The sequence below is a fragment of the Brienomyrus brachyistius genome, chromosome 21 (genome assembly GCF_023856365.1).
Source record: "Brienomyrus brachyistius isolate T26 chromosome 21, BBRACH_0.4, whole genome shotgun sequence".
In the NCBI taxonomy this organism is placed as follows: domain Eukaryota; kingdom Metazoa; phylum Chordata; class Actinopteri; order Osteoglossiformes; family Mormyridae; genus Brienomyrus; species Brienomyrus brachyistius.
In genome coordinates, this window is record NC_064553.1 from 17,298,965 (window position 1) to 17,441,898 (window position 142,934).

General features: G+C 42.6%; 9 protein-coding genes and 1 non-coding gene across 20 annotated transcripts; 3 read left to right on the forward strand and 7 right to left on the reverse strand.

Annotated features, from left to right (window-relative positions):
- The first annotated feature begins 6,369 nt into the window (after positions 1-6,369).
- On the forward strand, positions 6,370-23,955 carry slc1a7a (solute carrier family 1 member 7a). Its single transcript, XM_048989842.1, has 11 exons — positions 6,370-6,510; positions 10,525-10,604; positions 17,343-17,558; positions 18,204-18,246; positions 18,874-19,108; positions 19,784-19,883; positions 20,040-20,273; positions 20,809-21,003; positions 21,656-21,790; positions 22,080-22,179; positions 23,731-23,955. Exons 1-11 carry the CDS (start codon positions 6,370-6,372, stop codon positions 23,953-23,955), a joined length of 1,704 nt encoding a protein of 567 aa, XP_048845799.1.
- Positions 12,394-12,449, reverse strand: LOC125717179 (U7 small nuclear RNA). Its single transcript, XR_007384492.1, has one exon. It is a non-coding gene; the product is annotated as a U7 small nuclear RNA (small nuclear RNA).
- Positions 23,956-29,955: 6,000 nt separating the features above from the next.
- On the reverse strand, positions 29,956-47,083 carry scp2a (sterol carrier protein 2a). Its single transcript, XM_048989838.1, has 16 exons — positions 46,932-47,083; positions 46,048-46,105; positions 44,747-44,818; positions 43,819-43,950; positions 43,649-43,713; positions 43,138-43,264; positions 42,799-42,862; positions 42,560-42,646; positions 42,287-42,437; positions 41,952-42,099; positions 41,514-41,621; positions 38,979-39,132; positions 37,840-37,942; positions 37,438-37,567; positions 36,858-36,937; positions 29,956-30,652 (listed from the first exon to the last, which is right to left on the reverse strand). The coding sequence occupies exons 1-16, from the start codon at positions 46,980-46,982 to the stop codon at positions 30,557-30,559; spliced, it is 1,626 nt and encodes a 541-aa protein (XP_048845795.1). The 5' UTR covers positions 46,983-47,083; the 3' UTR covers positions 29,956-30,556.
- A 265-nt stretch (positions 47,084-47,348) lies between these two features.
- Positions 47,349-53,550, forward strand: LOC125716952 (carnitine O-palmitoyltransferase 2, mitochondrial-like). The gene is made up of 5 exons (XM_048989830.1): positions 47,349-47,928; positions 49,337-49,417; positions 49,495-49,601; positions 49,681-50,985; positions 52,398-53,550. The coding sequence occupies exons 1-5, from the start codon at positions 47,705-47,707 to the stop codon at positions 52,724-52,726; spliced, it is 2,046 nt and encodes a 681-aa protein (XP_048845787.1). The 5' UTR covers positions 47,349-47,704; the 3' UTR covers positions 52,727-53,550.
- Positions 53,551-55,573: 2,023 nt separating this feature from the next.
- czib (CXXC motif containing zinc binding protein) lies at positions 55,574-58,302 on the reverse strand. Its single transcript, XM_048989877.1, has 8 exons — positions 58,017-58,302; positions 57,836-57,919; positions 57,287-57,343; positions 57,081-57,162; positions 56,830-56,861; positions 56,600-56,677; positions 56,347-56,412; positions 55,574-55,914 (listed from the first exon to the last, which is right to left on the reverse strand). Exons 1-8 carry the CDS (start codon positions 58,101-58,103, stop codon positions 55,837-55,839), a joined length of 564 nt encoding a protein of 187 aa, XP_048845834.1. The 5' UTR covers positions 58,104-58,302; the 3' UTR covers positions 55,574-55,836.
- Positions 58,303-59,000: 698 nt separating this feature from the next.
- On the reverse strand, positions 59,001-60,706 carry LOC125716981 (protein mago nashi homolog). Its single transcript, XM_048989879.1, has 5 exons — positions 60,550-60,706; positions 60,184-60,242; positions 59,962-60,072; positions 59,496-59,578; positions 59,001-59,198 (listed from the first exon to the last, which is right to left on the reverse strand). Exons 1-5 carry the CDS (start codon positions 60,635-60,637, stop codon positions 59,099-59,101), a joined length of 441 nt encoding a protein of 146 aa, XP_048845836.1. The 5' UTR covers positions 60,638-60,706; the 3' UTR covers positions 59,001-59,098.
- A 1,940-nt stretch (positions 60,707-62,646) lies between these two features.
- LOC125716970 (uridine-cytidine kinase 2-A) lies at positions 62,647-78,084 on the reverse strand. 2 transcript variants are annotated; one of them, XM_048989863.1, is made up of 7 exons: positions 77,972-78,084; positions 70,126-70,285; positions 69,359-69,455; positions 68,902-69,044; positions 67,394-67,491; positions 66,896-66,944; positions 62,647-66,155 (listed from the first exon to the last, which is right to left on the reverse strand). In XM_048989863.1, exons 1-7 carry the CDS (start codon positions 78,041-78,043, stop codon positions 66,019-66,021), a joined length of 756 nt encoding a protein of 251 aa, XP_048845820.1. In that variant the 5' UTR covers positions 78,044-78,084; the 3' UTR covers positions 62,647-66,018. The 2 variants fall into 2 exon arrangements, with proteins under 2 accessions (XP_048845820.1, XP_048845819.1); XM_048989862.1 differs by lacking the exon at positions 77,972-78,084 and adding an exon at positions 76,767-77,703.
- A 1,642-nt stretch (positions 78,085-79,726) lies between these two features.
- On the reverse strand, positions 79,727-83,706 carry zte38 (zebrafish testis-expressed 38). Of its 4 annotated transcripts, none has more exons than XM_048989854.1 (12): positions 83,626-83,706; positions 82,693-82,840; positions 82,434-82,497; positions 82,304-82,340; positions 82,200-82,220; positions 81,906-81,932; positions 81,658-81,725; positions 81,413-81,561; positions 80,840-81,060; positions 80,593-80,635; positions 80,443-80,483; positions 79,727-80,165 (listed from the first exon to the last, which is right to left on the reverse strand). In XM_048989854.1, the coding sequence occupies exons 2-12, from the start codon at positions 82,772-82,774 to the stop codon at positions 80,106-80,108; spliced, it is 813 nt and encodes a 270-aa protein (XP_048845811.1). In that variant the 5' UTR covers positions 82,775-82,840; positions 83,626-83,706; the 3' UTR covers positions 79,727-80,105. The 4 variants fall into 4 exon arrangements, with proteins under 4 accessions (XP_048845811.1, XP_048845812.1, XP_048845810.1 ...); XM_048989855.1 differs by having other exon boundaries at positions 82,693-82,837; positions 83,626-83,705; XM_048989853.1 differs by lacking the exon at positions 83,626-83,706 and adding an exon at positions 83,052-83,619 and having other exon boundaries at positions 82,693-82,837.
- Positions 83,707-83,736: 30 nt separating this feature from the next.
- On the reverse strand, positions 83,737-87,634 carry prdx1 (peroxiredoxin 1). Of its 5 annotated transcripts, none has more exons than XM_048989875.1 (6): positions 87,616-87,634; positions 85,901-86,017; positions 85,651-85,804; positions 85,007-85,129; positions 84,513-84,643; positions 83,737-84,181 (listed from the first exon to the last, which is right to left on the reverse strand). In XM_048989875.1, exons 2-6 carry the CDS (start codon positions 86,004-86,006, stop codon positions 84,099-84,101), a joined length of 597 nt encoding a protein of 198 aa, XP_048845832.1. In that variant the 5' UTR covers positions 86,007-86,017; positions 87,616-87,634; the 3' UTR covers positions 83,737-84,098. The 5 variants fall into 5 exon arrangements, with proteins under 5 accessions (XP_048845832.1, XP_048845828.1, XP_048845829.1 ...); XM_048989871.1 differs by lacking the exon at positions 87,616-87,634 and adding an exon at positions 87,458-87,601; XM_048989872.1 differs by lacking the exon at positions 87,616-87,634 and adding an exon at positions 86,939-87,089.
- A 14,557-nt stretch (positions 87,635-102,191) lies between these two features.
- On the forward strand, positions 102,192-110,397 carry LOC125716949 (protein NLRC3-like). Of its 3 annotated transcripts, none has more exons than XM_048989819.1 (12): positions 102,192-102,379; positions 102,689-102,773; positions 103,264-103,540; positions 103,693-103,735; positions 103,979-104,025; positions 104,107-105,883; positions 106,346-106,516; positions 106,601-106,774; positions 106,914-107,087; positions 107,462-107,635; positions 107,805-107,851; positions 107,981-110,397. In XM_048989819.1, exons 2-12 carry the CDS (start codon positions 102,750-102,752, stop codon positions 108,472-108,474), a joined length of 3,402 nt encoding a protein of 1,133 aa, XP_048845776.1. In that variant the 5' UTR covers positions 102,192-102,379; positions 102,689-102,749; the 3' UTR covers positions 108,475-110,397. The 3 variants fall into 3 exon arrangements, with proteins under 3 accessions (XP_048845776.1, XP_048845775.1, XP_048845774.1); XM_048989818.1 differs by having other exon boundaries at positions 102,194-102,379; positions 102,737-102,773; positions 103,264-103,546; XM_048989817.1 differs by having other exon boundaries at positions 102,195-102,379; positions 103,264-103,546.
- Positions 110,398-142,934: the final 32,537 nt, after the last annotated feature.

Sequence of the window (142,934 nt, forward strand, 5' to 3'; positions counted from 1 at the left end):
AGTATTCAACAGTTGCACTATTAAGAAGAGGACATATTTTGCACAGTTTAGAAAGATAAATAAAGGAATGTTTCTGAATAAATTTGTCTGCAGCTCATTCTACTAAATAAATCGTTATGAAATCGTATTGTGAACGCAGAATCGTGAATCGTATCGAATCCTGAGTTGAGTGTATCATTACATCCCTAGTATTTATTAACCACAAGTCTTAGTTACATGCTGATGTCATGTACTTTCATCATCAATGAATTGGGAGACATCTTTTACGTCAAGCAAAGATTACATCTGTTACTATATTTATAAATTCTGTAAACCTTTGTAAACTACTGAAGAAACAAGCAATGAATAACAAGTGTGAAATACTGATCACAACTTTGTTCATCATTAATGACTCATGATCCATTTTCTATCCCAAGCAGTTACTATTAGGGGTATAACAATATACTCAGCCCAAGAGTATATATATATATGATATTGGGTTCACGAGTGTCATGACCCGGCTCGTCGGCTCCTCGTGTGTGCCACGCCCCCTGATTACCCGCGTGTGCGTCCCTGATTGTCTCCAGCCTTGTCTGATTACTTTGCTTAGTCTTGTCCTGTTTTAAGTCCTGGTCTTGCCTGTTACCCTTGTCCGTCATTGTGGATGTTTGTTAGTCCCTGTCCGATGCTCCCTAGTCCCCGTTACTCTAATAAAACCCTGTTATTCCCCGTACCTGGTTTCCCTTGCCTGTTTCCCGCACGATCGCCGTCTCCAGTATTTCCGGATCGTGACAACGAGAACGAGACGAGACGATATTTTAACAATATTTTAAGGAAAACTTCAAAGAGGATATATATTATTGGAAAGCAGCCTTTTATTTGATTAATTTGAAAGACAAAAAATGCTAAATAATGCAGATGTATGGTGAAATGTGTTAAATAATCATAATGCAGTAAAGAACAGACCAAATATCTAGCACCATAAAATATTCCACCAGAAACTGAAATGACAGGCTTCTCTCGTATTTGACTTCTCAATTGAACAGAAAATAGAATATAAATAAAACAATATAAATAATAAACATAAAACTTTTTTTAATGTTTACTTCACCGATGACTTCCTGGTTGTTCTCAGCTGTCCTGCGTTCCTTCTGATCAGTCTGGTGTATTTAAGTCTGCGTTCAAGTCTGCTGTCACGCTTTATGTCTGGTTGCCCTGAATAAAACCCCGTTTGCTTATATTCACGGCTCGCTTCACCTGCCTCTGTTTTGACGTAACATTGCTGTTCTCATATTGCCATTTTGCTGATTTTGTGTTATACAGAACAGTGCGACTTTCTTGTTTGCTATTATACTGTGTCTTGAGTTCCAAAGAAGTTACATGTGCAATGCGAGTGCTTTCTCTTGCCAGTGAACTTTACATACTGTACTGTTGAGCCTCGGAGTGTTGAAACTAGTGTCTTTGATATGAATAAGTCAATAAAATTATTGGTCAGTGACGATGAGAAAGTGGGAACCGAGTATAATTTAGAACTTGTGGAGCTAAGGAGCATATTTACATTATATTTTGACTGGAATGGTTAAAATGATGCTTATAAGGATAAGATAAGGTGATAAGAACTGAATTACAATGATCATAAAAGTCTTCACCCTGTCCTGTCCCGTCCCCGTCTCAGGATCCTCACACGCCAGGGGGTCACTCTTTATATGTAAATTCATTCACAACACCTACACACAACACCTTGGTGGGGAGGGCTTTTTGGGGTATAAAGGGGGGTGAAGAACTGTCTTCAATTTGTATCTGAGCTGCCTTTCAGTACCCGGTGTGTCTCTACACTGTATTACATTATATTATTTTTACTGTTCAATAAACCACAATTTTGCTGAAACTGCGGAGACTCTGCAATTGGATTCCCTACAGCACTGACTAAGTCTTTGGTGGAATTATTTGCTTTTGAGTTAATTGTTTTGAGTAACTTACAGGCTTTTGCAGATAAACCATAGCGTTGTGGTACATGCATAAACTGTTTTTAGAAATGCTCTTATAGGCTTGTGCCAAAACAATCAAGAAAAACTGTAATAATGTATGTGAAACAAAGGTGTAATATATGCAAAATTCTGTATTTGACTGATAGCATATTTGAGAGAAATAAATAGTACATGTGAAGCAAAATGACAGTGAACGTAAGAGGGAATAGTAGGGTATGTGAATGAGAATAGTTTGTGTGAGTTTGAAATGAAAATGGTCCTAAATTCTCAGTTTCTGATTGGTTATCTTTGATGAAGCCTGCCTGAAGCCTAATTGAAATGACAAGACGGCAGACCTGGAAAGACTCACTGAAGCCATTGGTACAGTAGCTGATAAGTGGGAACAGATGGAGCTGTATGTTCCAGAAAAGAAACAAGCTAAAGACTGGGGGTTTCTTGTCTCCTGAGAGCAGCTGGCCTGTTACTGTATGTTGCCACTCTGTGTCCATGTCCTGAAGATTGTGGTTTCAAATGTCATGCTTGACAGCATAAGCATGTCACTACAGACCCATTGCTAGGATGGGATGGGCTTCCAAATGTATATCCATGTTAGGTTATACAGGCAGCATGGAGGGAGGCTGTCTACACAGTGAGCACCACAGGCATGCCCCCCCACCCTGCCCTGCCAGTTCCCCCCATTTCCACTGACTTTGACTGATGTCAGTTATGGAATGCAGAACGTTGTTTTCCAAACCCCCATAACTGTACTACTCTCCTGGACTGCATGAATATGCACAAGTTGCAGCCACAATTATTGTATAATTTAAGAAAATATGACGTTCATTTTGTGCACTTAAAAAAAGTGGATGAGAAGCTTCATTTTTCCTGTTTGGGTGGCTCCCTGGTGTGCCATAACCCCCCCCCCCCCCCAACAGAACAAAAAAATATGTAGAGCTGACACTTCTCAGTACATCTTTTTAATATAATCCTCTTCTCTGTGTTTTGTTTGAAAGTATCTGAATAAGGAATAGAAAGTGTAATTTAATAATCAACACAACACAATCAGTCCTGAAGATGAAATTAAATGCCCAAAATAAGTGTTCCTATTTATACACTATATTCAATAATAGCACACACACACAGACACACACACAGGTTTGTAATTATATCTTTGTGAGGACTCTCCATTCATGTCTATGGGAAAAACTCTAATCCCAGCGTGACGACCTTAACCCCTACCCAGCCCTAACCTTGACCTCAAGTAACCAAACAAAATTTCAAACTTTTGGCATGTTTTGTTTTTTCATTGCAGTGTAAGATCTTTGTGGGGACCTGAAAAATTCTCCCCAAAACATCAAAAGAACTGGTTTTCATTACCTTGTGGAGTACATTTTGTTCCCACAATACGTAAAATATATACATAATCTACACACACACACATCATCCTGCACTTTCTTCTTTTTTCTGTTTTCTGCCCCCGACTCCTGTAGCCTTTTTGGCGCCATTTCCAAAATTGTTAACAGGCGCTATCTAACAAACCACAGACTTGGAACTATACAATTCATTGTATTATTATGAGAAATTATATATATTTTGTATAATGGTTTTGTCACGTGGGGCGGCATGGTGGTGCAGTGGTTAGCACTGTCGCCTCACACCTCTGGGACCCGGGTTCGAGTCTCCGCCTGGGTCACATGTGTGCGGAGTTTGCATGTTCTCCCCGTGTCGTCGTGGGGTTTCCTCCGGGTACTCCGGTTTCCCCCCACAGTCCAAAAACATGCTGCGGCTAATTGGAGTTGCTGAATTGCCCATAGGTGTGCATGTGTGACTGGATGGTGTGTGAGTGTGCCCTGCGATGGGCTGGCCCCCCATCCTGGGTTGTTCCCTGCCTCGTGCCCATTGATTCCGGGATAGGCTCCGGACCCCCCGCGACCCAATAGGATAAGCGGTTTGGAAAATGGATGGATGGATGGGTTTTGTCACGTCACAGGGGAAAATGCAGGCGGTGGCAGGTGTAGGAAAAATCAAAAGGGGCTTATTAAATGAAACTATAAACAGAACAAAATGAAAGAGACCAAGGAGGGTAAAAACCGGGGTAAGAAGGATCAGACACAGAGCTAACTGGGGAGCACATGCAGGTGGCAACATTACCCATGTAACAATACAATGACCGGACTGGGGAGCTGACCATGAGGGGGCACTTAAATGCATCACAGATGAGGGAGTAAACGAGAGGCACCTGGGATCATCCACACGATGTGTGGAAACGAGAGGCAGGGTTAAACAAGGCACAGGTGAGGCTCATTAGAGCTAGACAATGGAGAAAACGAGGAGAAAGGACTGTGAGGTAACAGGTTAATGAGTATTAGTTAGCACAGCCATGTTGTGGTAAGGCTTTGAAACTGAAATGTATGTGACTGGTAATGGTGCTTGTTTAATAAGCAGAAGTAGATTTCAGAACACAGTCATTTAAGTAAAAAACAAGTTTGGCTGTTACAACTACAGTGCAATGAATGGATGGTAATATAAATGACAACACTCTGCATCTACGAGTTCAGAGTCTGAATTGTTATTATAAACATATGTTATGTGATAGACACAATGTAAACCTACAGAGTGATCAGCCTAAGATAGTCCAGCACAGCTCCTCCCATCATGGAATGTAAAGTTATTTTGACATATAAGTGTATAATACATTTTGTCCAACATGTTATAAACATTGCGGTGCAGTGGTTATCACTGTTGCCTCACACCTCTGGGACCCAGGTTCGAGTCTCCGCCTGGGTTACATGTGTGTGGAGTTTGCATGTTCTCCCCATGTCGTCGTGGGGTTTCCTCTGGGTACTCCGGTTTCCCCCCACAGTCCAAAAACATGCTGAGGCTAATTGGAGTTGCTAAATTGCCCGTAGGAGTGCATGTGTGAGTGAATGGTGTGTGAGTGTGCCCTGTGATGGGCTGACCCCCTATCCTGGGTTGTTCCCTGCCTCGTGCCCATAGCTTCCGGGATAGGCTCTGGACCCCCCGCGACCCAGTAGGATAAGCGGTTTGGAAAATGGATGGATGTTATAAACAATCAAAAATGTAGGAATCAGCAGATGATTGTACATTTACAGAACATTTACAATTTCACCAAAAGAAGACACTTTACACAAGTGACTCAAGGTCAAGCTTGTACAAATATTTATGAGAATTTCATTTCTGATCTGAGAAATGTACCAAACTGTAATAGTTTCCTAATATTTTTAATGCCCCCCATATGTATAGTTAACAATTAATATAAGAATATTATCCTGAAATAAGAAAGCACAAGCCTTTCCTCTCCCCACTGAAACTGAATTCTCCAAGACAAGATCAGGGCTCTTCCAGATTAACCTTGTGTCTTACATTAATTTGCTGGAATACAGAACATGGAAAACTAGAAGCAAGTATGTGGTATTTTATTCAATTTTAAACAGTGTAAATATGCTATGGGGCGACAGTGTAGTGCAGTTGTCAGCACTGTCTCTTCACACACACAAACAGACAGACAGACACACACACGTAGAAACTGAAACCAAGTGTGAGTCTACTATGAAATGCATCCCCCCCCGCCCGTTACCTGGGATTAGGATTACCAGCACATATCACTGGAGGTCTCTGCACTGGGGCCTGCACAGACGCTGCTCATGGCTCAGATTTCATTTAACAGTTAAGGTTCTTCTTTGATTGGTCCTTCCAGATTAACATTGATTTATTCCTATTATTTAAAGCTATAAATGCTTTTCATTTACGTTTTTATCAGTAAACCCTTGCCAAGTTATATCTTCTGCTATGGTGATCATCACACAGTTTTAATATTTAAATGATGTTTGGTATTTAGTTAGAGAACAAGTGCTGTTTAATAATGCAGGTAGAACTTGACAGAAACCAGAACTTGCATCCCCATAGATAGATAGATAGAAATAGAAAGAGAGAGCGAGAGAGAGAGAAAGAGATCGAGGGTTAGGGGTAGTCTTGCTTCCCCACAGCATGTTAGCTTGTGTTTCCGTCTCTTTAAGAATGGCTCACAATCTGGTCTATGCCTCTGTTGAACTGATGTCACATAAAGCTGCTTTCCTTTCATCAAATTTCCTGTTTGTGTCTCCCCACTACCTTCTAACAATCCACTAGCCAGTTCAGGCATGGTTAATCCAGTTCTGGATTCCCTTAATGCAGGGTGTCCTAATATGATTAGCCGCTTTAACCCTGAAGACAGTAGAGCCAGCAGGTGCCAGGGAGAGTAAGGCTGATAAATACCTCTGAAAAAACCCTGGATTGAATTCTGAAGAGCGAGACCCCCTGGCTTCTGAGAGGAAAGGGTCTTCCCATGGGCCCCAGACACTGACATCCAGGCCGTCCCACCTGCGAATGGGCTGCTAGCTGCACTCAGCCAGAGGGAACCCTGATGGCTTTGGCTCTAGAGGCAGCATGGGCTCGGCTGAAGAGCATCTGCCAGCAGAACGGACTGCTCATCCTGTCTGTGCTGGCCGTTGTAGTCGGATGCCTGCTGGGGTTTTTCCTGCGCGCAAAGCACCTCTCTGAGCAGGTCAGTCCACCCCCTTTTCCCCTCTGAGCCTCCCTGTATCCTGCACTCCTCACCACCAGCCAGTCAGTTTCTCTCAGTTACTTTGGTGCATTTCTCAAATGATAACTAACATTTGCAAAACAACAACTGTAATCCATACACCATAATGTCACTTCTGCACAGCAGAAAATAGATTATGTAGTTTCTCATTGTAATAATTTTACTCCCAAAACTATATACGTATGTGATCTCCGTGTTAGCTACCCCATGCAAAACAGTTAACCAAGCTTTGAAAATTATTTAGAAATATATTCCATAATTTGCAGTGATACGGCATTGTTGTGTTTTGGTCGCCACGTTACAATTTGTTGTTCTCATATTGTCATTTTGCTGATTTCGTGTTATACAGAGCTGTGTCACTTTTTTGTTAGCTATTGTAGTGTGTCATGAGATCTGAAGAAGTTACATGCGCATGTGAGTGCTTTCTGTTGTCAGTGAACTTTACATACTGTAATGTAGAGCCTTGCAATGTTGAAACCGATGTCTTTGACATGAATAAGTATCAATTTGCTAAAGAAAAATGATCAGTCTGTCACAATGAGAAAATGGGAAGCGACTATCATTAAGAGCTGTGGAGCTAAGGAGCATACTTACACTGACATTCTGACAAAATTAGCATTTTCACTCTCATAGTTAAAAGGATGCTGATTGTACTTTTCATTTTGGTGGCACTGAATAATTCATTGGTGTAATTATTTGCTATTGAGACATGAGTTAATTGAGGAAAGTTAAAAAATTTTGCAGCTAAACAATAATATTGTGCTATAGCTCATGGCAGTTGTACTTACAAAAATGATTGGTTCAGAGAGATAACCAATCAGATTGTAGAGGAGGTGGGTCCAAGCAATTGCAGGAGGCAGGACTAAGGCATCTGATTGGTTGTCCCGCCTCCTGTAGTTGCTTGGACCCACCTCTTCTACATTGTGATTGGTTATCTCCCTGAACCAATAATTTTTCTTTCTGCTCTCAGAACATTTTTGTGTAACCCCTAATATTGTAAAAACACAGTATGGTTTAGCTCTAAAAGCCTGCAACTTACACAAGACAATTAACTCATGCATCAAAAGAAAATAATTACACCAAATTAATTAATCGGTGCCACCAAAATAGTCAACAGTATAGTAAGCATTGTTTTTGTCATGCCCGGCTCGTACGATCCTCGTGTGTGCCACGCCCCCTGATTATCCTCGTGTGTGCCACGCCCCCTGATTATCCTCGTGTGTGCCACGCCCCCTGATTATCCTCGTGTGTGCCACGCCCCCTGATTATGCACGTGTGCTTCCCCTATCTAGCCCAGCTGTGTGTGATTATTTTTGCCCAGTCTTGTCTGTTTCAGTCCGTGTCTTGCCCTGGTTTCTTGTCCGTCATTGATGTTAGATGTCTGTATCGTTCATCTGTCCTGCTCGTAGCCGTCATCCCCATAATAAATCCCCAGTTCACCCCGACTTTCGGCTACCTGCTTCATCCTTTCCTGCCTGCCTGCCCGTGCGCTCACCCGCTTTAACCAACGCAGTTTGACAGTTTTAACCATGAGACAAAATGCTTAGATATCTTGTTTCTGTGAAGCAATGATAAATGGGGTACTGCAGTGCAGAAGTGGCATTATAATGTGGACATTACACTTCTTGTTTTGCAAATGTTAATTGCCATTTAAGAAATGTCCCAAAGCAATGAAGAAAAACTGTAATACCATGACAATTCCCTCAAAGTGATTTATAGGAAAATTAAAAAGTAGCATCCATTTATTTTTGAAGTGGTAATCCAGTACGGGCTCATGAGGGGGAGTTTGGAGCTTATCCCAGGCAGCATACGGAACGAGGGAGGGAACTCCTTGGATGGGATGCCAGTCCCTCACAGGCCACATCCACATATGCTATAGGTAATATTTTGATTACGAGTGGGAACAGCAGTACCAAGAATAAATCCACGTGACCTAGGCCAAACATATGATATTCACTCACCTTTGGGGTGTGAATCTACCCAAAAAATCTGTATATTACACTTTTTCCTCAGTCGCTTTGGTGCATTTCTCGAATCATCTTTAGCATCAGCAAAACAGTAAGTGCATTTCTCAAAACAATTTGTACTAACAGTACCAAATGATGGATTACCCGCAAAAGCCGGTAACTTTCTCAAAATCCTTGGTTTTTCCCTTAGTTTCTCATACTGTACATATACTGTAACACATAAACACACATATATGTATACATATGTACACACTATAAATATGCATACGTGTGTGTGTGTTACATTATATGTTCAGTATGTAAGTGTATAAAGTACAAATTTACTGCATATTGTAAAATGCAAGTGGAATACTGTAATATGCAGCATTGGTAAGTATATAATATTACAGTACAGTGCACATTCTCAGATTACATACCTATTGTCACTGCAAAACAGAAAACACGGTTGTTCTCCCAACATTCAGCCGTATCCTTTGACCGGCCTCGGCCATTGTAAGGCCATGACTGAGGACGTGGTCCACAATCGTGGCCCTTATTTCATCAGGAATGTGCCTCTGTTCTTGGCCTCCTCTACCTCTTCCACCATGCAGCCTTACTCCTCTCCTTATTGCCGATTGACTGGTTGGTCACTGGTCAGTCTAACACTTGAAACATTCCCCTCTATTGGTGAAAATCAAGATTCAACTGAGAGCAATCAGTTCAGGACACATTATTATCCATCCATTTTCCAAACTGCTTATCCTACTGGGTCGCGGGGGGTCCGGGGCCTATCCCAGAAGCAATGGGCATGTGACAGGGAACAACCCAGGATGGGGGGCTCACCCATCGCAGGGCACACTCACACACCATTCACTCACACATGCACAACTATGGGCAATTTAGCAACTCCAATCAGGCTCAGCATGTTTTTGGACTGTGGGGGGAAACCGGAGTACCCGGAGGAAACCCCACAACGACATGGGGAGAACATGCAAACTCCACAAACATGTGACCCAGGCGGAGACTTGAACCCAGGTCTCAAAGGTGTGAGGCAACAGTGCTAACCACTGCACCACCATGCGGCCACACATTATTATATTTATTTAAAAAACTGTAAAGAGATGTGTAGAGAATATGCTTGACTGATTATGATAACTGGTTCAACCATTTTGCATGTAATGACTTATAGAATGAACTAATGCCTGGATGTTTTGAGGGTTAGACAGAGTACCAGTACCAGTATAATACATTTTGACCAACATGTTATAAACAATCGAAAATGTAGGAATCAGCAGATGATTGTCTCTAAATCAGCCACAGTGTCTAAATGTGTCAAAGCCCTCTGATGGACTGAGATCTCATTCAGGTCTTTACCCACCCCAACCTCCTGCCTGGGAACTCCTGACCAGGATAAGTGATGGGAACATCGATCTATTTTCACTTTTCTCTGGGAAAGAGGAACAATGCCATAGCCGAGCCGTACTGCAAAGTGACATTAGTTAAAGTGCAGTAACAGCTCTCTTCAATTTCCCACTGCAGAAGGGTTGGTTTGGTAAAACCGTTGCCGGGTTTGGAGAACGACGATGATATAAAACCGTAGAGATGCTTGTTTATTCTATACTTCATGATTTAGTATTTGCCAATTCCCGCCATAATCTGTTAGAATCAAAAGCTAGCAGAATTAGCATTCGCGTGCATAAATTTGCATTACAAATCCATTCTGTTCAGCGATAAGTGAGACTACAAAAAAATGAATAATATATAGAATATGCCGATTTTTCCTTCAGATAATCCATGCGTATTGACACAGATCACCAGTATCCTTGTGCATTTCAACTAATCAGATAGTGGTGATGTAACCTTGGTTTGGTCCTGCTTTCAGCCCTGCTAATAAGCAGCGCCATGTCAGTACGGGTATGGCTCAGGCACGGCTCTCAGAATTCTTTGCAGTTCAGCTTGGGTACGGCTTACTTCAATTTATACTCCCATATCCTGCTTATCAGGGTGTTTATTTCTTTTACTCTCACAGGAGGTGAAATATTTTCAGTTCCCAGGAGAGCTGCTTATGAGGATGCTGAAGATGCTGATTCTGCCCCTCATCGTGTCCAGGTAATGGTAAAACCGGTGGCCGCCCACATCCGGAAAGGCTCACAGTCACATCCACGCATTCTTCTGTTTAAACATTTACACTTTGGAAGTACGACAGCCATGTTAGGGGTAAAATTGGCCAGTGACTAATAATGAAAAAGGAGTTAATCACTGCCAGAAATACCAGTGTGCACTCCATGCTAAATAAGCTGTACAGGCTTAAGAACTCTGGAATGGTGGGGAAGCACACAAATGCGAAGGTAATCTAAGAGTAACACTTTACATTAACTGCACCCTCATAATGCATTCATTATGCATTCATAGAACATTCAGTGCACATTTATAATGCATTCATAGAACATTCATAAGCAGCATGTAAGTATACAGTACCTTAGCCTAACATACCTCAACAACTTCAATATACATTAATGACAAACATTATACAGTTATAAAGTTTGTTATTATACAATATTCAGTATTAATGTATATTAAAACTGTTAAGATATGTTAGGATGTTGTGGTATATATACATGCTGCTTATGAGTGTTCTACGAATGCATTATGAAGGCATTATGAAGGTGCAGTTCATTTTAAGCCTTAGCATTTATTAATGTATATTAAGGCTAAGGTATGTTAGCATGTTAAGATATACTTACATGTTGCTTATGAATGTTTTGGCAGTACACTGAATGTTCTACAAATGCATTATAAAGGCATTATGAGTGTGTAGTTAATGTAAAGTGTTACCAAAATATATTTATTTTAAACAATTAGCCACGACAAAACTCTTGGGCGTATCCACACAACATAGCAGAGGCAAACATTTACTAAATAACAAAACTACAACTACAAAACTACAAGAAAATATGCAATTCTATTACAGTTTTTCTCAATTGCTTTGGTGCATTTTCTGAAACATAATTTATGGTTGCACAACAGTATGTGCATTTCTCAGAACAATATGTGACCCATCACCACGAAATGAGTCTTAAGTCGCATTGGTAGAAATATACCCATAAGACTCATTTTGTGGTGATGGGTCACATATGTGCAAACTGCAAAGCACTTTATTACATGCAAAAGTAATGCATGAGTGCCATCAGAATGACAAATCCTTGCACCATTGCCCATGAACAAGATGGTCAAAGTGCATGAACATGTTTTCAGTAAAATTGTTTGATCTGTATTGAAAATTTTGATAAGGATTTTGTTAATACTGTCGGAAAATCCATAAAGCATCACATTTTCTGTGTGATATAACAAATTCTATATTACAAAGTTTCAAATTACTGATTTTACTTTTCAATCACAGCTCTCTGTATCTCCTGTAGTCAAATGGGATTATTTGCAATCACCATGGCACAAATGCCCTCCTCTAGTTGAATAGTAAAAAGGTGCCTTCGACCACCCATGTGAGGTAGTCTTGCAGTCCTTAAACAGTATTTTAAAATGGAGAAAATACATGCAGTAAATTTAGTAGCTCCAATACAGCATCAACAACTATCATCAACTATGTAATGAAAATATATAGAAAGTATACAGAAATATACAGTTACTGTAAACTCAGAAGCTTTACAATACACATATTTTTAATAATAATAGATTGATCTCTGTGGGGAAATTGTCTTTACGCCTCCCTCAGCTTGCTCTTTGTTGAGTAAGATGTCCACAAAGGGCTGCCACCTGTTGGGGCGCCCAGGGAGCGGGGGGTTAAGGGCCGTGCTCAAGGACCCACAAATGTGCTAAGGCTGGGTTTAAACCAGTGATCTTCTGATTACAGGCCTACCGAACCACACACTGCCCCACAAAAAGGGGTTTTCCCACAAGGAAAACCTTCTGGACAAACACTAAAAAGCAAAAACTCCATTTACATTATAGTACCCACCTAGGGCCTGTATTACGAAGCGGGGTTACTGGCTTATCGGGGTAACTTGTCAGATTTAAGGTAGTCTGGGCAAAATGTAAGTGAACAAATATGAAGTCCATTTAAACAAGTTACCCTGATAAGCCAGTAACCCCGCTTCATAGTACAGGCCACTGTTCTCCCGACGAAATGTTTGTATGATTGAGGACACAGTAGTTCGCCCAATATTTGGCTGTATCCTTCAACCAGCCTCAGCCATTGAGACCATGATTGACAATGTGGTCCACAATGGTGGCCCTTATGTCATCAGGAACAACCTTGTGTACTCGGCCTCCGCTTCCTCTACCTCTATTTTGTCTCTATTTTGTCTCTATTTTGTTCACTTGTGACAAGCGTGTTCACGTCCAAATGTTTATGTATCTTTGCAGATATGTGGTGATGGCAAATTCCTCAATTTTGGAAAAATGAAACAAAATTGCAAATAATCTGAATTATCCATGCTTCAGGTAACTTAAACATGTATACTTGAAAAGCAATCATTTTGCATAAGGGATTCAATTTTATATTCATAGGCTGCTACATCACCATTACAAGTGCATGCATGTTTGTCATATTTTACAAATGTGCAGGACAAGTCCTTTTCTTCATTAGCAAATGTCTTTTATTTATTTTACTTGGCTCTCCCATCTTGACAAAACTGCTTCCATCTGTTGCAAAAATGAGTGAATGTATGTCACATAACTGCATTTCTCATCGGGTAACAGGATCACCACCTACACCATAACACCACACACCTTTCCATTTACAACAAATAATTGCAATTCACAGAGTAAAAAAACCTTAAACCCCCCCATTAAAATATGAACGGAGGCAGGAGTTGGAAAAGCTTCACTATCGAATTCTACAGATAAAAATCTAAACATTTAAAATCAATCCCTGGTCCTAGAGGCGTGAGGCACTTCATCACCGTGCTACCTCATATAATCCATCCATCCATTTTCCAAACCGCTTTTCCTACTGGGTTGCAGGGGGTCCGGAGCCTATCCCAGAAGCAATGGGCACGAGGCAGGGAACAACCCTGGATGGGGGGCCAGCCCATCGCAGGGCACACTCACACACCATTCACTCACACATGCACACCTACGGGCAATTCAGCAACTCCGATTAGCCTCAGCATGTTTTTGGACTGTGGGGGGAAACCGGAGTACCCGGAGGAAACCCCACGACGACATGGGGAGAACATGCAAACTCCACACACATGTGACCCAGGCGGAGACTCGAACCTGGGACCCAGAGGTGTGAGGCAACAGTGCTAACCACTGCACCACCATGCTGCCCCCACCCCATATAATGAGTTTCCCAAATCAATTACATAGAAGACCAATATAACATCAAAATAAAAGTCCCCAATAATACAAAAAAGAAGCGGCCGCCCTTGTGCAGTTCATTTCTCTAATCTGACACCCTCTTCAATGCACCCAGAGAGCTGCTGGGAAGCATCATCTACTTGCCAACAAGCCAACATGTTTTGTTTTGCCATTTGTGCTCAGATCAGAGTGCCTTACCTGTTTTTGGAAACATAATTGCACAAACATGAAAAATAAAAATATCCCAACTGAACTTGGAATAAAACATCCAACCATCTAACTGCTTGTGCCAGTTGGAGTTATGAGCCAGCAAAGGGCACAAGGCTGGGATATATATCCTGGATAGGATGCCAGTCCATCACAGGGTACTTACACATACTGTGGGATGAATTCCAAGCACTGGCAGATGTGGGATTCGAACCTCAACGCCTGGAGGCACGAGGCAACAGTGTCACCTGCTCATCCACTGAATAAAAACATGCAAGGTATATTCCCTGGCCAGAGGTAGAACACAGAGATGATGTTCAGTTTTCACTTGTGCTGTCCATGGTTGGGTTCTTGCAGGACCATGAGAACAAACTTAAGACCACATCAGACTCAGGACGACCAACAGAACAGGAATTTCCTGTTGAGCTGTTACAATGATTGATCATTCCTCATACTAGAAGCACACAGCAACTGATGCCGGCAATTACCTTCCACTCTCCATCTTCTTTGCCTCTTCAATCCAACAATAACTCAAGGATCTCCATAACCGCAGCAGCAAATCTTCTAAAAAGCCCAATTTCACTTCCATATGTAGACGTGTGACATTCAGCGTTGTTCATTAAATCTGACATTTCCAGGGTTACTGAAGAGTTTGTGCATCTAAAAAAAACTGAATGTCACCAAATGACAAAAATGTGAAAATAACTTTGTGACAAAGTTTGGATTGAAGAGAGGAAGTTTTTCCTCTCAGTCATAAAATTCATAAGAGGACATAAAATGCCCTTGGTAGAAATGCAGAAATCTGCTCTATTTTTCTAAATACTGTGTTTCTTTTTTGCACTGTTAATTTATTCTCTGAATGTTATTTTGTTTTGCCGCTCAGGGTCACTGTAATTTAATGGTGCATAACTCAGACAATGCAGCTTAAGTACTAAACCTCATAGAGGCTTAAACCCAGAGACTCTGTATCACAAACCCAAGTCTCAACTCATCTGCTTTTTTAACAGTCTGTGGGGGAAAAAACTATTTGTGTGGCCCAGCCAGTAAAATTTATAATCAGAATCAGAAAACTGATCCAATAGGCACAGAGGTCAGTGAACGGCTAGATGAATGCATGAGCATGGATTATATGCAGTTAAACGCGCTTCATGTTGTGTCATGGCTGGATTAGTATAAGGCTGTTGTTTGCCCTCAGTACACTAATCTGCATGTGTGGCTGGGGGGGTTAGTGGACATTACAGGCCCTTACGTTCTGCCCCCCCTTTTCCCCAGCCACAGAGAATGTCCTGCATGTTTGCCTAACAAACCTCTCACTGGTAGTAGCACAAGAATTCATCAAGTAAAACTTTAGCCCTGAATTTTTTTAGCAAAGCCCTGAATCTTTTTTACTTCATTATATGTATAATGTATAATGTTGTTTTGTTGTCGTTAAACACCAAATTCAAAGCTGCGATGGGTACAGAACCAGTGCATTTTGAATGGAAGAGACGGACAGAATTTTGTACTTTTAAATCGTGAACTCCAGTTCAGCTATAGGGTTGTAGGCTGCTCTGCGCTTCTTCCTCCAGTCCGTCAGGTTCCTCAAAAATGGTGAGTGTGAGATCAGAGGGCATAGAGAGACACAGCAACACAACCACTTTAATCACACAGTCAAGTTAATCGACTTCAGTGATTCTCTAACTTTCCAGCATTTTCAGTGCAATTTTAAACTTTGAAAGTACACACTGGACTGTGTGGTAACACTTCACCCTGATCTTCTAAGACAGAGATTCTTAACCATTCACCAACTGGGGGGAGGCAGGTCTCCTTGGTAAATTTTTGACAACCAAGGGGGTATCTCTACATTTTTTTCCAGCTGGCGATCGAGTCCCTGTGACAGTCTAAATCATGTTGACCAGCAGATCCACGGCCCACTACCCTGTAAAGATGCTCCTGTGCTGCAGCAATTTAAAACTAAGCTCCAGGATATTGCTGCCTAATTCCCCTGGGTCCTAAAAACCCTGAACAAATTGCCCTTGAAATTTCTCCCACGCGTCAGATTTGATTCTCAATGTTGTGTTGTTACTCAGCACTGGTTAAATTTCCTTTCAGGTCACCTATTTTAAGTCAAGAGCATCTGGCTGCAGACTTCCTCCAGGAGGATCTCAACTGTGGAGCCGGAAACTCCACTCCTGGCCCGGACATGAGGCTTCTAAAGAGAACTCAGTAGGCTGGATTATTGAAGTTAGTTCCCAATATGGGACTAAAGTCATATCCAGTGCTACTGTGGAGGTCATGTACTGGTCTGGTTTGGTGGCCCCACATTGCACTGGGGATGGGTCCCTGAACTGGTCTGGTGTGGTGGCCCTCCAGCACACTGGGGATGGGTCCCTGGGCTGGTGTGGTGTGGTGACCCCCAGTGCACCTTGGATGGGTCCCTGAACTGGACTGGAGTGGTGGCCCTCCAGGGCACTGGGGATGGGTCCCTGAGCTGGTCTGGTGGCCCCCCGATTCACTAGGGATGGGTCCCTGAGCTGGTCTGGTGTGGTGGCCCCCCGTTGCACTGGGAATGGGTCCCTGATGCACTGGGGATGGGTCCCTGAGCTGGTCTGGTGGCCCCCTGATGCACTGGGGATGGCTCCCTGAGCTGGTCTGGTGTTGTCGCCCCCTGTTGCACTGGGAATGGGTCCCTGAGCTGGTCTGGTGTGGTGGCCCCCCGGCGGCTATTTTCCCGCTTATTGATTTTTGCTGTCCCGGACTTTTAATGCACCACAGTAAATCAGCATCTGCTCTCCTACTCATCCAGAAAAAGAACATTCCAGAACAGTGGGTCATGTTAGGTATGGTTTGCCTGCGGCGGGGTTGTCATTGGTGGGGCACTGGCCTTGGGGCTGCCGTGCCTCTCCCACTGGCCTGCCTATCTTGGTTGGCCTTACGACAACCCTCCTCCCATTCAGTCTCTCTTTTTGTTCCTATCTCTCCTCTCTTCCATCTGTACCTTCTAATGTATTGCTTCTATCTTCCCCAACACAGACACACATGCTCATGCACAATGCATGCCCATCATCAAGAGGGAAGTGTTATATGCAAACTAAACAGTTCACACATTCACCGGATGACATCACTTAATGGTTATGTCATTGTATTGTTATTATTATTTTGCATGCTTTTTGAGTTGGTTTTATTATTGTTAGTTGTTCCCTTTCCTTCTTCTATCCCATTTCTCCTTTCCGCAGTTCGATGACACCTTGATGTATGTCTTTGACCCTCCAATAAAATTTTTTTAAAAGACTTGAGACTGAGCAGGAGGCTAACCGCAGTGTTCTGTCATCTCTCCTGCAGTCTGATGTCTGGCCTTGCAGCCCTGGATGCCAAGTGCTCGAGCAAGCTGGGCATCATGACCGTTTCTTACTACTTGTCGACCACCTTCTTAGCAGTGGTGGTGGGCATTGTCATGGTGTCTGTGATCCACCCGGGGGGCGTGGCTCAGAAGGAAGATGCGGAGAGCAGCAGGAAGCCCATTATGACCTCTGCTGATGCGCTGCTTGACCTCATCCGGTAACAGCAGGGCTCTGTGCTCAGCAGACAGGAAGCTGAAGCTGAATCATTCTTCTTGAGTCATAGATCCATGCATGCCCTGGAAATGTGGGCGGCTGCTTTGTAGCTATGAGGAATAATAAACTTCTGTGTGTTTATCCTTAGTTTTGACTGACAGCTGCGCTTCTGAACTTGTACAAAAGCAAAAAACAGCAGCATTTTCAACGACAGAGCAGAAACATAAACACCAAACACAAAAAATATAACATGAATGACAAAGTCACATATGACAGCTCAGGGAACTGAATTATTTTAACTTTAAAGCTGCAAATAAAGTAAAAAAATATGTGTCCATATGCATCTTTCAAAAGGGGCCCCTGCATCCACTGATCACATGTTTGTGTGCTTATACTGATTCTCTGTTCCCTCTAAAAATGCCTTTTAAATTAATTTTACCAGCAGCCTAAAAACATATTACTTGCCCAACAGATTAATCTCATTAGGATTTTAGAATTTTAAAACACTTTTACAGAAGGCAAAATAGTATCTTAGGAAATCAACGTACCAGACGTGAGCTCTCCTTTCACTCCAGTTTGTGTGTTTAACCTTAGGGATACCGCACGCCACTGAAAAGTTCAGACTTTTCTCTTTTGTCTCTTGTTATAGTAACATGTTTCCAGAAAACTTGGTACAAGCAGCTTTTCAGCAGGTAGGTGACTTCAGGGTAGTTTGGAACAATGACATTTACAAAATGAAATTGAAGAAGTTACATGATTTACATTTATTAGACGCTTTGCTCCAAAGAGACATGCATTTGAAAAAACACGGTCAGCCAGCCTGTAGAGGAATTGGGGTTAAGGGCCTTTTTCACAGTCCAACAGTGAAAACATTCTGTTGACCCTGGGATTTTAACCAATGAGTTTCAGGTTACAGACACGACATCCTAAACAATTGCAGTTTTGTGAACTAGTGTTGGAAAATTGCCTGAACTGCAATGTCCATGTCCCTCCACTCGATTAACATTTATACACTATTTAGCATGTTTTTTTCCCTCCAAAGTAATGATAGGAAAGCAAGATCAGTCAATATAAAATATTAGGTCAAGGACCTCAGTTATGCATGTGGGATTTGAACCCACAACCCATAGGCAGGCATGCCTGACCTACTCAATTACACATTGCTCCAATGTTGGAGGGACATGAGCGTTACAGCCTTATAAATATACATTATTCATACAAACCACTGTGTTCTCAACTACATGTTCTTCCCTGTGTTATGCATGTTGTGTTCAGAATACCCAGTAAGCCAGTCAGAGTAATGATAATCCGCTTTACAGTATCGCACCCGGATCGTACCCACGCTGAAGATGCCCAGGCCCACTGCCAGACACGGTCCTGCAGAACCTGACCCTCAACGGATCTTCATCTATAACATCCAGGCTGCCAATAGCACTGATGTGCAGAGCTTCTCCCTGGACTTGACGCCGGCACCCGACATCATCTTCCGCACATTCCCGGGCACCAGTGAGGGTACCAATGTGCTGGGGCTCGTCATCTTCTCATCCATTATGGGTACGGACAACCAGGTGGCGGGGGAAACCACTGCCCCCAAGTGATACCGAAGAACAGGGTGAATGTGGAGTATTGATGATAAATATCAACCTACCCACCGCAGTGGAACAACCAGAGAGGGGCAAAAATACATCAGAATGTATTTTGATAAAAAACACAGCCACTAAGCAAGGTATCCAAATAAACTACAATATTTTGTATTTGAAAAAAACTAAAACATATTTCTCATACCTATACCACAAGCACACTGACTCAAATGGCTAATAATTAGAGTATTTTTTCACTGCTTAATGAAAGATCAAATATTCTGAAATGTCTTAAATATTTACTCGAAAAAGCAATAACAGATTCATAAAGACTCGTTTTTGTAATTAATTTCACAAAACTGCACCTTTTTTGCAATACAGATGCTAATAAACCAAAAACATAATTTAAAATGAAAAATGGCAAACACAATTTAAGAGCTTCACTCAGCTTGTGAGTCTTTTGGCTCAACAAAAGAGATTAACTACTGACTCTAATGACCATTCATTAAAATGTCTACAGCTTCCTTCTTGTTTATGCACACATATATTTATCATCACACATATATTGTGGGGAAAGTATTTCTTGTATTTTCAAGATATAAAAATAATGACGAAGATGAAGATGACAAGACAGTTTGGCTTTTCCTAGGCATAATGCTCAGCAGAATGGGAGCTAACGGCAGTGCTTTGGTGAACTTCTGCCAGAGTTTGAATGAAGCCGTCCTGAAGATCGTCGCTATAGTTATCTGGTTCGTATTGCTTCTCAGTCGCTAGCCTTCAGATCACCGTGACAACGATCATTGTAGGAACATGAGGTCAGCGAAACGGTTATAAATGCTGTCACGGCCAGACAAAGAAACTGAAAATTAAGGCGGTCATGTTTGCAAGTCCAACTTCCTGTTCAGGTACTTCCCCTTTGGCATCGTGTTCCTGGTGGCAGGAAAGATCCTGGAAATGGACGACCCCTCGGCCGTGGGTAAGAAGCTGGGCTTCTATGCCATCACGGTGGTGATGGGACTGGTGCTGCATGGCCTGATCATCCTGCCCTCCCTCTACTTCCTCATCACCAAGAAGAGCCCTGTCATCTACATCCGTGGCATCCTGCAGGCCTTGCTCATCTCTCTGGCCACATCATCCAGGTAGGTTCAGAGACACGTCCTGATCTTCCCGAGGTTAACACACCCCTGGGTCAACAAGGATGGGGCTTATATTTTACTTCTTTAACCAATCACAGTCTTCATAGTATGACATCACCATATTAATTAAAACCAGTTTTTTCTGTTTAGCGGCAGGCTGCACTTATTTGCAAAGTTCCATGTTTTATTTTGTAGGCCTTTTGTTAAGGGAGATGTCATATATAGAAAACATAAGAACATGCTTACCTGCAAAGGCTGTACAGAGCAATGTAAGGGTGTGTGTTTATTTCATGATGATTATAATAGCATCAACAAGCTGGGGGGGGTTAAAGTTCTTGCTCAAGGCCCATGGATACGTGGTTATTCTACCGAGGATGGACTAGAAATGACAGCTTCTGATCACAGACTCAGAGGTTTAGCCCACTGAGCCGTACCCTAGCTCAACAGCTGGAAGCCTTAAGTTTGAAAATGAGGGAAAAAATGGCCCTGAATGCTGGAGAACGTGGACGTTACAGTGGGGTCCATCTTTCCCCAACAGCTCTGCCACGCTGCCGATCACCTTTAAGTGCCTCCTGGAGAACAACCACATCGACCGGCGGATCATCCGCTTCGTGCTGCCTGTGGGCGCCACCATCAACATGGACGGCACCGCGCTGTACGAGGCCGTGGCGGCCATCTTCATCGCCCAGGTCAACAGCTATGAGCTGGACTTTGGGCAGATTATCACCATAAGGTACATGTGACACTGTGTGGGAATGTTCAGCAATGTCAAGAAACAGGGGGCTTAACTCACAGGGGGCTTAACTCGTTACCTCAATATATATTATATATGAAAACTACCTCTCCAAAGTTGTCTGTAGATTTTTCACAGAATTTTTCAGGCTCAGCAAACTTGCTATTTAAAGAATCTATCACAGTTAATCTTACACTTGCTTTCAAGCTCTGCATTTCCAAAAGTGTATTTTGATGTCATAAATGCAAACTTCGTAAAGAAATTATGAGTTTAATGCTTTCTCTTAACAGATAGTCATGCATGCAAAAGCAAAGCTTTTCTTTCATGACTGGGAAAAAAATCCCAATAATCATCTTCCATTCTTCCTGAAAATTTGATTTAAGCTCCCCTTATGTCCAGCTGTGACCAACCTGCTATTTCCACCTCTAGCTATATTACGTATTGATTTTTTTCGTTGAAGTGAGGTTGCAAACCAGTACTAGAGATACATGATCTTGTAATCAGAACTAGAAACAGGATGTTTTAAGCAGCTATTTTTTAATCGATCTCCCATCTTCAATGCACAGCTAACTGAGTTGATGTAGGTTAGACGCCCCATGAGCCTGAGCCTGAACATCAATGATTTTGATTATAGTCTTTTTATGCTTCACAGCATCACAGCCACCGCAGCTAGTATTGGTGCCGCAGGGATACCACAAGCTGGACTTGTGACCATGGTGATTGTCCTAACATCTGTAGGACTCCCAACTGATGACATCACTCTCATTGTTGCAGTAGACTGGGCTCTGTAAGTATATAGTCCCATTGGTCATCTTTAGCTGTGGTTCTAATGCATGGAATTCCTGGCTTCAGGAGAAGGAAAATGCTGAGGTAGTGGTACAGTGTGGCCTCACGTTCTGCTCTTCTGGGATTGGCCAGCAGTGGTAGGGAGGTGGGCATAAGCTGACATTTGACAGCACAAGTTCCCAATGGCTAAGTGGAGGAGGAGCTGGTGGAGTTATGCTCACCAGCCTGGGTTGTACTGTTAGCAGCATTAACGCTAATTTACACTGATATACAATGCCTTTGTGCTGCAGGGACAGGTTTCGCACCATGGTTAACGTCATGGGCGACGCTCTGGCCACCGGAATAATGGCGCACGTATGCAAAAAAGACCTCATCAAAGAAGAAGAGGAGGTATGCGCTTTGATATTGTTTCACCTTATGTGAGACAAGATGGTGACTTTCCATAAGCCACAGGTGAAGTTTAGCCAGCAATTAAGCCAGGAGAATGGGGTGGCATGGTGGTGCAGTGGTTAGCACTGTTGCCTCACACCTCTAGGACCTGGGTTTGAGTCTTCGCCTGGGTCACATCTATGTGGAGTTTGCATGTTCTCCCCATGTCCTCGTGGGGTTTCCTCCGGGTACTCTGGTTTCCCCTCACAGTCCAAAAACATGCTGAGGCTAATTGGAGTTGCTAAATTGCCCGTAGGTGTGCATGTGTGAGTGAATGGTGTGTGAGTGTGCCCTGCGATGGGCTGGCCCCCATCCTGGGTTGTTCCCTGCCTCGTGCCCATTGTTCCCAGGATAGGCTCCGGACCCCCCGCGACCCAGTAGGATAATCGGTTTGGAAAATGGATGGATGAATTATCTGGGTGTCTTAATGAGAAAAAAAACTGACTATGGAAGTCCAAAACAAAGACTTCAAAACACTTTTAACAGAAAACATTTGCCAATCCATGGCAGAGCCCAGGGGAAAGCTGCTGGAGCACAGAGCGGGGAACCAAATCCCAGCCCCAGAGCTGCAAGGCTACAGTGCCACACTCTGAGCTGCCATGCAAACAGATTTATTTCCATTGCTGGTTATGTAATTGTACAGAACTGAAATGTGAAGTTTAAAAGTTAAAGCATCTGTGAATGATCAGTACTGAATCACAACAAAATTCTCTTAAAAATATTGGGCAACTGGGTAATATACCTTCATAATGTATTTATCATGCAATTATAGAACATTCATAAGAAGCATGTAAGGATACCTTATAACCCTAAAATACTTTGACAGCTTTGGTATACTTTAATAACAAATATGATATGATTATACGATTCTAATGTTATTAATGTATGTTAAAGCTGTTAAGACGTTGAGGTATACTTACAAGCCATTTATGAATGCTCTATGAGCGCATGATGAATGCATTATGAAGGTGGACTGAATGTAACATGAACGCATTGCACAGCCATTATGAAAGTTTAGTTAATGTAAATCATTACCAAATAATGACCTTCTTCACACAGTAATGGAATGCAATAATGCAATTACAAAGCAATCCATAAACCGTTCATTATGAAATATAAAGCTCAATCCGCTTATGGACCATCTGTAGTTATGTTGCATGGTCACAGTCATGGTAAGGCAAGATATACAAAGGATATACAGCTAAAGGCAATCAGTCTGAACTAGTATTATTATAATTTAGATTTCTTTGAATTTAAAGGCAATATACTGGACTACGTTTCCTTGAATGATTTTCATCAAGGAGGAAAGGTGAATGAATTATCACTTTAGTTAAATAAACTGTAACATGAAGCATTTGATATTTGTATTTTATTTCCACTTCAGAAGCAATATTTAAAATTTAAAATGTTTTCTTATAGATTTAGTTTTCGTTAACAATATAACACAGGCCTGACAGAGTCCAACCTCTGGCATTAAAACTCTAAGCCAATCATTATGTCACACTCTTCCAGACTCCACTGATCAGTGAGACCAAGCCCATCAACCGCATCCAGAAGAATGGGCACTTACAGACCCCCCTGCTGGGCACACTGAGCCACATCTCCCCAGAGGTGGAACGTCTCATCCAGCTGGAGGAGGGCTTGCGGCCCATGGAAAAGAACAAATCCCCATTGGATGGGAGGGACAACAGGGACTACTGTTGTATTGACATGGATGACTTGGAGACCAACGTATGAAACTCTACAACAGGGTGGGACCGTAGGGTACACAATCTCAGCAATCGATCCAGGAGAAACAGACAAGCTTTAAAGCTCCATGACGGTTTAAGGACCATTCCAGGCAATCCGTATGGGACACTGGTCCCATCGAGGCAGGACGTGAAACAGGTGCATGGGGAGTAAAGGCTAGTCCATCTAGTCCAATCCCACAGGAGAGCTACTGTAGCTGGCTATGATAGAACACACACACAGCTTGCTGCATAAGTGGCTGCATAGCTGCGGACTGGTCAGAGTGCCCAGACAGGTCCTTGTCCATTGGCGAATGCGCCTACAATTAGCGCATGAACGTCAGAACTGGACCACAGACCAATGGAATCGGTAGAAGGCAAGCAGACGAAGGCAGTGGAATGTTCTAGACAATGTTCTGCTAGGAAACCTTGACACATGAATGAAATACATTCATGTTGCAGGCTATATACACCCCTCCATGGTAACGGAATTTCATGATGGCAATAGCCTCTTTCAGCAGCAAAACACATGGCAAAAATTGTTCTGGACTGGTTTGAAGAACATGAAAAGGCTGAGATGACTTGGCCTCCAAAATCCCTAAATCTCAATTCAATTGAGCATCTGTGGGATGTGCTGGACAAACAAGTCAAATCCATAGAGGCCCCACCTTGCGTCTTACAGGACTTACAATATCTGCTAACATCTTGCGTCAGGACACCTTCAGAGGTTTTGTGGAGTCAATGTCTGAACTGGGTACAGCTGTTTTTGTGGCATGAGGGCAACCTACGCAAGCAAGTGGTTTAAATGTTATAGCTGATCAGTGCGTATATACAGTATTGTACTATATTATATTATATATAGAATAGTATGACAGATACATGTTGCCTCTGTTCCTTTTTAGTAAACAAATGAACATACAAAAATTTAAGTCTCTAGTTTAATATTTTGTTACAATTGCATTTTTGTTCTGTGCTGTGGATGATGTAAGCAATGAAGAGCAGCAGAATGTTCTTGTCAATAACATTAGTTTTTCTTGGTTGCTTTGCAAAACTTCTCTAAACATTTCTGAGGTTCTCTCGGCTGCTTGTGCATTTCTCAAAACAGTATGTATACTGCAGCACAATAATTTTGATAGCCAACAAAAATGAATTCATTCAAAACCTTTCATTCATGTTTCAAAATGCGCTTTTTTGTCAGCCATTTAGTCAATACCACCAAATTGTGAAATCTCTGTATCATTGCCTAAAGCAGAGGTGATCAATCCTATCCAGAAAGGGCTGCTGTGTATGCGGGTTTTCAGTGCAACTCCCTTATTAGATTATTAACTATAGAACTGATTGGCTAAAGAGTCCCCACACCTGGGTTTGAACAGCTGACCTTAAGGTTATCCCAAAAACCTGCATACACACCGGCCCTTTGCGGATAAGATTGGCCACCCCTGGCCTTGAGACATACCAGTCATGCTGTCAAGATGAAAATATACTATGAAAGTATTTTAAGAATTAAAATTGAACAATTTCACTCATCATTTATCTATATCTGGAAGCTTTGAAAAAAATATGTCGTATTAAAAATGTACACCGTATTTCTTAGTTTTTTTGGAAAGGAGGAGGCCAATTCTACATCATGGTTTGTCCTGTCGCTCCTGCTGGTCTGGCCACATATTTTCATCTACATCACATTTGATATTCTCTCTCGCAGTAAATCAAGGAAAAAATCTTATTGCGTGCATCAAGAATCTGTTGGGATGTCATCAGAGGCAGTATTCAATGCATTGAGTAAAGAAATGTGGTTATGTGGCTGATGATAACCAATTTCGAATTTTATCATCTATTTTTTTCTATTAGTTGCCTTATACCTTACTCTTGAAGAAACATTTCTGACAGCTGAATTAACATTTTTGCATATGATGACTTACACCATGCACACATGTCTAAATGTTTTGCAGAGTAGACCTAAACAATTGAGAAATATATATTTCATTTTGGCAACATGAACAATACAACAGATTTTTTTTGGCTAATTCAGATTAATACACTGAATCATATAAGAACCAAAACTAAATCAATTCTGAATGAATGAAAACAATGAGAAATTCATTTGGTGAATAACTGAGTTAAGGTGTGCAGGTTTACCTGGTTATGAGAAGAACCATTTTCATTATAGAATTTGTCCAAAGCAGCCGAGAAAACCTGTAACACAAACAGCAAAAACACCCGCCCAGTAAACTCTGTTATTACTCAATGAAATTGTTATTCATTGAAAGCCTCTTTTGAACGATACAATGTTATGCTGATGCTGCCTCTCGACAGTGAAGGTGGACTGTTTCTATTGCTTGTCCTTCTTGAAGGTCGACTTGAATTTCGTCACAGGAGAAATTGCTCTTTCAGCACAGTCATGTGACAACCGTCATCTTGTCACAGGCCATTTTGAACTGTTTGAAAACGGGATCTCCATCCCATCCTTCAGACATCTTCTGCAAAAGTCAGTTAGCTTGTTCAGCACCATCTGGAAGAAGCACTCAAATGCTCAAAGTCTTTGCTGTCACAAAGTCACTCAGCAGCTGCAGCGGAGAGAAGTTCTTGCCTTCAAGTCGTTCCAGAACATTTTTTCTTTGGGGGCTTCTCTGGAATGTGAATCACAGCATCGTTCTCTGTCGAGTCAATCCGTTCATCGAGCAAAGGTCAAGCCGGTCAACTCCACTGAAACGTACAGAGATGCCTCTTCCGAGCTGTGAGAGCTTTCTCGGTGAGGCGCTGTTTATTCATAAAGTGTTAATGTCCATGAACTTCTCCATCCAGAGCGCCCTCTAAATGTTGTTAGATCCCCCTTAACTTTTTACATATTACCAAGGAAGTGACATTGACAAAAAGCCTTCTTGTGTCTGAATCAATCCAAGCAATCTGAAATTTCAGTATACATTAGACCACCCTTTTATTTATATGTGTGTGTATATATGCATAAACACACACACACACAAATGAGCCAGAACATTATGACCTACTGTATAGCAACTATCTCAAAACTCAATAACCATCTCGTAAATATGGTGCATGTCAAGATAGGCGGGGCAAAAAAATTATCAATGTGTCACAACACACAGTGCATGGACCTCTGCTGTGTATGGAGCTACGTAGTTGTGGATCAGACCTGTCGATTCAGTGCATCCCACAGATGCTCGACACTTACCCGGCCATCCACATCATGCAGCAGAAAACAGGATTCACAGACCAGATGACAGTTGTGGTCCATTGTAGGTGCTTTCAGTGGTGGTCAGCATGGGCCCTCTGACTGGCCTGCACTACACTGCCCCACACACAATAAGGCTCAATGCGCTGTGTTGTGACACATTACTCCCATCTTCATCATCAAAATAACCTGCCATTTGTGCCACATTAGCCCTTCTGTTGGTTTGTACCAGACAGCATTGACTTTGTTCACATCCTGCATTAACAAGTCCTGGCTGCCTAACACCCTGTCGACGGATTGTGGTTTTTACCTCCTCTGACCACTCTCAGTAGGTACTCGCCACAGCAGACTGTGAGCACCAAACACGCCTTGCCAGTCTTTTGGCCATAATGATTTGCCTCCTGTCAGAGTCACTCGGGTCTTTCCCCCTCCCCACTTATTCTACATTTCGATTGTGAGTACAGAATATTAGTTTACCATCTAACATTTCCCTGACCTTGACATGCACCATTCTCACTACAGTCAACAATATTCGCTTCACGTACGCATGGTCATAATGTTTTATCTCATCGGTGTATATAAATTTTATGTAAATATATTTGTCTGTCCCTTGTTATGGAATATGGAGGTCATATTCATATTAGGCCAGGCAAATATGAAATGCAAAGTACACAGCTGGCACGTCACTGCAAGGACACACTGAAATGAGCATGGCCCTTAACAGGCTCCCTAGCTGGAAACAAGGCAGTCTAGGCCAAGCCAATTTCATGTTATTTTGTCATTTCAAAAACCAACAATGAACTGTGCAGTACATGCTGAGCAAACACTCCTCTCTAGTGCAAATGAGAAGCTAACTTAAGCCACAAAATAAGACACAATGAGTAAGAAGCTAAATGGATTGGAAATTGCAAATAAGTTGCTACCTTAAGCTACAAGTGACTTTGCCATTAGTTTGGATGACAAGGCCAACCATGCTCAAGGGACAGAATGACAACTAAATCAGCAACCGCACTGAGTAGTGTGGGCCTGACCCAAAGCTCTGCCCCCTGTCCACTCCAGTTAAGTATATTTTCTGTTTTGTTTAGGCAGGAACGTCGCACAGAGCTTGAAAACATTTTGCGAAGTGGACATTGATAATGATAAAATAAAAATACATTTTCTTTTTTTTTTTGCAGGAAATACCTCTGCGTGCATGGAAAATTAAAATGCAATATTTATTTTTATATTTCATCTTGGCAGGATCTTTCTGCATAGACTTTGGAAACTAAATACCAATGTAGAGATTGTATTTTTATTTTATCATTTTCATTTTGGCCGGAAATACCTCCCATAATTTTCTTCAGTCATTGTCAGATACAATAAAAATGTGTCATTTTAGATGTATGGATGAACCTTTTACAGATGATGATTTAGCTTTGATTTCATTACTTTTATTAAATGCCTTCAAAGACCAGCACAACAGACCAACTGTGCAATTGAAATACTTAGATAATAAAAGATGCATGTGCCTTAAGAATCAGCAACTATTTTTTGGCAGAGAGTTATCTTGAGAAGCACTTATTCTAGCCTCTATTAAAATGAGATTATGTCATTCTAAATTCCCCTGTCTCATCACACACAATCTTACTTGAGCCTTAGTGCAGTCTGAATAATACAAAGTAAACATTTCACAGGATGTCTGATAGGAAATAAGAATTTCATTAAGCCACTGCAGGTTTCTCTGTCCTCTTCTTTCCTTTGGTGAAGTTGCTGCGACTATTCAATGAATGCCAATGAATGTAACAGAATGGTTACCCTGCATCACAGAATCCGCTAAACATTTTGATCAAGCTGAAATTGTAAATTGACCTTTGATGCACTTCCAGGTTGAAAAATAAACACCAACATAAATTCAATACATAATTTAAATATCACTGCTCATTCAAACAGAGTTCAATTTTGGCTATTGTACTTACCTTTCATTTTTATGGAAATAATAATACTGCACTACAATAATAACAAAATAAAGAGGGTTTCCACACATCTGTCACTGAGGTACAACTGAAGACAGTCACTCAAAGAAAGGTGCCACGACAACCAGCAAACCACATAATGCAGCACAACTAGATTTAAATGGAATGGCTGGGTCACCTATCAAATTAAACAATACTTTTAAATGGAAATACAGCTGACATTTGGTACATGATGAGAGGTCCAGCTGCTTGATCAGAGTTCTGCCGGAGCATTTGTTTTAAGCAGGAATTGAACAAGACAGTCAATGGTAGTTAGTGAACCAGACAGACGTCATCCTCCGTGAGATTGTCGGCGTCCGGCTGAGGGGCCCAGAAGAACGTGTGATATTCCTTAATCTCAGTCATCAGCTGTCATTGGCTTAGCTCACAGGGAGCACGCGTGTTTTCTTATCACCACTGCGCTGCTGGGATGATACTGACCCATTGTATTCACCATTCTCAACCCACAACGCAGTTCACCATGTCCTACAGCCACCGGGGTGAACGACATCATGACTCGAGGGACCAAGGCTCAGCTGTGACCCAGACACCTATGAGATTTAAATCAGCTTGCAAGGATACTACAGAGGAAAAGGCACTTGTGACGAGCTAAGATAATGAGGCTTTTCTCAGCAGGGCAGAAATACATTCATACACCCCACCCCACTCAGGACTGAAGCCCGCTCACTGCTGTATACTATACACACTTGGCAGAATTACAGAGGAAATGATGTACAGAGTTATTAACATCACAACACAATTCCAGAAAGTCAACTGGTCATGCATCTCCTTCAAACTCAAGTGGAATAAAAGTCATTTAAGGCACGAATTTGTTAATCCTTTTTTATTCTTTATTAAAATCTGAAGACGTTCAGTCGCGTGATTAATATTTTTCTCCCCCCAAAGTACATCCGACATGAACAGAGGACCAAGCAGTAGAAAATATTTCCCGTCTAAAGGACAGCAGCTTCTCTATAAGAAAATACACCAGAGGCACATTATGCGGTCCTACGAAAGGCAGTGTGAACACCCTCACAGGAGCAACGGTGTTCAGGACTGGGCCTTTGGTGGAAATGGTTGTTTGTGTGAGTGTGTGTTGGGGGGGGGGGGGGGGTTCAGTATAATTAAGATACCACCACGTGGCAGGTTACAAATTACTCAAATCACATGATCAAAACTTAGTAGTACAAGGATCAGATGCACTATGATGTGTGCAAACCTACACTGTTCTAGTTACTCAGAAAACTGGGGAGCGGGGTAATTCTGAAAAGATGCAATTACTGGCAAACATAACTCAGTTTCTATTTACCACCCTGCTCCCAAAACCAAAAGCAGATGGATGGCCACCTCCTCCATGTCCCCATCCACAGCCGTAGTGACAGCACACCTCCCCGGGGAGCTTGGAGGGGTGGCCCAGGGGACAGGATCTCTCACAGCTTGGCTTTCCCGGGCTGAAGCTGCAGATTCTGAAGCTTCATGGCCATGCCCATATTCCCGGTGATCTTCAGCTTCCCCTGGAAAAAGGCCTAGAGGGGAAAGGTACAGCACAAACAGGTAAACCCTCCCACCCTGAAGACCATCGTGGGCGTGATTCTCATGCACTACCAATCACTGATTCATCTAATCAGTGATTGACAGCTAATATTAAACACCCCCCCACCATGGCATTTAAAGACATACACTCACTGGACAGTTTACTGAACATGCTTGCTAATGCAAACTGTGAACAATACATACAGCTTGCAAAACAAGATCACGAGGTTCAGTTATTGTTTGGCTCAGCATTGTAATGGATAAGTTGCCTGATCAAAGCGATTTTTAACGCAATGTGATTGCTGGTGTCAGACATAAGATAAAATAAGAAAAAACTTTATTCATCCTGAGGGAAATTCTTTTGTCATTTACATGCTCAGTGCAACAAGAGGAAAAAGGTAAGGTAAAGAGTTTAAAGGGAACAGAAGTAATAGTAATGGACATGGTGGTTTCATTATCTCAAACAGCTGGGATTTTCACACAGTACAGTGTTTAGAGTTTAAAGAGAATGGTGAACGGCACTACTAGGGATAAATGCACCTGTTTAATGAGATCAGAGGAGAATGGACAGATTCATTTAAACTAACAGGAAATGCAAAAATAACAGCTTAGTACAACAGTGGTGTGGAGAATGGCTTCACTGAATGGACAGTTAGTCTACTCTTGAAAAGATACTAATGTCTAATCAAGTGGCCCGAGTATTAAACCTATGGCTGCCGCAATCAGTTGACACGGTCGATGATGTCATCACCAAAAATGCATTGACATTGTTTTAAATTGACATCTTTTATTTTAATGAAATTATCTTCATGATTTCTAAGACGCTTCAATTCATTATAACAAATGCTTTCCCTACGTAATTACAGCAGTAGTTCGAATTACCGCAAAACAAAAAGATGGTTTGTACATTGTGCAAAGTTTCGATGGCAAATCACAGTGGCACGAGCGCTACGTGCGAGCGCCTGAAAAGAAAACACATAAGTGCAATTCTGGATGATGGACTGCAAAACCACCGTAAGTGCTGTCTATTCATGCTTATTAAATTACCCTGAGTATAGAGAATATGGGGGCGGCATGGTGGTGCAGTGGTTAGCACTGTTGCCTCACACCTCTGGGACCCGGGTTCGAGTCTCCGCCTGGGTTACATGTGTGTGGAGTTTGCATGTTCTCCCCATGTCGTCGTGGGGTTTCCTCCGGGTACTCCGGTTTCCCCCCCCAGTCCAAAAACATGCTGAGGCTAATTTGAGTTGCTAAATTGCCCATAGATGTGCCTGTGTGTGTCAATAGTGTGTGAGTGAGCCCTGCGATGGGCTGGCCCCCCATCCTGGGTTGTTCCCTGCCTCGTGCCCTCGTGTGTGTATCTCAGACCGTGTGTGTGTAATAAAATTCGCAAATGTGTACAGGAATCTGTGAGAGTAATCAGATTTGTATGCGTAATGAGATTTACAAGTGTACCGAGATTTGTACGTATGGACAAATCTGTAAATGCGTACATAGGTAGGTATTAATGGCTAAAAAGTCTACGCATATTGCTTCAAGAGCTCCATATGCCAACAAGTCATTACTTACAACTCAGGCGGACTTGGCTATTGGCTGTCTTTTTACACATGATGTTTTTCTACACTTCTGCTGCGGCAGATCTGAAAATGTGGGTGGGCATTTGTTTCTGTGTGGAGGTTTTGAGGGCTTAGGGCTTAATGCTGTCCCACTTCCAAGTGTTTCAGGGCTTATGTATGCAAGGCTGCCCGAGTGTAAACCGGGCCCCATAGGAGAGCTACTGTCCTTGTAGCTGATAAACACACTCATTACACCCGTAAAATTACCTGCCTGCTACCTTAGAATTTCCAATGAATAAGCGTTTGAGAAAACACTTATGCTAAAACCTGGGCTTATTCCACATAGGTTGACTGTGCTAGTGTGTGTTCGTGTCCGGTGGGCTTGTTGGGACCAGTGTTATTATTGTAAACTAAGACTGAAACGGAAACAATTTAAGGCATAATTTGTGAATTGAAATAAAAATGAAAACTATATTTACCAAAAAAGGGTCAGACATTAACTTGCAAAAGGCACCGCCACATCACCAGCACCACCTAGATTAATGACAATATCTCCTCTTTTAAAAAATGTTGCGGCTGATGAGTTTTCCTTTTGTTCACTGCCACTTCAGTACTTAGTGCTTCCATGATTTACCAAAACAACTGCATGCGACGTGCTCCTAACTGAATTTGATAAGCATAATACAAACTTTTGGCATCAAAATATGCATCTTAATATGTTAGGCATACTACTAATCTGCTTATCGAATTTTGGGCAAAAATAATGTCAGTATAGTGCTGTAAAGTTGGTGTCCATTATTCTAAAGCCCTGCAGTAACTGCTGTTGTCAAAATAAAATTTACTTAAATTAAACGGTGAATTTGATTATCTGGAGAAAAATTTATAGTTTAAATTAAATCGACCAAACTGGTAAAATAGTCAATAGATTAATCCATAGAAAAACAGTCATTAGATGCAGCTCCAATTTCAGCCACTGCTGTGGTGTGAGGTAAGCACAGAAAAAGTCCATTTCAAGCAAACAGAACGGGCTCCAAACAAGCTCACAGAGGCAGCCTGATTAATAACGACATTTCAGCATTTGGCCCTCAACTGAGACCTGGCTGACCGCTCTCTACTGTCCCTGACATTTCTAAATTAGTATTTAGTAACAAAATACTGGTACCAAATACTAGATTTAATTAAATGATCGAGTAAAATCATTTCTGTGAGTAAGGGGAACTGACTGCTGCAAAGCATGTAATTCTGAGCCAAGAACCATTTCCCAGAGCTCCATAATACCTTTTAAAACAGTCTAATCATTGAAATATATGTAAACTTTTATGTAAAAAAAAAACTGCAAAACATTACAATAAACTTTAAATTACACTCATTTTGTCCACTGGCCTTTAAACTGCAGACTTTCTTGCTTGGGTCTGCAAACAGAACACTGATTTAATTAAGCAGCGCTCAATTGCGGGAAAAATCATAATCAGGATTATTTTGGTTAATATTGACATTACAACTGTGGATAAGACTTTGGAAATATCACGCATTTATTGAACTTTTAAAAACTTGTCTTTTTAACAGTGGATTTCCTTGAACAGATAAAACAAATAAAGAGGGTCTGGAAAGGGATGGGCTCTATAACACAAGTCAACACGGGAGCATCATAGCGAAACAAAATGCAGCACAATTATCATTTCATCTCCATTCATCCATTTTCCAAACCGCTTATCCTACTGGGTCGCGGGGGGTCCGGAGCCTATCCCGGAAGCAATGGGCATAAGGCAGGGAATAACCCAGGATGGGGGGCCAGCCCATCGCAGGGCACACTCACACACCATTCACTCACACATGCACACCTATGGGCAATTTAGCAACTCCAATCAGCCTCAGCATGTCTTTGGACTGTGGGGGGGGAAAACCGGAGTACCCGGAGGAAACCCCACGACGGCATGGGGAGAACATGCAAACTCCACACACGTGTAACCCAGGCGGAGACTCGAACCCGGGTCCCAGAGGTGTGAGGCAACAGTGCTAACCACTGCACCACCATGCCATCCCCTCATTTTATCTCGATTAATTCATCTTGATAATTCAATTAATTGCCCAGTTCTAGCTGTCAGAGATTCAATCCAGACACTGTGTGTGTGTGTGTGTGTGTGTCCTGAATGTAATGAATTCCCAAACTGCCATCATACTGGAATTAAACTCTTTTGATTACCTGGAACACAAATTAACACGAGACTGTTCTCCGGAGCACCATAGAATCCCAGCCTGCTCCAACGTTCTAACAAGGCAGCTGATGATTCAATTTCAGTCCCAAATAGCAGTAGGTGAGGTGAATAAGCAAGGATTTATGTGCAACAAGCCGTGCATCATACTTTTATAAACACACAAATGCAAAGCACCTTATGCCCAGCAAAGTGCGTTTAAAAACATATTATGCAAAGCTTTGGGTGAATCAGCCCCCTTATTTGGATTACGTCTGTAACTAAAGACAATATTTCCAGATTTAGAAGTCAAAAACATTTGTTAGTAGAACTACTTTCTTCTACTGGTAAACATTTTCATTTATTTTCTGTTCATTATTAAATTGTGTTCTACTTTTGGAATTATTTAATTAGAAAGATTATAATTGTGCATAGATTTACTATTGTGATTTGCCTGGCTGGCACTGCGTATGCAGTTAAATTAATGAAGACATTACATTTACAGTATTTGGCAGACGCCCTTAGCCAGAGTGACCCTTCTAACCAATGAGATTCAAGAATTTAACAGCGCTGTGGTCTAAAACAGAATGAACCACCCCCATTCCCCATAGACACATGCTAAGTGTACATTTACACACAAGCCTCATCCAGTACAGGCACAGGACTAGGGCCAGGTACCGAACTTTGGTACTTTTGTGGTACCGGCCAAAATACTCCGATCCTATCGAAGATCGGAAAATTAATCATCATTCAGTGCCAAATTTCCGATACCCAAATAATAAATCAGCATCTGTGAGCTAATAAGCATGCAGCATACTTGTGTAAAGATCTAGAGTTGCTGATGACTGTAGAAAGTAATGTTACACAAACACATCATAGAGGCTAAAAGAAAAATGTATGCCCAGACACAAACCTGTGAAGTGGCTCACGTGTGTGTCTTGTTGCTACTAAATATTATAACTAGAGTAGGTGGCCACACCATCATATATAACACAAAACATCTGGAGAGAGCGAGAATCAACGTGTATATGTATGCAGGTGTGTGTGAGTGAGATGGGAACTCGGGCCAATTGCAGTTCCAGGAAGGCATTACTGTGGAGGTGCTCACAGTGATTAGTAGCTGATTGCTTAACCACAAGCACCAGCACTAAGATGGAAGTAACGTGGAAATGCAGAAAAATATCCAGATGGAACTATTTTTGTATATCAATATGACTAAATATCTTTTTGCTCATGTCTCCATATATTGCCGGTTCAGGCGGTGAAATGTGCCAGTGCTTAATAGCAGAATAAGTCTATATCATTATTTATCGTGCGGAAAATGAAAGATCAATATGTCGGCCGGGTTTATAAATGAAATATTAACATGTCACATAGGTAAAATATAAACCAAAGGCTGTGTCTCTTTATGATTGCCAAAATTAACCCAGTAACTAACCAATAACTACCAAAATGACTAGCTCAAATAAAATATTTGTGCTGTAATATTCATTGTATTTTTGTTGTTGCTGAAACAAACTGGTTTTGAAAAATTTACTGTTCAGGAACCGCTATCAGAATCAAGGTATTGTTCTGGTACTGGTATCGAAAAATTCGGAATGATTCCCAGCCCTACACAGGACACAGGAGAAATGCAGAGAAAGACGGGAGCTCGTCATGACAAGCCTGGATGTGGCTGAAGGCTCTCCTTTGTTCAAATTCCCTGGCTCATTAGTTGATTCAGACCAAATTACAGAGCCATCATTAATGATGGGATGGGGGGGGGGCACTGAGAAAAACAATCTGCCCTTCTTACAGATAAAGCTTTAGCACTTAAAATAATAACATTTCTGGCTGAACCTTGAAAGAGAATATGGTGGATATTGTCTCGGGCTGCGTGTAGGGGGACATCCTGTTCTCACCATGAAGGTCACACACACACACGGGTACGGAAACCAAGATTCCAGTTGAAAAATTAAGCTTGGAATTGCATTTTCTGCTGCACAGCCAAATTGTGTGTAATGGCACTGATGCTGCGTAAATGGACTATTCAAATTAAAATCTAAAACACAAACATGCTTTTTTGACTGTTTCTTAAGCTATCTTGGGCAAATAGGTTACATTACATTGGCAATGTCATGGATAATTAGATTTCTGACCATTCAAAAATCTAACAGGCAAAAAGGTGTTAAATGAGGTCATGTGTGATGTTGGTGTACTGCAATTGACTCTAACAGAGCTTTTTTCAGAGGCTGCAGGGGAATAATGTTCCCCTGTACAGTCACTGCAGGTGACAACAGGTGTGGGCACCTGAAACTGGTTTGCCTGGTTTCTGGTCGAGCGTGTGTAACCGTTTTTTTAAGTAAACCACGGACCTAGATCTGCGCTTAGTTTTACTTAGGAATTTGATTCGAGGGCTGGAATCCAGCTCCCTCTGACATCTCATACGTTTCCCAGCTCTTCCGGCTTACCGTCTGCGGGTTCATTTTTCCCGTCATCAAGGAAAGCAGGTCAGTGTCGGACATGGCGATCGTGCAGTCGGCTGCCTTCACTGCATGACAAAAGAGGAGATGAGCACAAGATCACCCTCTGTGTACATTTAAAACAGAAGTGCAGCGATCATAAGACATGGTCAGGCTAACACGGTAGCCAATCAGAATCATATTACCAAACTACAAACAGGCCACCACAAGTTACGATCCGTTTTAACTTGCTTCTTGTTATCTGCAAGGGACAGGAACCAGGAGAGTAGGCAGACAGTTGACGAAAGGGTAGGACGACGGACTGAGGACTTTATCAGGGTCTGTTACACTCCCAAAACTAGGGGAGAGAAACCATTACAAAGGTCAGGCATTTTGGATTTGACAACGGTAGGGCAACCGGCAGGGAGATGAAACAGGACGTAAAGACTAAAGACGTGGTCTGGTCTATCGGGTCCGAAGTCACAGAGATGACTAGCTTTAGGTCGAGGGCCTCATCACATGACTTTGCTCCACCCTGGGACACCAAGGCCCTGCCTGCTCTGTCATAATGAGGCTCCCCCACACCCACCCATGTCGTTGTTGACGGAGCCCTTTCCGTTCTTCACATCAACCACCCACATGGCCTCCTTGCCACCAGGTCCGTCTTTCACCTTGAAGGCAAACACTCCCCCAATCTTCTTCACATACTGCTCCCCTTCCTGTAAAATGAGGTTGGGAGGGGGGAGATTAGACAGCAAATCCGGGACAAAGCACTGACTCCCAACACCTGGGTCCCCCATGCTGCATTATACCGATAACTGATTAAGTGACAGAGGAGTTCCCATTACTCACATTACAATAATCTGATCAAATTTCTCTGAAATAAACTATGATGAATTACATGTTAAATTGCCAATCTTGAAGTCTTAGAGAACTTCCATTCTTGCATATTTAAATGTGTCAGCTGTATGGAGCAGATGCCCATCGTTACCTTCTGCAACATCTTCTCTATCTCCTGGAACACAGCATACGCCTTGAAGTCCTCCAGGCCGCTGGCTGCGCTGGTCGGTACTGCCTGGAGCCGCTCCGACCTCCTTTAAAATAAACGTTTAATATTTTGGTTCAATCAGTGAAACACGTCATTACTTTGTAAAGACACTTGTGAACTTAAAAATCTGTCAATAGTAGTGTAATTAGTAGTGGAATATACTAAGAAACTTCCAACAATTTTCCCAGATTTCAGTTAACTGGACTGGCTGGATTTATAATCAGAATTAATCTGCATTTGAGAAAAGATGCTTGGTAATCTCTCTCAGAGACACCTCCATTTTTAGAGCCCATTTGAACAAAATGCTACAGAAACAGAACGTTAAAAAAAAAAAAAAGAGACGTGTAACCGGAACACAAAGATCTTGCAAATAACAGCGTCCTGATACGTAATACGTAACACAATCCGTATTCGGGGTCAAGTACAGTAGCACACACTGCCACTGATCAACATATCTCCGCATTCTCGCAAATACGCACTTTGGGTTTTATGGATATGCATTTAGAAAATTCTATCCTGGAACCTGCACGTCAGCGCCTAAATGCATAACCCTGAGTTTGCTGCAATGAAAATAAATCGTCGGAATGGACGGGGAAGGCCACGGAAAACAAAGTTTAGGGTGCAGCTCTTACATACATCATTATCTGCGATCAGAAGCCAACGACCTACAGGCACCAGCATAAATATTAACAGACTTAACCGAAGGAAAATGAACAAGGATTGACCGACTTAGCTCGTCGTGTACTCACCAAGAATGGAATTAACATTCAATCAGTATGAGATGAAGGAATTGACATTTCATACGGTTTCATCTGGATGTGTGTGTGTATGTATATATATATACATATATAATGTGTATAATGTTTATATATATATATAAACATTGCATCCAAAATCATGATACATTTCAGAAGGCTATTCCTCATATTTCGAGTATGGATGGAAACAGTTCGAAAGTAGGTATGCGTTTGATGGCATAACACCCGTAAAATGGGTCTTCTCATTAGAGGACAATAAGAACATGTTTATTCGAGATCGTTTTTCCAACATGCGATCCCTTTTACATGAACAACAGGCATTACCTTGTATGCTGTGGAAAGCCCATTCTGTACAGAGTTACGACCACCGCTCCTCCGAGGCCGATGTTGTGCTGCAAGGCCACCTTTGCTCCCTGAACCTGCCTCTTCGCAGCTTCCCCTCGGAGTTGCCAGCACAGCTCGGCGCACTGGGCCAGGCCTGGCGAGACGAACGCAGAGCGATCGAGTGAATGCGCAGACATGCGTATAGAATGGTCAATTAAAATAAACTTATTTCAAGTAAAAAAATAAAATAAAATCTCTTCCAAGCAATGCATCTTACTTAATGAAAACAAACTGTATGCTTTCACGTATGCATGGTAATCTGATGCCTAAATCCAGTATATGGCCAATTAGAGATCTTAGTTTAAACGTAACCTCTGGATAATTCAGGGTCCGTTGTAACGTTGACTTTAGTATCTATGTTGTCGTTTTATCGTTTACACAAAAATAAAATGTTACATTGTTCCGGATGTTAAACTGTACGCGAATATCACAAGCGAGTTCACAGCTCTGCAGTGTCGTCTGCAACTTTAAAAATAACTTACAAAAATGATCATATGTTGTCTGACATTAGATACATGACGAAGGGGACTGAAACACATCCAACAGCGAAAACAGAATTCTCAGTTCATAGACTACAGAGCTCATACAGCTGTCAGCTGATACAGTACAATTTACTGGGGCCTTCAGGCAGACAGGAAACAAATGCCTGACTTCTCATACGTCTGTGGTACACAGGTTAACTGTCTAATTTAGCCTTTCCTGTAACTCATGTTGTTCACTTTGTGCTATGAAACCCTGACAAAGGGTTGGGGTGTCAGGTATGACTTCCTCTACCTAATCCACAGAGACAGAGACAATCAGCACTATTATATAAATCTATGTAACTTCTGACCCCTAATTACTATACATTTTCTGAGGCACACCACCAGCCAGAACCAATCAGACCAAGCTAGATATTTTATTGCATTTCAATAATGGTCAACTACTGCTTAGTTATGCCAATGAGATAAGGGACGTGGAGACAAACGTTTTATCAGTGATAAGGGCCTGAATACACAGAGCCTGCCTCAGGATGCAAATAAACATACCAGAACACCCACCTGCCTGCAAATCCAAAGGACAGTCATAAATGGAATCATGTATCATTTTGCCTGTGGTAATTATGTTTCAACATTAATTTCTTGAATGGTAAATCTAGAAAGATGTGCTTAATCTGAGGAACTGGTGGAATTTCCCAACTCCTGTGTTTGGTGGTGTTTCCATGTGCCAGTACAAATAAAAAGAATGAAGACAAAATCCGTTTCACGTGATAGCAATATAGCTGTTAGTTCTATAATGCCATTTTAATGTTTAAGTTGTTTTTTGTAATGTGTACTCTTTAAAATCAATAATATAGGTACCTTTTGCAAGTTGGTCATTGACTTATCAAATAAATGAAGATATTAGCTGCTGGGAATTGCAAGGAAACTGTGTGGCTTAAAGTAGCTAATATCTGAAATGGACAAACGAGCTTAATAAAATTACAGCAACATCCATCCATCTTGCAATCATTTATTCCAACGAGGATTGGCGAGGGAGGGGGATGTAGCCTGTCCCAGGCAGTATAGGGCACAAGGCTCGGGGACACCCTGGATGAGATGTCAATCACAACACGCACAGTAAATGTACAGATATATAGATGCTAATTAGCCTAACTTCATTTTTTGAACTTTTTTTGGTTTCCCCTCATTTAAAACACCTGAATAAACTCCTTGTACTAATTACCACACAGCTCTTGAGCTGAATCATTTATGGTGGAACAGGGAAAGAACTAAGCTACACAGGGCTCCGGCCCCCCAGGACTGGAGCTGGGCACCCCTGCTCTACAAGCTGGACAGGTACATTACTTTCCATAATTGGAGACCCCATGACTCACCTGTCCCCAGAGAGCCTGCACTCCGTTTCAACAACCTCTCTTGCTGTGAGAAAATGAGGAGTCTACAGTATATGATCCACAATCTCTTTGCTTTGTGCTGCTGCCCCCTGCTGGTCCTAATGATCCACGTAGACACATGGCACACACTAGACATGCCTGCCAGTTTCTTATCACCACAATTTAGACTTAGGTTAAAGCCCTATGACAGACTGGGTGGGTCCATCCATACATCCACCTGCTCATCCTAATCAGAATCACAGGGGGCCTGGGGTCACTTATTTACTAATTGCCCACTAATTTGTTTTATATTTTCTAATATTTTGGAATATCTGTATTATGTTGAGCAGTACATTTGAATAGAAAGCAGTTGATTACACCAGTCAGTGCTTTTCCTATGTTCTCATTAACATTTATTGTTTTTTCTTTTTTATCTGTACATGCCGCCCCGTTACCACATAAAGTCTTGGATCAGTTCATTAGCCAGTAATAGTGTTTAAGGGCTTTTGTTTTGCAATAATAATAATTGACATAGTAATAATAATAAGAAGAAGAAGAGCAGCAGCCAAGAAGACAAATGTGAAGTTGTGCCTGAGTGAAAGTTGCCATGGGGTCATATTTACCTGTTGCACCCAGTGGGTGTCCCTTAGAAATGAGTCCTCCGCTCGGGTTGATAACCCATTTCCCCCCATAAGTGTTGTCTCCTCGGTCTATGAGCTCACCTGCTTTACCTGGGGATACCATTGAGTCCAGTTAACAAAAATCAGTAAATCAAAACAACATTCATCACCCAACACGGCATTTTAACTTTCAATTGCTTACAGATGATGTATTATATAGGCTGATACAGGTAAGATATTTTGCATGAGAACTGGCCTTCTCAAATACCAGATTCACATTAGATCATGGATTGAGTCTCAGTGATTCAGCTGTTAGACTGGGTTCTCCTACCACTTGCTCTTAAGGAATTCAAACATAACGGCAACCAGAAAGAAAACAAGCTGATGAGAAGCTGTTTCTGACAAAATGATGGCAGGAGGCCTGTACTGGGAGGGCCTCACCTTCAGAACACAGTCCCAGGGCCTCATACGTGATCAGCTCATTGGCTGAGAAGCAGTCGTGAAGTTCAATGACGTCCACGTCCACTGGCTTCAAGCCAGTCACTTCGAAGCACTTCTTGGCAGCCATCTTAGTCATGTCATAGCCAACCTGTAGGCAACAGTTTGCTGGTTTTCAGCTTACCCCGAGTAGCAGAAATCTATCATTTTAAAAGTATGTCTACCAACTCTACCAGTGCTTCTATTATGGAAGATCAACTAAGTTTCTAAACCACGATGGCAATGATTTTCCAGTCAAAAGGCTTCCATGGGCCAGACATCTAGCTAAGCTAGTTTACCATCTTAATGCAGCTGTTTTCTTGGAAGGTGCTGGCTAGGTCTGTCACCATCTCCTGGGCCAAGATCTCGACCGCCTTGTGCTGTAGGCCATGGCGGATGACAAAATCCTCGCTGGCTAACACAGCCGCCCCTGCACCGTCTGATGTTGGGCTGTATTGGGCAGCAGAATTGTCACATCAAACACACTCAGAGTTTGCAGTTACAGATTTTGCCATTTAGGAGTCCACATGGATGTTTTTATAGATTCAACCAGTAGGAAATGGCTCCTTTACCAGCACTGCAGCAAGGTAAGGTATTCATAGACCTTTCTTGACTTCAGCACCTGATTCAGAGTGTATTCCTCTTGAAACTGAGAGTACCTGCCGCACAAGCACAGAAAACAAATTTCGATGTTGATCTTCAGATGCTGTAGAAAGTTTGCTGAACTACAGGTAGCATGACAACAAGACCTGCGCAAGAAGATCTATCCAAGTGAAGAAATAAGAAATATTAGCACAAATGCTGAACATACGGGTTGTTGGTGGAATGTTTGTGGTTCTTCCATGCAATCTTGGCAAAGTGCTCAGGTTTGGTACCTGCAAAAAAAAAAAAGAAAAATCTTAAATCTGTTCGTTGACAGCACCAATGATTAAGCAAACCAACTACAACCAGGTTAAGACGCTCATGTTCTGTTTTCAAGGTCATAATGGGTATAGAAATGACACAGGCTCACCACCAAGGCAAATTCCTTGTATGGACAATAAAAATGATTATGATTCTGAATAAATAACCAAAAACATTCTCAGAAAATTACATCCACAACAGAGACAGAGAAGTGTGCTAGGAAAATGTTAGAGTGCATTCATTTCACCATATTTCTCCATGTGCTCTCTGCCTGCATTGCCGAACATTTGGGGAGCAGCTGGAGCCGCTGCCATCCCATAACGGTTCAGCATCACTTCCATGTGCTTGTCCATGGGATTAGTCCTGTCCATGTACTGCAAGGGACAGCCGAAGAAACACCATACAAAGGCCATCCCGTGATGCACAACAATGCCCAAACCCTACAAGGGAGGCCTTAAAGGCGAACGGCCGGTGTTCTGACGAGTTGAGCTACCTATCGAAACGTACTATCGAGCCTTTTTGCGCATGTGCAGTTCCACCGTTTGGGGGTTAGGGTTTTAGGTGGTTTAGTGGGGATACGATGAGGGTTAGGGTTATCGAATCGCACTACGGTAGCCAAACTCGACAAAGTAGCTCAACTCCACAGAACACCGGGACCAGCGGACCTCGTCCGTTAAAGACGATATTCCGTTATAAGCGAGTCCACTATAACAGGATTTTACTGTAGCATAAATCTGGCTGGATGTGCGAGTTAATACCTTTGAAGACAGAGAGCCCCTCTCCATCTTCTCAAACCCCAGGGCAAGCACACAGTTGGCTAGACCTAGGTAAATGGGGAACAGGTGGATTAACGCATGCAGGAATTTTGCTTTGTCTAGCGGAAAGGAGAATGTGAGAAGTTAGCTTCCCTGCCCTCACGCCACCATACCTCCCTGCACCAGCTGACGAGCCATGAAGAGGGCGGTGGAGCCCGTGGAGCAGTTGTTGTTGACATTGATGATGGGGATGCCTGACAGGCCCAGACTGTGGTAGATGGCCCTCTGCCCACAGGTCGAATCACCTGATGGTAAAAACCCAACTCCTGTTAACTGCCATAGAAAGATGTGGACCCAGCAAGACTGCTAAATCGTTCTTTCATGGCATTAGGAAGTGATCGACCCAAAAAGCACACAGAATGAATCCTGCAGCTTACAGAAAGAACAGGTCAGTCCAGTCAATGTTCAATAAGCCCAGTTTAAAATCACGAAAAACCAGCCAGGAAATTGTGTTTACTCTCCATGACCGGGAGCGATTTTCAACCTGTTGGCCCCCAGCTAATTCTGAGGAAGTATAATACACAAAAACATTACTGAGAATTGATTTATGAAATCCCCAGCTAAACTGACCCAAGTCATTTTCCATAGTTTACTCTATCTCCTAAAAACAAATTCTTACACATAAAACAACCATATGCTAACAAATTATGGGATAGGTGACTGAATTATGGCAGTTAGGGTGAATGAGAAAGTCTTGATCTACTGAATTAACTTATGATACAATAGAAAGAATTGTATTTCCCTCATTAGACAGACAAAATGCTCTATGAAGTCACTGGGATGATGTCATGTAGGTTAACCATGGGCTTCACCATGCTACAAACAAGCATAACTTTCATTGATCCCACAGACAAAGGGGACATATTAGCAGTTAGCAGCCTGCGAACAGATTGGCTTGATAGCTTAGCAAGTAGCTAAGCAGACAGTCTGGCATCATATTTTGCTGTTTTAGTCAATTCTGTTGCATCAGGTGTAGGTGCAGCGCTGTCATCTGCAGCATCATCAATAACAGTGACGGTCAGACATGTACTGGAAGCTCACCATACACATAGCCAACACAGGCCTGCTCTATAGCAGAGTACGGGATACCAGCATCTGCCAAAGCCTTCTGGCCTGGAACGAAGAAGAAAAAGGAGACCGTGAGCAGATTAACTTTGGCTGTTTATTTAATATCTATATTTAATATAGAGAAGGCTGGGCTATATTGCAAAATATTTTATCATATTTTTTTTTGTTCATCTCAAACGATATTAATACTTATCACAAAATAATTGAAGTCATTACATCTTTACTTTGATGCTTCATTTTTGCTTAAAATTCCCTTTTAAATTGCCCTTAAATAGATATAGAAGATGAAAAAGGTGAAAAAATTTGAATGGACTGCAAACTAAATTTTAATTTGAATAAATAAATCACACAAAAATGAACTTTTCGGTTGTTATCAACCTAATGGTAGAAAAGCCGATAGTACATTTTGTTGCTGGGCATTTGCTCTGACTGCCTCGCTGCTCGTTTCAGGGAGCAGATTTGACTAAGGCTGGGCAACATTCTCTAAACATGATATTACAATGATTTCAACAAGATTTTAATAATGTTGATTATTTTTCACAATATTTAAAAATTCATATGTAGAAAACAGTAAAATATTTTTCTGATTATGATCAAATTGTTTGACTGATAGTTATGGAGTACGTGAGAGGTATAATGATAAGATATGGGAACAACAGACTCCTACCTTGATGGAATTTGTGTAAAAATAGTACATTATGACTGTCAATTATTAAAAGAAAACAAGTGATAGGCTGTATCACTATACTCAAACTGATGACAATGCGAATCTTCATAATCATAGTACGAAATTTTATCGATATTTTGCCCAGCACTAAATTCATACTGGAGACGCTGGAATGACTATTGGTGTGTCTCCCACACCTGCACAGTGCATGATATATAATGGCAGTGACCCCAGATAAAGGCAGGGGACTCCCCAGATGAGGGGCCCATCCATCTCAGGGTCTCGCTCACACGGTATCATGCACCAGGCAATTCAGAGACATCAGTCCGGCTGGATCATGGGAGGAAAACAGAAAGGAAGGCGGAATCGCATGCAAACTCCACACACTTGGAGTCAAACTCATAACCCATGCGGTGTGCGAGCACCAAGGTACCTGCTGAACCACCACATCGCCCAAAATATCACAAAATAACTGCGGCATTATTACACACCAATGTTTTATGAATGTTCCGTGACACGCTGACTGAAATGCACTGGTTGATGTTGGATTGCATCAGCTACAAATTTCACATAATTCAATCTGGATGGTTGACCGGTTAATGTTTACCTGCTTCTTTGGCCATGTCTGGGTAGTCAAACTCATCTTTTACTCCTGGCTTTTCAAACTGAGAAGGCAAACAACACAAACTTTCTCTAAAAATGCGTAGCGGTTAATTGTTTACACCATCACAACAATAAACTTAAAAGAACCCTAATCAACAAATTATTAGCAACGTTGACCCATATTAGTGTAAATGGCTTAATTAATTTACTTAAGAATTACATCAGAGTTCACGGTTTTACATAATATTGCAATAATCCTGAAACCTTGAACTTTGTGTTACGATAAAGAACTTCAACTGTAAACTAAAACAGAACAAGGTTACGGTCATGGGTCCAATTAATGTGTCCAGATGAGTCTGAAATTAAGGACCATTAACCAGCATTGCAGAACATTTACGAAAAGCAAAGATGATTGTTCTCAGGTAAAATATTAAAAGGTGCATAGCTTTCACCAGTCGTGATTGCGTAAACTAGAAAAGAATACTCCTGATTTCCGTACACTACATTGAAACAGATTAATTTCACCTGGCGAAAATAACTGATATTTAAGTGATATTTCAAAAGCGTTCGTATCTCCTTCGGCAATCAGTATCAGATCGATTAAATCCCGAAATACTGTAGCATCGATGAAACATTAAAGCAAATACAGAGAGCTGAGAATAAATGTTCATTCACTGTGTAATATTTTATTTCGATCACACTTCCACGGCTAACATACAATGAGTTATAGTACAATATTTTATACGAAAACAATGTGTTGCCACACAGGCAAATTAACTTTAGTGAGATACGTTGGTAACATTACTAGCTGATCCTCTGATCTATCTAGCTAGTTAACTAGTTAGACTTCTGTTAGTTAAATGTGTCGACTAGGGCTGTCGGATGTACCTTCGTCATCCCTACGCCGATCACAAACACCCTGTTATTTGCGGGAGCCATAGCTGCGTGTTGCGGGACCGCGGAGCACCTCTGACCGAAGGTTCAGTGACAGCGGAGCCGGTCCCTGACACCCCGAGTGACACGTGATATCCCACAATGCACCGCGCCCCTTAAGAATAGCCCTTTAAAACACTGCCGCATACGTAAGCGACAAACAGCTATCAGTTTAGCAGTAAGGGAAATATCTCTGCGGTAACAAAAACATGATTTTAATAACATAAAAGAAAAAACGTACAATTTCGATTTTACACTTTCAAATTAGGTTTCTTTGGTTCCCGTCCCTGGCACACGTAGGTCATAGAATGACTCTGATTGGCCACAGCGTCACGTGGGACCTATATAGCCCAATAAGACAGAAGCGCGAATATAACAAGAAATGAAAAAGTATACTTGACAGTTAAAACAGTATTAGTGTCTGCTATCGAATTAACCCCAAAACGTATCTCCATGGTGTTTTCTAGTTAGATGTTTTGAGATAAATACAGGCGTTTGTTCTCTACAAGATAAAGCCATGACCTTATATTTTACTGCGCTGACCATATAAAGAGAGGACAGGAGAGATTGGATTATGTTCGACCCCCCGGTCCACTGATACGTAATGCGCATGCTCTTGGCAGCCCAAAGTGACCCAGAACTGCTGTCAAGCCGAGGGGATATGGAAAGGTCCCCCAGTAACCTGCCCCAGGCTGGCAGACTAACATTTACAGGGTAGACAGGAGGGAATGCTACTCGGGTTTTCGTTATTTATTTTTCGGAAGTGTTCTTTCACAATGGCATATTTGTATTCTGGGCACCTGAGTTGCACTTTTAGAAAAAGTCCCAGTTTCTTCCATCAAGGTGCCGCTTTGCTGCCGAAGGGGAGGGCTTACAGTAAGGATGTTGACTTATCTCAGTACCTGCATAAAAGCATCGTGCCTACCATGCATTATCAGAAGAGTTTACCCAGGTGAGTGCAAAACATTCAAAATAGAATGAAAAGATTGGGAAAAAAAACTTCCACAGCGTCTATGTTTAAAACCTACTTTGTTAAATGTAAGCGGGGGCAGCTGGTCAACAGAGGGCGATCGGGCGCCGCCTTCTCTGGTTTAAAGGGATTTTTGATTTTTCATTATAAAATATAGTTTTTAAATAAACAAGACTTATTTTAAGTGTGTATGTGTTTGTATAATTACGCATAATCCATAATAACGTGTAATCGTATTGTATGGGGTAAAATCAGCTTCATATTAGTCCCCCTCTGACTTAAAAAATCTTATCTTTGGCGCTAGACAAAGCGCCCATTCCGTCCAGCAGCGTAGTCAATTACTGATGCAAGAAATGCATATACCAAGATAAAATTAACCAATCGACGCCCTCAAACCTGATGTCTAAACTGCGTTTAACTTACAGCCCTAAGCAGGGTCGTTAATGGTGGAGTACAGACATCAAACATTTATGATGATCATCCGAACCTTGTATTTCAGCTGCCCCCAAATTCAATAAGATCTCATTCAAAATACTTTTGAAAAAAGATCCACGGTGGATAAGCTACACATTAAAGATCTTGGCCCAGATTAGCCTGACATCAAAATTACACAATTTTGGATGCTGTCGTGTAAATGCCGTTTTTTGCTTCCTGTGCATACTTTTTAAAGGGGGGATAGATAAATCATAGACCGTTACCGGAAATCCTTATCTTAATTGGGTGCATACTAACATTTTAAATGCATGAACCAGACGACTTATTTATTTTGTTCCATACTGTAAATTATGTATGAGCACATTCAGACTGTAACGAATGATACATTTCATTTTCTATTAAGCTGTAGTGGGTTCTTGGCTGCTCAGAATTCCAAGTGCAGAAGTTATGTTTTTCTTCTGGCTAGAGTTTTTTGCGCTTTAGCGGCAACCGGATATGCTCCTTTTATCCATTTTTTATTATTAAATGAAAGTTTTTCATTCTTTTTCACAAGAACAAGCTGTCTCCTGTCTATAATCCCCTCGCCACAAATCCACTGTTTGTTATGCCAGTTAAATCTCTTTAACACGGTACTGGTATCCCACCGTTTTATTAAACTGTATTGGGCTGGATAGTGTCATGGTTACCACAGCACAGACAGCCCCACCTAGAATATTTCTCACCAGCTGTCATTGAATGTCAGTACTATTACTGCTACATACTATACTGTACAAAAGGTACATCAAAGAGTAAATAAACATGAGGGGAAAACCTCTGGAATTTCTGTTTTATTAGGTCCTCGGTTTGTGGCTGAAATACTTCACTGTACTGCTGGCTTCATTCATTCTGGTCCTGATTGAAGTTGCAGCCTAGATATCTTATGACTCATCCTATATATTTTGTCTCTGTTGCACAGATTGCCTATTCCTAAACTGGAAGACACAGTAAGAAGATATTTAGCTGCTCAGAAGCCTCTCTTAAACGATGAACAATACAGGTAAATGATGCTGTTAGGACAATGCATGGAGGAGGTGACTAATCTGTGAGATGTAGCTGATCATTGTGTCGCTGCAGTAAAACAGAGAAGCTGACTCGTGACTTCCAGAGTGGCGTGGGGAAGGAGCTTCACGAGGAGCTGCTGGATCAGGATAAGAGGAACAGGCACACCAGCTATATCTCAGGTGGGTCTCCTGCAGCTACGCAGTTTTACCTCATTTGCCTTAACGGCTGTAGACTCTGAGAATCTCCTGCTTTACTTAGGGCCGTGGTTTGACATGTACCTCTCGGCGAGGGAGCCCGTCATCCTCAACTTCAACCCATTCATCTCCTTCAACCCCGACCCCAAGCCAGAACAGAACGAGCAGCTTCTGCGTGCCTCCAACTTGGTGTGCTCGGCCATTCGCTTTATGAAGACCTTGCGGGCTGGCTACCTAGAACCGGAGGTTTTCCACCTCAATCCTGCTAAGAGTGACACCGAGGGCTTCAAGAAGCTCATCCGCTGGCTGCCCCCGTCTCTGTCCTGGTATGGTGCATATGCGGTCAATGCCTACCCCCTCGACATGTCTCAGTACTTCCGGCTCTTCAATTCCACTCGCGTTCCCCGGCGTGGCTGCGATGAGCTCTTCACTGATGAGAATGGGCACCACCTGCTGGTGATGAGGAAGGGCAACATGTATGTCTTCGACGTGCTGGACCGTAACGGCAACATGGTGAAGCCAGCTGAAATACAGGCGCACCTGCGGCATATCCTGTCCGACAGCACGCCAGCTCCGGCCTTCCCGCTGGGCTTCCTGACCAGTGAGAACCGTGACGTCTGGGCAGGCCTGAGGGAGAGGCTGCTGGAGGCCGGTAATGGGGAGGTCCTCCGCCTGGTGGACAGTGCCATCTTCTGCCTATGTCTGGATGACGAGGCCATGAGGGACCACGTGCACACGTCCCACAACATGCTGCATGGTGACGGATGCAACCGCTGGTTTGACAAGTCATTCAGTATTATCGTGACAAAGCACGGCCTGGCTGGCATCAACTTCGAGCATTCTTGGGGAGACGGTGTGGCCGTGCTCCGTTTCTTGAATGAGGTCTTCAAAGACACCACTCAGAGTCCCCTGCTGTTGCCCAGTGATAGCCCCGTCCCCGCGGACTCAGTCTCCGCCGTGCGTCGGATTGAGTTCAACTTGGACGGGCCACTCCAGAACGGCATCCAGGAAGCCAGGGAGAGATTTGAAGCCACCGTCTCACAGCTGACCATCGGCGCCATGGAGTTCAGAGGAGGCGGCAAGGAGGCACTGAAGGGGAACAAGCTGAGCCCCGACGCGGTGGCCCAGCTCGCATTCCAGATGGCCTTCCTGCGGCAGTACGGGCAGACGGTGGCCACCTATGAGTCGTGTAGCACCGCGGCGTTCCGGCACGGCCGCACCGAAACAGTGCGGCCCACCAGTGTGCACACCCAGAGGTGTGCGCGCGCCTTCGTGCAAGAGCCGGGCCAGCATTCGGCTGAGGCGCTCCGGGCCATGCTCGGCATTTGTTCGCGGTACCACAGTCAGCTGACCCGGGAGGCAGCCATGGGTGCGTAGATAATCTCGAAATAATAACAGTCACCATCCGAGAGCGTGAGATTAAATGTTAGATTATCAGTTTGTATTCAGTAGTCACTCATTTTTAGGAGAGTAGGTGAAGGGGAGGTGATGCCTAGACAGGGGAGGAGCTACATGGTGGCCTGGGGGGGCAGTGTTGAAGCTTGGCCCCTCACTGTTGCACCCCTTGGAAGGCACATGATTGCAGACAGTTGAGAAAAAAATAAACAAACGGAGTTTTGCCATAACGTGATTGGCCTGTGTGTGGTAGTGCATGGCTCCGATAGGCTACTGTTCCGACGTTGTTGGAGCGCTCACGGCAGTGGGAGACTTTGAAGGCACTGCACAACTTGTTAGTCAACGGTAAAATCAGGTCAGTTGACGGTAATTTAAGCATTATTGCCATTTAAGTTGGGCTGTTTTTAGCCAGCAGCATAACATAACACTAACTAGCATAAAGGTTAACATTTAGATAACTATCCAACTTTACATTTACGGTGTTTAGAAATGTTCATATTGGGAGGGACTTCCATTGCCCAAATTCAGGGACAGTCATTAGATTACATGCACTTCACAGTAGAATGTGTTCTGCATCTAATTAAAATGTTCTTTAATAGATGTCGGGCTCAATGAAAAGGAAAGCAGAAGAGTGAAAAAATGATACTTTTTTAAGTTCAGTCTATCTACTGCCATTATTAAGTGCTCGCGGGACACCTGATGGCTTGATCCTGCATCCTCTAATTGTTTGTACCCACCTCCTCTCCAATCTGATTGGCTATCTCCCTAAACCAATAATTTTTCCTTCTACCCTCAGAACATTTTTGTTTAAGTAAAACTCCCACGAGCTTATTAAATTGGCTACCATAAAATTTGAAAGACTGTAAGCAGTGCCATCCCCAGTAAAATGACTGGACTTAGATGCCCCCCCCCCCCCCCAGTGCTGGCTACCCCCCATGCCTAGAAATCCAGTTTATTATCCGTTCATCTCGGGGGGATGCCAGTCAATCAAAGACATAAACTCACACACAACTGATAGTGTATAAAGAGCAGTTTACCAAACTGAATGCTTCATATGCAAACATACTGGCCACCTGTGCTCCCACAACAACATTGTGACACCCTGTTAATAATAATAATAATGATAATGACGACAATGATGATAATGATAATGAAGAATTTTCTCCTGGGAACAGTGAAGTATATCTTTATCTTACCTTACTTTTAAAAACTCACAAGAAATAAGCAGCATATACAGTACTATAAAACAATAATCTAATAACATAATTATTATCTTAACAGTGTTGATTTATGATAGAGTATTGCTGATGATGTTAGCATACTGTATGACCATGCAGTCAACAGTACAGGCTCTGAGCTTCTGGATGTGTGTCTTCTTGTTGCCAGGTCAGGGCTTTGACCGGCATCTCTTTGCACTGCGGTACCTGGCCAGCACTAAAGGGCTGCCCCTGCCCACCCTGTACCTGGACCCAGCCTATGCCACCATCAACCACAACATCCTGTCCACCAGCACCCTCACCAGTCCCGCCGTGAGCCTGGGGGGCTTCGCCCCAGTAGTGCCAGATGGGTTCGGTGTCGGCTATGGAGTCCATGATGAGTGGATAGGTTGCAACGTCTCCAGCTACCCGGCGCGTGATGTGCATGAGTTCCTGCAGTGTATCCACAAATCCCTGGAGGACATCTTCAGCACCCTGGAGGGCAGACCTTTCAGTTAGGGCCCTTCATTACAGCGAGGGGAAGCAGGCGTCCGAATGAAGATCTAGGCCAGAAGTCTCCAACTCCGGTCCTGGAGGGCTACCGTCCAGTAGGTTTTCTATCCTACCTGGCTTCTGATGAGCCACACTTGCTCTCAGGTAAATACCAGGAACAGGAGTGTCTCATCAGAAGCCGGGTAGGATAGAAAACCTATTGGATGGCAGCCCTCGAGGACCGGAGTTGGAGACCCCTGATCTAGGCCTTCAAGTTCCAGAAATCCATCTCCACTGCACTCCAGCCATGATCAATCCTGTTGATCAACCATGAGTGAATTTTTAGTCTCTCAGAAGTTCAGCCTCCGAGGTTCTGCTAGATGGTGATCTTTCAGCTGTTTTCAAAGGATCAAAAGCTTCATCACACTCTCCCCTACCACAGGTGATTTATCTACAGTTTTTGTGTGCAGAGAGCACGATTCAACACTCATTTCTGTCATCTCTCTATGATTATAATATTACAATTATTATATGTGTGCCTGCATAAACAGAAATGAGGCCATTGCGTCTGTGAAGAAAAGTGCCTTTTATTAAAGATCACAATGAACAGATTATTTACACTGAAAAAGCATATTGCGAATCTATAGCAATGAGCAAAAGTCTGAGTCACCTTTGCAGAATAAAATAAATTGTGTTATTTAAACTCAGTGAATGTTTGTAGACTTGACATAAGGTATTAACATGAAGACAAATTGCCGCTGTCCAAAGTAACTAATACGTTGGGATATCCTGGGGTAAGACAACAGGGTTACTGTGCAAATTTTTCCCAATAAAAGTTTTTTTAAAGTAAATTTTACTGCTGTACTGTAAAGTTTAACTCACTTGCTAGTATCACGTAAAATTTGTTTACCACTAGACTTAGCATTTGTGTAGATATTAAGTAAATGTTAATTATATTTAAAGTCTAAGTTAAATTTAGTTAAACTAATCAAGTAAAATCAATTACATTTTTTCATGAACAGGAACATCGGCGTCAACAAAATCTTAATTTAATCTTACTATTTATTATGTTTTTTCCCATTTGACATTTTCAATTACTTTGGTTATATGAAGTTAAATTACTCACTATAATTGTGTAAATGTTAATTCACTTTTGATAAATGTTACCAAATAAATATAATCATTTTATGCATTTAATAAACTTAGCATAAATCACACAACTAAAATACAATTAAACCATTTATTTTTATATTCATATTATTAAATGCCAAAGAATGTTCACATGAACAAGTGAAATGTCAGCAGCCATAAATGTAGCTAGTGTGACTGGCATTCATAAAACATGCCCCCCACTGTTATAGAATGGTAAGTTTTACTCAATTATAAAAATAAAGTATTACTGAATGGTCATTGAAGTGTCTGCTGTCCTGTGAAATAATTCAGTCTCTATTCACCATAATAATTATCACTGGTAATTATTTTATATTACAATATACACTGCATTTCAAATGTTCTTTTTGACCCTGGGAGGCATAAAATATAGGAGCGTGAAACACGTGACAAAAACAACCGGAGACGAGGTTGAGAGAGCTGGGTAGTATTGAAATAACGAAATTCTCAATAGTAATATTTTTACAATTAGCAACATTAAGAACCAATACCTCAACTGCTTGCTCAAATCCATATCAGTACCTCATACACCCACTTTTCACACCAAGTACTATACTGTATCAAAGTAAAAACTCATTGATTTGTCAGTAAATATTGCAAAGATTTCTTTGTGTCAATATTACCTTGCTATTAAAGACTGATCTACTGCATCCAACACGGATCTGGGATGGTGCTTTTCAAATATTCAGTTAAAACTTTACAACCTTAAACCATCTTACAAAGAGCAAAATACTTCAAATAAGTCAAGACATCCTGGCCATATTTGACCACATGCAACACAGTCAAAACTGAAGGTGGCTACTGCCAGTCTGTGTGTCCGGATACTGGAAGGTCCATAAAAAGACAAGCTGCTGTATATGAGTGGAGGGTTCAGTATAACTGGCAGTGTCTTTGCATGTCGTTCATAGTCATATGCAAGAGGGAAAAGTGAGCTGGGATGTACCTGCAGCCTAGAGTGAACATACATGCCATGGTGGTAGCATTTAAGATTGAACTTCAATTGAAGGGGCAGCTCACTTCAAAAATGAAAGAGATACATTTCAGAGGGTCTTTAGAGCTACCTACCCATCTAATTTGTTCCCCTGAGAGTTGCCTAGCTTTCGGGATATCAGCCGTAGTGTCAGGCTTCTCACAAATATAATGGAAGTGAATGGCATTTTTTCAGTAGTGATTAAAGCACCAAAAAAAGACATCAGAAAAATTTTACAGCAACGTTTCTTACCAGAAATCATGACCCAGTTATTGAAGATAATCCTCATAATTAATATACAAACTATTTTCTTCTACCGAACTCCACACACCAATCGAATCATGGTGGATGAGTATCCCGGTGATATCTACGATTGGTGCGTGGAGTTGTGACATTGAGTTTTTTGAGATGGCGCAGGAAGAGCTGTCTCTGCTGCGCTTTTTCTGTGACGGAAGTGACATGCTTATCCCACTTCAGTGTGTTAGAGATGGTGGACCCTAGAAATTGAAATGACCCAACCAGCGACAGGGGCTGGCCTTAATCTCCAGGGAAGTGAGTGTGTGGGGCTGACAGTGGAAGTCCATCATCTCATGGCGGCATTGAGCTCCAACACTAACATTGCATGTGATTTAGGTGTAGAACACAAGCTTACTGTTCCAACTGGACAGATTGCATTCAGATGCTAGTATCTTTACATATGCTATAATATCCCCCTTTAAAAATGAACTCCAAAGCATTTTTACCCTTTGATTTTATTGAGGGATTTAAACAGCTGTGATACTCCAGCCACAAGGTGGCGCCATCCCCTTCAGATAGAATCTGCTTACTCTGTCACCCACAAGTTCAGTTAAAGATGGACCGAAGCTGGGTAAGATCGCCCTGCATTGAACCAAATCACATAGGTCTGGTGGCTCATCCTGTCACCAAAAGTCAAAGGGGGGAGGGGGGTCAGTTGCAGACAGCTGGGTGTTGAACTACCCAGCTACAAATACAGAAATCAGCACTTGACAAACTTATGGGTAACTTCATAGATGCCCACAGACTCGCTGATCTTCTCATCGTAGTCATTCCAGTCCTGAAATGTAAGAGGAAAGAAGTATGAATATTTCTGTAACACCCAACCATCCTCCCTGATGGCTTATCACAGAGCCACAGTGACCCTATAGCCTATCCCAGGAAGCACAAGGCAGGGGGACTCCCCGGATGTGGTGCCAGTCCATCGCAGGGCACATATAAGCACAACCACATGAGCCCATGGAGAACATGCAACATACCACAACAAGGCGTGGCTGGGATTTAGACCCGTGACTAGAGGTGTGGCATGACAGTGCAATCCACTGAGCCATTGGACTGCCCTACTTATATAACACAGACAAAGAGTAAGCCTGCGGTAAAGATGATGACGTTTCCACGACCATTCTGGGACTGAGTGAAATCCAACCGTGTTTGTACGACAGTAATTAATAAGAAATGTAAACTCTGGAAAGGGGCTGATGTAAAGACTCACTCGTTCCAGCAGGTTGATTTCAGGGAAAGGAGTCCCAGACTCTGCACCTTGGGCACTGAACCCAGCCTACAATGGAAAGTCAGGGCAGACAGACACTGAAGAGGTAAAATGGTTTATAAAGACAGAGATAAAGATACACCGACACAGCACCTACAGTTTGTTCTGTTAAGTGCACTGAGAGTGATTGGGCTCTGAGGCATTCCATATCCTACTGCCAATCAGTAAACAACGGAAGGGAAGGATATGCTGTCACCTGAGGCTGAAAATCGACCGGTTCCAGACCTCGACATTCAAACTGCACCATGGTCTTAAACCTGTCACTGTCTTCTGCCTTTGGGACCAAGAGAATGAAAATACTGTAATACATACCACTGTAGGGCTTTGTCAAATCCATGTTAGTATCTCAAAAAAACTTGAAAACCCTGTTTAAAATGTCACTAATTACTAAGAAGAATTCTACTTTTTAAGCAAGTCTTCACTCACATTATATGAAGTGATGGTATCTTTCAAGATATCTGTTGGAAAATAAGATCCATATCTGTCATGTTTTTGGTGGACAAGCTCAACCAGCTTTTCCAATGCATGTCTCAATCATCGTCAATGATCTTAAATATAGAGTAGCATATCTCTTCCAGAACTGGAGTAACATTTACCATGAGTCTGGCTATTTTTAATCACGGTAGAGGTGGTTTGACACAGCAGAAGGTATTGTGAGATAGAAAAGTATCCCATACCAATGGAGTTCTCCCGGGAACATAGCTTACACTTCTGCACCATACTGGCACTTCCTCTTCCTCCCTTCAGAGGCATGCTGTCCTGGACAACAACAAAAAAAATGATAAAATCATTATATTAGATTTTTTTTTTGTTTGTTACAAAAACATAAATAAATAAGGTACTACGTAATGTAGTCTAAAAAAAAAAATTCGCAACATCTTACCATTAATGTGATGTACTGCCATTTGTCTGAAATTTCTCCGCAATTTCCACATTTAAGCTACATGAAAGGGAAATAGTGAAAATAGATGGTTTAAACAAACAGCACAGAAAAGATGTAAATGCTCAAAATTACTTCAGGCACTTGGGAGAGGACTGTACAAGTTTAATAAGGCAAACTACGTTGTCGCTGAAACAAATGCCTCTGTATCGCTTTGTAAATAACATACGTATCATTTGTATTTTAATCATTCTGCTACACGCACACTACAATTGAGGAGCAACAAGTTATGATCGAAAATACTGACCACTTTAGTTCCCTACGGCTAAATACTATATTTTATACTATACTTCCCACAAATATCATACACCAGTTACAACGACAAAACAGAGAGCAATTTTTGTCATGACAACGTGTACGAATATTCTCAACATGCCACAAACAGTTTAAATTGATCCTTTACAGTGTTTTAATCTGTTTTTCATTAAATAAAAGCATCAAGACGGGTGCCAAAGAGCAACCATATTATTTTTATATATTTATGCAGTTTACCTTTAAATACCAGCGGAAGTCCTCCCCTTCTGGTCGGACGTTGGTGATGTTTTCCAGCGTCGCCTTAAACTGAAGTCCAAATTTCTAAATACGAAGAAATGAAATGGAGTCAGCGGCCTTTTGCATTGCTGCGATGGATCTGGTGACCCGATGCATGCATACATGGCGTGGAGCAGCTTACCACCATCTTTCTTTGAGCCCTGGGAAATCCGTCACAGGCGCGGATCGGCGTGCTGCTGAACGGCGCCCTCTGTCGGCGTGCGATCATACTACAGATCCCCTTTTACAAACTTCTACCCATGGCATTTATCCAGTCCGGGGTTGCACTGAGCCTGGAACCCACGTTTCTCAAACGCTTAATCTACCTGTTAATTCAACCCTCGTTGACGGTATGAGTATGAAATAAGTTTGCAAAAACGTATATAGTATAATGGCAATATGAATGCACAAATTGCTCAATTGTGGATTTAAACAATCTCCCTGCAGGTTCTGGTCTGAAACAGTAGCATGGAAAATCTATTATTAAGAGTGTTATATATTTATATATCTTTGAGGAGCAGCTTACCCATTCCATGTTGCTTTCTTCAGGTAGCTGGATAATATGGAACAGACCATTTGCAATTTTAAGTGGAAATGACAAAATTCAAACCAGATTTGATTTTGGAGGGCCTGCTTTTATGCATTTTTAGCAGAAAAATGCCCCAAACACTAATACATATTTCACTTATAGCCAGAGGTGACATAAATTGGGGGGGGGGGGTCCCCAATATCGGTAGACCCCCCCCCCCCCTTGTGCACCCAAAACTTTTAGTCATTTTAAGTTATGAGATCTTATTTTAAATCCTTCACACAATTCCTCCTTTTATTAAGTGACTGTTGCACACATGCCCAATGCAATGTCACAATATACAACCCCTCCTACCACCATCAGAGAAAATTCACCCCCCCCCCCCATGTCAAACTCCTTGTGACACCACTGCTCAGGGTAGCAGATGAGAATTGATGTACAATTGCAATTGTCCCATGGAGACAGAAGGGTATCTTGCCATACTTCCCCCAAAGTGTATAATTATCTAAGAAATTGTCTAAGTCTTCTGATTCTCTCCTATTTTCCTATTCGATCCCTTTATGCTCTACGACATATATTGTCACAATGTGACAAATGTTTCATTTCAGTATTTTATTTAAAACAAAAAATATATAAAAATGTTGAAAAGTGATCAAATGAAAAAATTAACTTGCACCTGATAACAATATTTAAACTTAAATGGGCTTGATCTTGAAGTGTAAACCGATGAGACTGAAAACCAGGCACTTCAGGTCTTGAACCAGGTAGTAAAAAACACGGAGGCCTTCTGGATCCCTAAAAATAAAACAGGACAGTTAACAGGTTAGCAAACCAGTGTGGTAACAGCACATTCACCTCTAAATCTATTTAATATAGCAGTACGTTTCTATTACCCTCGTTGCAAAGTGGAATTTTCAGATTGGAATATTCCAGCCAATAAATCATCACCTCTCACAGCAATTTACCCCTCCCCCTGGTAGCTTCAGCAGATAAAAGCCAATTGACACTGCAGCCATTCTAAACTGTATCTAAACACTTGCACATTGTTTTCTCTTCACTGTACCCAGCAAAACAGCATAGAGCCATACTTACTTCGACTGGTTAACATCAATCAGGGATCCAATCTTTGAGGTTGTGAATGAGATGTGTTCATCTCCAATGACGATCTCCAGCTCCTAACACACAATGATGTGTTCTTATGAGTTTATATATAGACAAACAAAGTTAGCCTTATGTTTGCTTAGAAGTTAACATTAGGTGTCTTTCCCGCCACACTTTACACAGCAAAACAATCAAGGACACCATCACAAGCCAATGGAAAAAAAAGGCATATTTCAATGTGCAACGTCTAATATTTTGTTGTATGTCTACCTACCACTTGTCCAAAACAACATACAATCCTTACCCACTCAAAAAGATAATGCATAAACTCATGATGATACCTTGCTTATGGATATAACAGAAAATACTGAACTGGCAATAGGATTTACAAGCGCATCTTTCAGCATTATGCCCACATTAGCTCTATCAGTAAACGAAGCCTTGTTGTACAGCTGACCTGTCTTCCTACTCTGTCTGGTGGTGGCCAGAGAGCATCATCTTCCTTTGTTACTTCACTGTCGTCAATAATCCTCTTCAACTCCTCCATCACGCTTTTGTGCACGTACGCCTGTAATTAAAATGATACAAAGCATGAAATGAAAATTGTCATTCGGTTTTGCACTTAAATCAAGGAAGTTTTACCCCATTTTAGGAGTGCACCAAATACGCTCTCAGGTACCTCTTTTCTGATCATCACGTCATTCTTGTAGTTACTGTTGTTGGCGTATCTCAGCTTCCCTGCAAAATTATCAGGAACATTTGAAGGGTACTACTGTATTTAAATTAAACGGTCACTGCGGTTTTTGTTGTTTTATTAATTCCAACCGATTCTGCCTACCCAGACAAAAAACTGCTCATTTTAAACTATGGGATAACCTTAATAGTACCCAAGTTACAGTGAATCAAACTTAAAACCAAGTAGTGGTTTACTACACACATCCGCATTACCCGCCGTTCCCAAACTCATCCCCCACAATAGCCCTACTCGAAATTTAGCTACAATTCTGGCCTGGAAACATTATTTTCTAAGAACAAAACAGCTCACCATCCGGTCGGAACTCAAACTCCAGAAACTCGTGACCGAATTTTCCTTTATGTCCTACATAATAGCGTAAGTAAAAGTCACTAGCCATTGCTGCGAGCCGGGTGATTTCGTCTTGCCCGGGACTATACACACGCCGCGACCCTCGTACGCATGTGCGGACGCATTTATATGACATCACAGACTGGGTATTCCCGCATGTACGCAAATTACCCGGAAGGGTAACTATAAACACGTTTAAAAAATCTGTTCCTTTTTTGTTGCGAGAACTACCTTAATAGCTACTTTCGGTATACTCTAAAATGCAGGACATACTATTGCCGCGGCGGATAAGAGTGCCACATATTCCTCTGCCGCTAGGTGTCAGTATGACTCATCGTGCACACGGGCAAGCGCATTCGCAGATTTCCATTGTTGGCACTGACCCACATGGCTGTAGTTGCGCTTAACTGTCATTTGTAAAAACAAATATAGGAGCGTGTTTATTATTGCGTCGGGGTTATTTTTTAAGTACTTTCTACAGAACACCAAAATCTCTAACACAAATAAAGTCCATTTTCAAACAGACGAGCTCATGCATTTTTTTTGTATCCTGCCTTCTACACATTTTCCTGTCTTCTGAGCAGTTGCAGCATAAGCAGTTTCCTCCGAGATTAATAAAGTTTTCTGATTCTGATTTTATTTCTTATTTTATTACAAAATATGTGAACCTCCATCTTCCATAATTGTCTATCCAGTACAGTTTAGACCAGGGATGGGCAATCTTGTCTACAAAGGGCTGGTGTGTATGAAGGTTTTATTTTTTTTTTGATAACCTTCAGGTCAACTGTTCAAACCCAGGTGTGCGGACTCTTCATCCAATCAGTCCTCTAATTACTAATCTAATTAGGGAGTTGCAGTGAAAACCAACATACACAGCGACCCTTTCTGCATAAGATTTCCCAACCCTGGTTTAGAATAATATTGTATGATAAAATACCACAGAATTGTCTGAAAAAAGACACCAGCTGCTTCATATATTACACCATAACGTGAGATTTAAGGTGGACAGAATTACACTGTAACCTCACTGGCCAGCTGTAGCACTACCTTAGCCTCATTTTGGCTGTTTGCACCCACTCCCTTGCTCTTTAAGTTACACACAGGTAGGGACAGTGATATATCAGTAAACTACAAGCCTCTTCTAGTCACTTATGCACTATGAAGTTGCTCAGTGCCCACAAAAATAAATTCACTTCTCTATGAGTATAATGCTGCGATGTACAGGCTGGATCCATCTACTTGTCAGTCTCGGATCCAATCTGCCTTATGGATATTGCTCTTGCAGCCACAACTGTAAATTAATTTGTAAATATCCGTATAATTGTTTTGAAGACTGAAGTTTCTAAAAACGCATAATCACAATTGTAAAAACAATAAGGTTCCATAGCACTTCGTGCTTTGGACCCTTAATTATGTTTTGGTTAATGTGCATAACTTGCACTGTGTTATATTATGGTCAAATAAAGACTTCCGAATACTATTTTGGATCAATCGTGTTCATTGATTTCTCATGATATTCTGTTCTTCGGGATATTTTGTGTGCTATGTACTAAAAACTGTTTGCACAAACATTTACTGTTTGCACTATGTGTATTGTCTATGTGCCTTGTCCGTTTGGCACAGTACATTTGTTTGTTTGTGCACTATGTTCTTGCTGCTCTCCCAACAGGATCAGTAGAGCCAATCTTAATATTAATCATATGGATTATCTTCAGTTAACAGCCACTTCTAGCTTTACCAGATTTGAACCTGAATTATTTCTTTGAACTACAGCTTATGTATAAATGAAAGCAATTCTGAAATGACAGAAATAACTCAGCAGTGTGTGGCCCTGCCGTTTAGGGATCTGTATGATCAGAAGGTTGCTGGTTCAGATCCCATCGTTGGCAGATTGCGGTCATAATTGGACCCTTGAACAAGGGTCTTAAATTATACTTGCACCAAGGACATTGGCTGAGCAGACTCACTTGTTCTTTGCAAAAAGCATGTTAAAAATGCTAATGTAGATATTTCACAGTATTGTTTGACCAGTGAAGGAAAATGAGCATGAACTCAAGCTATTAGACATATTGCTTTATTGAAAAATCCAGTTAACACCAAGAGAAAAAAATGCCAGTACCCTGTTTCCCAATGCAGGCCCACTTTCATGACACCTGCTTCCTTCACGGAAATCCCTTTTCCCCTACAAACCACTGCACCTCTTTTGCATAATTCCCCCAGTCTCCCAACGCACAGGGAACCGCTCACAGCAATTCACACAGTGAAGGCACCCTTCGCTACAATATATTAACACACAACATACAGCTGTATAAAATAGCACCTCACAATACCTGCAGAATATTAGAAGACAGTACATCATCATTGCAGACTGTTAGTGATATATGATGCATGCCCGAATCCTGGCACAAAGGGATACTTGAAGTTCTGATAAAGCCTTTTTCTGGCGTGCTATTAACGAACTACAGGAAGCTTGTGCCCATTAAATCCGCTGTCACTCTATCGATCAATTTTTAACAGCGTGAGAGTTATAAAACGCTTAATTGCCAACGGTAACATAATGGAATTGATAGTAAATTACTGCATGTAAGTCAGGAATTTAAGATGCTTACATTTTCCCATAAACCCTTAATAGTTCTGTGTTCACATTGTATGAACCAGATTCACATTTTGAAAGAAAACGACAAAATACACAACTTTGAAGAGCACATTTTAGGTATTTCCAGTTGATGGTTCTGGTCATCTCATGTACAGGATCTTGGGGTTTCTCAATCAGCCGACACCATGTGTTTTATTCCGTCACAAAGGTGGGAGGTAAGTAAACTGATAGATTTACTGAACAGGACAATGAGGACAAAATGGACAACAGTTGAGTCAGGATATCAGAGTATAATGCACAAAACCTGGTTAATTCTGTAAGGCATAATGCATCGTCTCTGGTGTTGCAGTCTATTTCTGGATTGTCCACATAATTGTACAAGGAGTAGAGGGAACAAAACATTCCCTCTTTTTTTACAATTAGTCACACGTTGCATGTTTCTCGATTCACCCCAGAGGATCACCACATAAATCACGCATGCATAGTGCGCAGACCCAGAATCAATACACACGTAGCGGGAAAAAATAAGAACATTGCACATCAGCAATCCAGCTAGGCGTCCCATGACACTCAAGTACCTTGCCTTTACCCTGTCAGTTGAAAGAACGTTTCCCCATGGATGTCATCTGACAGCGATAATTTCTGAATGAACAGGGATATAAAATAATAGACTGTCACATTATTTGGTTGGTAGGCACATTCCTGAAGCATCAGTTGTGCCAGTTTGGTAACTTACTAGAATTAAGGACAGTTAAACGAGGACAGAAAAGCAGGGTCACCTGTTAGAGAAAAGTCCAGCTCCTTAAGCGCACCACAATCCGCCAGCCTGTATGGGACGGCTGCGCAGGGCAGACCACGCCCCACCCAAAGCCAAACTGGGTGTAGTAAACATGAAAAATGCCACAGCTTTCTTTGTTGGGGGTACATAAAACCATGAACATTTCTCAGAGGAAGTGGATGGGGGGGGGGGGAAGTTCCGCACCTTTAATGAGCCATAGGACCATTAGAAGGATGAGAAACAAACAGTAAAACAAGTAATGTGTGAGGCAAACTGGCAAGCTGTTTAATTGGGAATACTCCATATTGAGCAGATTTCCATTAGTAATGACATTAATACTGTTCAGTTGTGGACAAAAGGACACAAAGCAATTTAGACACTGGGTCACAAAAAGGCTGAATTTTCATGGTCTCTATAATTAGACCCAGTTTATTGAACACTGACCCCCATCAGTTACTCCAGACCTAATCTATACAAGTTTTAGTTTGCATTTATCTTACAAAACAGCAAGTGTGCACATCACTTCATATAAATACAGCCACAGTAATGACTAAAAGCCGCCCGCTTCACTTTTTAATAAGCTACCCTGTTTCTTAGCGGCAGAGAAAAGGCGGCAAACTTCCCTCACTAAAGGGAAAATATTTTGCTTGAAATATCGATCTGCAAAGAGAGACAGCGGATATTCAAAGTTTTGGCGTAAAAACATGTTTATTTTAATTTTCTTTTTGAATTTTCTAAGGGGTAGCTCCCAATGGTGATCTGTCTTGATCCAAGATTACGTCGTCTACTGTGGGAATATCCCACAAGAAGTGAGGACATGGATAACGTCCCAACATACAACAGCAGGAGGTGCTTCCCGAACCAAAGAACACTTTAAAGCTGTTGCGGAGTAAATACTATGCTACTGGAGCTCAGGGAGACTGTGAGGCTGTAAACCGGCCTGGTTCCAAAACAGCATCTTCGGGTTCATCCATCAACGCGGGAAAAAAAAAAAACTAAACAAAAAAAACTCGGAAACTAGACCACACAGTGGAGGTCTGTTTCCGAACCTGCTGGATATGACAGGCTTTGTCGGACACAGTTGCCCCAAGTCGCTAGTGATCCAGGCTAATCAGACCCTTTGCCCCACTGGTTCCAAAACTCACTGACCACTAAGCATTCTGAAATCATCATTATTCAAAGCGTGCATCGGAACCGACCATCCCAGTGCAGTGCAGCATACCTTGCCATTTTTTTGTTAGTCTGAAGCCAAGAGGATCTTCTGCAGTCTCAACACACAACACAGGAGCAGATCCCCCCCACGTCACCAGAACTGGCCATGACACCATCAGACTTGCCGGCAACAGCCACAACCAATCATTTTCAATCCCTGCCCGCCCTTCACATATCCATACAAAAGCAGAAACACAGAATTTTGGGTGAAGCGCAGGGGAATGTTCACCAAGGCCCAGTCAGACACATCAATGCTAGTAAAAATGGCACAGAGGGAGAGGGATGTGGATTGCATTGGTATTTGTGCATAAGACGTTTCTAAATATTCTCTGGTGTCCTGAGTTCTGGCTAAAGCTTCATGTCATTAACATTGTCCGCTCACCCCAGGCTCTAACAACGAGGAACTGCATTTCCCCCCCCCCCCCAACAGCAAACCTAACAAAGCAAAAACAAGAGAGGAGAAAAAAGAGGAGTGGGAGAGGATGTAAAAACGAAAAACACGAACCAGACGCTTGGAGTGGCTCAAACTCCGCCCCGAATAGACTCCCCTTCTTCCTCTATTTTATTCACTTCAAGGAGTGTAAAAAGGCATGGTTGGGGCTATTAAAACAAAAGGAAAAAAAATTAAGTAGTGACTAACCTATCATACTACACAGATGCCTCCCCCCAAATATGTAATTCAACTCAAAAATTAAAAAAATGGGAAAAGTTAAAGGCTTTTTCAGTTTTTGCATCTTCTCACTTTAAATACAGTGTGGCTGACTGGCAGTATATACAGCTAAGTAGCCCCCACCCCCGTCTCTCTCTCTCTCTTGCTGGCTCGCTGCAGAGAGGCCGGCTGGGGTCAGTGCGGCCTGCTGCTAGACTCGGAGGCCTGCCGCTTGTGGGGCGTGCTGAAGCCGTTCACGCAGCCGTTCTGCCGCTTCGTCAGCCCACCGTTGAGGATGTCCTGGATGTGCTGCACAATCAGGTTTATAGCGACTGCAGGGAGGAAACGGGCAGGGGGAACGTCAGCAGATTCAACACGACGATCCACATGTTTTGTTCATCGTTTAAGATCAGGAATGTCACACACACCTTAAATCTAGATGCGGAAAGACAACACTGTCCTTGGAGGGCTCTGTCACACCATCCCTCTATTTAATCCCTACCAACCTCCACAAACTCTGACCCCCCACTTATATCTTCATTAAAAGTCCAACTGTGTATGACTTCTCAATGTAATCAAGTTCCCCAGACGAGTGTCTGTGGCTGTCCTTCCACATGCCACCGCTAAGTGACACTTAGGTTCAGATCTTCACCATACAATGTGTCTACAGATCTGACAAATACTTTTTGAGGTATCACGCTAACAACATGAGTGTCTGTGGCAGAGTATGGGTAACAAAATCATATGTATTTCCCGTCCGAGGAACACAAAAGGCCAAAGAGCCTCAGGGAAAAGGCAGTGTGTGACTAAAAGGGGAAAGGACTCCCTTTAAAGAAACCAGAACAACATAATGGAATGAACCTCATTAATTCCTACACAATTGGAGAGACATTGCACTGATTAAGCCTGACTTTAGGCCTCACTGAACGTTCTGAACAGTAGGAGGGGAAATGATAAAGGCCTTTCAAACTCAAAACAAGCTGGTTGTTGTCTGGTGTCTGGACAGAGCTGTTTCCGGACGCGTCACAGTGTGATGGTGTTTTCTTTTGGGTCAGAGAGAGAAAGCCCTCACCAAGGTTATCTGCTCCTCGAGGAATGATAACATCGGCATACTTCTTCGTCTGCAGGGGAAGAAAAACCAAAAGGCAAATTCCACCGACTGGACAAGGCAATGAATAAAACACTTATTCAGAAGTCTTTTACACACATGTATACTTTATACCATTATCTAGATTTCACCTGAATGAAATTCAAATTTCACAACCAAGTAAATTAAACTCAATGGGAAATATGCTTTACTGTTCTCAGGTGGGAGATTCTACCAAGGTGCTCTACATGCAAAAAGAATTGACACCTATGTTCACAGTTGTTAAAACACCAGCTTTGTCTTATCCTGCGGTAAGCAAACCAGGAGAGATGGAAGTATGAAGACCAAAATGTGGGCTTCGGTAGAAGTGTCCCAATGATGTGAAACCAGACAACAGGCAACGGGTCTTGGCGAGACAAGCAGGAAGTGCACAGCCCTTTCCGAAGGCCACCCTCCACGCGCAGGGAAGCTCATGGTACTCACAGGCAGGCAGAACTCCTCGAAGGCTGGCTTGACAAACGTGATGTACTGTGCGAGGACCTGCTCCAGGTCACGGCCACGCTCGCTGATGTCCCTCAGCACTAGAGTAAGCCCACAGGATGGACCGAGGGTTATGGCAGCTCGCAGTTACACAGTGAACAAAGGCTAACAGCATTTCTCTCACTGCATCTAGCATAAGGCCAGTGCCGGTCAGCTCATTAGGCAACATTAGGCTGCATAGGGCACTGATATAATATGGAATATTATTTAGCACTATATAAACGTAGAATACAAGTATTATGATATTATTAAAAAGTATGCCAAATATCCATGATGTAATCATTACAATATAAACATTATAATGTAATCAACACAATGTAACCAACTGAGTATGTATTTGCACCTTTTGTTAGTCTGAGTTTCTGTTAGCTACTTTATGTTAGTCCTGAATCTATGAATATTCACTTTTATTAGCGTATATTTTATCACTATGTTAAAGGACAAATATATTGTCAACCTTCTAGTTAGGCAATGTGCAACAGGCTGAAACTGCCTAGGTTTACTACTAAAGGAAGGGATTCGCCTGAGTTCACCAGAAGTTCACGGCTGAGCATTTTTTAAAAAACCAAGTGGAGCTGCTCGCGCCACCATTATGTTCAGCCGAGAAACCAAACGGTAAAAGAAATGATGGACAAACTTATCACCTAGGGGTGTGGATTAATGGAAAAAACAATTATTGTGAATGGCTGAAGGAATGATGATACTTAAGTGACGAGATATTGTAAAATGATAAGAACTTGTATAAAAATTGGTGTAAAACAGTACTGGACACACTTTACGTGTCCAGCCTTGGTTGTAACTTCATTGTTGCAATAAAGACTGAATTCTGGATACTGCACAAGCGAACCTCTGACTTCTGATTTGGCGGGGAAGGAGAAAAAACCACGACAATAACAAGTACATTTCACTTTGTCTCAGATAGGGGGCACTGGCGGTGAAGCTTGCCTAGGGTTCCACTCTGGGCAGTGGTGGCCTAATGGTTAGGGAAACGCACTTGTAATTGAAAGATTGCACGTTCGAATCTCCGACCACCAAGGTACCGCCCTGAAGCACGGCCCTTTGGGCATCGAATTAGCTGCCCCCGCTATGTCATAATGTCACATATGGGTTAGATGCAGAGGACACATTTCGTTGTTGTGGACTGCGTGTTGTGGTGTGTCAACAATGACCACTGATCACCAAATAAATAGCAATAACACTCGGGTTCCAACCGGCAGTGCATACGGCCATTGCAGGAATATTCCATTACAATCTTGAGGAATTGAGTCTAAGAACCGTTTGTTTCAGGCAGACACGGTACAACCTGAATAGTCCATCTACAGTAAGAATCCATTTAACAACCTCTTTTTGATGTTACTTGTGTAAAAAGAACGGGCAACGCCTACACTTGACTTTCCAGGACTAAAACAGGCCTGCTTTTCAAGTCCCCCAGTAGGCATAGCTTTCCATACCTCTACGGGACAGCCGTGTGTCTGCGTCCGTGTCCACAAACAACTTCATCTGAAACACGTCTCTGATCTCCTGCGAGTAGAACATTAGGATGCCCTCAAAGAGTACCACATCAGCCGGGTAAACCGTCACGCTCTCCTCCTTCCTGCAGGTGAAGCGACAGAACAGAGAACTTGTCTCCACAGCATCCCTGGTGAAGCATTTCTCAACAGCTCCTGCCAGCTGCTACTCAGTGCCATCTGGCTCATACCCAAGCTAAGAACCAAACTGGACTTGCCTGGTTGGCAAAGCATACCATCACAAGAACCTGACAAGGGCAGCTACATGAGCATCTTGTAGGATATTCCTGAGTGTGACACACAGGTGCACAGTGGTATTTTCTTGGTTTTTCCTGAAGTGTAGATGTATTAGTGGCCATCATGGAGTAGAATGGAGGGGGGGGGCGGTGGGGCTGCTTACCTGGAATGAGTGACAAAGTCATACACTGGAATCTGGACGGTCTTCCCCTCCATTATGTCCCATAGCGTCTTGATGATCAGCTCATTGTCAAAAGCATCTGAGAGACCAGGAGAGGTTTTTGTAAACTTAACTAGCTGTCACATTGTGACAACCACTCAACATGGGGGGAAGCCCCCCCAGCCTCTGGGAAGAACAGGCCACCCAATCCTGCAGCAGCTGCGAAAAGGCCAGGCACCTGCTGACTACTGGGTATTTCAACATGCTGAGGCAGGGATATTAGGTCAGGGGTTTGGCTAGGTGGCGGCAGGGGAGGGAGAGGAGGGGAGGGGGTGTGAGAAGTGATCTATAGATTCAAGGAGCTTTTGAGATTTAAAGATCATCCCAGAACTCACTGTTTTGTGTTGATGTAAAACACCCACTCCCAGAAGTGAGATACCCAAAACCTTTACCTGGCCAAATATGGTTTTGCAAAAAAAGACTAAGAAACAAACACATTTCTCCAAAAAAAAGCATCTTAGTTTTAAACAGACACCTGCCAAGTTATAATCAGAAGTGGTAAGATTAAGGAAAAACAATTAAAATAGGCTGAAAGAAGTGTCACAAATTTGCAAAAATTGTGTAAAAATGCAATATCTTCTTGAATCAATGGCATATTAATGAATATTAGAAGCAGGAACACCTTCCACAGCTTGACTCCCTGTGCGATGCCTGCTTAGTGCTCCATCCCCATGGGCTCTTGTAGGAGAGCCCCGATTCAGCCCCCTTACCTGGATGATCAAAGTTGAATTGGCCCTTCAGCGCCTTGGACTTCTGCTCTGGAGTCAGCACCCGGTAGAAGCTGTCCTGGCTGAGGATGACCACCTGGCGCTTGTGATGGTCAATCTCATTCTGTCCCAGCAGCTCCATGATCTTCCCACAGACAGAAGACTGGTACAAATACAACAAAACTGGGGGGTGTTATTACCACTGTTAAGATGGCTCACCTCAGAAACAGACTTCACTTCAGAAGAAATCACCTGCTCTGTCCATCACAGATGACACAATGGTGTTAAAAGTCAAAGGCCAGCAAGCTGTAACAGCCCCAGAAGTACAATAAAGTGCCATCATTTAAGGAACTGTGGACAGACCTCATTCATGACACTTGGTACAAGACCCTGAACTATATCACAATTGCCATATGTGAAATTTCCACGAGTAATACTGAAATATTCATAAAACAAAGGAGATGAAGCTACCTGACAAACTATAGCAAAAAAAAAACTACCAAACAAGTGTGTCAAATTAGTGGGTAGTGTTGTCGCAACTTGTGCTGACAAAAGCAATATGATTACTGCGCAAGCGCACATCACAATGGCTGTGCTGAAACGAAATATCGTTCAATCCAGTGGCACAATCCATCCCCTTCTCACTGTTTTAGTGCGCAGTGACTGCATCAATAAACCAAACAAGGTCATCATTTACTGCTGAGATTTCCCCCAGAGACAATCCACCATCCCATCGCACATCAGCCTACTTTTTTGTTCTGACTTATGCCCCACCACTAGAGGGTGCCTCCTCACATTGAGCTATTGACCAGGTGACACACAAAAAAACACTTACTTATTTAGAATACCTGCCACTCCCTGCTTGGTGGGGAAAAAATGTAGTACTTAGACAAAAATACTCAATTCATAACTGTAAATAAAATCTTAAAAATTCTCCGGCAAAAAAATTATAATTGAAGAATTGCTTTGGACTGTACTTCTGAATATGGCACAGTGTCCGAATGCTGCTGTCATTTACGGCATGAGGCACATTTCCCTAGACGGGGCTTTTGCTAAGGAGACAATCGCAGCTGAGTCATCACGCCCTCGCTCAGCCGAGTCATGGTGGAGCCACAGAGCGTCAGAGGGACCACGCAGCGTTTGCGTCATGCCCGGCTTTCAGAGATTAGCTCACCACAACAGCCTGTCCATTCCACTCCCTCTAGAAACCCTAGAACAGCATTTCTCAAACTGCTGGGGATCCAGGTGGGAACAAAAATGTGAACCGTCTGGGGATCCCCAAGGACCGGGCTGAGAACCACTGCTCTCAGAACATCAAAGAGGAGATAAAACGCATAGAAATTATAAACGTCTGAGAAAGTAGCTAAGGAATTAGTGAACCCCGAGGCCTTAGGAGGGGTAAAGACCCCGCCCCAGAAAGTCACGCAGAAAGCCAAGAAATCACCACCGTTTCACTAGGTCAGCCCTTCGAAAATGTACATGAGCTAAGCTAATGGTAAATGGTACGACGGGACAACAGTGTGAGGGAGACCAGGGACGCTGGCAAGGGCCAAATGCCTAGAGAGTAAACCTGACTGCTCAAACGCAAAGGAGCTTCCCGTGAAAGGAACACCAGCTGCTCACCATTCCGTTCTGCTTAAGAAAAAAAAGACAATGCTAATTATTTCTAAACAAATGATAATACCTATCAGCGGTCAAACAGTTACTTCAACAATCTTTGGCTAAGTGCTTTATTAGACAAATATCAGGGGTAAGATTCTACTGCGGTTTCCCTGGAGAAAAGACCATTTCTCCACATATCTCACATTAAAAAAAATAATAAATAAATCGTACACCAGCGTGTCTGCACAGTATTGTCTGTCACAAATCCAAATTTCAAATGCACGTCACTTTGACACCTCCAGCCGAATTACACTTAAGTTATTTACCAGATGCTTTTTTTAATCCAATCAGGTTCAGCCAAATGCACGACCACTATGTGTCGGCACAACTATACAGTCATAATAATATTATTATTATTATTTTAAGCGTGAGAACACCTTGCTGGGTCAGGACCCTAATGTGGTGAGGACACTAAGTAGTGGTGTAACAGCTTGGAAACCAAAATCGTAACCGTGATTCAAATGTTCACATTCACATGTTGCTGTTCTGGACGTAGGAGCCACGATATCGACCCCCAACCCCAATCTGCTGCCGCAGGGGCAGCTCTCATTACGTTACTGTTATAAAACTCATTTTGCATTGCCCAATTAACACTATTACACATGCAAATCATGAAATGTATTATTCTATGTGAAGTTAAGGCAAGCGGGGCGGCATGGTGGTGCAGTGGTTAGCACTGTTGCCTCACACCTCTAGGACCCGGGTTCGAGTCTCCGCCTGGGTCACATGTGTGTGGAGTTTGCATGTTCTCCCCATGTCGTCGTGGGGTTTCCTCTGGGTACTCCGGTTTCCCCCCACAGTCCAAAAACATGCTGAGGCCGATTGGAGTTACTAAATTGCTCGTAGGTGTGCATGCGTGAGTGAATCGTATGTGAGTGTACCCTGTGATGGGCTGGCCCCCCATCCTGGGTTGTTCCCTGCCTCGTGCCCATTGCTTTCGGGATAGGCTCCGGACCCCCCGCGACCCAGTAAGATAAGCAGTTTGGAAAATGGATGGATGGATGGAAGTTAGGGCAAGCAGTATGTTTTGTAAATTGCACACCATACCTTGGGTTATTTTATTGTTTTTCAAATGCAGGTGTCACATGACTTTTGGTCCAATCATTACTGATTGATCACGCCTGCGGTAAAAGCTACGCTAGTTTGATTAGCTCAAGATGGAAAACATCCCTGAGACTGCAGGGCATCCCAGGCACATTTAAATAAGAGGCGTGGGAACAGTCTGGTTACATAACTTATGTAACTTTCATCTAACACATTTTTTAGTGTTTTCCTCATTGGTGTTCAAGGAAAAAAAAAAAGCAAAAAAAAAATTATAATAAAACAGGTATGAATCGAACCATGGCTCTAAAATCGAAGTCTTAACCGAACCGTGGATTTGGAGAATCATTACATCCCTAATACAAAGTACATGTGAGGATTGAGGTACAAACATCTAAATGGCACATTCGCTATGTGACCATCAGGATTCACTGAAGCACCTACGACCTTGACTGTGGTCAGCTTTAAGCTACTGCCATGAAAATGATCATCCATTTGTTTTCTGTACTCAACAAGCATCAGACAATACAGCGATCTGGTGAAGATAAAGAGCCTTGGCTACAATCTCGAGTTTGCTTACGCCAAAAGCACTGCCAACAGAATGTTACATAGTTATTTGGATGTGATGTACTTAAAGCCCTTAGCTCAACAGCAGTTAAAGCAAAATCACCAAGTTATCACTGCTAAGCTTGTCCTGTATTACGTAGAGGGAGATAATGGAATTATTAGGGAGCACAAGATAAACAACCACAATCTTAATCTGTCTTCAGAGCCTGAAAGATAAGCAGGTTGGGGATCATAACACCTCAGGCATTTTAGTCTTTATGCATGGCAGAAGAGTAAAACATACTATAATTTCTTTAAAATCACATTATATTGCAGGAAAAATTCCTTGCCAACATTGAAATTATATAGTTCTAGAATTCAATTGGCCGGAAAAAATTGTTTTTCTTTTTAAGCCAAATCCATTTCCTGACAAACCAGCTTCTTCTTGCTTTCAAAAATACAGGTTCAGCCCCGAGGGCCAGGTGCACGGTCAGTAAACAGACGAACGACGAGTGAATTAATCAGAGCCTCGGATGGCTGCCTAAACAATGTGACGTCTGCTAAATGGTGACCAAAAGCAGTGGGTGGGTGGGGCATATCAGGCATCCATGCACTTTCATGCCAGACAACGGAACTGCTAGACTCTGAGGGAAGGAGAGACAAGGACCGACTAGGAACCGAGGCGAAAAGGCAGAAGCGTAGCATTCACACGCTGGTGCTATTTACACGACACATTGGGCTGCCCGGGAAAATTCTTCCACGAGCTTTCGTCTGCTTTCTTGTCACTCCCTACACCCAAGTAATGGAACCATACAAGCTAAAAACAAGCTGTCTGAGAATGCTTAACCCAAGGCTAAATAACTGGCTCAGAAAAAGAGGGGGTTGAGAGAGAGAGAAATGTATAAGCAATCAGCAGAAAAAGTCAATACAGGGCTCGCAGATTCAGTTCCTGAAGGACAATGAATATTTGGGTCTCCATTCGCTTTTAAGAACTTGTGTTTTTAGTGGGCACACATCTATATTATCCATCAATTGAGTACATGGTTGAGTGGGGGAGGGGGTTGGCTTAGGTCCATTCCAGGTAGCACAATGCATAAAGCAGGAGTCTCATACAATTTTACTTATAGACAATTTCCTCTGTCAAAAAGATGACACTAAACTAGTATTATGGAACTCAAAAGGCTGCAATCATCTCAGACTCATCAGGGAGATAGATTGCTATGAAAAATACCTCTATCACACAGTACTGGGACCTGGGACTCTCCAGAACACAAGCGATACCCATTCATTCAGGCAGAGACACGCCATCCAGCAAGGTGATACTCTTAGCTGTTTTGTTAGTTTAAAAACCTACAATAATAGTACATCTCTCAATAGTTTAACTGCTGCATGGTTGGGCTTCGATGACGTAGGTCAAAATAAAGCCTTTTGTAACGAAGGCAACGGAAACTGTTTACTAACACTGGCCCAAGGCCACCATACTTTACTAAGACAGGAAAGATAGCATTTGTCCAACCAGTGTAGATTACATTTTCCACACCAGTGTTTCCCAATCCAGTACACAGAGACCCACAGACAGTCCATGTTCTTGCTCCCTCCCAGCTCCCGGGTAGGGAGCAAAAACATGGGCTGTCTGACTGGGAGCTCAGAAAGAGCAAAAATGTGGACCGGCTGTGGGTCCCCAAGGACTGGATTGGGAAACACTGCTCTACACCTTCTGCTCAACGCCTCTGGTAAATGACACAGAAGAGCATTCGGCCGGAATAATCCAAACAACTATACGCGCAGCTGTTCTCTAACTGGAGCCCGGTTCCTGTTTTGAATTCAGGGAAATTCTATCAAAACCCTCCCCCCTGCATAAAACTTGTGGTGAAAGCATAGCAGTGTGAAGAGCATTCATCCAGAAAGAAAGCACGATTCACCAGTGTATACCTGTGACCTGCCAGGCTTGCCGTAATCCCAACGTCCAATCTATGTTCATGCCATGGAATGAAAGAAATTCTAGGGACATAAAAAGCAGTAGCTTTTCTGAAAAACGTTTCAGCATTCCCTCAATACTCGACAAATTGTTTTGAAATGGCCCATTTAAGTCTAGTGTCTGACACAGCTGGGGGAACAGGTGGTACACTGGTGGTTAAAAAACGTTACCCATCTGGTAACACATGAGGAACCCAAGCGCAAAATGAACTACCACCTACTATTTTAAAAGTCCTTTTATGAATATGTGTTTCTTTTTTAAAAAAAAATTCCCACTGCATAAAACACATCTCGGTTTTGAATGTTATTTTAATAACCTATAAATAATGTAAAATTAGACAAAATGCAAGGCCATAGCTAAAGATGAATGCATAGGGGGACTGAGCCTTTACTAGGGGGGCAAAGGCAAACTATTTATGACTTAAGCCAACAAAAAACGGACAGAATTTACCAAAGAAACATAATCCTCCATTTAAAATAATAAAAAGAGTGTTTGTAAAACTTTCCAGATATGGCAATATATGCATCCTACGGTATTAGTGGTGAGGTAACAACCAGGGACCAAAAATTCCTGAACTCTGTTTCGTGACAAATGACATTGGAGATACCGGCATCATCGGTTTTCCAGGTGAGGTCGAGTTCAGTAATCAGCCGCCACCATCATAATCACCGTCATCAGTAAATAAAAACCATGCTGGAGGCCTGAGGTCAAGTACATGTTCAGGTCATGTAACCATGTGGACCCTGCCGTCCTAAAAACGCCGCGGAGGGCACAGTGTTAATTAAGACGGAGGATGCCCGCTCCACATCCGAGTTTGGGTTTACGAGTGTGGCTCCTGCTGATGGAGGCCAACCGGCGCTGGGGTTAAAATAAAACACGCTGGATGGGAGTTGAGGCAGGGCAAACAAAAGGAGGACTTTAGGATGTTTATTTTTACATCAGCGGGCTCCTCACGGATCGTCCTTAAAAAACAGCCCACGCTCTCATAACACGCACGCATGCAGTAGCGACGGGCCGCTTGTAACCGGTGGGTAAACTAGATTGAAGCATTCAGCCGGTTAATAGTCAACGCTGTCGCTTTGTCTGCGCAGGCACGCGTTTCTTCTGGGTTCCAGGTAGGGCATAAAACGAAACAATGTGAAGGGGATCGAAGTGTCCATGTACACGTACTTTAGCATTTAAATACAGATAGTTGTAAATTAAAATAATAATAAAGCTATAAGTCATAAAAATGCCGGTACGACGTGATCCGGCCAGCTTGTGAAGCAGCGGTGTCATATTGCTCTCCATGACATGAGCCATGCGGTCGGATAGCGTCTGCGTGTCGGGACAGCAGCCAGGCTCCATCCAGCCGACATTTTTTGTTAAAAAAATTAAATTAAAAAACGGGACGAACGGACAGGACGAAATCGCCAACCTTGCCGCTGGCAGTGCCGCCGGCCACGCCGATGAGGAACGGCTGCCGGATCCCGTTCCTGTTTTTGCCCTGCTTCTCCAGGCGCGTCTCGCTGTCGCCGGCCATGCTTGCAACTCGTTGAGTGATAAACGTGTGCTGAAGGCAGGCGGTTATGCTCGACCAGCCCTCCTCCTCCTCCTCCTCTTCTCCTGTCTGCCTTGCTTCCTCTGGACTTGCACGTCTGCGCTCCGGCTGACAACTGCGCTCCTTCCCAGCGCTGGATCTCCCGCCAGTACTGGACTGGGTTCAAGTCCACTCCCGATAGAGATAAACGCGTTCCGGTCGCCGGCGAGCGGACCCAAAAGCTGTTCCACGAGGAATCGGGCCGTCGTGGCAGGTGGACTGAATTAATCCATCTAATATAGAACTGATAGTCATCAACTCAGGCACAGATACATTATCTTAACATCGGAAACGTGTTTTTGTATGTGCAAATCGTGATCCGGATGTCTGCGTACACCATACTTGTGTTCAGCCAGCAAGGATCATTTTACCTAACGTTGCGGCCATTTACGCTGCAGTGCAAATACATCTTCCCATCGCGCCTTTATTTTTTTAATGCCAAAGTGGCGTAAAGAACTATTGTCACAGGGGCAACATGATGATGATTTGAGTCACACGTCGCAGATAAATACAACTTACTATGCAAATAGTAATACGAGACAATATGTTTAGCATGAAACAGGCAATATACAGATTACTTAACAAATGTCCCATGTTCGGGGCGGCACGGTGGTGCAGTGGTTAGCACTATTGCCTCACACCTCTGGGACCCGGGTTACTCCAGTTTCCCCCCACAGTCCAAAAACATGCTGAGGCTAATTGGAGTTACCATCCTGGGTTGTTCCCTGCCTCGTGCCCATTGCTTCCGGGATCGGCTCCGGACCCCCCGCGACCCAGTAGGATAAGCGGTTTGGAAAATGGATGGATGATCCGTGTGTGTTCTTAAACTTTGGGATCTTTCTCCGCAATAGTTTACTTTAGCCTCTTTAGGATAACAGTGACCGGTTTTGATTTAATTCTATTGCTACAGTAGTAAATATTTAATTTAGAAAGGAAATACGGAGCACAATTTTTGACGGAAAAACCGTATTACCATAATTACACACGTAACTTGTTAGCCACGTTTTTTAACCAGGTTAGAGCTTAGTAATAGTCTTACGTACCACCTTCACGAAAACAGCGTGCCATCTGTATCGTAACTGCAGCACGTGCATAGCCAACGCTTGAAAACCCATCAGCAAAGCATCTCAAAGAGGTCGTTTGCTTACTGGCACAGATATCGCTACCACATATTGCTGAGACATTCCCCGATTAGGCAATATATAACCCACAATATGATTATGTTTTTGTTTTGTACATGGTGGATTTGTTCTGTTTAACCTGCATGCACGTATACTGTTTAAAACCATATACCGCACAAAATTCAACTGTTTAACTGATTATTATTTTAAACATTCACAACATAATAGAAACAGTAACAATATGCCAGTTATGCTGAACTGATTAAAGCAAAATGACTGAACCTTGCGAGAACCGCGGTTAAGTTAACCTCGTATTCGATATTCAGTTTTCTGGCTTTAATAACTTATAACGGAAGTAAGGTGGGGCGTTTTTAATGACAGAATTGTGATGCCCAGTACACAAGACAACGATGCACACCGATTATTATTGCGCTCCAAACCATTTCATGATTTGTGTAAAATCGTGTTAATAGCTAATATTATAGGTCCTGTCAGCTGTAATGACATGGTGGTTTAGCATTTTGGGCTAATGGCGACTGTTGCACACCCCTTTGTTTCCTAGATTGCTTTACGTACGATTTTTAATAAACTTTTGAATGTTCGAATGTATCCGTATAATGCAATGGGACAATGCATGAATGGGTTAATAACTTTAAAACTTTAAAAAAGACAAGACAGGCACATCTAGTGAAGTGTGCTTTGATCAATGAAATTCTTAGCATCATTCATTTATATTTTGAGTAACTTTAGTTTTTGTAAGCATATATATATATATATATATATAAACATCCAAAATGATGCGCCTTGTGTTCTAAAAACAAAGTGGGGGTGATTTGTATTAGCTAGCCAGGATACACCCAGTTTTCCTTATGAGGGGCTACTCCACAATAAAAGTTTACATAGTTAGCCAGATAACTTAAAAAGTTTCTACAACATTGGTTGTCAGGAAACCCGACTACTGGCCATACATAAATGCCCATGGTCCACTGGTCCTTTGGGAAGTTGGACCCTGTCAAGTCCAACCCCTTTTAATTTAAGCAAATAGTCGTTTACGGTAAATAAAGCCAAATTAAATGCAAAGTTGCAAAAGTAAAAGCAACGCGGTAAAAGTAAAAGCTATTAAGAAAAGCATCAACTTTCCTTTTCTTATATTTTTAATTCATTTTCCTTTTTTTATTTTTATTTGGATTTATTTTGCTTTCTTATTCAGCATTTCTTTTCTTACTCTTTTACAGATTTATTCTTTTCTATGGCACTCCTATGACTCAATAAATACAGCCCACAAATCATTCTGATTGCAAAATGCTTTAAATCTCAACCAAGCCTCTAAAAGTCTCTAGAACCACGTCACGTGTTCAGCAAGCTACCATTTGCAGCCTGCAGTCCTTTTCTGACCTAAATAGCCTTATTACTGGTACACAAGCCTCAGCCAGCAGTGCCCATCAAACTGACAATCCATCACCTACCCCTGCACCTTGACAGATGCTCCTGTAGCAGGCCATCTGCCTGCCAGCTACTTTTCAACCTGACTTTCCTGAGACCACTAATACCTTGTGCTTGACTGCCATCTAGTGAAACATGAGTGAATTCAATCCCAAAAATCAGGCAATTTTTGCATCATGTGACAGATTACGCCTCTTGTTCGTCATTTCCCACAGATAATAAAAAACACACCCATGCAATCTAAAAATAAAATTTATTTAAATTAAAACATTGTTTATGCAATCCTTTGTATAAAATGGAACACATTTGTAAAATATAACTTTTTACATTCTCAATCGATTGCGTTGAATCATTCTCAATTTTGTATACTCTAGTGACTTCCAACATAAATGGCAAAAATCAAAAATGACAAAACAACAAACAGTTTGCAATCTAGTGCAGTCTAAGCAAACTGTAAATCTTGCACATACCTTTTAGCTCAGGAAGCAGCTTTATACTATTGAACCTGTATTTGTTTCATATCAGTTTAGTTGTGTCTAAAGAAAAGCAGGACATTCCTCCTTAAAGATGAGTTGTTCCCCTCTTTGTTTAACATAGTCTAATGTATTTTGAACTACTGTGTTTGGTCCATTTTCACTTTCTTCCTAGCAAGCTTCTTGGACATGGATTTCTTCTATGTAACAGAAGTATACATATATTTTAAAGATTTAAGGAAGATTTTCTATTTTTTATGTACATTTTTTATTAATGGTGTTTTTAAATGATAACCAACATTGTACACCAGAAAATAATTGATATAGATGAAAAAAGTGCTGTTGTAAATGCATAGGTAGTAATTTACAAATTGAGTACTATTGTGAAAACACAATAAAACAGAAGTTAAAAAAATGCCTAAAAGTTTTTAGGTGATTGCAAACTGCCCGATTTAATGGTTTAAATTTACAACATACCTTTCTCTTGGCTTTGCTAGGTTTCTTGAAGTCTGCAGACCCTGCAAACGCAAAACAGACCAAAATACATTAAATATTTGTATCGAGATTATAGTTAGAAATTATTAAGTGTTTTTGGTGCAACTTTCAAAATTTACAGATGAAAATTACCATCATCAGAGGCGTGGTCTTTTTCGTTATATCCCCCGGGGCCCTGGTGTAATGCAAATGAACCACTCAAGCAAACTTTACATGTAAATGTTTGCAAATGATGCCACAAATTGTAACACATCATTTTCAGTTTTATCATGTTGCAAAATTTATGAAACATACTTTGTTTTTACATTTTGTAGGCTTTATGACAATTGACTTCTCCCATATAGCAAGTCCCATAAATTCAAGAAGGTCATTTTCTTACTGTACTACAGAAAGCCATTTGTAAGCTCTGGGTTGTCTCATGCTGGCAGTTCCATTTCTGCAGACTCTCTGCTCGACCTTGCTCTACAGCAACCTGAACCTTCATGCTGTGGAAGGGAGTCTGCACATCTCCCACTCTGAAGTGGACTGCCGTTCCCTCAAACCATAGACTGTCACACAAACCTTCCCTGAACCCAGGTGGCTCGTAATTCGGGGGAGTCACTAGTGGGAGTCATGATACATACTAATTAACATGTTGCATAGAGCAGGGGTCTCCAACTCCGGTCCTGGAGAGCTACCGTACAGTAGGTTTTCTATCCTACCTGACTTTTGATGAGCCACACCTGTTCTCAGGTAAATACCAGGAACAGGTGTGGCTCATCAGAAGTTAAGTGGGACAGAAAACCTCCTGGATAGTATCTCTCCAGGACCAGAGTTGGAGACCCCTGGCATAGAGTAAAAGTCAGTTTTACAAATTTACCAACACATCTGATCAAAAGGCATATCTCATTACACTTACAAATAAAAAGCACAGTACTAAAAGACAAATGCTGATTCAAAAAATATACTTCACCATCATCATAATAGTACAATTTCATTGTAAGAAAGACATCGTTAGGGAGGATGTCCAGGTTCTGCATGAGAAGAAACAGCTTCCGGATGAGGACCATGGACGCCTGCTTAGTGTCTGCTACTGTAATCTGCTTCTCAACATTTTCATCTCTGAAAATACGATATCCGTAATAAAAATCTCTAACAGGATACGTTTCTGCTTTAACACAGGCAACTCTGAACGCAGAGGTTACAAATAGCAATTACCTGAGAATATCCATCTGCGGTCCTTTTGCTGTGTATCTGAATTTAAACTGGTATGACTCAATGATATGCTGAGGGTAAAAATACATCCTTATTCCACGTTATAAATATAAATTTATTACCTTAGCTTTTTTCTCTACAAATTAAAATGAGATAACTTACCTAAAATTATATAAGTAAAAAAAAGACTCTATTGTGTGTGTGTCCTACTATAAATACTAATATTTAAATTCTTTCGGTAGAAAACTTACATTTGGGTCACCTGGAGCTGTATACACCTGTGATTCAAAGACAGAAAATTCTAAAAAAATGCTGCATCAGAGAATTTTTTTAAAGAAAACAGAATATATATGACAGTGACATGATACCATGTCGTGTATGTTGTTATCTACCAGTTCCAGACAATACATAATATATAAACAATACACACCGATAACCAGTTCAGATATAATCCTATGAGATTAACAGGGAATGTTTGACTTGTTACATACACATAGTTTACATACCTACAAATCCGGAACGGAACCTGTTTCTTTGGTACTTACCCCAATCAGTACGATCTGGAGCTGTTGAAAGATGAAATGGTTGTCTTCTCTTCTTTTTTATTCATGTTTTTCAACGTTACATTTTTGTATAAAAGACTACTCACATATCCCTTTTCTAAAGCATCAAAGCACCCCATCATCCTTAAAAAGAAATTAAAGAGCTGATTATAGCTTTTAATCCTAAATCCAGTTTCCAGCAGAAATTAAGCTAATTAAACGAAAATGAAGACCCACCATCTGACGATTTTCGAAGCAGCGGGCAATGGGCTGTCTTCTCTTAGGAGTTTAATACATAAATCTGGAAAGTAAACATAAAAATTAGACTGGCGTGCATTTTATTTGTATAAAATCAGTGCACTGAGTGTTTTTAAGGTCATCTTACTTTTTAGTACCGGTTGGAATTGTTAAGCGAAAGGGGGCTTTAAATGTCACGTTTGTATGTGTTATTATAATAATAATAATAATTATTATTATTTAACTTAATAAACATCACCTTCCAGGTAGCGAGACCTGTATGCATCCTCCGGAAATATACCGCGAAGGTAGGTTATGGAGGACACTGCGAGCGCCATCATCCTCTTCACAAACACCAGGGACTGCTCCTGTGTCTTGAGATCGTTGCTAAACAAACCCGTCCACTGCTTTCCAATGACAAAAACACATATTTTATTGATTAAGAAAAGGGAAAATAATTTACTTTTAAAGTTATCCTATGATACTCCCAACTCTGTATGTCATGTGACGGCATTCGTTAACTAGCCAGCTAGAGCGCTAGGTGTCATGCTAGATAATTCAATATAAACTGAATATCTTTATCAAATATTTGAGCAAATAAGCCGCCCTTGGGCATACCACAGTAATGTCCGGTTTCGTCGACTTTCGCAACCTCCCAGCAGTTGCCATTTTTTTACTGCCGCGCCAAATATAAACTTTATTTTTTATGAAGTCGCCAATATTTAGACAGGGTTTAAACGTTCGCTTTTAAATGAAGTAAAGCTAATTATAAGTAGCTATTTTGCTTATTAACCGGAGTTAGAAAGACTCGCTTCCGTCAGGTAACCCCGGCTGATGCCCCGGTCGCGCGCAGCGCTCCACCCGAGTTTCCGCAAATTAGTCTGGTTAACGTTAGTTACTGTAAGTATAATGAACGGACAGGGTATGTGTGATTACATTAAATTGTAAGTATTTAATATTTAAAGCATGCACACGTAATTTATAACTGTTTGTTCTTTTGTTTACGTCATACCCGCCCAAGGGCTGCCAACTCTTACACGTCATGACACTTGTGCAGACTCACGCTCACGCAAGAAATCTTACGGCAAGTGTGTATTATTCCGTCATAAACCTAAAATTAGCTAAATGAAAAGCATTGGGATAGCCTGCAAATCCTACAGACTATTTACAAGGTAATAAAACTGTTACATACATGTAAATCTGTGTGCAGATGTGTCTAGATTTGAAAATCTCACGCCAGCCAGCTGATCAAAGTTGGCAATCCTGCCCCCATCAGGATAAGTATTAGATGATCAGACAAAAGTAGGTAACAGCAAAATGTTCCGTTTATTAAGAAGATCATACAGAAAAGTTTGCTACCATTTTTCACAAAGTGCTGACGTTTTACTTTTAGTTATGCTGAAGGACAGAAACCAGCTTTAATTAACAGTCTGATATAATACCTGAAGCAACTCTACAATGTGAGATCACCAAGAACTCACCATTGTACGCTAAAATAATACTTATGCCAGGCATGACAAGTTGAACTAATATCTTCACTGTAAAAAGGGTTACAAGGCATTTACACATTTAACCTAGAATGACAAAATTCACTGTCTATTTTCCCTCAACGGAGTATCAAATAGTGTCAAATTCTACAATATGATGCAGATTCGAATCCAGTTGTTACTGCTTGGAGAAAAAGTCCTTGCTCTTCTGGACGTCGGGCTTAATGGTGTCACTTCCTGGTTTCCATCCCGCAGGACACACTAGAATTTAGATAAAGATTTCAGATTCATAATCATGAGCTGCAGTCTGAGACAACACAAAAGTGAACACAAATTGTTTTCCCTTCTGGATGAGTAAAATGCAGTGACTTTTAACCAACCATTAACATCTCAGCATGTGAAGGGCACATAATGTATGTCCTTCAGATAATCAATAAGGAAATCCAAAATTCCTGGGTTTCGGGTAGAGCGCTTAATTTATAGTGTTGTTAGACATTTACTAGTGAATGAGAACAGCTGGTGTCTCTGTTCCAAGAAAAAAAATACTTCGTAAAGGGAATTCTTGCAGTAATATCAGCTCTGAATCCAGTACCTTCTCCATGCTTGTCAGTGAACTGAAAGGCTTGCACCAGGCGCAGCGTCTCGTCAACAGAGCGGCCGACTGGAAGGTCGTTGATGGTGATCTGCCTCAGGATCCCCTTGTCGTCAATAATGAAAAGACCCCTGACATGCGAAAGGTCAACAAATAAACAGAATCAGATAAGATGATACACTTTATTAATTCCACAAAAGGCAATTTCGCCATTTCAGCGGCAGTTATAAACAGGAAACGTAAGCAAGGTTCATAAAGGACGATCATCACACACGTTTTACTGGGTTACCCGTGCCTAACCATATTAGCTCAGAATCATATTATATTCCTCTATATATGCCCTTCAACTAAGAATATTATGGTTGAATATAATTTTTAGGCCTTAGCTGCTAGTCACAAACAGTTTCAGTATTGCAGCACAGGGTCACATGATATGTTGCAGCACTGCCAAGCCTAGCCCTCTCACTCTGAGCATAATGCCCTGTGAGCCTAACCTGTAGGCGATTCCCTCATCCTCCTTCAGCACACCATAGTCCTGCGAAATGGATCTCAGGGTGTCAGCAACCAGTGGGACCTTCATGTGGCCAAGACCTCCCTGTTTGCGTGGTGTGTTAATCCTGCCAAAGAACACAGTGAATTATAAACATGCTTTCCAGCAGAATACACCAAAACACACACTAACATCTTTATTTAATCCATAATATTGCAGCCCATAAAATAGCAACAGTAATAAGCAAGGTTCATTTTTTTCACTGGCTTCTTGCAATCCTGTATTATCTAGCATCTAAGTGTAATATCCTGACTCCCACGTTGCTTAACCTGAGTAGAAGTTTTGGACATTTGTGCAACTGTATTTACTTAATTCATTCATTCATTCATTCACTTTATTACACTTCTTATCACATATGTATATTATGTGTGTGCCTGGAAATTGGCACTCAGTTTCCTTGTACTATGTAAACAAACCTGCACAATGACAATTAAAACATTCTTGACCCTAATGAATTATGTATCACTGCGGAAGCAAACTATTTTGTCCTTATGTTACAGTTCTCTTGCATCTTTGCATATTTTAGTGTTACTTGTGTTATCAAAGAGTAGAAGCGGGAAAAATCTCAAAAAATGGGCGCGATCATACCATGCTAAATGACAGAAGTGCGAGTCCACGGAAGCACCAATGACTTCGCAGTTGATTTTCTTAAACTCCTCTGCGGCATCGCTGAAGGCGATGATCTCGGTCGGGCACACAAAAGTAAAATCCAGCGGGTAGAAGAAGAAAACGACATACTTTCCTAAGGAAGAAACAGGTACTTAAACTTTACACTCGAGATCTCAGTGTTTTAGATGGAAACAAGTAAAGCCCCAAATTATTGCAGATCCTCTCATACCTCTATAATCAGAGAGCTTGATTTCTTTGAATTGGCCGTCGGGCATCACCGCTGTCGCCTTGAAATCAGGAGCGAGCTTCCCGATGTGAGCTTTCCCCGCTGCCATCTTCAGATTGACTGTGGAAAGAGAATACCATCATATTAAAAAAAAAAAAAAAAAAAGTGAAATAGAAAGTTATAAAGTACAACAAAGCCTGATTTTCATTTGAAGCAACGTAAGAAATCTCACTTTATACAGCTGTATAACGTGACAAGCCTCACCGCCATCTGCTAAGGTTTCTCGTTGACATTTCATACGGAAATTGGGATTTAATATACAAAAAGAAAAACGCACTGATACATCTAGTCACGAATCCTCTTTATTACTGCACTGTATAATGTGGTATAGCAGTGTATTATCTATTTTCTGCACTTCTTCAAACAAAACACTGGTTATTTCTACAAATGCAAAACTTTTGCTGAATATATATATGTGTGTGTGTGTGTGTGTGTGTGTGTGTGTGTACCTGAAAGACGCTGAATCTAAAGAACCTGCTAGTAAAAAGCAGCACGTCGACGGAGTTTAATGTTAAATATACGTTTTACAGAAGACACGCAGAAACACTTGTTGATCGGAGTAGAAGAACAAGATCCGGCCTTAAGAAATGCAAAATAGGAAATGATGGAGAACACGTAACTGACAACAGGTTCCTGTTTCTCTACCACCACTTCTCTTCAGAAGTCTAATCGTCTGCTGATAGGTGACAGGGATTCTGTTTTCAAGCTAAACTGTATATGTCTACAATTAAATATTATGCTCTTAACGATCTGCAACTATCTGTAGTTGTTTTACTCAAGAAACGAAGAGACATACTACGTAACAGAGACGTATGTGTAGATTCACAGAATAAAAATTGTGCAATGGCAGAAATAATTAGTTGGTTGGTTGGTTTAAGGTTGATAATTGTGTACCACATTAATGAATTAAATACATAACAAAAGATCAACGGCCAACGAAATATATACCAGCAAAAATAGTAGTATGCGGTGCTCACTTACTGCGATCCCAATACTCTGCAACAACGCCGATTGAAGAAAAGTTGATGAATGAAAACCTAGTTCACAGCTTCATATATATACTCTCACTTATCGCGATGTTATACTGAGACCCGCCTCATTGTGAGGTCACCCTCTCCACCCGCTGTACAGTAGCCCAATGTGTGTGTATGATTTTCTAGCATGACGTTGCATTTTCCCTTGATGATAATGATCGGTTATAAAAATGGGATTTGAATGATAAATTGATGACACTCACGAGGTGTAGTGAAGCCCTATTTAATAACAGAAAAACAGTTTGCGCTTCCTTATTCAGGATCCATTGCATAAAAATGCATTACATTGAACCCTGCCTAGCAAGTAGGGTGTCACTGCGCCTTGACTTTATTAAATCAATCCATTTAGCTAGCGTAACACAATGGTGCAAACAGTATATGAATGGAGCAGGACTGCTACAATTCAGGGTGTAAAATTCGGACACAGGTTTCTGGAAATGTAGGTAAAAACAGCAGTGTCACCAACCTTGGTCAGCTGACTGGCGTGAGATTTTGAAATCGAAACTCATCACCTTGTAAACAGACTATAGGGTTTGCAAACTACCCCAACGCTTCTGATGTTGCGTCAGCGTGAGAGTCAGAAAGCGTGAGGAATATAGCCACACCCTCATAACCCTCACTTACTGGTTGCTGATCGACCATTGTAAACACCATATGAAAATGTCACCAAAATGCCGGAAGTATCAGGTTATAATTAAAGTCGTAAATGTTTAAGGCAGCATACTAAAGAAAGCAAACACGCTGGAGCAGCATGGTGACAATACTTACGCCCAAGTTTAAACAACCACACGAAAAAGTGAAAATGTGCATATTTTGAAGTATATTTAACTAGACTTATAGACAAAAAAACTGCTATTTTAATATAACATAAAACAACTACTGTTGTTTGCCATTTTTTTGTTTTTAGTTGTTATATTCGCGCAGGGCACACAGACAATAAAAATAAATGTAAAATTTTAGTACATCAACATGACCAATTCTAAATCAAACCACGTCTCTTGATTATTTACTTCAGCCCCGAGTACTTTAAGCTTAGCCTCGATTGAACGTATTTTAGCCCGGGTGCCAATCATCCTACTTCAAAAACTAAAAGCTCAAGCCCCAGGTAAACTTGACTTAGCCCTTGAACTTTTCAATAGCTAGAAACTTCCCCGTGGTGGAATATCGTACGACATTAAAAGTTAGTATACGTCTCAAAAGTACACATTCATTCAGACAAAGAGGTAGTAGTGTGATCATGCCAATGGTATATTAAGTGTAGTAACACAACCCAATGGCAAATTAAACTTATGAGAACTTTTCCTTTTAACCCACTTTCCATTTCCTGTTAGTGTAGTGTATAACAAATAAATAGATAATGAAAATAATTTAATAAACATATTATCAATAGAAGCATCTAAAATGAAAGGGAATACTTGTTGTACTCCAGTATGACCTGTCTGTGGGGTTAGTTTCATACTTGGTTGTGACATTATTTCCATTATTTTAACATAACTACTTCCTCCTCATCTTTGTACAAAACAGGCTGTGTGCTTGTGAACCAGACGGGACTGCATTGCACCTTGGGTTTCCAGAATAGCCGAGCCTATTGCAGCAATCCCTGCGGCCCTTCCCCTCTTGAAGCCCTCGGTGTCGCTGCCATGGAGACCAGATGAAGGACTCTGATAAGCGGAGGCTCTGACAATGAACTTAATAAAAACGCAGATGGAGGCCGCTGATCAAAGCAAAGCTGCTCTCGAATGTTTCTTCTTTGACGTGGCGAATACAATAACACTGTCATCTCCTGTGGTGCTGATCGGCACTAGAATTTTTTATAAATGTTGTTTGTTTCTTTTATATCATTCAAAAATCATCTGGTTATTTTTTAAGTCGTTCTGTGTATTTTCCCTGTGTAATAAATAAGACCATTAATCACATGAGTGATATATATGAATTATAAAATAAATTCTGCAGTCCCTGTGAGCAGACTGGGAACCCTCTGATATTTAAATAAGGATTTAGGAATGGACTCACGTATTCAACACCAATTAGCATAGAAAATCTCAGCCTGACGGTAGACTAGGGTTCATTGCATTGTGTTGGAAAAACTCAAACAGATATACAGACTAGGTAGGATTTCTGTCCACATTTGGAGAAGCTCCTCAGTAATGCAAGCAATGCAGTAGGATTTAGTAGTAGCTCCAGAGAAACTGCGAGACACCAGCTGAGTACTTTACCTCTAATAGTTGGGGGGCATGTAGCTCAGTCTGTTGGGGCTTTGCTCGTTTCTCCAGAAGGATATGTGTTTAAATCCTGTGATGGGCACTACACACACACACACACACACACACACACACACACACACACACAGGGGGTTGGACAATGAAACCAAATAATTTAGACCACAATAATTTATTATTATTTGCGGCCAATACAGCATCAGGTCATCTTAGGAATGACAGATACAAGTCCTGCACAGTGGCCAGAGGGATTTTGACACATTCCTCTTGCAGGACAGCGGCCAGGTCGCTGCGTGATGCTGGTGGAGGAAAATGTTTCTTGATTTGCTCCTCCAAAGCACCCGAAAGTGGCTCAGTAATGTTTAGATCTGGTGATTGTGCAGGCCATGGGGATATGTTCAGCTTCACTTGCATGTTCATCAAACCACTGTTACCAGTCTTGCTGTTTGTATTAATGTGTTATCGTCCTGATATGTGGTACCACCTTTAGAATACAATGCTTGAACCACTGGGTGTACATGGTACTCCAAAATGGTTTGGTAGTCCTTGGCAGTGACATGCCCATCTGGAACAAGTAGTGGGCCTAATGAATGCCATGATATTGCAGCCCAAACCATGACTGATACAGCCCTTGCTGCACTCTGGGTAAGCGGCAGTCTTAGTGGTAAAACTCATTGGGGCTTATACACACCGAAATTCTCATAGATGTGAGAAAGCCAGAGAAGGTGGACTCAGGCTATGATTTGCTGGCAACATTGAAGCCAACATTTGTCATTGGGACGAGTGACCAAAGGTTTGGCTATAGCAGCCTGATCATGAATATTGACCCTGTGGAGCTCCTGACGAACAGTTTTGGTGGAAACGGGAAAGTTGAGATGCACATTTAATTCCGCAGTGAGGTGGGCAGCTGTGGTTTTATGTTTTTGGATACAATCCTGGTTAGTACCTGGACATTCCTTTCAGACAGCTTCCACTATCATCCACAGTTACTCCTGTTGGATGTGGTCCTTCCTTTGTGGCGGTATGCTGACATCACCCTGGATACCGTCACTCTTGACACCACAAAGACTTGCTGTCCTGGTCACAGATGCGCCAGTGAGACACGCACCAACAATCTGCCCTTTTTTGAACTCTGATATATCTTCCGTTATGTTGTGTCAATTGGAATATTTTATGTACAGCTGTACTACTGCTCTGCTAGTTCAACCTTTATGCTCTGCTATAACTGATGGAATGTACAATCAGTGAAGACTGGCCACTGTCACATGCACAGGAAAGGCATGACCCAAATGCAGACTGTGTAACTGGTGAAGCCCTCACAGGGGACTTTATTAAACCAAAAACAAAGGAACATGGGCAGACAGATAACATTAACTGAACTGGGGAACTCAGCACTGGGGAGCACTTAAATACTAGACTAATGTAGGGACACACTGTGAATGGTTATCATGAGGGCAGGAACAAGAGTTAAGACAAATGAGCACCAGGCCTGGCTTGTTTAGAACCATGCCAGGAGGTAGACAGGAGGACCAACGGACACAGTGAGCAAGGTGTGACACCCACCAGTCCATGCATATATAGGCGTGAAACCTCACAGGCCACAGCGTTTATACACATTGTATAATATGGTTGCTGGAGGTGTGTGGCGTCATATTGAAAGGGAGTTTCCGCCAGTAAGAGGGGTAGTGAGTGGCTCAGTGGGGTAAGACTCTGTGCTTGTGATTGGAAGTTCACTAGTTTAAGTCCCAACCTTGGTAGAATAGCCACATGTCTGTGGGCCTTTGAGCAAGCCCCTTAATCCTCAGCTCCAGGGGCACCGCACATTGACTGGCCCTCTGGTGTGACACCCTCCGCAAAAAAAACTAGGAAGAGCAAGATGGGGTATGTTAAGAGAAAAATAAAAGATACATTTTCCATCACTATCGGGCCTTCGAGCAAACTCCCTAACCCCAGCTAATCCAGGGATGCTGCTGACTCTGCTCTCTGATCCTCACTTCAGTAAAGACAGTTGACTGCTAATGTAGTCCTGTTGATTGTTATTAGGAGCATAAGGTGAGATCTTCTGCACAATAGGCAAAATTCAATGAGGGGCAAAACTGGATTTATCTGTCCATCTGATCCATACAACACAGAAGATGGAGACGTTGGACCTCACTCACATAATCTGGGCCTTTGATTTCTATTAAGCACACATGGCACAAAGGTTAAGAGATGGTCATGTAGGTTGAGGAAGCAAATTCACTTTACCTGTGTTAATTTAACCCCAGAAGAAGGATGGATGAAAATCTTCACAGGTCTGCACTATGTTCTGTGGTATTTACATGTGTCAAGTTCAGACCTCCTGGATGGGACTCTATTAGCTGTCTGGCAGTGGCGGCAGCCCCCCCCCCACGCCACAGCAGGCTGTGACAGAGTGTCAGCAATGCCTTAATGAAACAAACAATACTCTTTTGTGTACACATTCCTTAAAGGGAATGGCTGTACTGACTGACACTGGAAGGAAAGGTCCTACAACATTAAATCCCATCCCTTTAACAGAACAGAAGGCTTTTATTGTCGTTATACTCGTAGAAAGTGCAATGAAATTGGGTATGCAGCTCCCTGAATGATACATCTGAAAGACAGCAGACATAATATATGAACAAATACATGAACATGAGTGTTTCAGAAACTGCTGATCTACTGGGATTTTCACACAAACTATCTTTAGGGTTTACAGAGAATAAGCTGGAATAGAATTTTCACCACTCCAGCCATGTGAGGGATTGGTTTGAAAGCCACCAACAAATGCTCATGGTGTTCCTGCCGCCGTATTCACCATTCCTCAGTCTGAATGGGAGATTCTTCTCTGCTTGGAGGTGGAAGGAGTATGAACGACAGCCTCATAATCAGATGTCCTTTCTGGAACCAATGGATACGGATCTACTGGGATTTTCCAGTAGGCGGCTCTCTGGGTAAAAATGCCTCGTTGATGGCAGGGGTTCGAGAAAAATGGCTAGACTGGTTCAAGCTGATAGAAAGACAACAGTAACTCAAATAACCACTCATTACATCCAAGGTATGCAGAAGAGAATCTCTGAACGCACTGCACGTCGAACCTTGAAGCAGATGGTTCACAGCAGCAGAAGACCACACCAGTTGCCACTCCTGTCGTCTAGGAAACTGAGGCTATAGTTTGTACAGGCTCACCAAAATTGGACAATGGAAGATTGGAAAAAACATTTCTCATCTATAGCTTCCAGACAGTTGGGAAAGTTCCATCATTGCTCCAATTCAACAACAATCTCCCAACAATATTTGCAACAGCCACCAGAGGGTGCCCACGCAGCTCTTTTTAGGTCGGGACAAATAGAAGATATGCTGGATGAGTTTTTAGTTTAAGCTGTCACTGGGAGCCCCCTTATGGACCGATGTGAGAATAATTACTCCCAGCTACCTTTGGCAGTCTGCCCATTACTGTATGAGCTGAATTCAATCTGACTACTGACATTTTGCACATTGTGATATCTGAATAAAGAAAGGCCAAAAAAGTCAAAGAAGAAGAATTCACCCAGAATACCAGTTAGAAATCTTCATTAATGTAACCACTTTCTGTAAATAGAAAAAAGGGAGACCTTGCTTGATTTGGTGAGCCCTGAATGATTGATTGTGCAATTAATTGCTGGTCAGACACATGAATACATTATTGAACAAACAAATTATTAAATTAAATTATTAAAATAATTGTTCTGGTACAAAAATATTAAAGATGATAACAGGATTTTCCCTGGTAGACAATTTATAAGAGACTTGACTTTATTTGTCAAAATTAAACAACACAAAATTACTATGAGTAAGTGAATACGAAAACTATCTGTGTAGGGAAAGGAAGAGAAAAAAAGCTAAGCAAGCTAGTGTACAAAGTAAAAAAGTGAAATAAGGAGAAATAGCAGGAGTAAATAAGCTATTGATGGAGGTCACATTACATGGACAGAGGTCACATTACATGGACAGAGGTCACATTACATGGACAGAGGTCACATTACATTGATAGCAACAATGTCACTTCTGCATTCCATCACTACTTAGACATCAAGAAGGTGAACAATAATCACAATACTTTTTTAAATGCAGTCAGGCAGAATTATATTCCACACGTTTTCATTTGTGGATAGAACACATTGTGTATAGTAATTGTGAATGGGACTTCATAACGTATAGATGGGCTGTGTCTGAATTCATTCCTAGACTGCATTTGGAGTGGCCTTGTCGCGTTGCTGTGACATATTCGGTCTTTGAGTGCAGCCTTAGACGGATGCAGTCCTTGAATTCAGACACAGCCTCAGCCAGGCCTCAGTCCAAAACCACACTTACTGCAGCCTGAGAATGAGGAAGCTTGTCATACACACACAGAAGACCGCAAGTAAATGAAAATGAATCCTATCAGCATTTGTGGTAAACTGGCAGAAGCCAGTGGTGCACAGGACCAGAACCAGTTCAGCTGTTCAATCTGTCTGGATCTACTGAAGTATCCAGCGACTATTCCCTGCCACAATTATTGTATGAGCTGTATTAAGGGCTGCTGGGATAGGGAGGATCTTATTGGAGTTTCCATCTGCCCCCAGTGCAGACAGACCTTTACACCTAGACCTTGTCTGGGCAGAAACACCATGCTGGCTGAAGGTGGTGGAGAATCTGAAGACGACTGCACTACAGGAAACTACTGCCGCTGACCGTTATGTCCTGCCCGGTGCATCTGGCCTCTTACTGTGAAACTTACTTCCAGCTTCACTATGAACTCAACTCAGGAAAGAAGCACAAGCTCCTTAACGCCACCAGAGGTCTGCAGGACAAGGTCTGTTCCTACCATGAGAAACTGCTGGAGACCTACTGCTGTTCCAACCAGCAGTGCAATTGTTATCTCTATATGATTGATAAAAACAGAGGATAGAGATAGAGTCTTAGCTACTGAACAAAGGGAGGAGATAAAAGTAAGGCAGAAAGGTCTATTATATATTTATGAATCTTATATGAAGTAATCATCAAAATGTCATGTTTATGTGGGTTTTTGTGTATAAGATGTATGGTGTGTGTCTGTATGCATGTGATTATATCTGCTTTGAAGGCACTGGGGAGGTAAAGTGTATAAAGCACCTGTGAATCAATAGAAATGATCTAATCTACAAGTTAAATGATATTTTTCCCCACATGTAGAAACAAATGGGGGAAACAGGGAATTTCAGCAGAGAATTCAGATGAGAGAGAAGGAGCTGCAGGAGCTGACAGAGGCTATGGGCTCAGTCACTGCAACTAAGAGGCAAAAAAGTGTCACATCTTGGGATGGACAGAAATGAAGGCAGGCAGAGGGGAAACCAAAAGGGGCTTTATTTAAACAAAAACAACAAGCAAGGCAAAAAAGAAATGGACCATGAGGGGTCAAAACAGGGTAGGGAGAATCAGGAGAGACCACAGGGCAAGCTGAGCAGGACATGCAGGCCATAACATCAATGACTGGACTAGGGAGCTCAACTCAGGGAAGCACTATATACATCATTGATGAGGGAGCAGACGAGAGGCACCTGGGGTGATTCACACAAGGGCGGTAATGAGAGGCAAGATTAAACAAGTAATAGGTGTGGCTCGTTAGAGCCACATAACAGAGAGAACAAGGACAAAGAAATGCAGGGTATGACAAGGAGAAGATAACAGCTGCCTACTGGAGGAAACATGTCAGGGCTCAGTCTGAACCCTCCCTCCCTTTAAACTCATATATGTATGAAAGAGCAAGGCTAATTACACACTGTTAGTGTTAGTAGTAAATTGTCCTTCAATTGAAAGCAAATTGAAACAGAAGAGGGTTAGTTAACACAAATAGAAACACATGCTCTCAATCTTGTATCACAGGTGCGTTGCATGGCATTGCTGTGCCACGGTGCAGTCACGGTGAATTGCATGGCACTGTCGTAATCCGCCCGTACACCCAAGCATATACAACGCTCATGTTTCACCCAGTGAATAGTGCTGAAAATGGAGCAGGAAGAAAGTGTCCTGCAGGTACAAGAAGCAGGCTTTGTGAGAACCTGGGTCCCAGAGGTGTGAGGCAACAGTGCTAACCACTGCACTACCATGCCGCCAGAACAGGTATCTCATCCCACATTTTCTGCATTTCTGTATGATATGCAACATTTCTGCAGTTTACTGAAAATCGTAGAATCTGTGGCCTCTGTATAACAATTGATCACCTTTGATTTGTCAGAACAGTACCACTGCCTCATTCTGGTGGGAGAGGGCTACTTTTGACACATGAGCAGCAGATGACAATTGTCGGAAACAATGCAGTTCGGCTAAGACAGGTCCAGCGAGCTGTTGTGGAGGACAATGGAATTTTTCAAAACATTGCCTTTGTGAGTCTCTCCAACCAGGACAGGGTCCTGAAAAGACATGCTGTGTCTACAGAACAGCTGTACAAGGGTCCATTTGAAATTACCAGTGAGAGAGTAAAAGAGCTTGGACACCTGCATATACAGGAAAGGATACAGAAATGTTTTCTCTTTTTCCTAAACTACACTATTTCCGATGTTTCTAATGTAAACACTCTGGAATATAAAGAGAATACTTGAGTTGGTGGCCAATGAGACACACAAAATTGTGGCATGTTGATGAGGCAGGAGTTGACCTGAATAAAGTAAGGAGACGTAGCAGGAACATCATAGGTCAGAGGGCCACAGTGGATGTGCCAGGCCAGCATGGGGGCCACATCAGAATGTGTGCTGCTTTTGCTGAACATGGGGTAATTCACCATGCTGCAAACGTTGGGCCCTGCAACACATACCGGCTTCTTCAGTTCTTGGATGGGCTCTACAATGTCTTCATTCCTGAAAATGAAAGGGTGATTGTGAGAGCCAACATGCCACTTCATGTGCTAATTTGAGACAATGTAAGTTTTCACCACTCCAGCCATGTGAGGGATTGGTTTGAAAGCCACCAATAAATACTCATGGTGTTTCTGCCGCCGTATTCACCATTCCTCAGTCTGAGGGATTCTTCTCTGCTTGGAGGTGGAAGGAGTATGAACCATAATCAGATGTCCTTTCTGGAAGCAATGGATGCTGATCTACTGGGATTTTCACGCAAACCATCTTTATGGTTCACAGCTGAGACTTGTCGAAGCTGGGTGTGGCATACAGAAAGATTTTACCCCAGTGTGATGTAAACACAACAATGTGACCTAATAGAGATGAGAGACTGGATGCCCCTTAAGACATGTTATATTTTGCACTTTATAGTAATTTTATATTCATAAATGCATATATACATATATGTGGTGTGACTTTACTGTACTATGCAGTAGTTGGTGCTATGTTCTACGTTTGTGTGTTTTCTGATGCATATAGTTTCCTGGGTATCATTTAGCTTTTCTCAGTTTCAGCTAATATATTGTGTAAAGTTTCAAATAAATCCTTCATATTTCATTTTTGTGTCTGAACACTCTACATTACATTTCATTTCATTACATTTAATTTCACTCTGCATTAGTATAACAGAACCTACCCATTCCATGCAACCAAATGATACATGAGCACGGACTGATATTTTCATTGTTTACTTATTTTGTGTTCAAACTCTCTGTATGCCCATCCATCCATCCATCATCTCCCGCTTAATCCGGAGTCGAATCGCGGGGGCAGCAGCCTCAGCAGGGAGACCCAGACTTCCCTCTCCCCGGCCACTTCGTCCAGCTCCTCTGGGGGGATCCCGAGGCGTTCCCAGGCCAGCCGAGAGACATAGTCTCTCCAGCGTGTCCTGGGTCTTCCCCGGGGTCTCCTCCCAGTGGGACATGCCCGGAATACCTCCCCAGGGAGGCGTCCCGGAGGCATCCTGATCAGATGCCTGAGCCACCTCATCTGGCTCCTCTCGATGCGGAGGAGCAGCGGCTCTACTCTGAGTCCCTCCCGAATGACTGAGCTCCTCACCCTATCTTTAAGGGAGAGCCCAGCCACCCTGCGGAGGAAACTCATTTCGGCCGCTTGTACCCGCGATCTCGTTCTTTCGGTCACTACCTAAAGCTCATGACCATAGGTGAGGGTAGGAACGTAGATCGACTGGTAAATCGAGAGTTTCGCCTTTTGGCTCAGCTCTCTCTTCACCATGACAGACCGATGCAGCGCCCGCATGACTGCCGACGCCGCACCGATCCGCCTGTCGATCTCCCGCTCCATCGTTCCCCCACTCGTGAACAAGATCCCGAGATACTTAAACTCCTCCACTTGGGGGAGGACCCCATCCCCAACCCGGAGAGAGCACTCTACCCTTTTCCGGCTGAGAACCATGGTCTCGGATTTGGAGGTGCTGATTCTCATCCCAGCCACTTCGCACTCGGCTGCGAACTGCTCCAGTGAGAGCTGAAGGTCACGGCTCGATGAGGCCAACAGAACCACATCATCCGCAAAAAGCAGAGACCTAATCCTGAGGTCACCGAACCGGACGCCCTCAACGCCCTGGCTGCGCCTAGAAATTCTGTCCATAAAAACTATGAACAGAATCGGTGACAAAGGGCAGCCCTGACGGAGTCCAACCCTCACCGGAAACGAGTCCGACTTATTGCCGCCCATGCGGACCAAACTCTGGCACCGTTCATACAGGGACCGAACCGCCCTTAAAAGGGAGCCCGGTACCCCATACTCCCGGAGCACTCCCCACAGGACCCCCCGAGGGACACGGTCGAATGCCTTCTCCAAGTCCACAAAACACATGTAGACTGGTCGGGCAAACTCCCATGAACCCTCCAGAACCCTGCTGAGAGTATAGAGCTGGTCCACTGTTCCACGGCCAGGGCGAAAACCACACTGCTCCTCCTGAATCCGAGGTTCGACAATCCGGCGGACCCTCCTTTCCAGGACCCCCGAATAGACCTTACCAGGGAGGCTGAGGAGTGTGATCCCCCTGTAGTTGGAGCACACCCTCCGGTCCCCCTTCTTAAAGAGGGGGACCACCACCCTGGTCTGCCAATCCAGAGGCACTGCCCCCGATGTCCACGCGATGCCGCAGATGCGTGTCAGCCAGGACAGCCCCGCAGCATCCAGAGCCTTGAGGAACTCTGGGCGAATCTCGTCCACCCCCGGGGCCCGGCCACCGAGGAGCTTTTTGACCACCTCAGCGACCTCCACCCCCGAGATAGGCGAGTCCACCACCAAGTCCCCACACTCTGCTTCCATATCGGAAGGCGTGTCGGTGGGATTGAGGAGGTCTTCGAAGTACTCCCTCCACCGACCCAAAACGTCCCGAGCTGAAGTCAGCAGCGCACCATCCCCACCATAAATAGTGTTGATGCTGCACCGCTTTCCCGCCCGGAGCCGCCGGATGGTGGACCAGAATCTCCTCGAAGCCGTCCGGAAGTCGTTCTCCATGGCCTCACCAAACTCCTCCCACACCCGAGTTTTTGCCTCAGCGACTGCCAAAGCCGCATTCCGCTTGGCCTGCCGGTAGCTGTCGGCTGCGTCTGGAGTCCCACAGGCCAGAAACTCTCTGTATGTTAAAACAAAAAAGACTAGAGTCACTATTTAGAGGCCCCGAACCCAGGTATCTGCTGGGGAATGTAGGTTTGGGTGCCTGCTCACGAGTAATGGGGTTTTCCCAATGATAATTTGATAGGGGGGGGACCTTTGAATTTGTATTATAGCATTTATTATTTAGGGGACTAATGAGTATTTATTCTGGTTGCCATTTATAACTGATGTACTGACAATGTAACTGATAATTTTCAGTATGTATTTGTGGTGGCAAAGTTAATGTTTTAAGGGCTTTACTATCTTTATTATTGACATACCTATTGTTAGTCACATGGTATAATCCAGCAGGATATAAGTAAGCTACACAAGGAAGGCACAAAGAGAACCAAGAGGTGGAGTGTAGAGGTGCTAGTTCTTTCATGGTGATGAGATTAATCCCAATTACTGAATGCAAGGAACCTTTGGGCAGTTAAGTTACCTTAGTTTGGGTTATTTTTTGTAATTTTTTCTTCTTTCTTTTTGATTTTCTTTATATTTAGTTGTTTGGGGCTTATTGGCGCTTGACTGAAAGATTTAACCCTCTCCACCTCATCCATTTCTGAGCATTTTTCCATCCCTTTGATTTTAGGCCAATTGCATGTAGATGAGTTTATTGCCACATATGCTTTGTGGTTTTGTTTTCCTGACATTCTGGGCTAATCAGATACTTCATAATTTAAAGTGTAAATGCTGATGCAGTTTTCATATCAACCTTTTTATGAGAAAAAACCTACTTGTGCCTACAAATTTCTCGATTTTTAGTCTCATCTATTATAAAAATATTATAATCCTATAAATGTTGCAATTAGAGTCTCTATGAAGTGGGAATGCAGGGTTGTCAGTGGGGACCATTCTATGACTTATTATTTTGAAGGAATACATGCTTAGTGCTAGGTGGAAATGAATATTTTTGATTTTGCATCTATTCAGTAACTTGTTGAAGGTACCAGATAGGCAGCAATGTTTTTATATACACTCACTGGCCACTTTATAAGGCACACCTGTCCAACTGCTCGTTGACGCAAATTACTGATCAGCCAATCACATGGTGGCAACTCAATGCATTTAGGCATGTTGACATGGTCAAGATGAACCGCTGCAGTTCAAACCGAGCTTCAGAATGGGGAAGAAAGGTGATTTAAGTGACTTTGAACGTGGCATGGTTGTTGGTGCCAGATGGGCTGGTCTGAGTATTGCCTTGTTGATGCCAGAGGTCAGAGGAGAATGGCCAGAGTGGTTCGAGCTGATAGAAAGGCAACAGTAGCTCAAATAACCACTCGTTACAACCAAGGTATGCAGAAGAGCATCTCCGAATGCACAACACGTCGAACCTTGAGGCAGATGGGCTACAGCAGCAGAAGACCACACCGGGTGCCACTCCTGTCAGCAAAGAACAGGAAACTGAGGCTACAACTCGCACAGGCTCACCGAAATTGGACAATAGAAGATTGGAAAAATGTTACCTGGTCTGATGAGTCTCGATTTCTGCTGCGACATTCGGATGGTAGGGCCAGAATTTGAAACAACATGAAAGCATGGATCCATCCTGCCTTGTATCAACGGTTCAGGCTGGTGGTGGTGGTGTAATGGTGTGGGGGGCATTTTCTTGGCACACTTTGGGCCCCTTAGTACTAATTGATCATCGTTGCAATGCCACAGCCTACCTGAGTATTGTTGCTGACCATGTTCATCCCTTTATGACCACAGTGTACCCATCTTCTGATGGCTACTTCCAGCAGGATAATGCACCATGTCATAAAGCTCGAATCATCTCAGACGGGTTTCTTGAACATGACAATGAGTTCACTGTACTCAAATGGCCTCCACAGTCACCAGATCTCAATCCAATGGAGCACCTTTGGGATGTAGTGGAACGGGACATTCGCATCATGGATGTGCAGCCGACAAATCTGCAGCAACTGCATGATGTTATCATGTCAATATGGACCAATATCTCTGAGGAATGTTTCCAGTACCTTGTTGAACCTATGCCACGAAGGATTAAGGCAGTTCTGAAGGCAAAAGGGGGTCCAACCCGGTACTAGCAAGGTGTACTTAATAAAGTGGCCGGTGAGTGTATATAACATATATAAACATATACAAAGTAGCAACTTAAACGACCACATCAAGCAAGTTCTCTGGAATCCAACGATAAGCAATTTATATCTGTGTCTTTTACCTATCCAAAGTCACGAACCTGAGATGAATGGGTTTGATATCAACACATTTTGCATTTGTTGGGTTCTAAGGGTTAATGGACAATAAAGCATGTGTATCCTATCCTGTCTTGTGAAGCCCTCCAATCTGTCCATGGGCCAGCACACAATAATTAGGCCTGTATTTTGCAGTACTCTTTTCAAAATCAGTAAGGTTTTGTTAAAAGTATAAAAGCAGTTGTTGTCTAAGTCTTAAAACGGTAGTGAAAGGTTGTTTTTCGCATGTTTTGACGCACGTGTAAAAGGTTTTGATTATTTTAGTGTCTTTTGCACAGGAGCCTTAAGGCATTTCTCATAATTGTTTTGAGAACTACACTAAGAGTTCTTGATGATGTTGATGAACGATGTTCCTGATGTGAGATCTGCACAGGAACTGAAAGCGATTGAGAAACTATTGGATGATAAAAATCAGAAACTGGCTTGTCACCAGCCACGTGATTTTCTTTACTTGATGCATTGAATGCTGCCTGTGATGACATCACAGCAGATTCTTGTAGCATGCAAGAAGACTTTTTCATTGATGTTCAGCAAGACAGAATATCAGATGTGATGTAGATGAAAATATGTGGCCATACCAGCAGTAGCGAAAGTGTCACGTCAGGTGCAGGCAAAGGGAGCCATGAATGGGAACAGACAGGGTTTATTGAGGGGGATCACACTCCAAACAAGCAACGTTAATGACAGACTTAGAGAAACGCGGCCTTAAATAAACAGTATTGAATGACGGAAACGCAGAACAGCTGATAACAATTAGGAATTCACACGAGGTTAATGAGGGGGCATGGCACACAGGAGGCTCGAACTAGCAGATCATGACAGAAAGGATATGATGCAGAGTTGGTCTACTTTCCAACAAAACTAGCTAAAATACCGTGTACATTATAACTATAAATTCGTTTTTTTTTTCAAAATTTCCAAGTACGGAGAAATGATAGTGAAGTAAAGAATTAAAATTTGTCAAATACTTCCATACTATGTTTTCATGTTGACAACATGACTAAACATTATGACTGGTATGTCTCTAGACAATGATATAGAGGATTCACATTTTGGTGGCATTGATTAAATTGCTGACAAGAAAATAGCATTTTGAAACATGAATGGATGGTTTTGAATGAAGTATTGCTGGTTATCCAAATTATGATGCAGTGTACAAAAAAAACCGCACAAGCAGTTGGGAGAACGTCAAGACCGCTTAGAGAAATTATTCAAAGCAGCCGAGAAAAGAATGTGACATGGCTCATGCCTTTTGAATAAAAAAAAATTCATTTCTGAAATCGAAACTGAACTCACTCAGACTTCCGGACAGAGGGATAAATATGATACAGCCTCTTATATTGATATGAATATTGCCTAAAAACTAACCAATGTACGAGCTGTGCGGTATGGAACAAGGACAAGAGACGAAAATGCAGTATTGAGAGCGGTAAGTGTTATTAATATCATTAATAATACTTATCTAAATATACCTACCGAACTGAGACAGTCGTAACTAAAATGTGGTGCTTAAATAATAATTAGTCATTGATTCGCTAACTTTTCCAATTTGTACTTGTTTAATTCCTATGAATTATTGCAATCGGTGTGTGATTAACGTCGACGTTTGTGAATGGCTTGCGGTGCCCGCTTATATACTTCCGCTTTTATTCGCTAGTTTAAATTTTTTTATAGAGCAAGTGCAATTTCAGTAAACTGAGTACTCGCCGGGTATTTTACCGGTTGTTTTCGATTACAGAGTGACAGCTCGCAAATCTGCGATACATGAGAACTGATTTCTTTACAGAAATCTCGAGGCCATGGCTCACCATTCTGATGAAGAGGTACGGCATGAAGAATTATTTTCAGTCGAAGATTTCTGAAAAAAAGCATACAAGCGCCTTCTTTTTTTTAACCATAACCTGAATGTTATGAGAGTATTGTAACAGAGTAACCTAAGTTACAGTATATGTTATTATATTGGCAATATGTGACATTCTGTCCTGTGTCATTTATGTGTTGTTGAGCATATTTTTAAATGTGCTCTACTGTGGCTCAAACTATTTCTATTGGTGCTTATCTTGGACAGATCTATCTTCTACAAAGACATTTTAAATATCAGTGGGACTAAAATGGTTAAACAAAGGTTTAATAATAATTCAGAAGAAACACACAAGTGCTTCTCATTGTAGTGAAAAATACAGAATAGATGTGTCCATCAGACAAATTTGAATGCTAGCAGAAGAACTGACTCCAGATAATGAAAAGGTCAGCACATGTCGAGTCGCCGTGTTTGGGTTCGTGAGATTTCATGAACTCATCTTTGACCTCTAGATCCAGCTCACACCTGCCATCCTCCTGCTGGATTATCTAAAGAATCTCAACGATGACGAGCTGAAGGAGTTTAAATGGCGCTTGAGTCATATTCGGTATTATAAGTCAAAGTCCATTCCTGAAGGTCAGGTGAAGGATTTGAAGGAAAGAACGAATGTCGTCGATCTAATGATAAACTTCTACTGTGAAGACGATGCTCCCAAAGTCATGTGTGAAATCCTGCGGCAGATGAATCAGAATGACCTCGCGCAGAAACTGAACAATGACCTGCAAAAGAGTAACCGTTCGTATTTTTCTTCTAAAACTTAACCTCTGTAAGATCTTGCATAAGAATAATATATTAAATAGCATTATAAGGAAAGTAATGAACTTTTTGTTAGATACTGATATGGAAAATAGGAATGATTTTGAAATTCCCCATTGTCTTAGGTAAACAAGCCGGTGGAGAGCTTGACAGAGTCACTGGCCAATGGTATGTTTCAGTATCTCACATGAAAAAGTTGAAAATGCGGCATAATTTCTGTTCCATACTTATTCATTGGTGCTAACTGGGGGTGGGTGGGGGGGGAGGGGGTTGAGGGAAACACCAGAATTCACATATTTATCCTTCGATTAGTCTGTTAATTTAATGAAAGACAAACCTATCCTGCAAACAGTCTTTGGGGGAGTTAATGAAGTCCCATTATAACGGGTACCTCCTGTTGTACCTCCACAGTGCCAGAATGCAGATGGACCAGCATGAATCGGGCGCCGAGGACGTGGGTATGTATATCCATATTTATACAATGTCTAAATACATTTTATTGAAATATATAATTTAGCCCCATTTCCTGTTTATTTCAGGGGAGAAGTACAGAAATGTCCAAACAGAATTTAAAAAGAAACTCATTCAAAAATATCAATGTATATCTGAGGGAATTGCGAAACAAGGGAAGAGCACCTTCCTCATTGATATCTACACGGAGCTGTACGTCACAGAAGCTGGCAGCAGAGGGGTGAATAATGAACATGAGATCCGGCAGATCGAAACAGCATGCTGGAAAAACAGCAGCCCAGAATATGCCATCAAATGCAGTGACATCTTCAAACCTCTCCCTGGTCAAAGCAAACACATCAGAACTGTTTTGACCAAAGGTATCGCAGGCATTGGAAAAACGGTGTCCGTGAAAAAGTTTGTTCTCGATTGGGCAGAAGGAAGAGAAAACCAAGATATCGAGTTCATATTTCCTCTTCCTTTCCATGACTTAAATCGGTTGAAAGACAATCAGTACAGCCTCATTCAGCTCATTAATCACTTCTTTTCAGATATAAAAGAAATAGAAAACATTAAATGGAACAAGACTGTGTTTATCTTTGATGGCCTGGATGAATGCCGTTTTCCCCTTAATTTCAACGACAATGAGATATGGCAGGACAAAACTAAGCCGACTACAGTGGATATGCTGTTGACCAATCTTATTGCAGGAAATCTCCTTTCCTCCGCTCTCATCTGGATTACCTCCCGGCCGGCAGCAGCCAATCAGATCCCTTCTGAGTGCGTCCAACAGCTGACGGAGGTACGGGGGTTTAATGATTCGCAGAAGGAACAATACTTCATCAAGAGGTTCAGCGACCAGACCATGAGCAGCAAAATATTTGCATACATCAGGTCATCAAGGACTCTGTTCATCATGTGCCACATACCGATCTTCTGCTGGATTTCAGCGACTGTCCTTGAGCGACTATTAGGTGAAGAAGTCAGCAAAGAAATACCCCAAACTCTGACCCAAATGTACAGTCACTTCCTTATAATTCAAATAATTACAAACCGTAAATATCAAGGGAACTGTATGACAAATTCAAAAATGTTGTCGATGAAAGATAGAGAAATTATTCTGAAACTTGGTAAGCTTTCCTTCCATGCTCTGGAAAAGGGGAACCTGATATTTTACGAAGAGGATCTGGAATCTTGTGGCATTGAAGTCAGTGAAGCAACTCTGTATTCTCATCTGTGCACAGAAATCATTATAGAGGAGTGGGGGATGTATCAGGAAAAAGCGTACCGCTTTGTACACCTCAGCCTTCAGGAGTATCTCGCTGCTCTGTATGCATTTTATCGATACACACAAGAGAAAATAAATGTCCTGGACCCAGACTCTGGAGCAGAAGAACAAGAAACATTGTCTGCTTTACACAAAAGTGCCATAGACAAAGCCTTGCAGAGTCAAAATGGGCATTTGGACCTTTTCCTTCGATTCATTCTAGGTCTCTCCCTAGAATCCAATCAGACTTTCCTTCAAGGTTTGCTGATGTTAACAGGAAATGCAAACTGGACTGCTGAAGATACAGTCAAAAACATCAAGAAGATGATCAAGGAGGATTTTTCTCCTGATAGGATTATCAATCTCTTCCACTGTCTGAATGAACTAAATCACCCTTCTCTAGTGAAGGATATCCAGACTTACTTGAAAACAAGAAACCCTACAGGTACCAAGCTGAAAGCACACCAATGCTCAGCCCTTGCCTTTGTGTTGCTGATGTCCGGGGAGGTGCTGGATGACTTTGACTTGAAGACTTACAATGCTTCAGATTTGGGTCTTGAGAGGCTACTCTCAGTCGTGAAGCATTGTAGGAGGGCCGTGTGAGTACCGTTTTATCTCTAGTAGATATGAGGAGCATTTATCTAATAATGATTTAGATGACAGTTTTTGGAAATCCTGTAGAATGGATTGGGCTTCATTACCTTTGCAAGAAATAAGTGTAAATTGATGTTTTTTTTTTATTTTTAAAAAAAGCTTAATTTTACCAATAAAAATGAAATACTCCTTACCAGTACAGAATCACAAATCACCATATCATTAAGCTTTTACAGTTTCGGTGTTCTGTTTCAGGTAATGGTTAGCTAATAGCTACCTAACTGTTTGGTTTTACCCAGTCATACTGCTATGGTTATAATTCACAAAGTGGTGCAGACTGATAAAGATGGACGCCTCCTTTAAACACATCATGTAACTTTACTGTGTCTGCCATGGAATGCCTATTGAACAGGAACATCCCTGTGTACGTGTATTGCTTACACCCTACTTCTCTCATCAATGGGCAGGCTTGACAGTTGTGGTCTTAGGGGCTCGTCATATGAAACGGTGTCATCAGCTCTCCAGGTAACTAACCATCTGAGAGAGCTCAACCTGAGCTACAATGTCCTGGGAGATTCAGGACTGAGGCATCTGGATACTGGACTGAGAAGTCCAAACTGCAGATTACAGAAACTTTTGTGAGTACCCCTGACCACAACATTGCTATGGATAGTTCGAAGGACTATACAAATCTGCAAGGCGTTTTGCTTTCCTTTTTTCAGGCTGTCGGGCTGTCATTTCACTGGGGTGGGCTGTGAGGTCCTGGCCTCAGCTCTGGGCTTAAACCCCTCATGCCTGAGAGAGCTGGATGTGAGCTACAATGACGTAGAAGACCATGCTGTGGTAGTGCTTTGTGCCAAATTGATCAGTTTGAGTTGTAAACTTGAGAAGTTGAAGTGAGTACAAACAGTGGATGATTTTTTTCCAAATACTTCTTTTCCCTTTCACGTGTAAAGATCCTCATGCACTTTTTCACACAGATCTGGGTAGGTGCATGGCACTCCTGCCTAACAGCCGGAGCTCCTCTCTTGACAGGTTGAGTAACTGCTGCCTCACAGAGCTGTGCTGTGGAGATCTGGCCTTATTGCTACGCTCAGCCAGCTCTGAGCTGAGGGAACTGGAACTGAGAGACAATGATCTCAAAGACTCGGGAGTGAAATTACTTTGTGATGGACTTCAAGATGCCAACTGCAAACTAGAGCGGCTTGTGTGAGTAGTGTTTACGTCGATGCTTAAGTATAGCTCATGGCATTCCTTTACGAATAGCAGTAAAATCATTCATTGTAATTTACTACATAGGCATAAATATTCAGAGAAACAGGGAACATTTAAAATAAGGAAAAATAAGAAGGCACTGGGTTATAACACATGATTGGAGCTGCAATATAGTTTACTAATAGCTTACAGCAGAAAGAGGTTTGACTGGGCAGGATGACCATTGAAAATTCAGATGCAGCACAGAAGCAGTCATTCTGGGCAATAAACTTTGAGTAGTTTTTATGTTTACTGTGTGCAATTGTCAAACTCGTCGTAAACACTTCCGTTCCAGTTTGCGCTGAGTCAGGCGTGCTTCTTTTCTGCAGCCTCTCAGGCTGTCGGGTCACAGAGGAAGGCTGCGGTTTCCTGAGTCGAGCTCTTCGTTCAAATCCCTCGCACTTGAAAGAGCTGGATCTGAGCTACAATCACCCTGGTGACTCTGGACTGAGACAAATCTCTGCTGTGCAGGAGGATCCCAGCTGTGGGCTGAAGAGCCTCTTGTGAGTGTTTCTGATTGGTTTCTTGCTCTGCGCATGTCATCTGTAGTATAGGTTGATTTATAAGAGTCCTTTTCTGTTAATGTGGATATGTAGAGTCTTGGTACTGAGAATCACATATTGACACTGTAATTCAACATCATCATGTCCTTCTGATTTTGTTTTTTTGAAGTGTTGACCATTGTGAAGAGAGCAGAGACAGGCCAAGACTGCAAAAATGTACGTTTTTTTTTTCTTAATTTACAAACACTGCATTCCCACATGCCATAGTCTCAGTCAGTGCCATGTCATACCAGGCAAAGACACCTGTATCACTTTCGTAACCGGTGTTCATTTCCTGACCCGCAGATTTCTGCAGCATAAGTCTGGATCCCCTAGCTGCTCATAAATGCTTGTCCCTGTCAGACAAAGACCAAAAGGTGACATTTGGAGAGGAAGCAGAGCTGTACCCTGACCACTATATGCAAGTGCTGTCCCGTGAGACCCTCTCTGACCGGTCTTACTGGGAGGTCAGGATCAGCGGGGTGGTCGATGTTGGGGTGGCATACAGAGGAATCCCTGCACTGGGGATGAGTGACAAGTCTTGGTGTCTGAATTGCTTCGGTACGGTTCTGACGGCTTGTCACAACAGGAAGATGACCAGCATGCGGGCGCCGGGCTCCGTGTTACAGACACTGGGCGTCTACCTGGACCACCAAGCTGGCACCTTATCCTTCTACAGCGTGTCCTCGGACACCATAACCCACATACACTCATTCTGTGTTGAATTCACTGAGCCGCTCCATGCGGGGATCCGCTTGTACCCTGGCTCCTCTACCTCTGCATCTTTGCAACCTCCGTGATGGCCCAGTAAGGATGCAATGTACTGTGTAGGCATGGCAATAAAAGACATCATACCTCAAACCACAAACCTTGCTGCTCATAGTAAAGATGCATGCATCTGTTTCATGTTGGTTTATGAGGCAATTTTGCAAATTAATAAACAGTGCAACCAAAATAATTTCCCTTTTTAAGAAAAAATATTTCCCTATATGGTAACAAAGCGTAAGAGTAAAAGTGACAGCATACTCTTTCGGGTGTTTTCTTTTGGGGTTGTTAAAAAGGTCCATCATGTTGCCATCAGGCATGAGAACCTTATCTTTGCAAATTTTGCATATAAGTACAGTTTGTTCCAACAAGGGTAAAAAATCCAAAGCACTACCTACTGTTTGTTACTAAAGGTTTATTGGTGTTGAAAATGATTTGGCTGACAAAACAGTTTTGTGTATGAGTCATATTACTGCAACTGATGGAGTGTGCACAGTAGCACGATATATACAATGTCTCTGTAAAAGCAGATTGTGGAGACATGCAATCACACACCCCTACTTACACATCACCCCCCTAAAGACTCCCCTGTGGGGTTTGTGTATTACCTCCAGCAGTCCAAAAACACGTGGCTACGTAAATTGGTGCTTTAGTGCGCAAATAGTACATAATTATATGTGGGAGTGTTTTTCTTGGGATGAACTGGGATCTTGTCCATGGTATCTTCTTGTCTTGCACCTTGTTCTTCCTGGGAAAGGCTTCAGGTTCACCGTGACCTTGTATCTAGTTATAGAAAATGGATGAATGAATGAATTGGAAGATTCAGTGCATGATTAATAACATCTGTAATACAGTGTAGCGTTTTGCAATGTTGCATGCTATCTTCCTTTATTGAACCACCAGGTGGCGCTAGTTGGCCTTAAGGTGCACCTCTTTCCTCTCTGAAAGGCAGAGGGAGCTTGAGGCACCGCCTCACTTGCAGTTCTGGAAGCTCAGTAGCTCCAACCTGTCATCCATTGCTGTAAGGGCCCAGCTAAAAGGGGGACTTAGCTGGGATGACTGCCATGGGCCTCCAGTCCCTAGGACAAGGGGTCCGGTGACCCACAGCATTAATCCTCTAAAAGACACCAGTTTCGGCATTGCAAGGCTCTACGTTACAACATATAAAGTTCACTAGCAAGAGAAAGCACTCGCATTCAAATGTAACTTCTTCAGATCTCAAGACGCAGTACAATACCAAACAAAAAAGTCACACACCGTTGTATAGCAGAAAAACAGCAATATAAGAACAAAATGAAAACAAAAGCATGTACTGTGGGAACCAAAAACACAACAATGCCATATCACTGCAATGTATGGAATGTATTCCATACTTTGAAATCTTGGTTAACGGTTTTGCATATGATTAATATGACAATCACACTGTTTTGGGTGTAAAATTATTACACTGGGAAACTACATTATCTATGTTAACCATCAAGATTAAAGCAACTGAAACTTGTGCCAATTTATAACAATTGTACAAATGTATTTGCATATACTGTATACTGCTCTGCTTAAATAATGTTGCCTCTAACTGAACTCTGCCCAGAGCAGGCTCAAGTCCCTGATTAGTAATCTAGGGACACAATGGTCACTTACATATATAAGTTTGACTGCATACTTATTACAATGGGAAACCATATAATCTATTTTTCCAAACAAGACTAAAGCAACTGAAAAGTGTCCTAAATTATGACAATTGTACAAGAACATTTGCATTCACGTAGACCTACTAGAACATCTGGAAGTTTGAAGCAATGAGAAATGATGTTCTGCTGTACATTATGGTGTGGGGATCACACTTGTCATTTTGCAAATGTTTATTGTCTGTTTATTTGAGAAATGCCTCAAAGCAATCGAGAAAAGCTATAATATTAGCCATAAAAAGCAAATAAAAAATGAATTTATAGACTCAATATTTGTGATTTATGATTATTAATTAAAAAGTGTGAAAGAGACTATATTAAAATTTAGTTACCTTTACACGATGCCACCCCCCCACCCCCCCATCGTATGTAATATATCTACAGCCCCCCAATCATTTGTGGGCCCAGTATGAGCTGTCAGTATGCATACTCTGTCCCTTGAAAAAAATGGGAAATAATGTATTCTTCTGGCATAACAGGAACCCCCTGAAAGCACTCATCATCCAGGGGGAGGAAGTGGATGTGACCTGCCTGACGACCTCAACAACTGCTATTGCAGGTTTGAGAGGGATACATTCGCACACCCCACCCACTCCAGCCCAACGACAATGGCAACCATCACACCACGCACCCCCCTACCTCCCCCCCCCCCAGGAACTCAGGTCCCAGGAATTCAGGTCCCACTCAAAATATGCAAAGAGGATGTGAAGAAGACCTGTGCTGACCAGCTGGCTCCAGTCTTTACTCAGATCTTCAACAGATGCCTGTAGCTGTGAAAAGTTCCCACCTGCCTCAAATGCTTCACCATAATCCCGGGCCCCAAGAAACCCTCCATCACTGGACTGAATGACTACAGACCTGTCGCCCTGGCATTGGTGGTTATGAAGTCCTTTGAATGTCTGGTGTTGGACCATCTGAAGAACGTCACAGGACACCTGCTGGAACCTCTGCAGTTTGCCTACCGGGCAAACAGGTCAGTGGATGATGTAGTGAACATAGGGCTGCACTACATCCTGCAACACCTCGACGGCCAAGGATTCTGTTTGTGGACTTTATTTCAGCATTCAGCACCATTTTACCAGAAATCCTCGGCTCCAAAGTGTCCCAGCTGAACGTATCTCTTGCCATCTGTCAGTGGATCACCAGCTTCCTGACTGACAGGAAACAGCAAGTGAGGCCAGGGGAGATCACCTCTGATGTATGGACCATTAGTTGTGATGCTCCTCAAGGTTGCGTTATATCCCTCCAGCTCTTCTCCCTCTACACCAACGACTCTACCTTCATGGATGTAGCGGTGACACTCTTGAAGTTTGCGGATAACACCACAATCATCGGACTAATCCAAGATGGCAACGAGTCTGCAAATTGGCGGGAGGTTTGGTGCAGCCAGAACAACCTAGAGCTGAACACGCTGAAGACTGTGGAGATGACAGTGGACTTTAGGAAACACCCCTCTGCACCGGTGCTCCTCACCATACACAGCACCTTTGTGTCAGCTGTGGAGACCTTCAAGTTACTGGGTGCTACCATTTTCCAAGACCTCAGCAACATCTCCTCCATCCTCAAAAAGGGACAACTGAGGAAGTACAGGCCTTGTACAATTTGACATCTGAGAACTTTGTGTTTCCACTCTTTGTATTTGGCTCTGTACTGGTTGGGTGCTGTTAAGGACTGCTTTCAAAGATCGCTTTTTCTCCGACTAGTAAGTCTCGTTGTCCTTCTCTGCTCCCGCGATACGGCGGTCTGCCCGGCGCTACTATATTATGAACAATTCATAATGTTACCCCGGAGCACAGTTATCTACCAGCTTATTCCATTATAGTGAGCTAAAAACATTACTGAGGATTGTTCCTGCCTGCTGCCATCAGACCACAGCGCCTCCTGCTGACGTGCCCCTGCTCCCAGCATAACACGTCTGGAAACATCCCGTCTGTTAAAATACAATAGGGTGCTTTCTGTTCTAACTGCACATAACTTATTTGGACATTATCATTACTCTTACCTTTAAATATTTATTTTTAGTACCACATTCCATTTTTCAGAACAAATCAAGTTAAGCTTATTCTTATTCTATATATTCCTTCATGTCCCCAGCTAGCTTTTTGTGCTTCTTCCCAGTAATTGGAATTACGACACTAACTCAGGACCAATAGTTTTCTTAATTTAAAGAAATATATATATATATATATATATATATATATATATATATATATATTTGAAGTTGAAAGTTCAAGTTTTGATGACACAGCAATATATTTCAACTAAAAGTAAGTGTTTTATTAAAAACAAGTGAAATTATTTTTCATTTTTAATATAATTTTGATTCATTTTTTAAAAATAAATTATTTTCATTTTTCACTTTCATATGTATTTTGATATTTAAGGTTTTATTTTTTCAGTTGCAAATTTTTTGTTATTTTTTTCACTTTCAGATCTGGCTTTTTCAGTTTCAGATCCTCGCACTGATCTGGCGTAGGGGCGTGTCAACTTCCGTGTTACAGTGAGTTTAAGGCAGGGGGGCTTATCCTGTTTGTGTTTTCCCAGGCAGATTGCAAGATGATTAATGTATAATACTTTAATTCATTTCATTGGTGGCTAAATGTCCATCGCGATTGGCAGAAGGGGACCCCTCTGGATATCCTTGGCCAAGTGAAATTTGCCAGATATGTACTTTCAGTTTCCTTCAATATACATTCAGTTTAAATTTTTTCTTTAAAAGTAAAATAGCGCTACAGTGTAATATTTTACGTTTTTGGCCTATATATCTCCTGGCCCATTAGTCCTGAACTCAAGATTCTTTTTTTGCCAGTTACAGTGGGCCATGTCCTACCAACCTTCCAATACAACCTTATGCTCTGCCCGAAGTTTTTTCAGCAAATTTGTATAATTTCCAAAACCTACTTTTGCAAGCAAGTCCTACACCTTCCAACCAAATCAGACAAAATTTGGTGTCAGACCAATCAGACCCATCATTGTCAAAAATACTTTGACATTTGTCTACTATACAGCCACTAGCCACACCCAAACTGAACCTTGATCATAGCAGTTATAATCAGACAGCTATAACTTGCCGATGCCTTGTCCTTCCTTAATCAAATTTGAAATGCTACTTCCCAAGACGATCCATGTCTGTGCAGACTCTCATCTCACCCTGGCAAGGGCACCCCAGTCTGCCAGATGGGGGCGCTACAGCAACAACATTTGCATGCAGCATATTTCTCCTGATCTGTGAAGCTTACACTTGAAATTTAAATTGAAATTACTTAAATACCAATTTAAATAGTTTTCTTCCTTTAGTCGTTTGTTTGGACATTGTACCACGTAACATTTTTGGAGTTTGAGATGCAAAAATATAGAAACTGTATATTATTTAAATGCATTTAAAATATATTCACATTATAGAGGTTTCGTACAAAAAATGTTAGCCATTCTATGTATTTAATAAAGATTTTATTACCATTACATTGTATTACAGCTTTTCTCGATTGCTTTGAAACATTTCTCAAATGACAACTAACATTTGCAAAACAGCAAGTGTGATCCCCAAAACAAAATGTCACTTTTGCACAGCAGAACATCAACTGTCATTGTTTCACACACATTTCCAAATGTTTTAGTGCATGTTGTACATGCTCTTCTACAATTGTCATAATTTAGGACAATTTTCAGTTGCTTTAGTCTTGTTGGGAAAAATGGATTTTATGGTTTCCAATTGTAATAATTATACAGTCAAACTTATGTGAACTTACTTATGTAAGTGACCATTGTGTCCCTAGATTACTAATCAGGGACTTGAGCCTGCTCTGGGCGGAGTTCAGTTAGAGGCAACATTATTTAAGCAGAGCAGTGAGTAAGGCCTTACTGCTTGGTCATTATTGTGGCTTTTGTGCATAGGGCTGTTGACTCTGTCAGAGGTTTGTTTTATGGGGCCTATATGGAGTAGCTCTTAGTATTTGTTAGTGGTCAGCAGGTACTGGCTTGGTGGTTTTGGGTGGCCAGCAGGTACCGGCTTGGTGGTTTTGGTGGGCGGCATCTTGCTTTGGGCTGCTGGTTGACTGGTTTCTGCTTAAGGGGATTCATGGTCTCAGATGGACATCTTTCACCAGCTGGTGTGTTTTCTCTTGGGTTTTATACTTGTTTTCTGGGTTGTGTTCTTGGCTTTTCAGGGTTCCTGGTTTTGGTCTGTGTTCTTCAGGCCTCTGCTGTCTGCATTCTGTTTCACCCCATCCTGGCCATCCATCCAGTCAGTGGCTTAAGTCCTTCCGGTTCCCTGTTTCTAGCAGGAGCTCAGGAATATACTTGCACTGAGATTTTATAGTTTTTCTTCATTGGTTTGGCTCATTTCTTGAAACAGAAATTACATTCTTAAAACTATAAGATCATTTGGCCAAACAGTCTTACAGTTCTGTGCAACATTACAGCTCATTAGCAAAAGTTCATATCTCTCCCAAAACTGTTCACACATGCTTCAAAACTAGATTCCTTTCCCATATAAAGAGTCAGAACCATCAAAATTTCAAAGATCTTTCTCAGTTGCTTTGGCTCCTTTGCATTCACTTAGTGCTTTTGCCAAAATAACCTGGATGGTTTAGCACAACACCATGGATCACCTGCAAAAGCTCATATCTCTCCCAAAACAGTTTACCCATGTGTCAAAACTAAATTCCATCGTCCCTTTGGCATTATGTGAGCACTGTAAGTAAAAATGCCTAGATGTTTTTTCACTATGGCAGAGATCTAGCGAACAGAACACAATTATGTATAAAACATAAAAAAAAGAATTTTACAGTAAAAGCAGCCTCCAAAGTTTGACATCACACACACTGCACTCATACTGCCAATGAAATTGTAACCATTTTTATTCGCACACATAAAGTAACTTCCGGGGGCGGCATGGTGGTGCAGTGGTTAGCACTGTCGCCTCACACCTCTGGGACCCGGGTTCGAGTCTCCGCCTGGGTCACATGTGTGCGGAGTTTGCATGTTCTCCCCGTGTCGTCGTGGGGTTTCCTCCGGGTACTCCGGTTTCCCCCCACAGTCCAAAAACATGCTGAGGCTAATTGGAGTTGCTGAATTGCCCATAGGTGTGCATGTGTGAGTGAATGGTGTGTGAGTGTGCCCTGCGATGGGCTGGCCCCCCATCCTGGGTTGTTCCCTGCCTCGTGCCCATTGATTCCGGGATAGGCTCCGGACCCCCCGCGACCCAATAGGATAAGCGGTTTGGAAAATGGATGGATGGATGGATGGATAAAGTAACTTCCATACATTAGAGTACATAAAAAGAAAATGTATACAGTGTTCTGTATTCCTGAAAAATAAACACAAACAAAAAACAAGAAAAAATATATCTAGCCTACAGTGCTATAAATAAACTTTCACAACAACAGTAAGACTTCCACTGGTCGCTGTCCCTACCCTCCCTCTCCTGGCCACCATCCTCGTCCTCCTGGCCATCCACACGCTGCTTTCTGTTTGGCCATAGATTTTCGTCCACATCGCAGTGGATATTTTCCCTTGCGATGCCGCGAGGGAAGAAAGGGCGCGAATGTCTCAACCATCCCCTACACTGATCCCCTGTGATGTCCTCGCATGCAGCATACATTGTTTGGATCAGGGACCTCTGGTCTTGAGCCCAATGTTCATACACTCTCCACCTCCAAGCGGAAAAAAAACTACTCCTCAATCTGATTGAGGAAAGGAGAGTATGGTGGTAGTAGCTCCATGAGCATTCTTGGATGAGAACTGAACCAGGCCCTGATGAGTGGGCCACGGTGGAAATTCACATTGTCCGACACGATCACAGTGTGGTAGGTGAGACCCTTCGAGACCTGTCTCATTTTCTGGGACCAGATCTGTATAAAGACGGTCCAAGAAATTGAGGAGTTGTTGAGTGTATGGGCCTAAACTGGGAATGTGTGTGACCACACGATTCTCAGATATGGCAGCACACATTGTTAAATTGCCCCCTCGTTGGCCTGGGACATCCACCGTGGCCCGCTGGTCAATGACGTTATGGCCACTGAGTACATACCTGCTTTTCTTGCGAAAGGTATGGATGATGGGGGAGACTGTAGAGCGAGGCACATAAGGCTGCACTCGGCAACCTGCCTCTGCCATTGTGAGGTGACGGTTGACAACATGGTCTATAATTGTGGCCCGAATTTCATCAGGGACAGCATGGTGTCTTCGTGCTCCTCGGCCTCTTCCCCCTATTCCACCACCATGCATCCTCACTCCTCCTCCTCTTCTTCTTCCTCCTGCTTTTCCTCGAGTAGGAAGTTGCCCTTGTTCATTTACTTGGCAAGGTACCTCCATGTTCATACTGCAAATGGTACTAGTCCTGGCCAAGCTCCTTATATACATGTGTGGCAGCATTCACAACCATAGACAGCACCAGTCAGGTAACTAAACAAACGGTTTGGTTGGTGATCTGAGATGTGGGAAACTCCTCCTTCCTTAATCAAGTTCAAATTTCACCTGACTGTCAAATACTGTCATGAATTTATCAAATGTTCCAAGAAATTCATATATGGTGTTCCTGGTATTATGTTCTTCACTAATTTTGACAATTGAACAGACTATTGTGAATATGATGACTTACAGAATGAAATCATGCTGACATAAACTAATCAGCTAAGATCAACAAGATCTATTAATTTGGAAAATGCGATAAATGTGAGCTCATTGTGCTAACTGTAGGCCACTTGAGACATGTACTAAGACATTTGCGATTTGATGAAAACAATGAGAAATGCCATTCTATTGCAAGGTGGTTTGGAGATTTGTCCATGTTATTTTGAGAATGTCATTTCTGTTTCTAGAAATGAGCCAAACCAATGGAGAAAAACTGTAACAATGTCTAATCATTTTGATTCTTGTGGTTAAAATGATGGTTGTACTTTTCACTTTAGTAGCGCTGACTAATTGAATTATTTGCTTTTGAGAAAAAATTTCTCACATTCCATGAAACACATCATTCCTGATTGAGAGCATTTCTTAAAATGATGTGTGTGTGCAGCATAACACTATGGTTTAACCGGAAAAGGCCATAACTCCCCCAAAACAATTCTCGTGTCAAGTGTGTCTCCCGCTCCCAACACATCAGGTATCTGGTTTTCTTGATTGGCTGGGAGCTGGAAGGGAGCAAAAATACGGACTTACTGAAGGTTTCTTAGGATTGGGTTGAGAAACCACCCCAGGCAGTCTGCAGTTCTGTTTAATGACCACCTGGGGGTGCAATGGCACAGAAAAAAACAAATAGCCTTTAGTCTCGTGGGACCTCGGTTTGAAATATTTCATTATATGTTGCAGTACTTACAACATTGATATTTGAAAAACCTCTATATGAATCAAATTTTTTTTTTTCAGTTTAGCGACAAGGATTATTTGAGACCTTCTTGTGGTATTGATTTGAGAATGTTTATATATTAAAATATTTCTGTTAACAAGGTGCCTGTAGACTGAATTAATCTGTTGCTGTTGTTGGAGGCTCAGCAGAGACCTCACTTTCTACAACGCTCAAGACAGACCAGACTGGCTTCCTGTCCACCTTTGCAGAGGCACCGTGAAGAGTGACCTTACAAACTGTATCACGGCCTGGTTCAGGTGCTGCAATGTTAATCAACAGCAGAAAGAATTTCCAGGACCACTCTGCCTTCTCTGCTGGGCATTTACAACAGCCGCTGCATCCAGAAGGCCACTGGCTTCATGAAGGACCCATTGCACCCCCTCACCAGGTTTTTGTCCCCCCTCCTGTTTGGTAGGAGGTTCTGCAGCCTCAAAGCTGGAGCTGTGAGTTTTCAGATTATTTAACTGCTGAATCACTGATAGCTCGCAGTACTGTATACAGATCGATTTATTTAATTGCATTTTCTGCTTCAGTGTCAAACTGCACTTCCCCACCAGTCAGGTGGTTTAATGTGTCATCCTGTCCTAATGTCATGTCTTCAAATGGTAAATATGTTTATACTCTTAATGACCACTTTATTAGGTATGCCTTGTCAGTACTGGGCTTGACCGCCTTTTGCCTGCAGAACTGCCTTAATTCTTTGTAGCATTGATTCGACAAGGTGCCTGAGATGTTCCTCAGAGACTCTGGTACATGTTGACATGACAGAGTCATGCAACTGCTGCAGATTTGTCATTTGCAACTTCATGATGTGAATCTCCCGTTCCACCACATCCCATAGGTTCTCTATTGGATTGAGATCTGGTGACTGTGGAGGCCATTTGAGTGCAGTGAGCTCATGAGCTTTGTGACCTGGCACGTTATCCTGCTGGAAGTATCCATTAGAAAACACCCCCACAGCATTATGCCACCAGCAGTACCTTGGTTGTAAAAGTGGTTATTTGAATTACTGTTGCCTTTCTGTGAGCTTACCATCAACAATGAATTTTCGCCCAAAGAATTGCCGCTCATTCGCCGTAACCATACAGATGGTTGTGTATGAAAATCCTGGAAGATCAGCACTTTATGAGATACTTACATCAGCCTGCCTGACGCCAACAACCATGGCAAGTTCAAAGTCACCTAAATCACCTCTCTTCCCAATTCTGGTGTTTGATGTGAACATTAACCGAAGTTCCTGATCTGTATCTGCATGATTTTATATATTTTGCTGCTGACATCTGATTGGCTGATTACATGTTTTCGTCAACATGCTGCTGAACAGCTGTGCCTAATAAAGTGGCCAGTGAGTGTATGCCTTAGTATTTATATTCTATATATTGCTTATTTTTCATTTGCACTAACAAGTTCGATATTTCAGCTCAGTGTCTGACACATATTTGAAACTGACAAATAAGTTACTTTCACTTTTTTGGTTTGTTTATACATCTGCTTGCCTTCATTTTTCAGGAACAAAGAAAAACCTATCTGTAGGAGTAACTATCCTATGTTTATCCACAAATCATGTGGAAAAAGCAGTAAGGCTTTACTTATGGCCATGTTTTCAGTATTTTATAAACGCAATCATAACAAATAACAATACATTCATAAAGCATTCTAAACATGGTTATTAATATTTGTCAAAAGGTATAACACATTATAACCACGTTTACGTCGTGAGCATGTGTGGAGCCCCGGAGCTTGGCTGAGGACTTCAAGTCTGGCTCTCAGGCTCCATCGCCTTGCACCTGACAGCTGCAAGATTAAGGCGAATGTACATAAATATGCCTTTAATCATAGTAACCCACCGCCTAGTAATTGGGAAGGGGGGGGGGGGGCTGTGTTCATTGTTGCCTCATGACTGAAATTACAAGCTTGTGATCAGCAACAGAATGAGGACAGCATCCCAACACGTGCTGGAGGTTATTGTTATCGTGCCGTAATCATGGAAACATACACAAGGGAGCAGAGGGGGTGATCAGGCATCAGAATCCACAACAAGTTTTCATCCCCTATCATCCTCAACACTGGTGCCCCCAGGGGTGTGCCCTGAGGTCCCGCTGTACGTGCTGCTATCCCAGTGCTCAGCTAATCACCGGAATAATCACATTGTGATGCTAAGGACATCACATCACTGACAATGATGACTGTGTACAGGAAGGAGGTGGAAGGCATGGAAAGCTGGTGCAAGAGTAACAATCTCTCCATTAATGTGGCGAAAACATGTGGAGATGCTTGTGGCTTATGGGAGGATATGATGGAAAGCCCAGCAATGCCTTTACTTCCCATGGAAATAAGAAGAGTCCAGAATAGTAACATTTGTCCTTAGCACTTTTTACAGATGTGTGGTAGACAGCATCCTCTCTAACTGTCTATTGCTGTAATGTGTCTACTTTATTCTTGGATCCCATATTGTGCTCTATGTATGAACTATCTATCTATTCGTTTTGTACACTTTATTGCATTTTAAATTATTTTTATTTATTATTTCATTATTTATGGTTTTACCAGCAATGAGAACCTGCAATCTATCTATCTATCTATCTATCTATCTATCTATCTATCTATCTATCTATCTATCTATCTATCTATCTATCTATCTATCTATCTATCTATCTATCATCAGTATGAAGACTTCCATGATCTTTCCTCTACATCACACTCAGCCTAAAATTAATCCCCTTACTTGTTCACTGTACTCTAGGGCCATGAGCACAAGCAATTTATGAGTGATTGGTGAAGCAGGACATGGCACATCTACTGTAGGACTGTGGAATATCTTTATCCTTACATCCATCATCTCCATCAATCCACCGAATTTTTGGAGTGCCAGAAAACATGCACAAACATGAGGAGAACCTGCACACCCTGCCTGTCCTGGGTTCAAACCCACTACGCTGGACTGGTGAAGCTGCAGTTACAGCTGACTCACCACACTGCCCTAAGAAAGTCCTCACTACTCCTCCATAAGGCTGCCTTAGGTGATTATGGAAGATGCATGCCGATGAGTATCTGAGTGTCTCCTTTCAGTATTTTCTCATTTCCCTAATATGGGCCCAACGACGCCCATGCTGAGATCTATTCAAGCTTGTTGGACCCTTGAAAAAACATTGTCAGCGACAGTTGTCCACGACCTGATCCGTGCCACCTGGCCGATTCATACCTCGCAAGTCATACCCACTTACCATTTTCTTGTACTGCTTGATCCGTTCAACATGTCATTTTATGGCAAACCCTGTTATCTACTGTACATTTCCAGCAAACTATAATGGTCGTTTTATTGTTTAGCGAGAACTAGCGTTGATGATTCCACTGAAAAATAGGAAAAATTAATTTTAAGAACATAAGAACATAACAAATTTACAAACGAGAGGAGGAGGAAGCTCGTCTGGGGAGAACTTAACTAATAGCTCAGCGTTGTTCAAATCTTACCCAACTCTGATTTAAAGGAACCCAGGGTTTTAGCTTGCGCTACACTAATAGGAAGAATATTCCATATTCTAACTACACGCTGTGTAAAGAAACGCTTCCTTAAATTCGTTTTAAAATGATCTGCACCAAGGGAATCAAACTGCTTCAGACTTCTCACTGGAGTTCCATACCTTAGCCGCCGGGTTAAATTGGCCAACAGATTGCCTCCAGGTGATCTGCTGACGCATTCTGTGGCTTGCCGAGGAGCGACACGGTCGTTTGACACCACCCTGAAAGGACCGTGACAACTCCATCCCCATGCCCGGAGGACCCAGAGCCCATGGTAGTGAGAGCGCAGGATGCGAAAAGGATTATGTGTGTATTGCAGAGAGACAGGACACGTGCTACATAACTGTCTGATCCGACCATCTAGGTGCAACTCCGGTAAGACACAATGAGAACCCTTCCTCTTTCCTCCCTAACCCAAACTCAAATGACAGTACCAGGGGAACTTCTTTCGGGTACTTAATCTGTCTTGCCTGGTTAAATAAAGGTGAATAAAAAAATAAAAGTTCACTGTCAAGCCTTGGTGGATTCCAGGGCTGTGGGAAATTTTATTTATAGAGAATTGACCCTGAGGAATCACCTCTCGATTGAATCACTACAGCAACCCTTGTGTGTACGGGGCATAGATGGGGAACCACTGACGTCGGGATGAGTGACATCCCACACTGGCCCGATTACACTTAAAGTTGGACTGTGCCATAGTGAAACTATCCATTTCCATTTTCCAAACCGCTTATCCTACTGGGTCGTGGGGGGTCCAGAGCCTATCCCGGAAGCAATGGGCGCGAGGCACGGAACAACCCAGGATGGGGGGCCAACCCATCGCAGGGCACACTCACACTCATTCACTCACACATGCTAGTGAAACTATTTATTTTTAAATTATTTCTTCTCCAAGAGATCCCCTAATTTTAGGATTCCCCTGATTAAGGGAGCATAATCCCCGGATATTGTGGAGAACCGGGGAGATTCAAGCCTGGTCCCCAAGATATTTTGATTCCTGTCTGTCTCTCCCGTGTTGAGTGTCTTCCTTAAAGAGTTCCCCGCCAGAAGACCTCTCAACAATTCCCAAAGAGTATCGCCACTTTTCTAAGGTGTTCAGTAAAGCGGAGGCGTATGGTCTCCCATCGCCCCTCCGACTGCGCCATTGAACTCCTCGAGGGAGCCACTCTACCCCGAAGTCGCCTATATGCCCTCTCTCGATCCGAGTAAAAGCCATGCAGACATACATCACTGAGGCATTAGAACAAGTTATTATTCGCCCATCCACCTCTCCTATTGCTGCGGGATGTTACGATCCGCGGGTGAAGACGGGCAGGTAGGCAGGCTGGAGGTAGAGAAGGACGACACAGGCAGGCGAAGGACACGGAAAACTGGGGATTTATTGGGGAAACGACGAGGGAACATGGCAACAGGAACACAACTTCAATGACCGACAAGAAACCAAGGTAAGACATGGACTGAAATAGACAAGACTGGGCAAAAATAATAGGACACAGCTGAGCAAGATCGGGAAAGCACACATGGATAATCAGGGGGCGTGGCACACACGAGGATCGGACGAGCCGGGCATGACACGGGATTCTCCTTTATGGGAAAAAGGATGGTGGCCTATCCCCAAGCATCCACTATTGAGCGCTTAATGCCATAACCAAGAAACGAGGTATAACCTCTCCCTCTTATTCCCTCAGCGCTAGAACAACTTCGACATACTGTACTAAGATTTTCTCTAAATTAGATCTACGCAGTGCCTACAATTTCATCCGAATCCTAGAGGGAGACGAGTGGAAGACATCTTTCCTTACCGGTACTGGCCAATACGAATATCTTGTGATGCCTTATGGTTTGGCTAATAGTCCTTCTATTTTCCGGGCATTCATCAACAATGTCTTTCGGGATATGTTGAATCGTTTTGTAATTACCTACATCAACGACATTCTATTCTATATTCTAACGACACAGCCCAGCACATCACTCATGTTCGACAGGTTCTACAGAGATTAGCTGATCACCAACTGTACGTCCATTCATTTCCTGGGCTATTACACCCAACTGGAAGAGGTGGCCATGGACATGGGTAAGATCAAGGGGGTCCTCAAGTGGCTGCAACCCGGTACCATTAAGGAACTTCAGCGATTCCTGGGGTTCACGAATTTCTACTGCCGCTTCATTCGGGGATTTAGTATGGTGGTGGCTCCCTTGACTAACCTGCAGAGAGGAGGTGTGAAGAAACTCGTCTGGTCAGAGACGGCAGCACGGGCCTTCTCAGAATTGAATGAGAGATTCTGCACAGCTCTGGTGGTCTGTCCGAACCCCGAGAAGCCCTTCATTGTAGAAATGGACGCCTCTGAGGTCGGGATTGGAGCCGTGCTTTCCCAGAGAGAGCCCTGGTCGGGTAATACCCATCCCTGTAAGTTTCTATCTAAAAAACTGTCTTCCACGAAATGTAATTATTATGTGGGTAATTGCGAGTTACTAGCTATAAAGTGGGCTCTAGAAGAATGACGACACTGGCTAGAAGGAGCTAAACATCCTTTCAGAGTGCTCACCGACCATGAGAATCTACAATACCTGCAAACTGCTAAACGTCTCAATGCCGGTCAAGCCCTTTCAAAGAACATGAAAGCAGACGCTGTCCCGATGCTTCTCCTGTCACAAAGGGTCCAAGGATCCCACTCCGGTCCTGTCTCCTACCTGCTTCATCGGGCCATTCAGTAGGATCTGTACATGAAGAGTACAATGAAAAACAGACACCACCAGCTATTTGCCCCACGGAACGCACGTACGTACCTTCTCAACTATGGAATTTCATCCTTCAAAGGGTTCATACCTCTCTAGGTTCCAGACACCCCGGGGTTGCAGCGACGACTCGCCTCGTAGCCAGGTGCTATTGGTGACCAGGTTGGCGACAGGAGACTGAACAGTATGTCCTAACCTGCCCTGTTTGTGCTCAGAGTAAATCCTCCACTCAGCCCCCCTCTGGACTACTTCACCCGCTCCCGGTTCCCTCACGACCTTAGTCTCACTTGGCGATGGACTTCGTCACAGACCTGCCACCTTCAGAGGAAACACCACCATTCTGACTATTATGGATCACTTCTCAAAAATTTGTCGTCTTGTTCCACTTTCTAAGCCGTCTGCTCTAGAGCTCTGAGAGGTGCTCTTCCAGTGAATGTTCCACTACTACGGCTTGCCCGAAGACATCGTTTCGGATAGAGGACCTCAGTTCACCTCCTGAGCATTCCGGGTATTATGTTACAAGATGAATATTAGGGTGAGTCTAACCACGGCTTTATCCCCAGGCAAATGGACAGGTGAAGCGACAAAATCAAGAGATCGGTAAGGTGCTACGAACTCTCTGCTCCTCCCGACCACACGAGTGATCCCGATGGACGGAGCACACCCGAAAATCCCTGGTGAACCCTACCAGAGGGTTGACGCCCTTTCAGTGCGTATCGGGGTTCTAACCTTCACTGTTGTCCTGTAATCCCTCTCCCACAGAGATCCCCACTGTGGAACAATGGTACAGATGGTGAGAGTGGGTGTGGAGCCTGGCACATCGACAGCTGTCCAGGAGAGCAGTGCAGATCAAGACGCAGACTGACCAGCGACGACGGACGGCCCTGGTCTATAAACCGGGAGACCGGGTTTGGTTGTCCACACGACATCTCCGGTTACCCTGTGGTCATAAGATGAGCCCGAAATACTTTGGTCCATTTCGAGTGACAGCCCGTATGGGTCCCATTACCTACCGCCTCCAGCTTCCCAGGTTGTAAAACTGGATTTAATGAAGGAATTACACAACCGGGAGCAGAAAAAGACACTAGGGGTCAAAATGTTAATGATAGGACTAAGGAAACATACTCGAATGTGGAGAGTACACAGGACTACTTTATAACAACGAGAACCAGCTGACAACACAGGGATCCTCCACAAGGTTAATGTGGGGCGTGGAGGATCGGACAAGTAGGGAATGACATTTGCTGTGTTAGCCTAAATACAAGACAGGTATTTTTCCACAAAATACTTCTGAAAAAGTGGTGTTGTCTTATATTGGAGGTTTAGAGAAAAAAATAGATAGTGCCAAATGCAATATTTTGTATCGAGTGTTTTGACTTAACATAATACAGATTTGCTGTAAGATTTCTTGCGAGATCGAGATTGAAAAAGCTTGAGTGTCATGCTGGATGCAGTGTGCTTTAGAGCTATGGTGAAATTAAATTATTTTTCTTTATAAAGGTAGGATATGGTATTCCAAATTTGTTTTCTAAAAATAATTGCCAAAAAGTAGGGGGTTGTCTTATAATTGGGGTCATCTTATATCCGGGTCTATACAGCATTATTTGGTATTATACATGTTTTAGAATGTTGGAGTATTCCATAATGCTGATGTATCTCCTATGGAGCTCATTCTTGATCAAGATGGCAAGGGAAGTGATAGTCTTATACACAGGGCCGAACTGGGATTAAATACTGGCAGTATAATTTTGGGACACCACTGCAAATTTTGTGGTGGATGGGGGCAGGTCCACCACAATACAATTAGCTGAGGGGCGAGGCTGGGCGTTCCACGGTTAACACTGACTGACTGGCTCACTACTGCTGACAAAATTTGCTTACCGCTTGGTCCCCTATGATAAATTTTGCCCCAGCACTGACTGATACACTGCTATGCTCGTACCTATAAATTTAACAATAATTATTAACGTTAGGGGCAGGGAGTGTTTATTATTGTTAACAGCAAGTAATACTAATTTCTAACAATCTAGATTAACAATCTAGATTGTTAATAAGTGTACTACCCTACTAACCAGGAAAAGGCAGTGAGCTTGATGAACAACGAATACTGGGCAGCCTTGGATAAATGGGATGAGGTAATCAAGTGGGAAGATGAGGAAGAGTCTTCACCCACAACACCTCCCTCTAACCAGGCTTGCACATTTAATGGAGGCTTAGATGATAGCACGGTGGAACCCAATGTCCAGGACAGTCTTCAAATGTACTATCGGAACAAAAAGAAGACCGGACATGAAAAATAGGTGACTGAAGAAAAGAGAGCTGAGGTTGGCCTTAGTGGACCTAAGGTGGAGACTGAAGGGTGTATGAAGCTGCATCAGGTGGAGGTTGCAGAGGTGGTGGGGGGGAAGGTCACTATAAAGGCCATAGATGACAAAATTATGAACACTGAAACTAAGGTCTGATGCAGCTTCAAGAACTCATCTAAGGTGATGCCAATTTTGACATTTTGGGGATTGAAATCAACGATGTCATCGTGGAAGTCATGGAAGATGAAGGACAAAATGCAAAGTAGAAGTGGAAATCACAAAAGTCAAAGTTGTAAACTGTGAGGGACACCATATGAATGATGTAGCAAATGGAGAAAGTGCTACTTAGGCAAGATGATCTCCATGATAAAGAAGCAGGAAAAGTAACGGTGGCAGTGGTGGGTGGGGATCTGGTGGAGGTGCCATTGAAGACCAAAAGCACCTATAGACGAAAGAAGAAGAGACAACAAAGTTAGGAATGGAAGCCATATTGCAGCAATCTTGTTGCTCCGTTCCTGCTTGGCATTTCTCCGGGAATATCTGGCAAATGTCTTTACCATGTAAGACTGACCCACCCACTGCTGTCAGCAAGATTATTGCATTATTGTTATGGATTAATATATAATTACATTTAATGTGGCTAGTTTGAAATGTGTCCTTTAAGACTGTCATGGATCACGCTGGAGAATCCCCATCGCTGTCTCAGCCACGCCCCCTGGGCACTTTGAGGGTTATGGTCCTGAGGAATGCTCCTAGGTGCCAGCCTGTTTTATTCTTGATCCGTCTTTGATCAGACCTTCATCGTTGTCTGGACCTCATGTCCTGTCCGCCTGGGGGGGGGGCTGTCATTGATCGCACTGGAGAATACCCATCGCCGTTTCAGCCACGCCCCCTGGGGATTCCGACTGATAGGTCTTCCCCGAGGCTTCGCTCCCTGTCGTCCAGTTTTTATAGTTTTACCGGTTGCTCCAGTCTTGGACACTCCTCTCCCAGCTGTTCCTAGTGTCCCCTTGTTTCGGTGTGCTATATCTGGCAACTTGGTTTTCTGATCTGTGTGAGATCTTCATGGTGTGCCCTGAAATCGAATAAACGGGACTACCTGAAGCTGATCTGTGTCACTGACTATCTTCTTGTCCTCACAACAGAAGATCTTGCCGACGAGATGGACCCAACGGATCAGGACGAACTCCAGCAAGTTATGGAAGCCCTGGGCAAACACGGGATCCTCCTGGGCCATCATGAGTCGGAATTGTCAGCGATCGGGGAGTCCATGAAGTCGTTCCACACAGGCTTGATGTATGTAGCCTCCCAAGTTAATCAGCGCTGTTCCAGTGCCTCCGTCACTCCGGTGGCTCGGCAGGCAAGCGAACCTCGCTTATCACCTCCCAGTCAATATAATGGGGACTGGAGTTCATGCTGGTCCTTTTTGTCACAACGTTCTATTACAGTTTTTCTCAATTGCTAAAACACAATTTCTGAAACCTTGTTCCATTTTCTGAAACCATTAAATGCAAAACCTCATCTTCAAGCACTATTTACAAAACCTCTGACTCCTCTTGAAAAATGAAACTTTCGCCTAAAAACAGTTTTACCTGTGTTCAAAAGCAAGCACTGTTCTCAAATCAAAAACAAAGTGATCAAAATGATATACACTATCAAGCAGTCAGTAAACAATACAACAAAAAACAGAAAACACATTGTTCAAAACATAGTTCTCAGGGAGAAGCAAATATTTAATCTCAATGTTTTGGGTCATACAATTTGTTCATTGTACAGTAAACAGCATACAATGCACTGTACTACAGTATACAATACTAAAAGGGACAAAATTCAAAGGAGTAAACGTGATCAATTTGCTTCTTCTCGTCTTTGGGCTGGGTCAGGCTAGAGCACTTCGTCAACATCACAAGCAATATTGTCCCTCCTGAGGCAACGGGGGAAGAAGCCTCTTGTGTGCCGTATCACATGATTCCTCACCTATATCACCACAAGCTAAATCCATGGCTTGCAGAAGATTTACTCTGGTGTAAGGTTGTCTATCATACACTTTCCATCTCCAAGAGGAGAAAATCTCCTCAATCGGATTCAGGAAAGGCGAGTATGGAGGGAGGTACAAGTTCATAAACTGCTCATTGATGTTAAACCATTCCCTTACCGGAGCAGCTCGGTGGAAACTGACATTGTCCCACACTATCACATAGGTGGGAATGGCATTCTCATTTAGCTCTTGACCCTGATGGTCTTGAACCTGCAGCTCAAATAAAATATCTCTTAGATTGGCAATAAATCTTAGGTGCTGGGTGTTATATGGCCCGAGTGTAACATGGTGATGTAGAACACCATGGTTGCTAATAGCAGCACAGATGGTGACATTGCCACCTCGTTGACCAGGGACTTCAACAATGGCCCGCTGTCCAATGATGTTTCGGCCTCTCCGTCTCCTCTTTGTTAGATTGAAGCCTGCTTCATCGACAAAGATGAAGTCATGGGGTCTGTCCAAGGATTCCAAGTCAAATATTGTCTGTGTAGAAATACAATATACTGCATTTAGAATTTTGTACAGTAAGTCATACAGAGACAGTGCTATACTGTAGAGTACAATTAAGCCTGCTGTATGCACTTCTGATTCACATGCATTGTACGTACTGAAGAGTAATGTCATTCACATAGTATGTGTTAGTACTGGAGAAAATCTGGATTACAGTAAATGTTTCTGAATGTACACTTACTTGCACATACTGAGCTCGCAGTTCTTTCACCCTTGGTGAGTTGCGCTCAAAGGGTACTTTGTATACTTGTTTCATTCGCATCCTGTTACGATGGAGGACACGGTCAATTGTGGAAATGCTCACACTTGATTCCCTGGAAGTGTGTGTTGTCTTGTATCACTCGTTCCTGGATTTCTCTGAGTCGTATTACATTATCTTGAAGGACCATGCCCACTATAACGGCCTCTTGCTCTTGAGTGAATAAAGCCATCCTTCCACCTGCATGTGGCAGCCTCGCAATTCTACAAAAAGTAGATGTGCAGTTACAACAAATATTCATGCAGTACTATACATACAGTGATGAACTGTACAAATGTCTATTGAAACAGTTGCATATAGTGTAGTACAGTAAATTTGCAATTACAAAAATAGAGTAGTATACTGTACCTGTTCTCTTCTCTGAATGTCCTTACTATGGTGGACACAGAAAATCAGCTCAAATTGGGTTGCACTCTTAGTCCTGCTTCCCTCATTGTCAGTCCATGGACAAGAACATGGTCTATGACTGTTGCTCAAATTTCATCAGATATTTCCACTCTTTGTCTTCCTCTTCCTTCTCCTCTTCCTCCTTCTCGCCCTCCTCCTCTTCCTCACCCTCTTCCTCTTTCTTGTCGCCCTCCTCCTCTTCCTCGCCCTCCTCTTCTTCCTCTTTCTTGTCGTCCTCCTCCTCGTCGCTCACCTCGCATACGCACTCGTCCTCTCACATTGTTTCTTCTATCCATGCTCAGACATTCTCCTTTCTACCTTCAACAACCTGTTTACTCTCTGAACTGGCTTATATTGGTTGTGTCACATCATTTGAAACAGGTGACATCAATTTTGAGTGGTTGTGTTCAATCAATGACATGTTTTCTCTAATTGTATTTGAGTGTTGCTACTTGTGTTTACCAGTATGGATGACGTGTGCATTAGAGTGTAGAATGTGTTTTGAGAATGAGAATGTGTTGCTCAAAAGTCTAAGGAAGATCTGCATATTGTGTTTTACCATGTGAAATGGTTTGAGGTATTGACAACAGACTGCACAATTAGCTAAATGAGGTCAGGCAACTGAGAACTTTCTCCAGCCAATGGGTTTTAGTGTTTTAGCAATTGAGAAAAACTGTATTTTCGAACTGCAACCCTCCGCCTTTACTACCAAGTGCTCCCAGGTCACTAATGTCATTACCTTGCTTAAAGGATCGGGAAGAGAATGATGTACAGCAGCCTGGGACGCCAGAGCTCCATTTTGTGTGTGCTTCTCCAGCTTCGTGGAGGAAATGAGGCGTGTCGTACATCACTCCAAATCTGGCAGAGAGACGGCGCATGAATTGTTACAACTTTGCCAGGGTAGTCGCTCTGTTTCTGAGTGTTCAATACACTTCAGAACTCTGGTGATGTCTCGCGGGTGGTGACAGATGGGGTTGTCGAGCCTATAGTTAACTCCTTAGAGTCCATGCCAAAGTCAGTGCAGTTCGACAGGGCTTGGTTGTCACCTGCGAAATGGCAGCGACGATTTTCCACCCAGGCATGCCTGTACTGTGGGAAGATGGGACATTACAGAACTCTACTGTCTGCCATAGTGTCATGGGAGGTCCAAGAACAGCTGTAATTGATTCTGAGGCTGAGGACAGTTTTATTGACGCCGCCCTGGTCCAGCAGTGGGAGATACCCACCACACCAGTTCGGGTGCCCTTAGTGGCTCAACCCCTCACAGGTAGAAGAATGGCAACGGTGACCCACGCTACCATCCTGGTGAGTCTCTGTTTATCTGGAAATCATGTCGAAAGTATAACTCACAGGCTCCTTTGGTATTAGGTCACCCTTGGCTCCTCAGGCATGTCCCTCAGATCGATTGGGGAAGGGGCTTTACTGCTGCCTGGCCTCCATCATGCTATTCTCACTGTCTACACTCTGCCCTGTTACCTGTGGCCTTCTCCTCTCCTGAAGAAACCCTGTACCTCTCCCAAATACCTGCTGAATACCAGGACCTATAGGGGTTGTTCAGTAAGTCCCGGGCATTGGCCTTCCCACCTCACTGCCCTTTCGATGGTGCCATAGACTTGCTCCCGGGAACTAGTTCACCTAGGGGATGTCTATATTCCCATTCTGCACCTGAAAGGTCAGCTATAGAAGAGTACATAGGGCAGTCGTTAGCCACAGGTATTATATAACCGTCCTCATCACCTGCGGGAGCCGGGTTCTTTTTTGTTGAGAAGAAGGATAATACCCCCTACCATTGTTATCTTCAATTCTGGACCAGTTACGGGGTGCACAGATCTTCACGAAACTAGACCTAAGGAATGCCTACCACCTAATCAGGATAAAGGAAGGGCAACGAGTGGAAGACAGCATTTAACACGCCCATGGGTCAATATGAGTATCTGGTAATGCCTTTTGGGCTTATTAATGCTCCTGCTGTTTTCCAAAACCTGATCCACGAGGTCCTTGAATGAATTGCTGAATTGCTTCATATTTGATGACATACTGATTTTTTTCCCAGAACGACATGGACCATGCGCAGCACGTCCATGAAGTCTTCCAAAGGCTCTTGGTTAGTAGCTTGTATGTGAAGGCCAAGAAGTGTGAGTTTCACCTATGCACCACCCCCTTTTGAAGTTTCATTCTTGCTGAAGGTGGACCCAGCCAAGATGAGGGCTGTCAGCCAGTGGCTGCAACCCTGCACACAAAAGGATCTGCAGTGCTTTTTTGGATTTGCTAACTTCTATCGTCATTTTATCCAGGGTTACAGTATGGTTGCTGCTCCTCTCACAGCTCTCACATCTTCCAAGATTCTTTTTCAGTGGAACCGTGAGGTCCAAGATGCTTTTATTGACCTATGGAGTAGGTTATTCTCGGCCCCCATTTTGCAGTTACCTGATCCGTCAAGACAGTTCATCGTTGAGGTTGATGCCTCGGGTACAGGAGTTGGGGCCATTCTTTCCCAATAGTCTGCTAAGGATGACAAGATTCATTCCTGTGCTTTCTTTTCTCGCAAGCTGATGTGGGCCGAGAGAAACTATGACATTGGAAACCGCAAACTGCTGGCTGTAAAGTTGGCCTTGGAGGAGTGGAGGCACTGGCTGGAGTCAAAAAGTCAAAGTCAAAGTAAACTTTATTGTCATCTCTGCTATATACTGTACAGGTACATAGAGAGACGAGATGACGTGGCTCCAGTTTTTTTCAGTACAGACGAGAGAAAGAGACATGTAACAAATCAATAAATATAAGGTATACAAAAAAATATACTATACTTGGAGATAGAGGTAGAGGAGGTTATAATAGTTATGTATGGAAATGTGCAAATAAGTGGCAGAAGTGCAAAAATGCTTGTAGCAGAGTTTGTGTGTAAAGTGCAGATGTGCAGGAGTGGAGGGGACAAAAGCCATTCCTAGTCTTGACCGACTATAAGAGTCTCGAATACCTACGGACGGCTAAACTCCTAAATGCCCACCAAGCAAGTTGGTCCCTGTTTTTTTGCTCATTTTAAGTTTTTGTTTTCTTTTAGACCAGGGGTAAAGAACCACAAGCCTGACGTGTTGTCTCGACAGTTTGAGATGGAGGGCCTTAAGGATGACCCCAGTCCCATTTTGCCACCCAGTCGCTTTGTTGGGACTATATCTATACTTGAGAGACTCTCTCAGCCCTGCTCTCCAAACTACGAAAAACGATAGATTTGATCAGCTGGTCTCTCAACACAATTGACACCATCTTCTCGACGAGAAGCCTAGGTTCGGGGGAACCTAACTGTCTGGCGGGAACGTATGCTGCTGGCTACACGATGGACGGATGGGAGCAGTGGAGGGTCATGTGACCGGCAGCTCTTTCCGTGGAGGACATTGAAGACATCTACCTATTCGGAACCATGATTACAGGTATTATGCTGATTGGATTAGGCATTGCCCTGGTTTATCAAAGATTGAAGAAGACGGTGACAGCCGCTCAAAGCCCCACTAGGCTGGCCGGAATGATTGATGGAGTGGGCAGAGCTGTTAGCACTCAGACTGTGAAACTGGATAACATCATGGAGAAGCTCACAGCTTTGCAAAACTTATTGGATGGCAGAGACCAGCGTGGACATTAGTGGAGCTGGAAATTACAGCTTCTCGTACGGAAACCCAAACAACCCTATTCTATCAGGTTTTGGCTCCCCCCAATCAGCACTGGTCTCGGCCAAGGCTGCTGCTGAACTAACAACTCCCCCTGAAGAACAAGGCAGTGAGACTCTCTTGCATTCCTCTCCCCGGATCCCAAGGACTTACCGCACCCTCCCCCCCATCCAACGCCTTCGCCGCTTCATACCCCCAGAGTGAACAGGCGGGTCTGTTGACCAGCGCCTCCATGGCTGCAGGACCGGATGGCTGTCTGTCTCTGCTGGACTACCTCCACCACCCCTTTTCCCCCACCCGTTGCAAGTCGTGTCATTTTTATGTTGTAAGGTGTAGTGACCATGTGCTTATGTTGCTGAGGTGTTTTTTTCGGTTCCCACAATGTCCTCCCCACTGGAGTACAGTCTGGGGGCTGTTTTTTTATTCTTCTCCTCTCTCCTCATGTTATTCTGTTTCTTTTCTTCTCTCTTCCCCTGTCTCCCGACCGGTCTACCCCCTACTGTGATGTTTGTGTATATGTATGGTCGGGTTGATGGCCAGTTTTTTCGCTAGTACTCGTGACTAGTGACATGGCAACAGCAATAAAGGGTTTCATCAAAATCAAATCAAATCTTGGGGTATTGAGGAAGCAGTGCAGGTAGTCCAGCGCTTCTTTCATCCTCCTGCAGAGGGGCCTCCGATTAGGCTCTGTGTTCCTAAGTTTGCGTGCTTGAACACTCCAGTGGGGATATTTTTTCCTCCTAGCATGTCACTCAGGAATCCTATGGCCCTCCTGAAGCAGTGTTTTTGGTGGCCAACGATGCTTCCTGATGTCCAAAGCTATGTTGCTGCTTGCCCTGTCTGTGCATGTAACAAGACCCCACTCCGGCCTCTGGCTGGTCTATTGCAACTCCTACATGTTTTTCGGAGGCTCTGGTCACATATTGCCATGGACTTTTTGACAGGACATCCGCTGTCTGAGGGGAACACAGGAGTGCTTACTGTGGTCAACTGATTCTCCAAGGCCGTCCACTTCATTCCCATTCGTAAGCTCCCCTCTGCCAAAAAGACTGCTTAGTTATTGATCGATCATGTATTCAAGTTCCATAGGTTGCCTAGTAACATTGTCTCTGAAATGTTTTTATCCCATTTTTGGCAGGAATTCTGCACATTACTCAGTGCCACTGCGAGCTTGTCTTCAGGATTTCATCCCCAAACCAACGGTCAGACAGAGCGTGCTAATGAGGATTTGGAGCAAATGTTGTGCTGTCTGTGTGTGCTCCCACTCCCATAATTCATGGTGTACATTTCTGTTCTGGGTGGAATATGCTCACAATTCCCTACCTGTGTCTGCTACAGGCCTATCACCCTTCCAGTGCTGCCTGGGATACCAACCCCCCCTGTTTCCAGCCCTAGATGGTGCATCGTTTCATGCAACACTGTCGTCGCACTTGGTGTCTAGCCTGTTTGTTGTTACTACAATCCAGAGCCCGAATGGAATGTTATGCTAATAGGCGCCGCTCGCGCATTCCCATCTACCGGGTGGGGCAGAAGGTCCGGCTGAGCGCCCGTTATTTGTCGCTGCACGTCCAAACCCACAAATTGGCTCCTCATTTTGTTGGACCATTTCCGGTCTCTAAGGTTGTCAGTCCCTCTGTGGTGCACCTCCAGCTTCCGTGTTCCATGCAGCGCATCCATCCAGCCTTCCATGCGTCCCTGCTTCAACCCCATGCGACCAGTCCTCTGGCTTCTCCTGTTCTATCAGGTATACTTAAAGTGCAATAAAACTTTAAGAACAGTGTAATTGTGCCATTTAATGTGAAGTTTGACCCACCCAGCTATTGTATTATCCTATTGTATCCTATTCTGTTGCATGAAACCAAAAAAACAGCATCTTTCCCTTCTTCTGGTTAGTCTCCTGCCTAGCAACTGGACCTAAGGTGCCCTTCTGTCTATGTCATGTGGCCCTCTTCTTATTAGACAATAGCATCTACAGTATAAAGATAATGCCCCTTGAAATATCTTAAAATGTCAGCAAATGTGAATGTTTGATATAGTAAATATGAAGTACAATGTTGTAAATTATGGGATAACAAAGCTACTGTCATTCAGCAGGACAGGTGGCATTGTGGTGTAACATGAAACTTGTGCTGAATGACAAAAGGCTGATACTGAAGGACGGATTTCATAGATAATCATATTTAACACTCAGTTCCTTGGCCACCGATATAACGGGATTGAGGGGCTGTATATATCTAAAAACAAAACAATTAAATGTATTAAATGAACAAATGTTATACCTGTGGTTGTTGCCTTTTTTGTCTTGAGGATAAAATAAATACCAGTTTTGATTTATTCTCACTGTTCCTTTTTCATTGTATGTTTTTTCTTGTGTGTAAGGAAATGAATTTCAGAGCCAATCCGTACTGGAGTCTATGCATTTCTTCTGAGGTGACAGCAACCTCAGTTGTCTGTGGAAAGCTGTCCGGGCAAGGCTCTCGTCGGCCTGAGGCCATCTTTCACAGATGCTCCCAGTGCTGTCCTGTGTACTCTGGTCTGCACAGGACCACAAACTGGTCCACGCGAGGCTCTCAGTGATGCAAATTCCCAGGAACCTGAAGGCCTGAACGCAACCTGGTTGGCATGTACAGCGGCTCGCTCTGCTTTCCAAGCTCAGTGAACAATTTGCTTCTTTATCTTGTTGACTGTGAGAGAGAAATCACCATGTTCATACCAGCCATTAAGGTACTTCATTGCTGGAAAATACTCTCTCTGAATACGTACCTCATGGGTAACTAGGATGCCACATCCTCCTGCTTATGTATATAGGCCCTGTCTCCTGTACCTCCCTGCCCATAGCTGGGAATATGTGGTCTAACCCCCCCATCCCTCCCCCCAGGACTTTTTCTCTTACACATGGGGGGGGTAATCGAAGTCTTCGAGTTTTCATTGCTGTAATTTAAGCTGTATTGACATGTATCCATTATTTTGATGGTCAATGACCTGCTCCTGATAACTGCCCAATAATAATCACCATGCTTTTCTGCACCTTTGCTCACAATTTCTGTTTTAGACACAAAGCAATCAAGTTGGATGTGGCTGAGCTATAATTCTTTTTTCAATTATGGCCGGGGTCTCCTCCTCCCTTAAAGGGGGAGCAAAAGCTGGGTTTGCAGTTTCTTTATTCACAAGGTGATGGAGTGGTTAAGTCAGGGCATGTACAGTACCCATGGAGCCCAGCGTTGATGGCAGCCAAACTCTACAGACTAGCGTGACTGAGGACTTGTTGGTTTGACCTTTCTTTTGTGAGGATAACTTACTTTCTAAAGGACGCGTGACTTTGTGATCTCCCATGGATACTGTGTGTTATCTGTTCTGGTATTTTGCTCTTAATTAGCTGTGAAAGTATGTTGTGGTTTGTTTTACCTTTGCAACGACTTCCTGTGTATGCAAGCAACAGTACAGGTGCATCATGTTGTGAACGGTCTTTGCAGATGCCATTCATAATGCACCTCTCACAGACCTGCCCATAGGGGGTTCTTGTTGTGATCCGGTGAACGCGGGTAATGCGCATGGGCAGGCAGACGGGCAGGAAGCAGGCAAGACAGGCAAGGTACGGGGAAAACGGGGATTTATTGATAATACGGGGAGCAGGAAACATCGGACGCCAACTAACATCAATGACAGACAAGGAACTAAGGTAAGACACGGACTGAAATAGACCAGACAACAGGGTACAGCTGGGTACAATCAGGGAAGCACACGTGGATAATCAGGGGGGGTGGCACACACGAGGATCATACAAGCCGGGCGTGACAGTTCTGATAGGTCTTCATTATATTTGAAAGGCAGGGGGTGACATGGTGGTGCAGAGTTTAGCATTGTTGGCTCCATGCATGTGGAGTTTGCATGTTCTCCACATGGGGTTTCCTCCAGATTCTCGGCTGGCTGGACGAGATGTTGGGAAAATCCACGCTGGATCATGTCTCCTCCCGAGGTGTGTACGACAGACTTCTCCCATCCCAGTCCCTTACACGTGTCATGTGTGCTCATATCCACATCAATATCTGGTCCACAGAATGAGATTAATTCTGCACAATTTTTTATTTACTTATTTATTAATTAATTTATTTATTTAACTTTTATTTAACAAGGTTTGTCCCATTGAGATCACAGAACTCTTTTGCAATGGAGACCTGGCCAAGGTAGCAGCAACACAGTGTCAGTACAAAATCTTACATAAAACTACATAAAAACATACTCAAACCATACACTTACACACAGACAACCTGGACTCCAGAGTTTTTACCAAAACTTTAAATTCATTCAAGAGTATTCAACTTTGCAGACAAAGTTCAGCTTGAAGAGTGTTCCACGCGTCAGGTGCTGAAAACCTAAGAACTTTCTTTCCCAATTCAGTTCTTACTTTTGGAACAACCGGTTTTAAAAAGTCCATTGAGCGGAGATTACGACCTCCTTGCTTCCAGATCAAGAATGATGATAAATAAGAATGAATTTTACCCAGAATGTCTTTATATACAGTGACAGAAATAAGTATTTGACCCCTTGCTGAATTCTTAAGTTGACCCATTAATAAAGAACTGAGAAGTCTGTAATTCCACAGGTGTGTTTACTTAAACAGGAAAAGATAGATAATTAACAAAACAAGCAAGTATAAATCATTATGTAACAGTCACAAACCAATTTGTCATTTATATAGGGAAATACGTATTTGATCCCCTACAAGCCAGCAAGAAATTAGGTCAAGTACATGTGCACTAACACAACACAAGTAATACTTAATTAAGTATTAACAGATACCAAGCCATCATTGTCATTTAATTGCACTAATTTGTTAAATAGTATTCTTGGGTCACTAACCTGTTTACGTCTTCAACCTTATCACTCTGGGAAATACCAAAGAGACGTCTAAGGACATCGGAGAAAAGATTGTTGACCTTCACAAAGGTGGAATCAGCTACATTACCATCGGCAAGCAGCCTGGTGAGAAACTGACAACTGTTGGTGGAATTATTCGCAAATGGAAGAAAGACAAAATAACTGTCAATCTCCCTCGGTCTGGGGCTCCAAGGAAGATTTTATCTCATGCAGCATCACTGATCTTAAGAATGGTGAGGGCTAACCCCAGATATACATGGGAGGATCTCATTAATGATCCCAAAGCAGCAGGGACCACAGTCACCATGAAAACCATCGGTAACACATCCTGCCGTTACGGTTTGAAATCCTGCAGTGCTCGCAAAGTACCCCTGCTCAAGAGGGCTCATGTTCAGGCCCGTCTGAAGTATGCCAGTGGACACCTGAATAATTCTAATGAGGCTTGAAAGAATGTTATGTGGTCAGATGAGACGAAAATCGAGCTGTTCGGCATCAACTCTACTCGCTGTGTTTGGAGGAAAAAGAATGCTGACTAGGAACACCATGCCTACTGTCAAACACGGAGGGGGAAGCATTATGCTTTGGGGGTGTTTTTCTGCCAAGGGTATAGGACAGCTGCACCGCCATGTACCGTAAAATCTTGGATGAGAACCTCCTCCCTTCAGCCACCCCTTCAGCGGGTGGGTCTTCCAGTAAGACAACCACCCTAAGCATGCGGCTAAGGCAACAAAGGAGTGATTCAAGAAGAAGCACATTATGGTCATGGGGGCCATAGCCAGTCTCCAGACATTAATCCCTTAGAAAAACTATGGAGGGAATTCAAGTTTCATCTATGCAAGTGATAGCCTAAAAACCTTAAAGATTTGAAGGAGATCTGCAAAGAGGAGTGGATGAAAATTCCTGATGATCTGCACACAATCCTGGTGACCAACTACAAGAAACGTCAGACAGCTGTGCTTGCAAACAATAGTTATTCCACCAAGTACTAAAGTATGTGTTCTAAGGGATCAAATACTTATTTCCCTAGATAAATGACAAATTGGTTTGCAACTGTTACATAATGATTTTTACTTGCTTGTTTTGTTAATTATCTATCTTTTGCTGTTTAAATAAACACACCAGTGAAATTACAGACTTTTCAGTTCTTTATTAATGGGTCAACTTAAGAATTCAGCAAGGGGTCAAATACTTAATTTCCCTCACCGTATAAACACATACAGTATCAGTGACTAAGGCGACGAGCTTGTAAAGATGACCAGTTTACTTTAGCATAAAGCACACAATGATGAGTAAGAGAACCACTGTTTGAAATAAACCTCAGTGCTCCATGATACACACTATCCAACATGTGTAAACAATGAGCAGATGCATGCATATACAATACATCACCATAGTCAATAACAGGCAAAAACGCAGATTCAACCAGAATTAATTTTACATAAAAGGAAAAAGTAGATTTATTTCTATAATAAAATCCTAAAAGGGACTTCAGCTTTTTTGCTACATACTTAATGTGCTCCTTACAAGACAAGTGGTCCTCGATTAAAAATCCTAAATATTTAAAGTTAGATTCCAATTATATTTGTTGACCATCTCTCGATAGATTAGCTAGTGCTTATCTATCTGATTTTGAAGTGGTGAGAAACATAAGTTTTGTTTTATTTGCATTTAAATTGAGTTGTAAACGACAAAGTTGTTCCTGTACTTTGTGAAAAGCATCCTGAACATATTCAAAAGCCTTTGCAGGAGTAGGTGCAGAGCAGTAGGTCACATTATCATCAGCATAAAGGTAAAAAGTTGAGTTTGGAATGTCCCGTCCCAGGTTATTTATATATATATATATATATATATATACAGTATATATACACTAAACAATGATGGGGCAAGAATCGAACCTTGTGGGACCCCCTTATGAACTTGCAATAAATCTGAGGTAGAGCCATCTATCTGAACTGCCTGAGTCCTTCCTGTGAGATAATTAGCAAACCACGTAACTGTCTGTTTAGAAAAACCAATATCAATAAGATGATCAATTAAAATTATGTGATCAACAGTATCAAAGGCTTTATATAAATCCAAAAACAAAGAAAGACAACACTGGCTGTCATCAAGGGCTTTTATGACCTTCATCGCAGCAGTGCTTCTGCTATGATTTTTACGGAAACCTGATTGATATGATGAAAGGACAGAATTATTATGTAAATATTCTTTCACTTCTGTACTGACCAAAGATTCAAGCACTTTTGCAACCACGGAGAGTGTTGAGATAGGCCTATAATTATATAAAATAGCTGGGTCACCCCCTTTCGGGAGGGGGGTAACAAAGGCTGATTTCCAGTCCTTGGGAATTTTGTTTGATGACAATTTTAGATTAGAAATATAAGACAGTGGTTCAGCTATGATTTCAGATGCCAGTTTTAAAAAGACAGGCTCTAAGTTACCTGGTCCAGGTGATTTTCTAGGATTTAAGATTTAAATGAATGCTTTATTTTGCGCTGTAATGGTTTATTGGCTGAGGAAATAATACAGTATCTCTGTAGTGCATGGTAATGAAATATGAATCACATTATGTGCCAGTGAGCAATGCTGCACTGGAATAGCAATGATGGGATACAGAAGTTTCTGGAATCGTTTCTCATGCTGGCACGGCTGACAGAGTGGCCCGTAATATTGTTACTTATTAGTATATCTTCCTGTGTCCCCCCCCCTAAATGGGGCTTGTTTTCTGAATGGGGCGTCAACAGGAACTCAGGGTCCCCCTGACCTTCCAAGCCCCTGCAGGCAGGGCTGGCCTTGCCCATGAAAAATTGATTCCCCTGTTCATGTGCCGCTGGGTCCCCAGACACTTCTGGAGGGTCGGTAAACATGCGGCCATGCGTTCATTCTTAACGGGGGCCATTAAAAACTAGCAGTTGGACAATTAAAGCATCCGATCTGTCTTGCTGCGCGCAAAAGGTTTTTCATCAGCATCATTCCAGCTGTAACGGAATTCATTTTCTTCCAATTTCCCTCCAGGATGGAATGCCGAATTAATCCCTGGGCGCTGTCAGTCTCCTGCCTCAAGTCACAGCATGACTTGCACTAGGCCGACAGGAGAGGGCGCTAGGGATCAATTAGGCTGAAAGGAACTCATTTATCAGAATGTGAGCTGACTAGGCAGAGATGGGTACGGTGGCAGGACAGGAATCAGACCCTCTTGCCTGCCTGTTTACCGCCATAGACCCTCAGATGCTGCTTTTCACAGCTTGCTCTCCAATGTCTGATGACCAGGCCTCCATGGTCTGTTGCTGCATACGGTGCTAATCGAAGGTTAGCACTGTAGCTGCAGAAGTTTGCCTGTTAAGCCCTTTGTGTCCTTTGTGATTTATCTCATCTTGTTTTCACTGCTGCCTTTGATGATAAAATGCTTTCAATTGTGCGTCAGAGTCAGGGCTGAAGATGCCACCCAGCTACCAGTTGCACCATGCAGGTCTGGATAGCCTGGCCATTCCTACTGCCTTGGGTATTGGTTTCTAGTTCCTGGAGGCTTTTTAGTTAGAAACTATTTTACACATAATACAGTACTTTTCCGGCTTTTTTGGAAAGCAGATGGCACTGTTAATCCAAACTCCAGATGTTTGTTCGCAGAATACAATGGGCCATTTACAATATGGAAGACTGTGGCAATATGGAGTGCGTGTGGCATCAGGCGATCCTCTTAGGGTTTCCAGACTATCCGTGCTGTACTCAGTTTTATCTACACTCATTTGATTTCCAAATGCATGGTCTGATTTTCATTTGTTTGTCCGTTTGCTTACAACAAACTGTTGTTTTGCAAGGTCTGAAACCCTGGCGAGGTGCTGCAGACATTAGACACACAAGGTGTAGTGGGAGGATGAAATCCCAACGAAACAGTGATGCTTCATTGGGGCGGTGCAGCCCCTCAGAATAGCAGCTCATTAGATTCAGAGAGCAAGCCCTGGAAGATGCTGAATGCTCAGCGAGCTTTGAACCCCATCACGGATTTCCAATACTTAAAAATGAATTTACAGGCTGGCATCCTTGAAGAAAAAAAACAGTTTGAAGTGGCTTGAACCATGGCTTTCATGTTAGAGCATCTCCGCTCTAAAAACCTTATTTCCATCTTAAAAGGCTGAATCTTGAGTGAGGCTCTCTTTCTGAGATCTGAGGAGCTGAATATCGAGTAGAACATGCTCTATGTACACAAATTGTGTGTGTGTGTCTGTCTGTGTGTGTGTGTGGGGCGGGGAGGGGTTGCATAGATCACATTTGGGGACCAAAATGTCCCCATAGTGCGGTACAGCCTGAAACTTTCCCGCTTTTACAAACATCTGTGAATGCTATCAGAAAAGTAAAAATCTTGCATTTTGTCTTACATTTTGTGTGGTTACTTATGGTAAAGGTTAGGGCTGGGTAGGATTAAGGATGTTGTGATTGGTATAAGGGTTTTTCCCATAGAAATGAAGGTCCCCATTTAGATAGGTACACCAGCGTGAGTGTGTGTGTGTGTGTGTGTGTGTGCTTCATGTTACTAATCAAACACGGAAACAGACAAAGGAAACCATAGATACAAATAAACAGGGTTTATTACGGGGTAACAAATCCAAAGCACAACAACACTAATGACAGGACTAGGGAAGCATACTTGAACGTGGACTGAAATACACTAAACTAAGCAACCGGAAACAGCTGGTGAACACGGGGAATCCACATGATGTTAAGGAGGAGGCGTGGTCGACGAGAGGGCAGGACAAGCAGAGCATGGCACTTCAAGTATACATTACATTGTGGGGACCATTTTTGTGGTCCTCACAAAGGGAAATTCAGTTTTATAAAAATCTGTGAATGCTATGAAAAAATAAAAAAAAACAAAAGACTTGGTTACCTATGGTTAAAGCTGTCATTTTTCGGATTAGGGTTTTGCACATAGAAATAAAGGTGCAGTCCCTACAAAGTTATGAGTACAGATCAGTGTGTCCGTGATGTTACTGTTATTATTAAGGTTGGTGAAATTGACAGAATGGACAATATTTGGCAATATGACAGTCCTGTACTAGTCCCCTTCCACTTTTGACACGTCACCGTTTGTGTCGTGGGAACACATGACAGCACGTATTAGCGGTTCCTTTCAGTCTCTCCCAGCATTAGTGATTAGCGTCCTCATTCC

Coding starts and splice junctions, on each gene's coding strand:
- slc1a7a (XM_048989842.1), top strand. CDS start 6,370: ATGGCTTTGGCTCTAGAGGCAGCATGGGCTCGGCTGAAGAGCATCTGC. Junction 19,109..19,783: donor CATCTTCTCATCCATTATGG/GTACGGACAACC, acceptor GGCTTTTCCTAG/GCATAATGCTCAGCAGAATG. Junction 21,791..22,079: donor GTTGCAGTAGACTGGGCTCT/GTAAGTATATAG, acceptor TTTGTGCTGCAG/GGACAGGTTTCGCACCATGG.
- scp2a (XM_048989838.1), bottom strand. CDS start 46,982: ATGGCTCCCGCAAATAACAGGGTGTTTGTGATCGGCGTAGGGATGACG. Junction 43,714..43,818: donor TCGTCAGCTGGTGCAGGGAG/GTATGGTGGCGT, acceptor CCATTTACCTAG/GTCTAGCCAACTGTGTGCTT. Junction 41,622..41,951: donor CCTGGGACTGTGTTCTGAAG/GTGAGGCCCTCC, acceptor TGGTATCCCCAG/GTAAAGCAGGTGAGCTCATA.
- LOC125716952 (XM_048989830.1), top strand. CDS start 47,705: ATGCTACTCGGGTTTTCGTTATTTATTTTTCGGAAGTGTTCTTTCACA. Junction 47,929..49,336: donor TATCAGAAGAGTTTACCCAG/GTGAGTGCAAAA, acceptor TCTGTTGCACAG/ATTGCCTATTCCTAAACTGG. Junction 50,986..52,397: donor GACCCGGGAGGCAGCCATGG/GTGCGTAGATAA, acceptor TCTTGTTGCCAG/GTCAGGGCTTTGACCGGCAT.
- czib (XM_048989877.1), bottom strand. CDS start 58,103: ATGATCGCACGCCGACAGAGGGCGCCGTTCAGCAGCACGCCGATCCGC. Junction 56,862..57,080: donor TTCCCGGGAGAACTCCATTG/GTATGGGATACT, acceptor ATTTTCCAACAG/ATATCTTGAAAGATACCATC. Junction 56,678..56,829: donor ATACCATCACTTCATATAAT/GTGAGTGAAGAC, acceptor TTGGTCCCAAAG/GCAGAAGACAGTGACAGGTT.
- LOC125716981 (XM_048989879.1), bottom strand. CDS start 60,637: ATGGCTAGTGACTTTTACTTACGCTATTATGTAGGACATAAAGGAAAA. Junction 59,579..59,961: donor CAGACAGAGTAGGAAGACAG/GTCAGCTGTACA, acceptor ATTGTGTGTTAG/GAGCTGGAGATCGTCATTGG. Junction 59,199..59,495: donor ATTGATGTTAACCAGTCGAA/GTAAGTATGGCT, acceptor TTTTATTTTTAG/GGATCCAGAAGGCCTCCGTG.
- LOC125716970 (XM_048989862.1), bottom strand. CDS start 76,871: ATGGCCGGCGACAGCGAGACGCGCCTGGAGAAGCAGGGCAAAAACAGG. Junction 70,286..76,766: donor GCGGCACTGCCAGCGGCAAG/GTTGGCGATTTC, acceptor TATTTGTACCAG/TCTTCTGTCTGTGGGAAGAT. Junction 69,045..69,358: donor GACTTTGTCACTCATTCCAG/GTAAGCAGCCCC, acceptor CTTCACCTGCAG/GAAGGAGGAGAGCGTGACGG.
- zte38 (XM_048989851.1), bottom strand. CDS start 83,102: ATGGCAACTGCTGGGAGGTTGCGAAAGTCGACGAAACCGGACATTACT. Junction 82,341..82,433: donor GCTTCGAAAATCGTCAGATG/GTGGGTCTTCAT, acceptor TTTCTTTTTAAG/GATGATGGGGTGCTTTGATG. Junction 80,484..80,592: donor AGACCACGCCTCTGATGATG/GTAATTTTCATC, acceptor TTGCGTTTGCAG/GGTCTGCAGACTTCAAGAAA.
- prdx1 (XM_048989871.1), bottom strand. CDS start 87,500: ATGAGTTTCGATTTCAAAATCTCACGCCAGTCAGCTGACCAAG. Junction 86,018..87,457: donor ACGCCAGTCAGCTGACCAAG/GTTGGTGACACT, acceptor CTCTTTCCACAG/TCAATCTGAAGATGGCAGCG. Junction 85,130..85,650: donor CACTTCTGTCATTTAGCATG/GTATGATCGCGC, acceptor GTTCTTTGGCAG/GATTAACACACCACGCAAAC.
- LOC125716949 (XM_048989818.1), top strand. CDS start 102,750: ATGGCTCACCATTCTGATGAAGAG. Junction 106,517..106,600: donor TGCAGATTACAGAAACTTTT/GTGAGTACCCCT, acceptor TCCTTTTTTCAG/GCTGTCGGGCTGTCATTTCA. Junction 107,088..107,461: donor TGCAAACTAGAGCGGCTTGT/GTGAGTAGTGTT, acceptor TCTTTTCTGCAG/CCTCTCAGGCTGTCGGGTCA.